A 144,179-nucleotide genomic window follows, 5' to 3' on the forward strand; every position below is an offset into this window, starting at 1 on the left:
GGGTGACCTCGGAGAATAAAATCCCCTCTGAGGGATTTAGATTTATACTTACCAGTCAACAGTACAACCTCACTTATTGATCCAAAATACTTGATCAATGCTGTAGGTACTATACATGTACCCTGGCAGAGTTTCCTTTGGGGGTGGGTGGTTGTTGTCTTCACGTTCAGTGCAGGGTTATGAAACGGTGGTGGTGGTGGTGTTTTCTCCTTTTCCATAAAGAGTTCCAAGGCGACAATTATGTGGGAGCCAAGCGGTAGCTGGGCTGCTCCTGGATCCCTTGCTGCTTCGGGTTCCCTGTTGGGTGTCCTAGCAGTGGCCTAGCAGAAAAAAAAATAAGAGAAGATGACAGAACACACTCAGGTAACCGAAGATGTGAATGAAGAGCCTACTGAAGTACCACCAGAAGACAATGGGACAGTGCTGCTGTCCACAGTTACAGTCCAGTTTCCTGGAGCATGTGGGATGCGCTAGAGGAATGCAGTGTCACAGTACTTGAGAGGTCTCTGGACAGTAGAAGAAACGCTGCACGACCCCAATGCTGGCTGGGGAAATGTGGTATATGTCGTCACCTATATCAAAGATAACAAAAGAACAATGGACGAGACAGATGCCTGCTTCTTCAGGAATGAAAGTGAAAAGATCCATCCAGGAAATGTCTGATTGAAAATGTTTTTAGGTACATTTTTTGGGAGAGAAAGAGAGACAGAGAGAGAGAGAGGGAGAGACAGAACACAAATGGGGAAGGGGCAGAGACAGAGAGAGAGAGAGACAGTTTCTGAAGCAGGCTCCACATTCAGAGCCATCAGCATAGAGGCCGACCCAAGGCTCAAAACCACAAACTGAGAGACCATGACCTGAGCCGAAGTGGGACTCTTAACCCAATGAGCCACCCAGGCTCCCAGAAAACATCTGACGTAAAAGGAAAACCACCATTACATCACTGATGAAGGGGCGCAGATGGAGCACCTGCGTGAAGCCCACCAGGACCAAGTGGGTGTGCGACCATGACTTAAGACTTACCCTGACCCCTAACGTTAATCCTAACCATAACCCTTACCTTAAGGAATGCCTGCTTCTTCAGCTGTGGAAGAGAAAGGATCCATTTGTGAAACATCAGATTTAATAGTGGCATCACTACCTCCTCGCTGAGGAGAGGCCCAGCGCATGGGTGACACCTTCACATGCAGAGGGACTGGCAGGTCGCATGCAAGAACCCCCTCCTGCATGCAGGGGAGGCAGGCCGGTACGGGAAACCCTACCAGGATAAGAGGGGGCAGGACGATGGTGTGAAAAATCTCCCGCACAGAGAGGGTAGGGCTATTGCCTGAATGCCCTCCCTCACCGAATGGGGGGCAGTGTCCACGTGTGAACACCCTCTGGCTTAGAGTGGGGGCGCAAGCATGACCTACCCCTTACCCTAGCCCTAACCCTAACCCTAACCCCTAGCCCTAACCCCTAACTCTAACCCTAACCGTGTTTTTCCCTGATACCTAGAACCTGCAGTGGGTCATGTCTCCAACAAAACTGACTGCCACATGTGGAGAGTGCCCACATGGACACCTGGTTTTCCCCTCTAACCATCAATTCCACAGTAATTGGTATTGTCATTAGAGGGGTGGGACCCTTTGGAACAAGAGGGGCTTCTCTTGTTAAATTCGGCCAGCAGTGAGCGCTGAGACACCCGGGGCCGTGAGCCTGAGCTGCGGGTCCCCAGTGGCAGGGATGGTCCCTGCAGCTGCCGCAAGCCCCTGGGAGGCAGGACATCTGAGAGACGGTGCCCGACCATCTGGGCTGTGAGGCACGTGCTGTCTGCTGCTTCCTAGCTCCGCTGGGCACTGCCTCCTCTTTCTCAGACCCGAAGCCCCGGGGAAGAAGACACCTAATGTTCCTCCACACCCTCAGGATCCCAGGCTCCCAGTTATTTTTAAAGGTCTGAAGGCATCAGAGAGCCAGTCAAGAAGGGAGCAATTAGGAGACAGATTCAAGAAAAGCCATACTTGTAGGGACGTAGGCCTGGATTCGGGCATTTTTGCCCAGGTCGGGGCTGAATGAATTAGCAGTGCTTGTGACATCCTGGGGGAGGTGGGAGGGAGAACATGGGATGCCAGCTCCCAGGGGCACCCGTGGTGATCTCCTGCATTTGGATTGGAACCCTGGGAGCAACACTGAATTACAGGTAAAGGTGTTAAAAAAAAAAAAAAAAAAAGCAAAGATAATGCAAGCAGACTGTAGCCGGTGCTGAGACATCTGGGGGCTTAGGAGTTTGAAGTTTCTGATAATGTAATTAGGTGATCTGGATTGCTAGTCAGGAGGAGACTCGGGAGAACCTGTGGGCCTCATATTATTTCTAGAAGGAATTTTCAATGCATTGTCTACAATATTCAAATTTATACTGACACAAGAGGAGACCAGGTAACATTAACAAGAACAAGCAGAAAGAACAAGTGATAGAAATAGGTTCACAGGGGATCAGAGATTAGAATTAGAATATGCAGGGGAGCCTGGGGGCTCGGTCATTTCAACGTGCATCCCTTGATTTCGGCTCAGGTCATGATTTCGGCTCAGGTCATGATGGAGCCCAAGTTTTACACATTGAGTACACATTTGAGTACACAATTTATTTGCAAAACTGTTTCTAGCTTTAATATTACAAAGCTTCTTTTACATTTTAGGCTGCAAACGTAAAGCAGTATCTCCATTCCTTCATCAAAAATGTATTGACTGCTTATTCCATGGCAGGCACTGGTCTGAGCACTGGGAAGCAGATGAATATAGCATGGTCTATCTTCCTCAACGTAAGGCCTGTAAGATTCAGTCCACTGTGTTTATTTAATATATTTACAACACTAGCCATTCTGTTTACAGCTATCCATCCTACCTTATCCCTTCCCCAGATAAAAAAAATAAGCACTGTTCAAATTTAAGATTTACTATGTTAAAAAAACAATTCAACTGCAGCACCGGGGTGATCAGTCGATTGAGTGTCCGACTTTGGCTCATGGATTGGAGCCCCACCTTGGGCTCTGTGCTGACAACTCAGAGCCTGGAGCCTGCTTTGGATTCTATGCCTCCCCCCTCCTCTCTCCCTGTCTTTCCCCCACTCGTGCTGTTTCTCTGTGTCAAAAATAAACATTTAAAAAAAAACAATTCAACTGAGTAAATTTGAAGATTTGATTGGCTTTATTAAGCAATACGTAAGTTGGGCAGCATCTCTTCTAGCAAACAGAAAGTTACTCCCAGGAGTTATACAAAATGGAAAGTTTTTAGAGGATGGAAGGTGCAGCAAGAAGTTATTAGCACAAGAAAAGAAAGAATTGCTTCAAGCCACCTTCCCTTAGGGGGAAGCAAGGGGTTCCTATTAGGCAGATGACCTCAACTTCTTTGGGGGCTGGAAAGGGCCCATGGTACAAAGTACCACACCGTGACCAGCAAATCGCAGATTGATTGGCTTAAAATTCAATTCCTTAAAACTACAATTAAGTCTTAGTTTCTCATCCTGGGTGCAAGTGTCTCCACCTTGGGCCTGTGGTTTCCTTTTTAACAGTATTGTTCTGCAACCAACCTCCAGAACTTTTTCATCTTGTAAAACTGAAAAATCTACACCCATTCAACAACTTCCCACCTCCCTCTCCCCACTAGGGCCTGGCAACCACCATTCTACCTTTTGTCTCCATGATTTTTGCTATTCTAGATAGCTCCTATCAATATAACTGAGACAGAGAAATGGAAGAAAGTCTCCATCTCTGCTGTTTCTCTGCAAAGCCCCATTCACACATTCTCTATATTTCACCTTGCATCTGAGTAAACCAAAGAAGCTATGTTTCTACCCCAAGGGAGAAACAAGAAAGTTAATCATTCTCTGAGTTTTGTCCTAGGCCCCCAAATACCTGATAACATCTAAAAAGAACCAGATCCCAAACATATTCCAAGACATTAGCTTTTAACAAACTTCTGCAGACACTGGCATTAATACCCCCTACCTTCCATGATTTATGAAATAACACCTATTATTCACCTATCATTCACCTTTGGTCAGACCCTACCCTGGATTCCTGAAGGAACACTTACCCTGGACCCCTTTCCACTATAAACCCCTAACACTCACTATCCTTTCCTTTCCAAGTTTCCCAGAGAACAAACTGAGGATTGATGGAGGGAGGTGGGTGAGGGATGGGCTAGATGGGTGATGGGTACTATGGAGGGTACTTGTGATGGGGGCTAGGTGTTATATATAGTGATGAACCATGGAATTCTACACCTGAAACCAATAGTGCACTGTATGTTAACTAACTAGAATTTAAATAAAAATTTGAAAACAGAACAAAAAACAAAAATGATTTTCCTCAAGAAGAGGAAGCCCAGGTACACTGAGAAGCAGTTGTGTGAAAAGAAGTGAAATGTTACGCCTGACACTGTAACACTGTAAGGAGTGCTCCGTATACTGGTTGCACTGCTCTGTTCATAATGGTTAATACTAGACAAACAGTAGACAAATGCAGCAGCAAATCAGTTGTTTTCCCAGAATATTGGCCTCCTTGCGTGTGTAGTTTGAGTACACATTCCAAACGTACTACTGAGTTTCTTCCAGCCTGATCAAAAGTTTCTTTTTTTCTTTGCTCTGAATAAAGCTGAACCATGGGTTCTCTATAGAAGGTGGTATTTGGGGCTTTCCTTCTGTTTTTAAAGAAATTTCTCCTTATTTTATTGTCTACTTAACTTTAGTTTAATTACCTTTTATTTTTTTAATGTTTATTTATTTTTGAGGGAGAGACAGAGAGTGAGCGGGCAGAGGAGAGAGAGAGAAGAAGACACAGAATCCAAAGCAGGCTCCAGGCTCTGAGCTGTCAGCACAGAGCCTGATGGGGGCTCGAACTCACAAATTGTGAGATCGTGACCTAAGCCAAAGTCAGATGATCAGCCGACTGAGCCACCCAGGCACCCCAGTTTAATGACCTTTTAAAAGTGGCATTGTAGGGGCGCCTGAGTTGCTCAGTTGATTAAGTATGCAACTCTGGATTTCAGCTCAGGTCATGATATCAAAGTTCATGAGTTGGAGCCCCATGTCAGGCTCTGTGCTGATAGCTCAGAGCCTGGAACCTGCTTCGGATTCTGTGTCTCCCTCTCTCTCTGCCCCTCCCCAACTCACGCTTTGTCTCTCTCTCTCTCAAAAATAAATAAAACTAAAAAAAAAAAAGAAAAGATGTTTCCATAACACAATGTAGGTCATAACTGCAATGTTACATAAGCAAAACTGTTTTGCTTAGAACCCACTTACAGTCTGTAACTCAGAAAGCTTTACTTCCTCAGAAAACATGAAGTCAATAAGCAGTTTATTTGAAGATATGGCATTAGATAATCTGCATATGAATATACATATATTATTCTGAAATTACATTACATCTGGGACTGATTGCAGCATCAGGAAGAGAGTTGGGCAATGCAAAGTTGGAGCAGGTGCTGATGTCCTGGGGCTCTGACTCAGCAGGTTTGCCAGGTCCCAGCTCTGAAAGTTCACCACTATCTCAGGTGACAAAGACTGTAACAGAGGATAATTTGACATAGTCTAGACTATATTTGCAGTTAGCTGTGTTTCCCCAGTGGCCAGGCTCATTATCCAGAGTTGGAAGCTTACCATCGAACTAACATTTATGGATTATTCAACTGTATTTCCACCCACTCTCAGAATAAATCACAGTTTGTGGGTTTGAGCCCCACATTGGGATCTGTGCTGACAGCCGGACCCTGCTTGGGATTCTCTGTCTCCCTCTCTCTCTCCACCCTTCCCTCTCTCTCAAAATACATAAATAAACTTTTAGAAAAAGCCAATTACCATACTAGCAAAATGAGTTTATTCAGGGATTGCAGAAGAATTGCAATTCAGGACAAACCATAGCCAAGTTGGGAGAACAAAGTGAAGGTCAATTTTCATGATTTTTTTTTTGTTTTGTAGTTTTTTGTTTTTGAGGGAGGAGGGGGGAAGCAGCGAGAGAGATGGAGATAATCCCAAGCATCCTCCACACTGTTAGCGCAAAGACGGATTTGGGACTTGATCTCACGACCTCGAGATCATGACCTGAGCTTATATCAAGAGTTGGATACATAACCAGACTGAGCCACTCAGGCATCCCTTTTATGAGGTTTTAAGAGGAAACTGGGAAAGGCTGTTTTGAACAAAAGTATATCTGAGAAGAAAAAGACTCTGAGGTTGTGGTGATTTCTCATCTGCAAGCAGTGGTTAATGTGTTGTTGCTGGAGCAAAGAGAGATCCTTCCTTTTCTTAAAATTCCTACCTGTGTCCTTCCTTATTGAAATAAAAATTATCTTCCTTCTTCCTGCTGATTGTGCAGGCTGCAGCAAGTGGGGTGTGCATGTTAGCCCCCGTGCAGGACTTCCCAACTCCGTTCTTTTTTTTTAAGCTATTTTTTTCCTCTTCTTCTTTTTAATGTTTATTTATTTTTGACAGAGAGAGAGAGAGAGAGAGAGAGAGAGAGAGCACAAGCAAGGGAGGGGCAGAGAGAAGGGGGAACAGATATCCAAAGTGGGCTCCACGCTGTCAGCGCAGAGCTCAATGCAGGGCTCAAACTTGTGAACCATGAGATCATGACCCTCTGAGCCAAAATCAGATGCTTAACCAACCGAGCCACCCTCCCAACCCATTCTTAACTGAGGCTTTCTTTATTTATTTTCACATAACTGTAACAAAAATAAGAAAAAGAGAAAATAAGTATTGGAGAGAATGTGGAGAAACTGGAACCCTCTTACATTTCTGTAGAAATGTAAAACAGTGTACCAGTGTGGGAAACAGCTTGGAGGTTTCTCCAAAAGCTAAACATAGAATTACAAACCAGCACTTGCACCTCTGGATATATACCCAAAAGAACTGAAAATGGAGTTCAAGAAAACCTTGTACAGAAATGTCCATGGCAGCACTATTAATGACATTCAAAAGGTAGAAAGAGCCCAAACACCCATCACATGATGCACAAATAAACAAATGTGGCATATAAATACAATAAAATGTTATTTAGTTTTAAAAACGAAGAAAATTCTGTGGTATGTTACAGCATGAATAAAACGTGAAGACATTTGTACTAAGTGAAATAAGCCATTCATACACACACACATACAATACTACATAATTCCACCTTGTGAGATTCCTAAAGTAGTCAGATTCATAGAAATGGAAAAAAGAATGCTGATCATCAGCGGCTGGCGGGAGGCGGGGGGTGAGGAGTCACTGGGGAGTGATTGCTGGGAGTGATTGCTTGCTGGGGGCCCAGTCTCCTTTGGTGGAATAAAAATGATGTGGAACTAGGTGAAGGTGATGGTTGCACAACCTTGTGAATGTACTACATACTTTAAAATAGTTAATTTTGGGGTGCCTGGGTGGCTCAGTCAGTTAAGCATCTGACTTTGGCTCAGGTCATGATCACGGTTCATGGGTTTGAGCCCCGCATTGGGCTCTGTGCTGGCAGCTCAGAGCCTGGAGCCTGCTTCAGATTCTGTGTCTCCCTCTCTCTCTGTCCCTCCCCTACTCCCACTCTGTTTCTCTCTCTCTCTCTCTCTCTCTCAAAAATAAACATTAAAAAAATTTTAATGGCTAATTTTGTGTTACATAAATTGCACCTCAACTTAAAAAAAAAGTGCAGGAAGGCCTCCTTTATGGTGAGCAAAGGCCTGGAGACAAGTGTGCAGATCAAGAAAAAAAAAGAAAGGGTGCCTGGTTGGCTTAGTCGGTTGAGTGTCCAACTTTGGCTCAGGTCATGACCTTGTGATTCCTGAGTTGAGCCCCATATCCAGCTCACTGCTGTCAGTGCAGCACCCACTTCGTATCCCATCTCCCTCTCTCTCTGCCCCTCCCCTGTTTGTGTTCTCTCTCTCTCTCTCAAAATTAAATAAACCTTTTTTAAAAAAGAAATGAAAATAGAAAAAGACCTTTGGCATAGTGTAGGTGTGTAGGCTAGGAGCTGAGAAGAGGTCACTCAGCCAGCCAGCCTTCATTACTGAGCAGGCATTGACCATTGTCATCCTTATCTGAAACTCAGGCTTTATTTTGTGCTTTTCTTATCATAAGTACCTAGTGTTATTTCCCAAGTCTATACTAATGCTTTCTTAATTGTTGCAACCAATATCTTGTCTTGGAAAACCAAGCTGCTTGGAAAACCAAGATAAAGAACTGCAAACAGCTTTGGCCTGGAGAAGAGGTGATATGCAGAAAATGGAACAAAAGTTGAGATCATAGCCTTCAGGAAAACCTGTGGGGCAAGCACTCACTCAGAAGCCCAATAAAAGTCTAGACTCCCAGCATTCACTCAGCTGGGCTGATAACCTCTTGTTAAATGGAAATCTGGAGAACTTGGGGACACCTGGTCTATACTGAGAAGCACACACACACACACACACGCACACACGCACACAGAGCAGATGTTGGCCTGTACAGTGGAATTCTGGAAAGGCTCATGACCCAGAACACAGGGCGTGCCTCCAGGCACAGCACCTGCCAACTCTGAGAAGAGTGACAAATCTCTATCTGGGCAGCCATTCTACCACAACATTCAGGGAGAGGAATTCACACAAAGGTCAGACCAGCATCTCAAAATCTGGCTCACAACCCTTGCCTTTGAAATCCCAAAAGCTGCAGGGGAGATCATATGAAAAGTACCACACTAGTAGTTTCCTGGGGAGCCTGGGGCTTGGTAGAAACTGTGGTTGGTTCTGGCTGGTGGCAGCCTGCCCTAGCACCAAGCACATGAACTTTCTGGTTTTCCAGGGTTGTTGATGATGACATCAGAGCACAGCTTGGAAAACCAATGGACCATGGCTGTATGTTGACAGTATGTTGGCTTTGTTCACAGCAGACTTCCTAATGCCAAGACCATTATTAGGCACATAGTAGGTGACAAAAAAAATAATATGTATCTGAATGACTGAGCCATAGAGAAGCTTGATCCCAGGTGCAAATTAGGAGACCTCATTGAACCTGCAAGTTCACGTCACTAGAATACAGTAAAAAGAAAGCTGAAAGACCCCAACCCTCACTAAACCCAGAGTGGGGAGCATCATTGCAATCCTTCATTACAACTCATTCAAGTTGTTTTGTTTTGGTTTTCATCCTTCTATTTTCAGATAGTAGCTTGTCACTTATTTGTAAAAAATGCCTTCACAAAAAAATTTAAAGGAATCAGAAAAATACAGCCTAAAGAGTTTCCTGGGTCCCCTTCTGGATCTTGTATACTCCACCAAGTTTCACTTTTAATATTGGAAAAGTAGCAGCTGTGGGAATGGACTTCTAAATGCCTTACTGGCCACACACCGCAAAGGCCGAAATGTGATAGAATGCACTCTGTAGGTGCTAAGTGCTCACCAAGACCCCACATGATTAGCCCTATTTTGCACATAGGAGAAAGATGAAAGTCATGATCTTTGCATACTGAGGTATGTGGACACTCACAAGAATGGGTTGGGGCCACGTTGCCTGCCCAGTGTTCATTCCCTAAGGCATAACAACTTCACTAGGGCATCATATGACGTGGCACTTGCTTCCTTACAGCAAGCTCTGACCTCCACACTGTCCCTCCTGTCCTGCTCCCCTTTGTCACACCAGAGGATCCCAGCAGCCCCATCTAGTGTACGTCCACATACTCTGCTCACGTTGCCTGCTTCGATCTGACTTGGCCTCACAGTCCATCCATCACTTCAGTTTTTAGTTTTCCTTCTGAAACACTTTAGAATTCAGCCATTCGCCATCCCCACTGTCACTTCTCACCTAGGCCCTGACCACAGCCTCCTGACAGTCTCCCTGTCTCCACTCTGGCCCATACATCCTATGTGCTACACTAGAATGGAAGAGATCATTGCACAAGGCAAATCACTGACTGTGTCATTCTTGAAACCTCTGATGGACTCTACCACATCTGGAGAGAAGTTGACATGGCCCCATAGAGGCCACATCTCTTGGCTTCATCTTCCTCTCTGCTTCTCTCACTTATAGTGCTCTAGCCACACTGTCCTTTGTCCCTCTCTCAGCCACCCCAAACTTATCCCCTTTCTGGGCCTTACACAGGGCCTTCTGTTTTGAACACTCACCTTTCAGATCACCTCATAACTGCTTCCTCATTGTCATTCAGGTCTTAATTAAAGTGTCTGCTTTTCAGAGATGCCATCTCAAACACCAAATAAAAACACTTTCACAAATTCTTATCTTTTCCATGGTAATTAATAGTACCTGACATGATCTTATTCATTTCTTTAAATGTTTATTCCCTCTCTTTTCAGAAGAATATAAGCTGCTATGGGACTCTGGCTTGTGATTAGAACAATGCCCAGCTTGGGCACGTAGGTGGCTCAGTCAGTTAAGTATCTGACTCTTGATTTCAGCTCAGGTCATGATCTCACAGTCTTGATATCAAGCTCCATACTGGGCTCTGTGCTGAGTGTGGAGCCTACTTGAGATTCTCTCTCCCCCTCTTTCTTTCTGTCCCTCCCCTGCTCACACTTGTATTCTCCGCCCCCATCTTTCTGTCTCAAAAAAAAAAAAAAAAAAGAACAATGCCCATCTCACAATAGGGAATCAAAACACGGAGGAAGAGAAAAAACGTACCAATTTGTTCACATTGGTTTCTGTGAGCATGAGGAAGGCAAGTGAGTTGAGAAAAAAGCAAGACTGTAAAATTTTTAAAAACGACCATGATAAGAATGAATGTATAGTGATACATGTTTTATGCATGCATAAAACTGAACATGTGTGAATATGTTTGTGTTATTAATGAAAAAATTACTTATGACTCTTGTTAAAGATAGTAAGGAAACTTTAAAGGGAACACTACAATGGGATTTTGTAGTTGGGGAGAGAGAAAGGGTTCAACTCATAACACAACAAAGAAAAATGGGAATTTATAGCCAAGTAGGTCAGTGGATAGAAAACTGAGAGGAAGCATCAGGGGTTAGAGACAATTCTGGCCAAATAGGATCCTGCTGAGTCCTAACAGGATTCCCACTGAAGGCAGTCTGGGGTGATCAATGTAAACCTCAACACCCCTTGGACTTCAGTAGTCAGCATCATTGTCAACTAGTTAATCGCATGCTGAGAGCAAGTAGTCCCTATAGGGGAGTATCTGTGGGCATGAGTCACAGGAAATACACCATGGGGCCCACTGGGAGTAGAAGCCAAGGGTGTCAACAGGGAAGACAAAGAGTATCAAAGACAAAAGTCACCCAGGAGAGCCCTGTCTCAACTACCCAGCAGCCTCTGCCAGCTTTCATGAAGCAAGATAACCTGGAGTTATGGTCCCAATGAGCAGGTGGATGCCCCAGAGGCATGACCGATTCCTCAGCCCTCTCTACCATGCAGCACTGGAACTGCCTGGGAGAGCCTTACATGCAAGCAGAAAAGTCCCCAGATTAAGATGTATGAATCTTCCAAACATTTTAAAATAACTACAGGTGTGTAAAAGACCAACCATCTCTGTCCTCCCAGGGCTGTCCTGGTTTTAACACTGAATGTCCCATAGTTGGTCAGCTAATTAGAGACTCTGAGGCAGGAGATGGGTTTGAGCATCACTCTCCTCTTCCTGTTACACTGATATCATGAGATGCTATTTAATAAACAAAATTTGGTTTCTACAAGAAAGCCAGACATTGAATTAATAGGTTGTGCTCATATTTGGCAATTAAATGGGACGATATATAGTCTGCATGGTTACCTTATTTCTGTTATACAATGACACCAAGTATCACAATGAATTTTCGTTAATGTCTCTACTACTGGATTGCTAGGTCTTGAAAAGCTTTATACTCCTATGAAAACATTTGTATGAAGAATTTTATTCTCCACATACTATTTCAAACAACTTACTCTGAAATTCCATTACTGAGAATTTTTGGATGGAGGAGGAGGGAGGCAATACCTTTTGGTTGTTCCATTTCTTATATGGATTGCATTGTCAATGAAACTACATCATTCTTTGAAAATTAGATAAAATGCTATCAGGGTTAGGGTTAGATTTCTCTGGTCATTTGATATTTTATTATCTATAATCATTCAACACATCTGTTTGGTCAAAGTGTATTCATTAATCAATGGATTATATATCTATCTGTTTTGGCAATTTAGATTGTATTTTATTCTGAGTTTTATCTTCTCCATTTTATGGGTTTTAATAGGGCCAATGGCTTTCAAGTTGGATTATAAGAAACCTTAGGTTTCTACATAGTGTACAATTGGCCATTGGTTTTAATTCAGATCATGTTACTTGTTCATTTCCAGTAAAATTAACATACAGTGTTATATTAGTTTCAGATGTATATAGTTGTATTTTTATGGAAACAAAGCTGAACTTGGGATTACACTCTGACCAAAGGCTCACTAACAGCAAATAAATTATAACCTGATAAGTAATGTCTTAAAGGCAAAGATACTATAATAATCCACTTTGAACATTTAAGGTGTCATGCTCCCCATCATTGTCTTTGAGATTATGAAAGAATAGTAGATTACAGATCACCCTTATTTAATAGATGAGAACACTGTGTCTCACGGATATGAAGTAACTTGGTCAAAGTGACATTGTTTTTAGTGGCTGAACTTTTGAGAATTGGAAAATAATTGGGGCATTGTTTGAGCTTCACAATGGTGTTGTAATCCAGTTTCAAGCAGCTAAGTCAATGTATGAGGGCAAGGACTTCATAAATTCAACAGCAAAAATGTTCTAACAGGAAATGAGAGACAACTTTATTCAGCATTTTCTTTCTCTTTTTTTTTTTTTTTGCAAAAGATTTAAAATAAGAATTAATAAGTTTGATTCACTAAGAGAACTGTGGAATACTTTCATAATTTCTTAAAGAATTGTAGTGAAAACGGAGTATCCCAAGATTTCCCAGCCTGTTAGCAGCACAGTGCTACCACATGAACACAAATGCCATGATCTCACAGCTCTGAGCACTTTACCACCAGATGCACCTGCTCACACTGGATTCCAGGCTAGCCTTCCCACTGTATTCTGAGGCTTCTCTCTGGTGGTGATACTTTTCACTGTGATGTTCTCATGCCCTTTGAGCCCTGGATGCAAGGCCAATGGTGGAGGTTCAGCTTTCTTGTTGCCCGACAGCTCCCAGATGAGATGAATGTTCCTCTTTCACTCCAGGTCAAGGAGGGTCATCTGGGCCACAATCTTCCCAAAGCCTATTGAAACTATATTAATTACATGGAGCTGTTTTGCTCATTACTTATTCAATTTGACATATCCAATTTGTAAGATAATATTAAATTGTGGTCACGAACTCTGGAGTCATTCTACATGTTTGAATCCTGGTACCACCACTTACTGATGGTGTGGCCTTGAGTGCCATAACTAATCTCTCTGCTTCTGTTTTCCTGAATTTTATTTTTATTTTTTAAATAAATGTTTGTTTGTTTGGAGAGAGAGTGTGTGTGCACAAGCTGGGGAAGGACAGAGAGAGAAGGAGAGAGAGAATCCCAAGCAGGCTCCATGCTATCAGCACAGAGCTGACGTGGGGCTCAAACCTACGAAACGCAGGACCATGACCTGAGCTGCTTAAGACCAAGCAAGACTCAGCTGCTTAACTAACTAGCCACCCAGGCGCCCCTTTCCTGCATTTTAAATGCAGACAATGCCTGCAGGTTTCTCATGATGCACTGACTGTGTATTAAACGGTTAGTACAGGCCTGACATTCAGTTAACTCTCAGTAAATGTGCTTTTATTCTTTCTATATGTTGACACTGGTATACAATTGTGAATAAGACACAGATTTGTCCTCAAAATACTTCTAGTCCAGTTTATTTGGGTGAGTTGAGTTTATTTCAATTCAACTATTTGTCAATAGATAATAGAAAGTATTTTTCTTAAAAAGGTGAGAAATATAGAAAGAATATATATACAAAGAATATACGCAAAGAAATATAGAAATTACAAATAATTATAATGAGTACAATAAATAAGTAGTGTGCACAAGGTAAAAGGCAGCAGCCACAGAGAAAGAGACCAGGAACTTTAAATTTTATTGTTATGTTAGCCTAAAAGTAAAAATGTCAGTTACTTTACTAGCAAAATGGGTTTATTTAGGAATAGCAGAGAATTGTAATCGTAACATGCAAGCTATAGTAAAACAAAAGGCAAGTCCAATAAACAAAGCAGAGAAATGTGGTTTCATGGAGAATATGGGGTAGGTTGGTTGGGAGGTGTTGTTTTGAATGAAAGTTTATTGAAGAATAGCAAGAATTCAGGGTGAGGAGTTTCTCATTAGCTGAGCTGCAGGGATAGTTAATTTCTTGCAGGAGATGCAGTGAACATCTTTTCCTGTTGGAGCCAGCATTTTGTTTGAAGAGCGCATGCACAGATGGAAGTAAACCCAAAGATAAAGACACTAAATTACCAAGAGATAAGAAGGTATGAATTAAGGCAGTGTGAGTAAGCAGGTGGAGAAAGACTTGAGATAGAATAAATAGGACATGATGGTTGCTTGCATGTGTGGGTAGAGAAAGAGAGGTAGGATATTAGAAAGGCTATAAAGTAACATTTGATAATTGATTATGAGGGAGTGGCAAGGAGGAGGAGCTGACCTACATCAGCAATAATTCCCACTTTAGGCATAGAGATTGTATCAAGTGGCAGCCGCACATATTCAGCATGTCAATATGTGAGAGAAGTAGGGCAAGCAGGAAAGTCCTGAAGTTCCTCACCTTTTGCATAGTTCACACACATTGCAGAATGAACTCTTCATCTACCTGGCTCATTCAAAATTCCATCCTTTCTTATGAAACGTTTGCCTGTTCAATCTGGTTCTGAACCACTTGTGTATGCATGGCAGCCTAACATACTTTTTTCAAAAGGTAAATTACATTTGACTTTAAACCAAATTTACTATATAGAATAGCTCTGTGATGCAAGGAATTGAGAAGATTGAGTAAGGATAGTTCTCCATAAATAAGAGGGGAATGAATAAGGTGAAACCTTTCAAACAACAGAGAGATATAAAAACATAGATATGTGTATACATGAGAGGGCCTAGATGCATTGATGCCTCAGTGGCGACAAGCACACTCACCACGCAAATCTTGGGTTTTTTTTTTTTAATTGTTTAAGTCTATTTATTTTGAGAAAGGGGAGGGGCAGAGAGAGGGGGAGAGAGAGAATCCCAAGCAGGCTCTGTGCTGTCAGCTGAGAGCCCAACATGAGGCTTGATCTTACCGATGTGAGATCATGACGTGAGCCAAAATCAAGAGTCAGATGCTCAACGGACTGAGCCACCCAGGTGCCCCCAAACTTGTTTTCTAAGTACCGGTCTCTAATAAAAGGAATTGGAAACAGCTGATTCTAGGGATGGTCTGAGAAAGTACAAGATGAATCTGAAGCATCTTGTAGAGTCAGAAAATAACAAAGTTCTTTTAAAAAAAAGAAAAGTAATTTCTGTAAAGGACATAGGAGAAAACCTGAAAGAGCCCCCAATGGCCAAAGATAGAACAATCTGAACAAAATAATGATAGAATTCTAGGTTGAGGCTGTTTTTCTTCTTTCATTACTCTAAAAATGCTGCTCCACTGTCTCTAGCTTGCATTGTTACTGAAAAAAATATGTCTCATTCTTATTTTTGCTCTTCTGTATGTGATGTGTCTCTTTTGGGAGGCTTCTTTTAAGATTTTCTGTTTTTAACTAGTTTTAAGCAATTTGGTTTTGATGTGCTTTGGTGTAGTTTTCCTCATGTTTCTTGTCCTTAGGGATTATGGAGCCTCTTGGGTCTGTGGGTTTATAGATTTCATCAAATTCATAAAGTTTTGGCCATTATTTCTTCAAATACTTTCTATGCCCCTCCCCATTCTCCTCTGGGGACTCAAATTATATATTAAGCTAGTGTGTGAATCTGGCACACACTGAGGCACTCCACTTCTTTTCCAGTTTTTATTTTCATTCTGTTTCATTTTGTATAGCTTCCATTGCTGTTTTCAAGTTCACTAATGTCTCTGCAAAGGCTAAACTGTTATCTGCAAACAAAGATAACTTCGTCTGTCATTTAGATGTCTTTTATTTCTTTTTCTTGTTGAGTTTCTCTGGCCAGGACTTCTATTATTAAAGAGAGTGGCTAGGTGGGCATCCCTACCTTGTGCCAGATCTTAGGTGGGAAGTTTTCATTTTTTCCCCATTTGTTATGATGTTAGATGAGGGCTTTTTCATATATGACCTTATTGTGTTGAGTTAGGTTCCTTCTATGCCTATTTTGTTAAGTCTTAATGACGAACAATATTGCGTTTTGTCAAATGTTTTCTCTGTATCTGTTTAGGTGATTAGGTGGGTTTTTTCTTTCATTTTGTTTATGTGGTATATTGTGTTTATTGTGTACATTGAACCACCCTTGTGTCCCAGGGATAAATTCCACTGGTCATGTGTATGGTCCTTTTAATGTGCTCTTGAATTTGGCTTGCTAATTTTTATTGAGGATATTTTCATCTGTGTTCATCAGAAATATTGGCCTGTAGTTTTCTTGTGGTGCTTTGGTCTGGTTTGGTATTCAGGTGCTGTGGTTCTCATAAAATGAGATTTGAAGTATTCCCTATTTCATTTTTTTAAACAGTTTAAGAAAGAATGGTATTAATTATTCTTCAAATGTTTGGTAGAATTCACCTATGAAGCCACCTTGTCCTGATTTTTTTTGTTGTTGGAAGACTTTTGATTACTGATTCAACCTCTTTTATTATTGATCTGCTCAGACTTCCTACTTCTGATTCAGCTTTCATAGGTTATATGTTTCTAGGAAGCTATCTATTTCTTCTAGCTTACCAATTTTGGTGGCATATAATTTTTTATAACAGTCTGTTAAGATTTTTTTTTTCTTGAGATTTTTTTTGTAGTTTTGTGTCATATCTATTGGCAACTTGTTTTTTTTTTTTTTTTTTTTTTTTTAATTCTCAAGCTAGTTAACATACAGTGTAACCTTGGCTTCAGGAGTAGAACCCAGTGGTCCATCACTTACATATAACACCCAGCGCTCATCCCAACAAGTGCCCTCCTTAATGCCCATCGCCCATTACCCCACCCCCACCCCCATCAACCCTCAGTTTGTTTTCCGTATTTAAGAGTCTCTTGTGGTTTGCCTCCCTCTGTTTTCATCTTATTTTTCTTTCCCCTCCCCTATGAGCATCTGTTAAGTTTCTCAAATTCCACATATGAATGAAATCATATGACACCTGTCTTTCTCTGACTGACTTATTTCACTTAGTTAGCATCATACCCTCCAATTTCATCCACATTGTTGCAAATTGCAAGATTTTATTTTTTTTAGCACTGAGTAGTATTCCATTGTATACATATACCACATCTTTTTTTAAATTTTTTAATGTTTATTTATTTATTTTTTTTTAATTTTTTTTCAACGTTTTTAATTTTTTTTTGGGACAGAGAGAGACAGAGCATGAACGGGGGAGGGGCAGAGGGAGAGGGAGACACAGACTCGGAAACAGGCTCCAGGCTCCGAGCCATCAGCCCAGAGCCTGACGCGGGGCTCGAACTCACGGACCGCGAGATCGTGACCTGGCTGAAGTCGGTCGCTTAACCGACTGCGCCACCCAGGCGCCCCTAATGTTTATTTTTGAGAGAGAGACAGTGTGAGAAGGGAAGGAGCAGAGAGAGAGGAAGACACAGAATCTGAAGCAGGCTCCAGGTTCTGAGCTGTCAGCACAGAGCCCAACATGGGCTCATGAACTCATGAACTGCAAAAGATCACGACCTAAGCCAAAGTCAGACTTTTAACTGACTGAGCCACCCAGGCACCCCCATATACCACATCTTCTTAATCCATTCATCAGTTGATGGACATTTGGCCTCTTTTCATAATTTGGCTATTGTTGATAGTGCTGCTATTAACATTGAGATGCATTGCCCCTTTGAATCAGCATTTTTTTTTTTTTTTATCCTTTGGATAACTTCCTAGTAGTGCCACTGCTGGGTCATAGGGTAATTTTATTTTTAATTTTTTGAGGAACCTCCATACTGTTTTCCAGGGCGGCTAGACCAGTTTGCATTCTCACCAACAGTGCAATAGGGTTTCCCTTTCTCCACATCCTCACCAACATCTGTTGTTGCCTGAGTTATTAATTTTAGCCATTCTGACTGGTGTGAGGTGGTATCTCATTGTGGTTTTGATTTATATTTCCCTGATGATGAGTGATGTTAAGTATCTTTTCATATGTCTGTTTGCCCTCTTGATGTCTTTTTGGAAAAGTGTCTATTCTGCCCATTTCTTCACTGGATTATTTGGGGGGGGGGGGTTGACTTTGGTAAGCTCTCTATAAATTTTTGATACTAACTCTTTATCAAATATGTCATTTGCAAATATCTTCTTCCATTCCATCAGTTGCCTTTTAGTTTTGTTGAATATTCTTTTTATTTATAAGCCATCACTATATTGCATCATCTTTCATTTCTGAATTTATTATTTTAGCCTCCTCTTTTTCTTGTCTAGCTTAAAAAATTGTTAATTTTGTTAATCTTTTGTTAATTGACTTAGTCGTTGATTTTTTTCTATTTTTTTCTGCCCTAATATTTATCATTTCCTTCCTAACTTTATGCTTAGTTTGTTCTTTTTCTAGTTTCTTAAGGTGTAAGTTAGATTGTTTATTTGAGGTTTTGTTCTTTTTTTAATGGAGGTGTTTATTGTTATAAACATCCCTCTTAGTGCTGCTTTAGCTTTACTCCATAAGTTTTGGTATAATGTATTTTAATCTTCATTTGTCTTGAGATACTTTTAAAATTCCTTATTGATTTCCTCCTTGACCCAGTGGTTTCAAGAACATGGTGTTTAGTTTCCATGTATTTGTAAAAATTTCCCATTGTCTTGATATTTTTTGGTTCCTAGTTTCATTCCATTGTGGTCAGAAAAGATAATTGGAATGATTTTGATATTCTCAAATTTGTTAAGATTTGTTTTATGATCTAACTTGTGATCTAACCTAAAGAATGTTCTGTGTGTCCGAAAATGTGTATTCTTGGGCTGCTGGGTGGCTGGGTTCTGTTAGATCCATTTAGACATAATGTTGCTCAAGTCATCTCTTTCTTTATTGATTTTTCTGTCTGGATATTCTATCCATTATTGTAAGTGGGGTATTTAATTCCCACTTTTGAGAGAGAGAGACAGAGAGAGACAGAGACAGAGGCAGAGACAGAGACAGAGACAGAGTGCGAACAGAGAAGGGGCAGAGAGAGAGGGAGACAAAGAATCCAAAGCAAGCTCCAGGCTCTGAGCCATCAGCACAGAGCCCGACAGGGGCTCCATGAACTCATGAATTGTAAGTTCATGACCTGAGCCAAAGTCAGACACTTAACCAACTGAGGCACCCAGGCGCCTCTCCCCTATTATTTTATGGCTGCCTATTTCTCCTTTCAGGTATATAAAATTTGTTTTTATATATTTAGGTGCTCAGATGTTGAGTGTGTACATAGTTATAATTGTTATATCTTACTACTGAATTGACCATTTCATCCTTATATTATGACCTTGTCTTTAAAGTCAGGTTTTGATTTAAAGTCTATTTTATATGATATAATTTATAACCACCCCTACTTTCTGTCGGTTGCCATTTACATAGATATCTTTTCCCATCCTTTCACTTTCAGCCTAAATCTAAAAGAGTGTCTTGTAGACAACATACTACTGCATCATGCTTTTTTAACCATTCAATCACTCTATGCCTCTTGACTGGTGATGCTAATTCGAATATATTTAAAGTAATTATTGATAAATGAGGACTTAACTATTGCCATTTTGTCTTGTTTTGCAGTTCTTTTGCCTCTCTCTTCCACTCTTGCTGTCTTCCTTCGTTATTGATTTATATTTTAGTGATTTTCTTTGATTCCTTTATCTTTATCTTTTGTGTATTTATTATAGGTTTTTTCTTTGTAGTTAATTTGAGGCTTGCATAGAATAGTCTGTAGTTATAACCCTGTTTTAAATTTCAGTTGCATAACAAAAACTGTACACTTTTATCCTCCCCCACATACATTGTGTTCTTGTACTCAGTTTACTTCATTTTATGTTGTGTATCCATGAACAAATTTTTCTCTTAACCATTAAGTCAGAGTTAAAAGTAATTTATAAACAACCATTACAGTGCAACCATTTGTTGTATATTTACCTTTACCAGTGAGAATTAAGCTTTCATGCTGCTGTTGAGCATGTTTTCATTTCTTTCTTTCTTTTTTGAGAGAGATAGATAGCAATTGCAAGTGGGGGAGAGGGGCTAGGGAGAGAGAGAGAGAATCTTAAGCATGCTCCACGCTCAGCACAGAGCTTGACACAGGGTTCAATTGCATGACCCTGGGATCACAACCTGAGCCAAAATCAAAAGTCAGATTTGCTCAACCAACTGAACTACCCAGGCACCCTGAACATGTTTTCACTTTAATTTGAAGACTCCTTTAAGCATTTCTTGTAAGACAGGTCTAGTGGTGTTAAACTTCCTCAGTTTTTGCTTGTCTAGGAATGTCTTTATCACTCCTTCATTTTCAAAGGAAAATTTTGCTGGATATAGTTATTCTTGGCTGGCAGTTTTTTCTTTTAGTACTTTGAATATATCTTCCCACTCTCCCAGCTTGCAAGGTTTGTGCTGAGAAATCCACTGATAATATTTAAAAAGTTCCTTTAATTGTGATAACTGGCTCTTCTCTTGCTGCTTTCAAAACACTATTTTTGTCACTGATTTTTGAAAGTTTGGTTCTAATGTATCTCTGTGTTTTCTTGTTTTTTATTTTTTTTAATGTTTATTTATTTTTGACAGAGATAGAGAGACAGAGAATGAACGGTGAAGGGACAGAGAGAGAGGGAGACACAGAACCAAAGCAGGCTCCAGGCTCTGAGCTGTCAGCACAGAGCCCAATGCGGGGCTTGAATTCACAGACCGCGAGATCATGACCTGAGCCAAAGTCACCCCTGTGTTTTCTTCTTTGTATTTATCCTGTTTGGAAACTTTTCAGCCTCCTTAATCTGGATATCTATTTCTCTCCCAAGATTTGGGAAATTCAGCCATTATTTCTTCTAGGATATATCACTATGCCATTATTCATACATTGATTTTGTTGATGTTTCCCCATTAATATTGCAGATTTTCTTCACTGTTTTTCATTTTCCCACTCTGATTGGATACTTTTAAATGATCTTTGAGTTTGAAGACTCTTTCTTCTAAAGTCTGCTCTTGAAGCTACTGTGTTTTTCATTTCATTCAAATGTATTCTTCAGCATCAGAATTTCTATCTTAGTTCTCTTTTATAAGTTCCATCTCTTTGTGGAACTCACTTTACTCATATATTGTTTGCCTGATTTTGTTGAGTTGTCTGTTTTTTTTTTGTGTGCTCATGGAACTTCTTTAAAACAGTATTTTGAATTCTTTGTCAGGAAATCCATAGATTTCCACTGGGGACTCTAACTGAAAAATTATTCTCTTTCATTGGTTGTTTCTTTTTTCCTTGATTTCCTGTGTGTGTGTGTGTGTGTGTGTGTGTGTGTGTGTGTGTGTGTGTTTCTGATAGCCTTATATTGACAACTGCATTTGAATTAAGTCCCCTCTTCCAGACTTTACAGAAAACTTTACTGGACAAAGACTTTCACCTACAGCTGGTTTTGAGGGTGCTAGCTAGGTGGGATTTGGCAACTCCAGCTCTGGGAGAGTGCAGCAGTGTGGACTCCTAGCAACTCTGTCAGCTGAGATTAGCATCAGTCAACATTGCAGAGGTCCTTGGCAGCCAAGGCTGCAGGTGAACACGGCACAGCAAGGACGGGTGCAGTCCTCAGTGGCAAAGAATGCTGAGGTTCTCCTGCACTCCTTGTCCACAGCAGGGTTACTTAAAAAAATCTTTGATTTTAAATCTTTGATTTTAGTGTAATGCGGTATTAAGCTTACCTCAATCTTAAAATTCAGCTTTAAGACAGCATGATTAATTCATTTAAATGGAGAAAAACCCAACAAAAATATATAGTCAAACTGAATAAACCCTTGTATTCCTCCTCTTAGGAAAAAGAACTGTATTAGTATATTTTGCTCTGACATGGTAATATTGATCATCAACAATTGTTAGAAGGTGAAGGAGGAACAGTAAAATATCTTCCAGACTTTTAAGACCAAAAAATGAAGCAAGCTACTCCATACCATTTACACAGTTTTATTCAGGGTAATGTAGTGACAACAATTTTGGGGTGGCTGGGAATCAGGCAGATGACAATCCAGGTGTTGTGCAGCTATTCTCTGCCAAGTCCAGACCTTAATCCACAGATTTTGCGGACCTAGTTAAAGTGGTGCCATATGTGTACTAGAGGGGAGAAAGGGGAATAAACAAGGTTATCTCTTTCTACTGGTTATCTAAAGTGGTGCCATCTGTGTGCCAGAGGGGAAGGAGAGAAAGAAACTATTTTATTTCTACTAATTATCTAAAGAAATTTAGGGACAATCAGAACAAGCCTTCCTGCCTTCTGGTCAGGGCATATATTAATCTCCAAAGGGCCTGGAATACATATCACTACACCAACATAAACAAGAGGTAGGGCCAGAGATGCAGTCAATGTTGTCAGCATTCCTACCAACATTATAATGGCATCCTTATCTTGTACTTATTTTAAGATTAGTCTTAGTGGAATCACACCGTGTTCTACATATCCTATCAATGTTATAGCAAATTTCAGTGGATGCTATGGTAAATAATAAATAAACTTTAAAAACCTCCATTGCTCTACTGTGAGTGTAGCTTAAGAAAATGTCCTACAAAATTTTCTGGTTTGGGGACCCAGGTAACAGGAAGTGATACTTTAGCTCATAAATGATATAATCATTATAATCAAATAGCATGGCATCGTGCATATATTTTGCTTTTTGTTTAGAAAACTATTTGTTTAAATTAAGTATTCATCCAGAAAAGTAGGCAAATCATGAATATAAAATTGATTAATTTTCACTAAATGTGCACATCTGTGTACCCAGCATCCAGATCCAGAAAGAGAACATGATCAGCCATATAGAAACCTCTACAATACTGATTACCCTGACTTTGAAAAACAAATTAATTTTTTTTGCATTTTTGAGTTATGTAAAAGGAATCATATTGTCTATATTCTTTTATGTCTGGCTTCTTTTGTTCAACATCATCTTGTGAGGTTCAAAATGCTACTGAGGAAGTTATAATTCATTCATTCTTGCCATTGCTATATGGTATTCCACTGTGGAAACCACCATGATTTAGGAGATCATGCATGTATTTTCTTTTCAAAATAATATACCGACTACATTACATTGTACAAATTCCTTTATGTAAAATAGGGTTTCTCAACCTTAGCACCACTGACATTTTGGACCTCATAATTCTTTGCTGTTAGGGACTATCCTATGCATTGTAGGATGTTTATTAGCATCCCTGGCCTCTTACTAACTGCTTCTCTCCAGGAGCCAATAAAATGACAATAAAAAAGGTTTCCAGAAATTGCCAAATACCCCCTGGGAAGCAGAATTACCCCAGGTTGAGGACCACAGGTTTGAAGAATGGGACAATTTTATAGAACCTTGGGACTTGTATATGTGCCATTAGACAAAGTCTACTGAAAAAAAAAAGTTCCTCTTGTCTTAGCTTAGATTTAAGCATGTGAGCAAATGTGGCCTACTCATAAGTAATGCAACAAATAGCAAAACCTACTATTTCTTTTATTCCTTTAAAATATAAGAGTTTAATTGTTTTTATTTAAATCCCAGTTAGTTAACATATGGTGTAATAGTAGTTTCAGGTTACTTTATAGTGACTCAACACTTCCATACATCACCTGGTGTTCATCCCAAGTACACTTGTTAATCCCCAAGATACAGACTACAGAGAACACGCTGATGGACACCAGGGGGAGGTCGGTGGGAGTATGACAGAAATAGGAGATTGGGGATTAAGGAGTGCTCTTGTTGTGATAACCCAATACTGTTTCATCAAGTGAAAAAGCATCAACAGCACATTAAAAGAAGCAACAAAGTAAAGGCTTTAAGTGTGTGTGAGTGATTATTTTCAAATGTTACTTAACTTTTCCCACAGGCATCAAGAGAATATCCAGAAAGAAACAGAAAATAATTGAGAGCTTTACATTAATCATCTCAACAAATCATCTCAATTATGTCTATGTATAATTACATACTGTGGTGTGGGAGGCCGGACCCCGGTGCCAGGCTGAGACCGGGTCGAGCAACGGCTCCCTGTTGACTCAGCCAACCCGGTGGTTCCCCCTCCCATTCCCCCACTTGCAAAGGCATACGAAAGCCTTGTGAAGACTGAGAAATCTAATTCCTGAAGCCTGTGGTCTGTGGGTGTTGGCAGTAATGTTACCCCCCTTTTTCTACCCTGGGTCAAATAGAAACAAACATGGGAACTGTGTTTTGCTAGCAATCTATCAACAAGGTCTTGCTGTGACCCGTTTAGAAACTTCACAAGGTACACAGAACTAAATGTTTTGGTTGGCAGCGATCATGTGAAACCTGTTTATTCTTAGAATGACCTGACCCATAAGAGTCTTGATATAAAAGATTGTGTACAGCAACAATAAAGCCGTCACTTGGGCCATCAGCCCAGGGGACCCTCCTGTTCCCAAACTGGCTTCTCTTCTCTTTTTTTTCTTACATTCCCCTACCCTCAGGACCCTGATCTCGGTGTTTGTTGCACTGGTCGCAACACTGTGGTTTTTGAAATTAATCATCACAACAATCCCAACAAGGTAGGTATTAATACCCCAAATTTGTTTATGGGGAGAATGAGGATTAGGGAGGTTAAATAACTTTCTTAAGGCTGCACAAGCAATAAGAGGTGAAGAGATTCCAGCTCAGGTCAGTCTTTCAGCTACTACTGTCACCATTTCCTTTAATCTATTTCTTAAGATTTGTGAATTAAAGACCACAGGTTTTTTAAAATATTAAATATCTGATCCACATGCACCTCAACTAAAAATTCCAGTTGAAGTTCTAAATGTTGGCATAGACATACCAGGTAAGAACAAGAGATTGCATCCTCACCCTTGTATATAATTCCTTGGGTTGATACCCATTCTGCTTGTACCTATGAACGTTTCTTTTTTAAGTTTTTTTTATGTGAGAGAGAGAGAGAGAGAGAGAGAGAGAGAGAGAGAGCATGAGCAAGGGAGGAGCAGAAAGAGAGAGAGAGAGAGAGAGAGAGAGAATCCCAAGGATACTCCATGCTCATGGGGCTTGATCTCACAACAGTGAGATCATAACCTGAGCTGAAATTAAGAGTCTGATGCTGAACTGACTGAGCCACCCAGGAGCCCCCTATGAACATTTCTGCCTTCCAAAACATGATTAGCAACATACAATATACTGTATGAGTCCAGTAAAATTAAGTAGGAAAGACTTCCAATCCATACTAGGGGGCCTTCTTTCCTAAATACACCCTGTTTGAAACAGTATTATCCTGTTTTAATTTCTTCTACAAGCATTTATAGAGCATTTCCTCTGTTCTGGGCACCAAGCCAGGCCATGGGACTACAAAGACAAATGAGAGAAGTTTCTTTTTCTAAAGAAGTGTATGGTAAGCAAAATTCCAAAATGGTCCTCAAGATTCCTGTATTCTGGTGTGCAAACCCCCCCACTTGAGTCCAGGCAGGACCAGTGAATCTAATGAGATATCACTTCTGTGATTAGGCTACTAATAATCAGTTGACTTTGAGTTAATCAAAAGGAAGGCTGTCCTGGATGGCCCTGACCTACTCAAGTGAGCTCCTTAAAAGATGAAGTATCAGAGAAGTGTGAAGGAGCAAACTGTCGTGGATAGGACCACTTAGCAAGTATCTGAGAGCAGCTTCTACATGATGAGAGCAGGAGCTAATAGCCAGCAAGAACATGGGACCCATAGTCACAGGACCACAAGGAAATGAATTCTAGCAAGAACTTGAGAGAGCTTGGAAGCAGATCCTTATGTAGTTCAGCTTCCATATGAGTATGTGGTCAGATGACATCTTGATTTTATCCTTGTGAGACCCTCAGCAAAGCCAGTTAAAGTCTGCCAGATTCTTGACCCACAGACACTGAGATAATTCATTGGTGCTCACTTAAGTTGCTACATTTGTAGTAATTTGCTATGTAGCTATAGGAAAGTAACAAAAAAGTGCATAATTCATATTTTTTTAGATTGGGAAATTGGTCAGTTTTCTTCTTCTGATTATAAAAGTATACTAAAATATAGTCCCAAATCAGAAATTTATATGAAAAATATTCTTAGTTCTAAAGCCAATCATTATTAAAGAAGTACTTTAATTTTTTTAAGTTTATTTATTTATTTTGAGAGAGAGAGGAGCGGGCGCGACAGAGAGCGAGGAGGAGAGGGGGCGGGAAGAGGGAGAGAGAGAGAGAGAGAGAAAATCCCTGCACTCTGTCAGCACAGAGCCTGGTGCAGGGCTTGAACTCACAAACCATGAGATCATGACCTGAGTGGAAATAAAGAGTTGGACACTTAACCAACTGAGCCAGCCAGATGCCCCATTCTTTTTTAAATTAATGTTTTTAAAAATATCAAACATATTATTGTTTTACGATCTTTCTATGCTACACTATTTTATGCATATTTCATGTTCATGTGCGTCTTTAAAAATCAGTAAAGAAAAAAGCAGCACTTCCCAAACTGTGTCCTACACATCTTCAATATACTAATCAGTGTTTCAAGAATAAAAATGTTTGAGGAACACTTCTTACTATATTTTCTCATTAGAAAAATCATGATATGGGGTGCCTGGGTGGCTCAGTCAGTTGAGTGTCCGACTTCGGCTCAGCTCATGATCTCATAGTTTGTGGGTTCAAGCCCTGCATCAGGCTCTGTGCTGACAGCTCAGAGCCTGGAGCCTGCTTCAGATTCTGTGGTTCTCTCTCTCTCTCTCTCTCTCTCTCTGCCCCTCCCCCACTCATGCTCTGCCTCTCTCTGTCTCAAAAATAAAATAAACATTTAAAAAAATGAAAAAAAGAAAACAAAAAAACAAAAAAACAAAAGGAGAGGTGCCCAGGTGGCTCAGTCAGTTAAGCATTTAACTCTTGGTTTTGGCTCAGGTCATGATCTCACAGTTCGTGGGTTTGAGCCCCATATCAGACTCTGTGCTGACAGCATGGAGCCTGCTTGGGATTTCTCTCTCCCTCTCTCTCTCTGCCCCTCCACAGCTCTCTCTCTCTCAAAAAATAAACATAAAAATGTTTTAAAAATAAATAAAACTAGAGGAAATCTGGCAACAAAAAAGAAAACATTTTAATTTTGTAATTATTTAACACATAGTTATTTCCTACCAGGGGAACACTCTTCCTCTTGCATACCTATTAACATCCTGAGAAGCATCTTTTCATCAATAATATGAATTCAAACAATTGAAGATATCTAAACCACTCTTGGATGAAACAAGGTAACACGCATCTTTCCATGAGCACTATTACTTTCTTAGAGCCTAGGATGTTGGATTAAATTATGTGGACTCCCAGGTCTTTTTTTTTTTTAATTTTTAAAAATATTTATTTTTGAGAGAGAGAGAGAGAGACAGAGTGTGAGTGGGGGAGGGGCAGAGAGAGAGGGAGACACAGTAATCTGAAACAGGCTCCAGACTCTGAGCTGTCAGCACAGAGTCTGACGTGGGGCTCAACCTGGGGAACAGTGAGATCATGACCTGAGCCAAAATTGGATGCTTAACCTACTGAAAACCACCAAGGTGTCCCTGGATTCCCAGGTCTTTGACCTTGATCAGTGCTGAATCAATTAAGAGGTAAGGATAAGGGTCTATTTAAATCCTATGGTATAACTGTTAACATAATGCAATTACACAATTCACCTCTTAAAAATTACTTTTATGACTGTCCAGATCAAGGGACCACCTCACAGTGCTTTCATCAAATACTACTTACAGTGGTATATTTCTGCCAATGCATTTCAACTGGGATTTTAACAAATTGGTATGCATTTGGAGGATAATCAGGAAAGATGACAGGTTTATTTTGACATTTTAAGCAATTGCAATTAGACATTTTTATATACACAAAGCAGGCAGAGGCAGGAGGAAAGCATGGCTGAAAGAGGCAAGCAGTCTTTAGCTCAATGAAAGGATAATGAGAGCTATCCATAAGTGAATTGGGTGTGTTTAACACATCTCTTCTCTGGCTATGTTTAAGTAGAAGTTAGATGACAACCTGGCTAAGATATTGTTGGGAAATTTCTTAGTCTCAATTCAATGCTGGTGACTTCTAAAATTCGATCAGTCTCCTATTGTGAACTAAAGTGTCTTTAATCAAGGCCGAGTAGCAGTACAGTCCCTGCATTAGGGGGCAATCACGTTGATTGCTTGAGATTAAGAAAACAACAGTGTTCTTTCAGGAAAAGCCAATTTTGGACATCAATGTGCTTTGGGAAGCACAGTCTGAACAGTCTCTGTAGGTCAAGTGCTACAGACTGAATTGTGTCCTCCCAAAAATGTGAATGTTGAAGCCCAAACCTCCAATGTGATGGTATTTGGACATAGGGTCTTTGAGAGGTGGTGAGTTTTAGATGAGATCATGAAGGCAGGGTGTTCATGATGAGATCAATGACCTTATAAGAGAAACCAAAGAGCTTGTCCTTGTGAGGACACAGTAAGGAGGCCATCTCTAAGCCGGGGGAAAAAAGCTCTCATCAGAACGTGACTGTTAAGTCATCCAGTCTGTGGTATTTGTTATGCTGCCTGAGCTAAGACACCAAGGGTATACTAGCTCAAGGCCTGGGAGGGACCTAAGCCAGTTTATACAGTATGTCAGAGCAGACAAAAATATTTAGGATTGTGCATTAACTGTTTGGAACTTTAAAAATAAACTTTAAAAATAAAACTGCCAGTTACTTTACCAGCAAAGATGGGTTTATTCAGAAATATCAACGAATTGCAATTCAGGGCAAGGAAGCAAGCTACTGGCAAAACCATAGACAAGCCTCAAGAACAAAGGAGAGGAATGTTCTCTTGCAGAGAAAGTTGGGAAAGCTATTACAAACAAAAAGTTCGTTTGAGTAAACGAGGAGTTTGAAGTATAATGGCTTTTCATTGGAGCTTGGGAGAGAAGAACCTTTCTTCCTCCTGCTGGGACAATAACTAGTAGCTAAAGCACCGCGGATTTGCAATTGGGTCTCTTCTTGTTGGGTCTACAGTTGACCCAAGGGATAGGGCATGAGAGCTCCCCCTTCCGGTTTCCTTTTTTAATTCTCACGGTAATAACACAAGATGTAAATCAGTAGTGGACTGATGGCACTTACTTCATTCTCGGTTAAGTCCATCTGGGTCTAATGAGGAGGAAGACACGAGGCCTTCAGGGTTTCAAGGTACTCGTCTCCTCTCAAGGAGGCACTGAATGAATGCTGAACTATCTAAGCAGGAGAAAATACTCTGAGTGTATCGTGTATCAGTACTCCAAATTGTGCAGCTCACAAGGTCTCTGAGTGGCCAGTGATGACGATATTAGCATTTATGAAGCCCGGATTCGTGTTCACTTTCCCTAGATATTCCATACGCTAAGTTCTGTGCTGCTGAGTAACCCGTGCATAACCCGCCGTGCTGGAGCCATCAGTGGCCCGAGACTGGACCAGGGTCCCTCACGTTTCCTAACACCGTCCTTTCCCCGCACCCCACAGCCTGACTGGGCTCGCCCTCAGCTTGTTCGGATTTCGCAGAGGAACAGACTGCCTGGTCACAGTACATATAGCGCTTTCCCAGTTCTGGACTCCAGACTGGAGAGGGGTGTCCTTCCGCGTCAGGATGTGTCCATTTCTGTGCCTGAAGAGGACACCAGGAGCCGTTCCACAAGCGCCGAAATTACAAAACAGTCGCCCATCTAAGTCACTTCCCCAGACTGGACAGTGTTTCCGGAAACAGCACGGCCGCGAGGCCGTGGGAGATGACATACTTCCGGCGGGCGGCCGCGTGAGCACGCCCCGGCGGCCTCGGAGGCGTGGAGGTGGGGCCTGAGGTGGGCGGGGCGCTGCCGGAGGCCTCCGGCGCGGGCGCCCAGCTCCAGGCGGGAGCTGGGGCGCGGGGCGGGGCCTTGTGACCGTCCGGGGCCGCCCCTGACGCCGCTGGCCGCTGCGAGAGTCGCGGTCGTTGCGGCGGGTGCGACCGGCGGCCTCTGCAGTTGCGCTCCCGGCCTCGCCTCCTTGGTGGCTCCGGCCTCAGCCGCCCTTACAGCCCTCGGCGTCGCCGCTGGCGCCGCCACCCGACCCGCAGGCCGCCGCGGGCCACGGAGCCCATGAGGGCGCGGGCCCCGCCGCCGCGTCCGCGGCGTCGTCGTCGTCCCGGAGCACCCCGAGCCGGCGCGGGCATGGCCGCGGCATGAGCGCGGAGCCGCCGCCGGAGCCGGAGGACGCGGCGGCGTCGGAGCCCGCGGCGGGAGCCATGCCAGAGAAGCGCCCGGGCGCGCAGGCCGCCGGCGGCCTCTCGGTGAGCGCGGGTGCGGCCCAGGGAGCCTGGGCGGGGCCGGGGTGCGGAGCCCGGGTATGAGGGGGGGGGGGGGGGGGGGGAGTGTACGTGGACAGGCCGCGTGGGCCCCGGCTCTCGGGCAGCCCGTCCTTTCCGGGGCCACTCCTGCGCCTCGCCGGACAAACCTTCAGGTGGTTTGTTGTCTCGGGAAGCACTGTGCGCGGGGCCCCGAGGAGAAGTGGTTTAGTCCTTTCGGGAACTTCCAGACGTGTGGCAGGCGGTTCCACTTCCGTGGTGCAGTTCCCGGCCCGGCCTCCTCGGGCGTGTGCGGGCCTGTCGGCCGGGAACGCTCGGGCCGCTCTCCCTCCGGGTTTCCGCCGGGTTCGGGTGGCCGCCGGGGCGCTGATTTCATAGGCCCGGGTTCGGCAGAGCCCGCTGGCTCAGAGGCGCCTCCGGTTCGTTATGGGGGAGTAGAAAACATAGAGCTCCAGTCTTCCTTAAAGACCCTGGGTTTTTCTGCTCTATTCAGGACAGGAAATACAGAAACGTTACAGGGTAACACCAAGGAAACGTTTTGCCAAAGAAAACCAGAAATTTTAGGAAAGTTAAATGTATGCGGTCGACTTTTTTTTTTTTCTTTTTTACAAATTTTGCTTTACAGATTTTTAGCTTACATACCTATATTTGCTTTTAGGAGACGCTAGATGAATATTACTTGGTGATACGAGTCTGCATTAACAGAATTGGGAGGAGGGGGAAGTAGAATGGAGCCCGAAGAGCTGGTTCTGGTACTGGTCCTGTGAGAACGGTGTGCCCTGCCACTCGGTGCCTCATCCATAAAAGGAGAGGAGGGCTTAGTAGTAGTGTTGAAGGGCCCTCCTTGCTCAAGTGAGTTCTCATTTTTGAAAAAGCGTTAAGGGTTCCTCATTTCAAAGACAAGATGTCTGGAAAGGGAAGTTTATTTCATGGTGAGAGGAAATTCCGGAGAATTGGTTTTTCTCGTTTTGTTTCTGATTATTTAAAAAGGAGACCTCATATTCCTGCCCCTCAACTGAGCCAAACCGCCGGGTCCTCCTGGGTCTGCATGGACAGACCGTAATTACTCATCAGCCACCAAGCTAGTAACACGGGAAACAGCTTCCCTCATCCGTTGCTGTACTTAAGGGCACCCAGTACTTTGCCAAGTGTAGCTAATTTTACCAGGCGAAGATTTTAGGTTGTTGGCTTCCTCTGCATCCCTCTGGTTCAGTTCCTCAGCGTTTTTGACTTAGCGTTTGACTTCTCTCTCAGGACCCTTGCTAACCTCACCATCAGTTCTTGGTTGATTAGTGTCACAATTACTGCTGTCCTTAAGTTTTTTCATTGGTTCTCCTTGGCTTTTTGGATAAAAATAAATAACCCAGCAGGTTGAAGCGTTGTAGCATAGTGATTAAGTGAGCATGCTCAGAATCCCAGTCCCCACCTTTTGTTACCTGCACAAGTTACATAACATCTCCGAATTAATAATAGTATTTACCTCAGAGGATTGCTAGGGTTACTGCAACCTTGTACCTAGTAAGTTCTCAATAAATATTGGCTGTTACTGTTTCTCAATATTTTCAGCATGAATGGTCAGAATGTATACGTGATTCCTGACAAGTCATTTACTAAAAATTAAACCTGATGATTTGGGGGCGCCTGGGTGGCTCAGTCGGTTGAGTGTCCGACTCTTGATTTTGGCTCAGGTCATGCTTTTACGTTCGTGGGTTTGAGCCCTGTGTGGGGTTCCGTGCTGACAGTGCAGAGCCTGCTTGGGATTCTCCCTCCCTCTCTCTGTGTCCCTCCCCTGCTCTCTCTCTCTCTCTCTAAATAAACTTAAAAAAAAAAAGTTGATAATTTTATATGCTTAGAGCTGGAACTTTTGAAGGATGTTTACTCAAAGAAGTTTACTCAAGGAAACCTAGACTCTATTCCCTGGTTCCTTCTCCTGTGGGACCCTGATGCTAACCTGCTAATTTGGGCACAGATAGATTGCTACCCAGTCTTTCCTGGTCTCTGAGGGTGCATGGACTCCGTATTGATAAACTGCAGTGAATACTGACAGTGAATTTTCTTGATACTTACTGTACTTAGTGAGATTAGCATGGGCAGGTGGCAGAGTTCAGACACTGGTGCTCGTTTGGAATGTGTGGTGGCTGGGAAAGCAAGTGAATGCCTTTGTAATTTTTATTTTTATTTTTATTTTTTTTTAACGTTTATTTATTTTTGAGACAGAGAGACAGAGCATGAACGGGGGAGGGTCACAGAGAGAGGGAGACACAGAATCTGAAGCAGCTACAGGCTCTGAGCTGTCAGCTCAGAGCCCGACGCGGGGCTCGAACTCACGGAGTGTGAGATCGTGACCTGAGCCGAAGTCGGCCGCTCAACCGACTGAGCCACCCAGGCGCCCCGTGAATACCTTTAAATGTTCATGTTGTATGCTGGGACCACAAATTATGCATCTTTCTGCTTACCTTTCTGTCTAGTATCATTTCCACATGCTACGTTCTGCAGCTGGGCCTGGAGCCTGACTGTGAGATCATGACCTGAGCCGAAATTGAGTCTGATGCTTAACAGACTGAACCACCCAGATGCCCCTGCTTGACTTTTTAATACAATAGTTTTGTATTTGTTTATCTTTTAAAAATAGTTTCATTGAAATATAATTGACATAGTAACAACTGTATATGTTTATACAGGTTTGTATTTTGACATGTGTATACACTTGTGGAATCATTACCACAATCAAGACAGTGAATATATCCATCACTCCCAGAAGTTTCCTTGTGCCCATTTTATATCTTCTCTCCACCTACTTCACAGGCAAACATTTATCTACTTACTGTCAGTATATATTACTGTTAATTTTCTAGCATATGCTCTTTTTGCTTTGGCTTTTTTTTTTTTTTAAACTCAGCATGAGTTGAGATTTATCCATGTTGTATAAATCAGTGCATTCCTTTTTGTTGCTGAGTAGTATTCCATTGTATGGACATACCATACCACAATTTGTTTATCCATTCAGCTGTTGATGAACATTTGCTTCATCACTAAGGCTTGGCAGTACAAATAAAGTTGCTTTGAGCGTTTGTGTACCAGTCTTTGTATGGGATATATTTTTAAGTAAATACTTAGAGTGCAGTGGCTAAATCATATGGTAGGTGTATTGTTTAACTTTTAAAGAAAACTGCCCAACCATTCTCTAAAGTTATTTTACAGTTTTACATTGTCACTAGCACTATGACAGTTCCACTTCATCTACATCCTCAACACTTGGTCAATTTTAGCCCTTGTAATAGATCTGTATTTTAATTGTTTTATTTTGTTTTTAATTTGCATGTCCCTCTGGCTAATGATATTCAACATCTTTCCATAAACTTATTTGTCATCTTTATATCCTCTTGGTGAAGCGTCTGTTCGAGTCTTCTGCCTATTTTTATTGTTAGGTTGTTTATCTTATAATTGATTTTTGAGAGTACTTCATAGATTTAGGATGTAAGTCCTTTATCAGATATATGCTTTGCAAATATTTTCTTTAAAAAAACTTCTTTTTTTTAATGTTTATTTATTTTTGAGACAGAGAAAGAGCATGAACGGGGAAGGATCAGAGAGAGGGAGACACAGAATCTGAAGCAGGCTCCCGGCTCCGAGCTGTCAGCACAGAGCCCGACGCGAGGCCCAAACTCTCGGACCATGAGATCATGACCTGAGCCAAAGTCAGATGCCCAATCGAGTGAGCCACCCAGGCGCCCCACAAATATTTTCTTTTAAGCTGTGCTTTTAGAAGAACAGAGTGTTTGGGGCGCCTGGGTGGCTCAGTCAGTTAAGCATCCGACTTTGGCTCAGGTCATGATTTCGCGGTTTGTGAGTTTGAGCCCATAGTCCCACTCTGTTGACAGCTTTGGGCCTGGAGCCTGCTTAGGATTCTGTGTCTCCCTCTCTCTCTGCCCCTCCCCTGCTTGTGCGCGCTCTCTCTCTCTCTCTCTCTCTCTCTCTCTCAAAAATTAACATTAAAAAAATTTTTAGAAGAGCAGAATGTTTAATTTTGATGAAATTTATCAATTTGTTCTTTTATGGATTGGTTTTGGTTTATATCTAAGAAATGCTTGCCTAACTCAATATCACAAGGATTTCCTTCAGTTTTTAGAAGCTTTTTAGATTTTACAATTAGTTTTATGACCATTTTGAATTATTTTTTAATATGGTGCAAAGTATGGATGGAAGTTCTCTTTTTGTGTATGGATAACTGTTGCATCATTTGTTGAAAAGACTTTCTTATTCACTAAAGTTGCACTTTAGTCAAAATTCAGTTATTCATATATGTCAGTCTATTCTGTATTCTGTTTTATCTGTAAATCAGTACTGCTTAATCTGTATTATTAGAGGTATATATTAATACTTGAAACAAGTACTGTTAGGCTTCCACACTTGTTCTCTTTTAAAATTGTTTGGCTATTCTATGTCCTTTGCATTTTAGAATTCTGGAATCAGATTTTCAATTTTTACAAACAAACCCTGCTTATATTTTCATTGGGATTGTGTTGATTCTGAAAATGAGTTTAGGAAGAATTGAAAACATTGAATCTTCTCATTCATGAAAGAGGTATCCCTCCATTTATTTTAGATCTTTAAAATTTCCCACCTGTGTTTTGGAGTTTTCAGCGTACAGGCCTTTCACATCATTTGTCAGAGTATACCCCATTTCAAATTTTTTGATGCTGTTGTACAATAGTGTAAATATTAAATATGTAAATTCTTAAAAATTCAAATTCATAATTGTTGCCAATATATAGAAACACAGTGGCTTCAAGAAATTCTTGGGGCGCCTGGGTGGCGCAGTCGGTTAAGTGTCCGACTTCAGCCAGGTCACGATCTCGCGGTCCGTGAGTTCGAGCCCCGCGTCGGGCTCTGGGCTGATGGCTCGGAGCCTGGAGCCTGTTTCCGATTCTGTGTGTCCCTCTCTCTCTGCCCCTCCCCCGTTCATGCTCTGTCTCTCTCTGTCCCAAAAATAAATAAAAAAACGTTGGGAAAAAAAAAAAAAAAGAAAGAAATTCTTAACATTGCAATATAATACATATATCATAAAATTGACCATTTCAACCGTTTTTAATTGTGCAGCTTAGTAGTGTTAAATGTATTTACGTTATTGTGAAACCAATCTCTAGAACTTTTTCAGTTTGTAAAACGAAACCTCTATATCCATTAAATAGCATTTACCCTGTCCCTCATTCCCTAATAACCATCTTTCTGCTTTCAGTTTCTATAAGTCTGACTACTCTAGATACCTCATATAAGTGGAATCCTACACTGTATTTTTGTGACATTCAGCATAATGACCTCAATGTTGTTGTTGTTGACACATGTCGAAACATGTTGTCTTCAGGATTGCTGAAGGCATGTGTGGTATGTCTTGGAATTTCCTTCAAGATGGAATAATACTCTGTTTTATGTATATGCCACATTTTGTTTCTCCATTTATCTGTTGAGTATTTCATTGCTTCTGTTGTTTTGGCTATTGTGAATAATGCTTCTGTGAACATGATTGTACAAATATTTCTTTAAGACCCTGCTTTCAAATCTTTTGTATATCTATCCAGAAGTGGAATTATTAAATCATTGGGTAATTCCATTTTTAAGTTTTGAGGCACTGCCATGCTGTTTCCCATCGTAGTTGCACCATTTTAAATTCCCACCAGAAGTCTTTGCTCAATTTTAAATTGGACTGTTACTTTGAGTTGTAGAGGTTCTTGATGTATTCTGAATATTACCTTCTTTTCAGATACATGCATTACAAATATCTTCTCCATAGGTTGCCTTTTCACTCTGTTGATTGTATCCTTTGATGTGTGGAAGTTTTAAATTTTGGTAACATTCAATTTAATCTGTTTTTACTTTTGTTGCCTTTGTCTTTTGGTGTCTTATTCAAGATCTCGTCAAATCCAATGTTACAGAGCTTTTCCCCTATGTTGTTTTGTGAGAGTTTTATGTCATACACTTAGTTAGGGTTTTGGTTCATTTTAAAAGTTTGTGGTTTTGACAAAGCCCAATATCTACTTTTTTCTTTTGTTGCTTGTTACTGTTGCTGCTTTGGAGTCATGTCTAAGAATCCATGATTAAATCCAAGATTTAGCTCTGTGTTTTCTTCCTAGTTTTGTGGTTTTAGCTTAGATCATTTATCTGGTTTGGGTTCTCTATATGGTGTGAGGTAGGGTTTCAGATTCATTCTTTATATGTGGAAATTCAGTGGTCTCAGCACCTTTTGTTGAAGAAACTGTGCTTTTGTTTTGAGTGGATTTGGCACTCCTGCCAAAAATCAGCAGGATATAGATGTATCAGTTTATTTATGGAAACCCAGTTCTAGTCAGTTTGTGTATATGACAGCCTCTTTCTCTCTCCTGCTTCCATGTTGGGAGTCACTCACTGATGTTTACTGTGTACCGTGATCTGTGAGTTGGAGATCATGTTTGGGACCAACGGGAGTAGTTTTCACCCTTATCTTTTTCCAATTGAAGGCAGATGACCTGATTGATAAAAGTCAGGTGCTCTTGCTAGTCTCATCTTTTCAGGTCATGTTGAGAAAGCAAGTGAGGGGGTTGATGGAGATTGGTTTTTTTTTTTTTTTTTTTTTTTTTTTTTTTAATTTTTTTTTTTCAACGTTTTTTATTTATTTTTGGGACAGAGAGAGACAGAGCATGAACAGGGGAGGGGCAGAGAGAGAGGGAGACACAGAATCGGAAACAGGCTCCAGGCTCCGAGCCATCAGCCCAGAGCCTGACGCGGGGCTCGAACTCACAGACCGCGAGATCGTGACCTGGCTGAAGTCGGACGCTTAACCGACTGCGCCACCCAGGCGCCCCGAGATTGGTTTTTTTTTGTCCAGGCACATACTAGCCCAGCCAGACTCCTTAGTGTGGGAACAGAGGTGGGTGGGTAAGTAAAAGGCTGCACTTTGCCTGAGGAACTGCCTACATTTGGCTCCTGTCACCTCTTACTCAGGTTGCTGCAGTCCAGGCTACCTGTCATGTATGTGCTGATTCTGTTTATAAAAACTGTAGGCTAAGAAAGGTAGTGTAAGCAGTACAGTGGTTAGTAGCATACACTCTGGAGGTACGTGATTCTCTGGATGGAATACCAGCTGAGGCACTTAGTAACTCTATGACTTGGGCAAGTTACATGAATTCTCTGCATCTGACTTTTGTCATCTATAAAATGGGGATGATGATAGTTTTTATCTTGAAGACTACAGTGCAGAAAAATGGTAGCATCTGTAATGTGCTTTGATCAGGTCTTGGCATGGTGTCTGTTGCTGCTTCTCCTGCTATTGTAGAATAATTTTTGCAGTATAGCTTAGATCTTTTTTTTTTTAATGTTTATTTATTTTTTGAGAGAGAGATTGACAGAGTGTGAGCAGGGGAGGGGCAGAGAGAGAGAGAGAGAGAGAGAGAGAGAGAGAGGGAGAGAGAGAGGAAGACACAGAATCTGAAGCAGGCTCCAGACTCTGAGCTGTCAGCTCAAAGCCTGACGCGGAGCTTGAATCCACGAACCGTGAGATCATGACCTGAGCTGAAGTCAGGCGCTCAACCGACTGAGCCATCCAGGTGCCCCAGCTTAGATCTTTTGTAATGACTGTCTCTGAGCTGTGTCCTTGTTCTTTATAGTGTTCATTTCCATTTAAAGATTTATATTTCATTAAACGGGTACAGGATAGTATCTATTGATACCGTTGTTCCCAACATCTAGCAGACATACTAGAGCTCAACATATACATGCTGAGTGAATTAACCACTTGGATTTGAATATTTTCATTCTTAGATAAGGTTGATAGAGATAGGAATATTTACAAAAGTAGTCCTTGGCATCTTGGTTTGCTTTAAGTTGGGTGGTGGTTGGTAAATTATAGAGTTTGAAGACTTAAAAGCAGTTATCTTACAAATATTTAATCAATGCTTTGTCTGTCCAACCCCATAGTGATTGCATGTATTCAACTATTTAATTTAGTGCTGAGAAAATTTTCATAATTTTTGTGGAAAAGTTATTTCATCTAAAGAAGCCGTAAAATTGTTTTTCCTACTGGCATTTCAGTATTAGGAGGAAGAAAAGCAAAGCCTTTAGGTGTAATCATTTATTTGTTTTAAAACTTTTTATGTACTTCATCTTTGTGTTTATATTTAAAAAGATTTTTGATAAAGAATTTATTTTTGATGGAGCATTTTACTAACCAGATAAATACAAAGGATATAAGCAAGAAGTAGTAAACTTCTATGTTATTAAAATACTCAGAGCTTAGAGTGAAATATACTTCTCATATATGTCTTCAGCATTACTGCAGAGATTACTATGAATCTTATGGCAGTACATCCCAACTATGGAGTACTCGTTTTCAATTAAAATATATTTTAAAATAATTTTTCTGCTTAGAAGTACAATAGAGCCAACAGTTTACAGTTATAGTTCTTAGTTCCTCAGCTTATCCATAAAAATCAAGATCAAAATATTTCATTTTTAATAGGTTAACATTGTACATGGTGTAATGATAACTTGATGGTAAGCGGTTTATTATTGCACATGATAGGTAGTACAGAGATTGTGTGCTTATTTTAGCAGTGTAATATCACCAAAGACATGGTGGGCTCATTACATTCTATGCTCTGCTCTTCCCAGGGTAATAGTTTGGGGTCATAAGATTGACCACGTGTGGTCTCAGGATGGCTATGATGCTAAGTATCACATGCTTACACAACAGTGCCCTCAAACTGGAAACAGTAATGTTTTGATATATGTCCCTAGAAGAATGAAGGAAAGTCCATAAACCCTCCACGTATTTCCCCTCATACCTCATTGGCCATAATTGGTCCATGTAGTTCGTTCCTATCTTTAGTCATTGAATGATCCTGGTCAGGTTGACTAGTCAAGATTCAACTTCCGGACCTGAAGAATTCTCAAGGCTGCAGTCTCAGGAGGTGACTAGTCTGTTTATGCACACGGTTGCTGAAACATGAACACAGTTGGGAATTTGTTAGCAAATATGTTTTGGTGGTGTAGGAAGTCAACTTCTAACGTCATAAAAGCCAGTTATCTGCTGAGTTCAGGGTGCATTTAGAGAATTACTATTGAGATCCTTGCCTTTGAGAGGTGTTGTGTAGTACAGGAGAGAGACTAGTCGTATGTGGAAAAGAAGCTACAGGAATTTGGTAGGGAAGCACCTGCCTCTGTTCAGGGTGGTCAAGGAATGTCAGCAGCTTCTCAGATATTATATGGGGTTACTGATACTTATGATCTCCCCTTTGTGTTCTAGTTATTCACTTTGGGGTCAGCAAACTTTTTCTGTTAAGAACCTGATGGTAAATATTTTAGGCTTTTCTGCCATATAGTCTGTTGCAGCTACTCAGTGCTGTCAGTGTAGCACAAAAGCAGCCTTGGACATATGTAAATGAATGAGCATTGCTAAATTTCAGTAAAACATATTACAAAAACTGGTGATCGATTTAGGCTGTGGGCTGTAGTTTCCCAACCCCTGCTCAAATATTTCCCCTATTCTTTCCATCTTCGGGATGTTTTTGGTATTCTTGCCCATTAATTTTTTGAAACTTTATTTTAGAATAGTTTAGACTTACAGAAAAAAGGTTGTATAGAGAGGTTTCATATACCTCACATCCATTTCCTTCTGTTATTAGCATCTTATATTAGTATGGTATATTTGTTAAAACTGATGAACCAATGTCCATACCTTACCATCATCTAAAGTCCATACTTATTCACATTTTCCTGGTTTTTACTAAATGCCCTTCTTCTGTTTCAGTATTTCATTACATTTAGTTTTCATGTCTCTGTAAGTTCTTCTGGGCTATGATAGTTTCTCAGACTTTCCTTGTTTTTGATGACTTTCACAATTTTCATGAGTCCTGGTTATTTTGCAGAATGTCCCTCAAGTGGGATTCATCTGATGTTTCCTCATGATTAGGGTGGGATTACGGGTTTAGAGGAGGAAAGCCCACAGAAGTGAAGTGCCATTTTCATAACATATCAAGGATACACGTCACTGTTGACATTAACATTTTGTCTGAGGTAGTGTTTGTCACCTTTCTCTAGAAAGATACTCTTCTTCCCCTCTTTCTATGCTGTACTCTTCAGAAGAAAGTACATGCGGCCCACATTTAAGAAATGGGAGTTTTGCCTCACTTCCTTGAAGGCAAAACTTGAAGGAATTTCTTGCATTTGGAATTCCTCTGCACAGATTTGTCTTTTCTCCCCCACTTGTTTACTATGTCATCTTACTAGTATAGATTTGTAGATATGTATTTTATAATACATATATTTTATAACTTTATTAGCTATATATTTTTATATATAATGAAATATATATTTTATTATATTAGCTATAATCCAGTACTGTTTTGTTTTGTTGCCTCATATTGCCACAGCTTTGGCCATTGGGAGCTCTTTGACATATCCCTATGTTTTTGGCGTTTCATTGGGGTGTTTTGTTTTTTATTTTTAGCAATATATTCTGGTACTACAAGATTTGCCAGATTTCTCTTGTATTTTTCCTGCCTTAGTCCTAGAATCAGCCATTTCTCTAAGGAGCTCTGGCTCCTTTTGTTGGAAAATTGTATTTGAAACCAAGATCAGGGCACCAGAACTGACTGCTCTTGGGCTGCTGGGATGTCATTACTTTTAGGTTCTCTCGGGTGACAGAGCAAGGAAAATATACATGTGTATATTAGCCTGTGTATACATGTTATCTATAAATAGTTCTGTATATGGTCATCTGTATCTATGTAAAATTAAAATGAGTTCATAGTGTTATCTCCAACTCTAATCTGTTATCACAGGGATCATTCTAGCTTTTTCCCTTGTTGATAACCTTCCGCTCCAGCAGTGAAAAAAGTAACTCCTACCATTTGCCATCCATTTACTTAATTGTTCAATTCCAGTACACTGATTTCAGAATGGTTATCTGTACCCTTGTGGGAACATATTTATCAATTAATACAGTGCTTAAATGTGGTACCTTTTGCCTTTTGGTCTTACAGACCCTACTCATCCCTAATGTTACTTAGATCACTAACTGTTGCCCCCACCCTCTTCAGTGAAGTTGATTCATGCATTTCTAATACAGTTACCTTTATCACACTCTGCAGTCCATGCTGAGATTCTCTGACCTCCTAAACATTTTTTAAAAAATTAACCTATACCAGGGTTCAAAGTCTGTGGGTTTTGACAAACACATAGTGCTGTTTTCTACCATTACAGTATTAAACAAACATGAGTTTCACTGCCTGTGCTTCACCTGTTTAACCTTACCCCTCCACCCCTAGCAACCACTGATCTGTTTACCTCTCCAGTTTTACCTAAATGGAATCATACACTATATAGCCTTCCAGACTTTCTTCTTTTCACTTAGTAATATGCATTTAAGATCTATCATCCAACAATTGCATTGTTTTAATTTGCATTTTCATTTATTTTTTTTTTTAATGTTTATTTATTTTTGAGACAGAGAGAGACAGAGCATGAACGGGGGAGGGTCAGAGAGAGGGAGACACAGAATCTGAAGCAGCTACAGGCTCTGAGCTGTCAGCTCAGAGCCCGACGCGGGGCTCGAACTCACGGACCGCGAGATCATGACCCGAGCCGAAGTCGGCCGCTTAACCGACTGAGCCACCCAGGTGCCCCTTAATTTGCATTTTTAAATGACATATGTTGAGCATCTTTTCGTATACTTATTTGCCATTTCTGTATCATTTTTGGTTAGGTGTCTGTTAAGATCTGCCCCTCCCCCCACCCCGTTTTATAATTAGGAGATTTATTAACTCGTTTAGCAAGAAATCTGATGGAAAGACAGTTTCAGGATTGGTTCATTTAGCACTTAAGCAGCATAATCAAGGACCCAGGTACTTGGTGATTTCAGTGTATTGACTTGTCTGGCTCTCATGGTCTCAAGGTATTTGTCAGGGTTCCAGGCTGCACACAGCCAAGAGGCAGAGTCAGCCTCTTTCTGCATCTTTGTGTCTCTTTTTTTTTTACCATTGCATTTTTATTGAGATATATTCACATAAAATTCACTGTATTCAAGTGTACGATCCAGGTCTTTTTAGTATATTCACAAGGTTGTGCAGCCATTACCACTGTCAGAATATTTTCATCTCCCCAGAATGAAACCCTGTACCCATTAGCAGTCATTCTTATCTTCCCCTACCTTCTGGCCCTGGTGACCACTAATCTGCTCTCTGTTCCAGTGGAATGTCTATTCTGGGCATTTCACATAAATGGAATAATACTATATGTTGTTGCCTTTGGTGCCTGGCTTCTCTGATTGAGCATAAAGTTTTCCAAGTTATCCATGTTGTAGCATAAATTTATACTTTATTCCTTTTTATAGCTGATTAATATTGCATTGTATGGATATACCACTTTTTGATTATCCATTCATCACTTGGTAGACATCTGGGTTGTTCCTACATTTGGTTACTATGAATAATGTTGCTGTGAACATTTGTTTACAGGTTTCTGTATACACATATTTTCAGTTGTCTTGGGTATTGGAGTACAATTGCTAGGTTATATGGTAACTCTGTTTAACATCTTGAGGAAATGCCAAACTATTTTCCATAGTGGGGTGCCATTTTATATTCCCAACAGTTGTGTGTGAGGGTTCCTATTTAAATCCTCACCAGTACTTGTTAATATTTTTTTATTACATCCATTCTGGTGGGTCTGAAGTGGTATGTCACTATGGTTTTGATATGCATTTCCCTAGTGGCTAAGGATGTTGAACATCTTTTCATGTGTTTATTGACCAATTCTTTATTTTCTTCAGAGAAATGTTTATACAGGTCCTTTGCCCATTTTTAAACTGTGTGACTTGTCATTTTATAGGTGAATTGAAAGAGTTCTTGATTCAAGTCCCTGATCAGATACAACTTTGTAAATACTTTCGTCCACTCTGTGGCTTGTCTTTTCATTCTTTCAGCAGTGTCTTTCACAGAGCACAAGTTTTTAGTTTTAATGGAGTCCAGCGTGCCAAGTTTTTCTTGCATGGATGGTGCGGTTAGTGCTGTATATACAAACTCATGATGAAACTAAGGGACCTTAGTTTTAGGTCTGTGATCTATTTTGAGTTCCTTTTTTTTTTTTTTTTTAATTGTAAAATACACATAACATAAAATTCACCATTTTAGTCATTTTTAAGTATGTAGTTCAGTGGCATTTGTATATTAACATTGTTGGACAACCAGTACCATTGTCCATCTCCAGAACTTTTCATCATTGAAACTGAACTCTGTACCCATTAAAAAATAACTCATCATTTCCCTCTCCCCACCTAGTCCCTGGCAACCACCATTGTACTTTCTTTCTCTCTAAATCTCATATAACAGAATCATACAGTATTTGTCCTTGTACGACTGGCTTATTTCACTTAGCATAATGCTGTCAACATTTAGCTGTGTTGTAGCAGTTGTCAGAATTCCCTTTTCAGGGCTGTATAATAATCCATCACCTTTTGGCTATTGTGAATATTTGGAATTGTGAATAACGGGTGTACAGATATCTCCTTGAGATCCTGCTTTCATTTCTTTTGGGTATATAGCCAGAAGTGAGTTACTGGATATTTGGTAATTGTATTTTTAATTTTTTTTAGGAACTCCCATAGTGTTTTCACATTGGCTATACCATTTTACATTGCCACAAAAGTGCACAAGTTTACATCCTTGCCAACACTTGTTGTTTTCAGGTTTTTAATTTTTTTTTCTTTTTAATCGTAGCCATCCTATTGAGCACAAGATAATATCTCAGTATTGTTTAGCTTTGCATTTCCCTAATGATAAGTGATATGGAGCATCTTTTCATGTAATTTTTTGTCCTTTGCAGATTTTTAAATCAGTTTGTTTTTTTGGTGCTTGAACTTTAGGAGTTTATACGTATGTGCGTGCATGCTTCTGTGTGTATAATAATTCCTTACCAGATAGGTGATTTGCAAATATTTTCTTCCATTCTGTGGGTTGCCTCTTCACTCTGTTGATAATGCCCTTTGACGCGCAAAAGTTTTTCTTTTTGATCAAGTCAGATTATCTATTTTTTCTTTTGTTGCCTGTTTTTTTTTTTTTTTGGTGTCATGTTCAGAAAATCATTGTCAGGTCCATTGTCATGAGGCTTTCCTCCTGTGTTATCTTCTAAGAGTTTTATAGTTGGTAGCTTTTATGTTTAGGGCTTTGATTCATTTTGAATTAATTTTTTGTACATGAAGTGAGGTAAAAGGTCCAGCTTCATTATTTTGCATGTGAATATCCAGTGTTCCCAGGACCCTGCGTTGAAGGTACTATTCTTTTTCCACTGAATGGTCTTAGCACTCTTGTTGCAAATCATTTGGCCATTATACAAGTGTTTACTTCTGAACTCTCTATTATTATATCCCATTGGTCTTTGTTTTTATGCCAGTACTGCCCTGGTTTTTTTTTTTTTTTAACATTTATTCATTCATATTTTAGAGAGTGAGAGAGTGTGAGTGGGGAAAGGAGCCAAGGGGGAAAGAGAATTTTAAGCATGGAACGTGATGTGGGGCTTGATCCCACGACCCTGGGATCATGACCTAAGCTGAAATCAAGAGTTGGATGCTTGGGGCGCCTGGGTGGCTCAGTTGGTTGAGCATCTGACTTCAACTCAGGTCATGATCTTGTGGTTCATGGGTTCAGCCCTGCATGCTGACAGCTTAGAGCCTGGAGCCTGCTTCTGATTCTCTTTCTCCCTCTCTGCCCCTTCCCTGCCTGTGCTTGTTCGCTCGCTCTCTCTCTCTCTCTCTCTCTCATAAATAAACAAAATTTAAAAAAAGACAAAAGAATTGGGTGCTCAACTGAGCCATTTGGGTGCCTGAGTGCCATACTGTTTTGATTAGCTTTGTAGTGTGCTTTGAAAGCAGGAAATGTGAATACTGCAGTTTTTTGGGTTTTTTTTTAATGTTTATTTGAGAGAGAGAGAGAGAGAGAGAGAGAGAGCGAGCGAGCAGGGGAGCAGCACAGAGAGAGGGCGGGGAGAGAATCCCAAGCAGGCTCTGTGCTGCCAGTGCAGAGCCTGACGTGGGGCTCAATCCTACGAACTGAGAGATCATGACCTGACCTGAAATAGTCAGACACTTAACCAGCTGAGCCACCCAGGTGCCCCAGTTTTGTTTTTGTTTTTGTTTTTTAAACTGTTTTGACTTGTCAGGGTCATTTGAGATTCCATATGAATTTTTTTTTCAAGTTTTTATTTACATTCTAGCTTAAAAAAAAAGTACAAAATTGGTTTCAGGAGTAGAATCCAGTATTCATCACTTACATACAGTACCCAGGGGTCATCATAACAATGCCCTCCTAATACCCATTACTTATCTAGCCCATCCCCCACCCACCTTCCTCCATATAAATTTTAGAATGGATTTTTTATTTTTGCAAAAAAGGTCATGGCACTTAAGTAGGAATGACACTTAATCCACAGATCATTTAGGGCAGTTTTGACATCTAGACAACGTTGAATCAGGAATGATTCTTGAACATAGAAGGTCTTTCCATTTATTTTTGCCTTCTTAATTCTTATCTGCAGTGTTTTGTAGTTTTCAGTGTTAAAGTTTTTTGCCTACTTGGTTCATTTTTCCTGAGAACTTATTCTTTTTGATGCTGTTGTAAAAAGAATTGGGTTTGTTTTTTGAGAAAGAGAGCAGGCGAGCATATGCAAACAGGAGAGGGGCAGAGGAAAAATCTCAAGAAGGCTCCATGCCAAGTGCAGAGCCCAATGTGGAGCTCAGTTTCACCACCGTGAGATCATGATCACAATTGTGAGATCATGACCTGAGCTGAAATAGAATCAGATGCTTAACCCACTGAGCCAGCCAGGCATCCCAAAAGAGTAGTTTTTGTAATTTTCATTGTTAGTGTATACAAATGCAACTGATTTTTGCACGTTGAATTTTTTGTCCTTCAATTTTGCTGAATTCACTTATTAGCTCTAAAGTGTTTTTGTGGAACCTTTAGGGTTTTCTATATGTAAGATGATGGCATCTGCAAACAAATGATTTTACTTTTTCTTTTCCAGTTTGGATTTTTTTTTTCCTTATGTAATTACTCTGGCTAGAACTCCCAATACTATGTTAAATAAAAGTGTTAAAAGCAGGCATCTTTTTCTTGTTCCTGATCTTAAAGGAAAAGTTTTCTCAGCCTTTCACTATTGACTGTGATGTTAGGTGTAGATTTTTCATATGTGCCATTTATTATATTGAGGTAATTTCCTTCTATCCTTTTTAAGATTTTTTTTAATCATGAAAAGCTATTAATTTTGTCAAGTGCTTTTTCTGCATCAGTGGAGATGATCGTGTATCCCCCAACCTCCTTCTTTTCAAAGTGGTGTGTCCTGCTGATTGATTTTCATTGTGAACTGTTCTTACATTCTTATAGTCCAGGAATAAATCTTACTTGGCCATGGTGTTAGATCCCCTTTAGCAAGCTGCTGAATTTAGTTTGCTACTACACTAAAACCTTGGTTTGTAAGCATAATTCGTTCCAGAAACATGCTTATAATTCAAAGCACATGTATATCAAAGCGAATTTCCCCATTAGAAATAATGGGAATGCAGATAATTCGTTCCACAACCCAAAAATATTCATATAAAAATGGTTACAATGCTGTAATATAATACAGAATAATAAAGTACAAAATATAAAGAAAAATAAATTCATCTGCACTTACCTTTGAAGACCTTAGTAGCTGGTGTGAGGGAGACAAGAGAGGAGGGTTATTGTGTAGAACGACTTTCATTATCACTAATGGAATCACTGCTATCCACTGGCTCATTGGAATCTTTTTCTGTATGAGGGCCATTTTATACATTCGCACAGATGTTGATGACAGTACAGTATTAATAAACTCTTGTCATGTATTTATTGTAACTGGCAATAAGGCAGCAGAGGAAAGGGTCTATATCTGCAGGCAGCCTGACCTAGAATGAAGCAAAGCATTTCTAAGCTCACTCTTGTAATGGAAAAGCAAAGAACTATCGATAGGTGCTTTGAAGTGGCAAAAAAATACACCAGTGCCAGTTTGGGCACCTTCCAGCGTTCTGAAAAATCACTGATCTCTGCCAAACACCACGGCCTGAGATGGAGCATGAGCATCTGAGCATGGGAGACATTCCCCCACAATCCTGCAGAGAGAGAGAGACAGAGAGAGAGAGACAAACACACACACACACACACACACACACACACACACACACACACAGGAGAACTATTGGCTCAGTTGTGATCATGTGATGTTCGGTGTCATATACTTCTATTGCAAGACATCACTCCTTTATCAAGTTAAAATTTATTAGAAGTGTTAGCTTGTCTTGTGGAACACTTGCAGAGCAAGTTACAATCCAAGGTTTTACTGTATTTTGTTAAGGATATTTGCATCAAAAGCATAAGGAAAATTAATCTGCAGTTGCCTTTTCTTGTAGTGTCTTTTTCTTTGGTACAGGTAAATGCTTCATTCATAGACTGTGTTAGGAAGTGTTCCCTCCTCTTCATTTTTGAGAAGACTTCCAGAGTGAATGATGTTAATTCTTCTTTAAATGTTTGGTAGAATTTACCAATGAAGCCATGAGGTCCAGGGCTTTTCTTTGGCAGAAGGTTTTTGATCACTTATTGAATACTAGTTCTGGATATGTGCAGATGTTCTATTTCTTCATGACTTAGTCTTGGTAGATTGTGTATTTCTAGGAATTTGTCCATTTCATCTAGTTTATCCAGTCCATTGGCTTATAGTTGCCCGTAGTACTCTTTCACTAATATAACCTCTTTTTCACTAAAGATTTGTTAATTTTCTTTTTAAGTTTTTTTTTAATCTTTATTTATTTTTGAGAGAGAGATAGAGCACGAGTAGGGGAGGAACAGAGAGTGACAGAGACACAGAATCCGAAGCAGGCTCCAGGCTCCGAGCTATCAGCATAGAGCCCAACACGGGGCTGGAACTCAGAAACCGCGAGTTCATGACCTGAGCCGAAGCTGGAAGCTTAACCAACTGAGCTGCCCAGATGCCCCAAGATTTGTTAATTTTTTGATAGTTTCATAAATTGACTTCTATTGATTTTTGACATTTTTTGCTCTTCTACTCAGTATTGCATTTATTTCCACTCTAACCCTTTATTTCTTTCTTTTTTCTTGCTTTTCTAGTTCCTTACAGTGAACAGTTAAGTTACTGATTTCAGATATATATATGTATTTTTTTTAATAATCGGGCATTTACGGCCATAAACTTCCCTCTAAGCATTGCTTCATCTGCATTCAACAAACTTTGATATATTTTCATTTTTGTTCATATGAAAGTTTTGTGAGTTATGATTTCTTATTTGACCTATGGTTTATTTAGGTGTATGTTAATATCCACATATTTGTCAATTTTCTAAATTTCTTTATGTTACTAATTTCTAGTTTCATTACATTGTGGTCAAGATAACATAGTTTGTATTATTTCAGTCTTTTGAGTTTATTTAGACTTGTTTTATGGTATTTCTCTGTACACATGAGAAGAATGTACTGCTCTAGTTGGGTAGAGTTCTCAATAAATGTTAGGTCTAGTTAGTGTGGTGTTGCTAAAATTTTTACTTCATTGTTGATCTTCTAATTGTTCTATCCTTGTTAGAAATAGGTATGGAAATCTCCAGTTATTACTGTTGAATTGTCTGTGCCTTTTAGTTTTTAAGGGTATGGGTGCCAGCAGGTAAGGGAGAATGAATGATTTAATGTTATATAATATAAATATATTTGGTATTTTCTATAAAGAAGTCCTATACATCAATATGAAAAATTACCTTCTCTAATGAAAAGTATGCAAAATGAACAATTTGTAGACAAAGAAATACAACTTTCTAAGAACCATAGGGAAGAAGTAGTATTTCACTTGTAATCAGGGAAATACAAAATAAAATGATATAACCATTAAAATATCTAATTAGAAAATATTAAAAAAAAATTTTTTTTTTAAGCTCCAGGCTTTGAGCTGTCAGCACAGAGCCCAACGCGGGACTTGAACTCATGGAGTGTGAGATCATGACCTGAGCTGAAGTCAGACGTTCAACCAACTGAGCCACCTAGGCGCCCCTCTAATTAGCAAATATTTAAAAATTACTTGTAGTCTTAGGATATGGGGAGACAGGTATTCTCAGACACTGGTAATGATACAAGTCACTCTTTAAAAAGTTTTTTTGACAACCTCTTTGAAGCTTTTTAGTTTCCTTATATTTTGTTATGAATACTACCCCTGTATTCATCATCCTAACCTTAACAGTTAAAAACACACAAGGCCAAGCTTAGTTCACCTGCATTTTCTATAAACTGGTCCTTACATATCAGCTAAATTGAATCCAAGCTTTCTGTTTGTTTTATTTCATTTTGGGAAGAATACTTTATATGTGGTTTATTTCTTGTGTAACACATCACGCAGCAAATAACTCTCTTTGTGATGTTGTAATGATGAGGTTTTAGGTATTGTCAGCTTAATCATTCCCTTATAAAATGCCTTATCAGCTTTTAACCTAATTGTTTTAACAGGCATTAATGCTTGTTATCTAGTTGACTATTTCAGTGAGGCTTAGAAAGTGGCAGGATTTTAAATTAATCATTCCTTTGTCCATTGTCAAAATTCTTAAAAAAGAAGAGCTTTTCCTAGTCAAATATTTGGTTATTCTAAGATACACAAAAAGCAGAAGGAATGCTTCCCTTTTTTCCCCCCCTCCTCATTTACCAGTTTTCAGAATGATGGCTTGGTTTTCTGGCATCCTCCTAAGATGAATGGACTTGTAAATTTGAACATATATGATCTGTTTCAGTCAATGATAGATATTACTCTTTTTACTCAGTCTTTGCCCAGTGGGAGTTCCTTCAGGTTGGTGCCTGAATCCTTTTGATATGACTGTAGTCTTTAGTAACATCTTTGCTTTTGGCAAGATATGTTCCAGAATCAGTGATATTTTTTGCCACAAACCTGGTATCAGCTGTTTGTCTACAAGTCCTGTTTTCTTTTAGTGGGAACTGATAGTTGAAGACCACAATCCTGGGCCTAGGGAGTGTTCATTCCTATTGGGTTGCTCATTTTTTCTGTCTTCAGTGGCTAGAACTAGAAAATCCTAACTTTTTCATTAAGGTAATGCGTATCAAATTGTATGTTGTTTTCTTAAAACCAAATTTCAAATTTCAGGTTTTTACTTCTCTGATTTGATACTTGTGTCTTTCTTTTATGGTGATAATCTTGGTTCCTATTGACCGTAGCATTGTGACTTATTCACTGTATTCCACTGTTTACATTTGAAAGTTTCAGAAGGTAAAAACAGTTCATCACTACCAGCATGATTACTTTTTACTCTTAGAATATAACTTCTAAAGGTGCTCATTCAAATTCTGTGTTTTAAAGTAACCAAACCACAACTTGATATATAGGTAGGATGACGTATTTAATTCGGATTTAATTTTGTTTTACAATTAGCTAAAGCATTACCTGGTTCCAAAGTTAAACATGAAACAATGTATGAAATCTAACTTCATCCTGTGGCTTTCACTCCCTTTTCTCCTTCCTGTATGTAATTGCGTGAATGCTTATTTTTCTTAACATCTTGTGTTTTGTTTAATATAAGCAAATAAATGTGTGTGATAGGTATTCATATTCTTTGTTCCTCTCTGGCAAAAAAAAAAAAAAAAGTGCCTGTAAATTACATATTATTCTGTATTTGCTTTTGTTTTATTTTGTTTTACTTAGCATATCCTAGGCATTGCTCCGAAGTAGTATGTAGAGATATTTTTGCCACAGTACGATACTCTAGTGTGTGGATTTAAAGTAGTCTGTTTTGCCAGTACTGAATGAACAGAGTCTCCCACCGCCCCCCACCCCCTTGCTTTTTGGTTATGATAGTGCTTCCATAGCCTGGTGCATGTGACACTTCATATTTTTGCCATATTGTCTTTGTGAAGTTGTTTCTTCAGAGGATAAATATGTAAGTAATTTGGCTAGATATTGCGACATTGTACTATTTCTCATCCCCATTAGCAGTGTAAACTCATATTCTCAAATTTCTGAAATTCTGTGATTCTGATAAGAATTACATCTGAGTATAGCTTGATTTTTGCATTTTTCTTACTATGAATGAAGTTGTTGAAGGGCTGTTTGATATTATTTCTATGAGCTGTTCATATCTCTTGCCTGTTTTTTGTTGGGTTGTTCGTCTTGATTTTGTTTTTTTTTTTTTAACGTTTATTTATTATTGAGAGAGAGAGAGCATGAGCATGGGAGGGGCAGAGAGAGGGGGAGACACAGAATCTGAAGCAGACTCCAGGCTCTGAGCTGTCAGCACAGAGCCCAATGCGGGGCTCGAACTCACAAACCGCGAGATCATGACCTGAGCCGAAGTTGGACACTTTACTGACTGAGCCACCCAAGTGCCCCATCTTGATTTTTTTTTAAGAAACATTTTATATGTTGAAGAAATCAATTGATGAGCTGCAATAGTAAATTGAAATCTGTTCACCCACAGCTTTTTAATTACACTTGGTTCTTACTGATTATAAATTAAAATGTGTGTAACTTTGGCCCTCCGGTTCCACTCATAGGAATTTATCCCGGAATGCTACATTGTTGTATATATAAAAGGATATTGTCTCAACAGTTTCATCCCTAGGTATATAGCGAAGGAAATTAGAAACATATGTTCATACAAAAAATTGTACCTCAACATTTTTATCAGCATTATTCATAATAGCCAAACTTAGAAACGACCTAAGTGTCTGTTAACTGATGAATAAACAGGTAGCAATATGTCCATATAAGGCAATATTATTCAGCCATAAAATTGAATGATGAACATGGATGATTCCTGAAAACATGCTAAATAGAGGAAGCAAGGCGCAATAGGCTACATGTTCTATGATTCCATTTATGAATTCCATTTATTTTTTATTCCAGAACAGGCAAATCTGTAGAGACAAAAGTATTAGTCCTTGCCAGGAAATGGGGTGAGGAGAGAATGGGGAATGACTGCTAATAGATATGGGGTTTCTTTTTGGGGTAATGAAAAGTCACCTAATTATCTAATTTCAGAATAAGATAGTGGTGATAATTTTACAACCTTGTGAATATAACAAAAAAAACGCTGAATTGTACAGTTGAAAACAGTGATTTTAATGGGACGTGAACTATAGCCCAATAAAAAGTTAAAAATGCTTATTATGAGTCTAATGAGAGCATTAAACAAATTCAAATTGAAGGACATTCTACAAAATAACTGGTAAAGAGGATAGCAGTAGTCCTCAACAGTGTCAAGAATACAAAAGTAAAAAATAAAAGCCTTACTCACTATCTCAGATTGGAAGAGCACAAGGAAACATGAGAACGAACTGCAGTGTGAAAGCCAGGATTAGATCCTAAATCAGGAAAAATAAAACGTTAGTGGGAAAAAGGTTGATATTCAAATAACGTATGTAAATTAGCTACAGTAGTATAGCAATGTTAACTTCTAGGTTTGGATAATTGTACCATAGTTATAGAAGACATTAACATTTGGAAAAGTTGAGTGACGGGTATACCAGAACTTTGTGCTGGTTTTGCAACCTTTTGATAGGTTTTAAGTTATTTAAAAATAAAAATAATTGCAACAACATTAAAAAAGTGGAAACTCTCGGGGCACCTGGGTGCAGAGCCTCCTTACGATAACTCTCTCCCTCTCTCCCTCCCTGCCTTAAAAAAAAGGGGGGGGGAACCCCATAGATAAGCATCAGTAGTGGAATGGTTAAAATGATGGGTACATTCAGGCAGTAGAATACTGTGTAGCTGTTATAAAGAATGAGGATTTGGATGCAGTGACATGGAGAGAAATAAAGGTAAAAAAGGTAACCTGTATATTGTTACCAGTTATGTAAAAGTATGTTTTTACTCGTGAATATACATGTAAATAAATATATGACAGATTTCTAACATTGTGAATACCTATGGAGACTAGAACATGTATATTCCCTTATTGTAAGGTTTTACACCATTCATATGTCAGTGTAACTAACAGTTGTACTTTCTTTAAAAAAAAGTATGTTCCATAAAAAAAAGATGCCAAAAGACCACATTAGGTGGAAGAGAAATGCTAAGTCCAAGTATGTGGTTCTTTCAGTACTGGCTTTCATGACTTTGATATTTTGTTTCTTTGTATTTAAGCGCGTTGCTAACTTTTAGGGATATGTATGTAGTGATTTATTCGTTGGTTTCTGTGTCCCATTTTGAATGAAATCCCAGGGAATACTTGTTTTGCAGTGTTTTGTTTTGATGACTAGTTACAAACTTCTCTGTAGCCAGAGTGACTGTAAACCTCTAGTTACCTCTCTTTAGGAGAGAATTACAGTAGGCTTAATTAACAGGACTGAGTGTCAAGCAATACAACGTTAACTCCTCAAGTTAAAAAATATATATATTCATTGCTTACTGGTTTCTGTGACCGGTCTTTTAAACAGAATGCTGGGGACCATGCCTTTTATTCACTTATAGGCTAACTTCAGTATGCTGGGCAAATCATCACTACCGTAAAAAAGGAACCCACTGAGGTTTGCATCCTGGAGCAAGGGCTTACTGGCTCAATTTTAGAGGGATTTCCGTTTATTGATTTTCACAGTTATGGGTGGACTGAGGGATGAGATTGGATAGCTACAAAAGGGATCCCAAGAAAGTCTTAAGAGTTTAAAACTTAATCATGAGGTCAAGGGGGGTGCTGAATCAGTTAATGATCACTACATAAGAAACTAACCCCAAATTTAGTGGCTTTAAAACCACAACCATTAATGACAATTCTTTGGATTAGGTCATCTTGGCCTTCTTCACTGGAGTTGCTTGGAGTGACTCCCGCTTCGTAGTCACCTGCAGGCTTGATGGGTTTGAGTGAACTAAGATTGCCTTTCTCCTGTGTCGTCCAGGTGGTGATGCTGTTCACCAGCTGGTCTGGGTGGCTCAGTAGAGAGGGCTTCATACACTTTCATCCTCCTGTGCCTAGAAGGCAGTTCCATGTGGTCTTGGAGGCCTCGGTTCAGAAGTCCATGTTGTCACTTCACCTAACATCTGTTGGTTAGAGCAAGTCGTTAAGCCAGCCCAGACCCAGGGAAGGGAAGAAATAGACTACCTTTTGGTGGCAGAGGCAGCACAGTCACATTGCAAAACATGATGTGTACAGGGATGAGAGGAATTTGCGGCTCACTTTTTGCTGAGGTATATACCTATTTCCACAGGTATAATAGGATGACGTGAGTGCGGTACCAAGAAAGATTTGGAAAAGGCAGGGAAGAGAAGTCCAGATAGGGTTAAGAGGCCATTGCAGTCATTTGCGGGAAAGATGGTAATACCAGTGTATAAAGACATCACCATATGCTCGTCATCTAAACATCTCCGTGTTCCATACTGATGTATAAAGGGGCATCGAGAGAGTAGACATTGAACTGATCCAGGGAGACCGCACTAGATCAGGCCCAACTGGATACAGGCAGTTGAGTTTTGCTAAAATCTTTCTGATTCGCTCACACGATTTAAGGAAGAAACTTCTGATACGTTTTTCATCAGCATACTGACCACCAAGAGCTTAGGAAGAATTGGAAGGAAGGCAGATTTATTTTTGTCACCTTCTTGTATCCAGTTGCCCACACTTAGTTCCCGCCGTACCAAGGCCTGCCTGTTACCCTCCCTTTCTCTGATGTGTCACTGGCATTGACTAAGGGATGAATGATGGTTCAATTCATTTATGTAGAAGTGAGAATAAGAAAGTGTTGGCATTTCAGAAGAGGTGTTTGTTAAACAATTTCTAAACGGTGCATCTAAACATACAATATATAAACAAAAAGGTAGGTTGTCTGTTTTTTTGCAAGTTGTTAAAATAGCGTAATATCCTGAAGATACAGCACACAGATTAAGGTGTATATCTGTCTTTATGTTTAGTCAGCATTGCAGCCACATGGATCTCTATCCCAGTGGTCTCCACAAATAGAGCTTCATTGCTTGTGAAATCACCAAACCACAGAAACTGCAAACAAGAAACAGGGTTGCCTTCCTGTGTTTCTTAGGAAACAGTTTCCACTGTTTTCAGAGTTTTTTGAGATTCTTGTATGTGTGATGCTTAATGATTAAAATGAATGATTCAAAAGGAATGTTTGGGCTGTCTGTTGACAGACTCACCCACTGGAAGCAATTGCTTTGTAGTGTTGGGTGGTGACTATCAGAATTTTCACCCAAATAATTAGAAATTATTGGGAAATACCATCTAATTTACTTCTCTAAAATTTATTTTTGCCACCAGTTCCACATTTTTTCTATAAATTTTAAAACAGATTCCAAACATACTCACGTTTCACAAACATACACATTAGTATGTATCTCTAAGAAAGAAAGATCTTTTAAAAACATGCCTTACTTCAATACCATTATTACAAGGAGTATAATTCTTTATTGTCAGCTAATAGTCTGTTTTCGAATTTCCATGATTGTCTCAGAATTGTCTTTTTTCCAGCTAGTTTGAGTCAAAACCCAAAGCCCCACATACTGCTTTTGGTTAATATTTCTGAAATTTCTTCCAATCTATGTACTAACATAGTTCTCCCTCCTTTTTCTTTTTTTCTTGCCCATACCATTTCCTTGTTGAAGAAACTGGGTCATCTGTTTCAAAACTTTTTCTGCATTTTGGGTTTTGCTGTTTATTATTTATTTTTATTTATTTTTTTTTTAATTTTTTTTTCAACGTTTTTTTATTTATTTTTGGGACAGAGAGAGACAGAGCATGAACGGGGGAGGGGCAGAGAGAGGGAGACACAGAATCGGAAACAGGCTCCAGGCTCCGAGCCATCAGCCCAGATGCCTGACGCGGGGCTCGAACTCACAGACCGCGAGATCGTGACCTGGCCGAAGTCGGACGCTTAACCGACTGCGCCACCCAGGCGCCCCTATTTTTATTTTTTTAATGTTTATTTTTGAGATAGAAAGAGCACGAGTTGGGGAGGGACAGAAAGGGGGGACTTGGGGGGGGGGGCACAGCATCCGAAGCAGGCTCCGAGCTGTCAACAAGGAGCCCGATGTGGGGCTCAAACTCACCAACTGCAAGATCATGACCTGAGCCGAAGTGAAGGCTTAACTGACTGAGCCACCTAGGCACCCCGGGTTTTGCTGTTTAAAAGATCAGAGAAGAAATCCTTCTTCCCTCCCATGTATGTTGTGGAGTGCTTACTATTTACTGTAGTGGGGTGAGAGGAGGGCTATTTGGGATACATCCTTCATAGCATTTAAATTACCATTCCATGGGAGGTAGATAAAAATGAATCCTACCGTTTGTTGGAATACTCCAGAAAACAAGAGCATAACAAGGGGATAGAAAGGTGGGAGACCTTGTTGGACCAGTGGGATGGGGGACTGAAGGCCCTGGAGCAGAGGAGTTCCCAGGATCTGATTTACATTTGAATGGATCCCTGGCTGCTGTGCAGTGGGTGAGGGAACAGGGCTGGAAAGCTACTCTGTAATCTGTGCTAGAGGTGGTGGAATTAGATGGAGGAGAGTGTGGGTAGAGCCAAGGGTAATGGCAAGGTTTCTGTCTCCAGCAGCAGGAATAACTTACACAGAGAGTCTCAGAAGGCTTAGCCACAGGTAGAGGCTGAACAGTTGCTTCCATTTCCATTCATTCTTCTGTTCGTAAAGGACAGTTGCAAAATAGTGCTTTTTGATGGTTATGTTCAAGGCCTTTTGGTTTTGGGGGAGGAGGAAATACTTTTTCTTTTAAACTTTGTAAAATGTTTTCTGTTTTTGCAAATGTCTTATTTAATGACATTTAAAAGTACTTACTTTTGGACATTGAAAAAAAGTTGAGAAATTTACAAGTGTGAATTTTTTTTAATGTTTATTTTTGAGAGAGGGAACAAGAGCGGGGGGCTGGGCAGGGAGAGGGTGACAGAGGATCTGTGGCAGGCTCTGCGCTGACAACACAGAGCCTGATGCAGGGCTCAATCCCGTGAACCATGAGATCATGACCTGAGCCAAGATCAAGAGTGAGGCTGAGCCACTGAGGCGCCCCTAAGTTTGAATTTTTAATAACAATTGTTCTTGGCTCTGAAAATTTCCAAAACTCCAAAAACATTGAAATTCTATTCCCTTCGTCTAAATTTAGCAGTTAACATTTTGTAACATTTGCTTTAGGAAGTATGTATGTACCATTTTTTTGTTTGTTTGGCTAAACCATTTGATAATAAGGTGCAGACATCAAGAACCACCCATATTATTATCTAATATGTAGTCCAAATTCACATTTTATTGTTTTGTTCTCTTTTCATCAAGGATCTAGTCCAGGATCCCACATTTGGTTGTTGCAGCTCTTACCTCCTTCAATGTGTATGAATCTCCCTGCCTTTATTTTTTGTCTTTTATGACATTGACTTTTTTTTTTTTTTTTTTTAGATTCTTTTGAGAGAGAGTGCACGCACATGCATGCACACATGAGCCAGTGGGGGAGGGGCAGAGAGAAGAGGTAGGAGAGAAAATCCCAAGCAGGTTTTCCGGGCTATCAGTGCAATGCCCGATGTGGGCTCAGTCTCATGAACCCAGAGATCACAACTTGAGCTGAAATCAAGAGTTGGATGCTTAACCAACTGAGCCACCCAGGTGGCCCATTGACATGGACATTTTGTCTTGTATAATGTTGTCTTATATAATGTCCCACGATCTAGATTTGTCTGATCATTTCCTTATGATTAGATTGCATTTAAACCATGTGGATATACTTTTACCTTGTAAAAAATTAAAGATATAAACATAGGAATAGTGTGGATTTTATAGAGTCTTTTGCAAGCATCACTTCTAGTTACTACCAAACAGTAGCAAGGCACCTAATCTTCTAGTGAGGATGTCACAAAGCCAAAGAACATTAAATTGAAGACAATTTAGATTTTTGTATGCAGAAGTCACAAACTGCAGAAAATTAGGAAAACAGGCACAGTCTTAAAACGCAATAGACACCGAAAGCTGGATTTTGACACTGTGGTATGGACTGTGTTTTCCTTATTGTTCTTCCTCTGCCCGCCATCATTTAAATCATTTAAATCATCTGTGCTGCCCTGGAAGCTCTTGAGTAAGAGACCCACGTACCCACATGTCATTACATAGCTAGGGAAACTTTAGGTTAGAGCAGCCACGTTGCGGAGGAATTAGTATGAGACAGAATAGTCAGGTCCCGAAACCTCAGTCTCTTAAAGCCCCAATTGGTTCTCAACCAGAACTCAGTTATTTGCATTGATGAGACAAGTAAAAACTTTCTAACCTTGGCATCTTCTGTGATGAGGCAAGATGAAGGAATCAGGCATACCGCAGAATGAAGTTTTATCTTACACAATATAGGTAGGTTTTAAGTTTATTTTGTGTAGCACTTTTTTTGTGTTAGATACTATTAGGGTAATGGATTTCTTACATATGTTTACTAGTTTTCATAATAACTTTCCTCCTTTTTTAGCTACAGGGCTTTGGCCGACCAAGTGTGTACCATGCTGCTATTGTCATCTTCCTAGAATTCTTTGCGTGGGGCTTGTTGACAACTCCAATGTTAACTGTAAGTATTGCTGAACAAGTTGGTTTTTTTGAAAGCAAAAGAGAGGTTCTTAAGCACATATCCTCAGGGTTGTATGTCTAGCTGTGTGTTTGAGAGTAGATTTGACAATGATTTAAGACTGCTTATTCCGCTGGGTTGTTTCCACTGTGTAGACTGTGAACTACCTGCAACAAAACACCTGGGCTCCTCATTAAATATTGTTAAGTAACAAGACATTCCCACTGAACCAGAATCTTGGAAGTGCTGTGAGTGAACTATCTGCATTTAGGAAGATCATTAAGCTGCACTAGAGGAACTTATCACAAAACTTTGTCAAAGTTTATAACTGACTTTGGATGTAATGGCCTTTGACTAAGAACATAGTAAATAGATTGGTGAGTCCCTTGTAACACAAGTGACAATTGTAAGAATGTGCAGATTTTCATTTTTGGTAGCTAGCTTACCTATTGCCATTTCTTTGCAGAGGCTGCATTCAATTTCTTAGCAATAACCTGGATATTTGATGTATAGTGTGGATAGAGGGAAGGGAGATGCTAAAGAAAACATGGCTTGTAGATTTTAGGTGCTTTATCGCTAATGATTTTAATAAATACATTTTAAAATTGAAAAAAGGATATTTTAAAATTGGCCTGAAATTTCATTTTGTCTCAAATTGTTCTTTAAAACTCATTGGTGGTTAACTCTTCCCAGTTAACATTTTGCCTTAACCAAAGAATCCCTTTGTATACAGGTAAACTTTGTTCCCAAAATAGGTTTGGCAAATAGCTAACTTTAGAGGGTGGCTCTTAGCCTTATGTAGGACTTTGCTGTGTGGTTTTTAAATTTTTAATTCTTTTGGTGCATTAAAATAAAATTTGATTAATTAAAATTACTACTTGGATGGAACAGTCGACTTAAAAGATTGCCTCTTTTTAAACTTGTTTTATTCTGTCTTGTTGCACTGCCTTTTCCTTCCTAATGCTTTATTACAGAAGGTAATGGTTATTAGTTAATGGGGGTCCCCCATTTTAAGTTTCATGAGCCTGCTGTGTTCATCATTGGGCTGCCTTTGACACAGTGCTTAGTAGATGTTTTCTTTGAATAATAAATATATGCATTGTAGGCACACATGTGTGTCCTCAAGGGATTGTTTCTTTGAGACCTGTTTTTAGTGTGAATATAGACATGCCAGGCCACTCATTTTAAGGAATTACGTTATTTAAAAAAATTTTTTTTTTCAATGTTTGTTCATTTTTGAGAGACAGAGAAAGACAGAACGTGTGCAGGGGCAGAGACAGAGAGACAGACACACAGGATCTGAAGCAGGCCCAGGCTCTGAGCTGTCAGCACAGAGCCTGACATGAGGCTCGAACCCACGAGCCATGAGATCATGGCCTGAGCCGAAGTTGGGTGCTCAACTGACTGAGCTGCCCAGGTGCCCCTGAACTATGTTATTTTTGGTCCTAGCTCTCTGACTGCCTGTCCCCCTCAGCTTCTTTGTTAAGAGTTTTAAAAAGTATTTTTCTGATGCAGCCAGAAATCTGTAGTGGTTCAGCAGGTTTCTCAATATAGAGTTAATCCTATAATCATTCTCTAGTAAGACTTCAGAGTGAAATGAAGAATACTTGGGATACTTTTGAGGCCTTGTTAAGAATTCTAAGACCACCTTCCAGACAGTTCAAATCCTTGGGAACCTTTTTGGTCCTACAACAGATTGTCAGATCTGTTTTAATTTCAATTAATTATTTTATTTTATTTATTATTTTTAATGTTTATTTATTTTTGAGAGAGAGAGAGATCATGAGCAGGGGAGGGGCAGAGAGAGAGGGAGACAGGATCCGAAGTGGGCTCTGTGCTGACATGCTGACATGCTGACAGCAGACAGCCTAATGTGGTGCTCAAACTCATGAACCGTGAGATCATGACCTGAGCTGAAGTCAGACGCTTAACCAGCTGAGCCACCCAGGCACCCCTAGTTAGTTAATTTTAATTTATCCCAAAGACTGATGTGCTTTTCTTCTTACTGCTCAATGCAGATAATTTTCCTGGTGGTTCTTTGTCCTTGTTAGACCTTGGAATGCAGCCTTCGAAGCCAGCTAAAATGCTGCTTTACTGCCTCTTTCCAGTTTCGAGCCAGTTTTGGTGCTTGCAAAGATTTGGTTAAAATAAACATTTATGTGTGTGGAATAGAGAGTTGCTAGCATCACTCTGACACACTTCATAGAAGTGTTGCTGAGTTAGTAGATGGGTTCATTCTCTTTTTCTGAGCTCTTGGAGTCAAGTAAGGCTAAATGTCCTCTACTGTCCTGTCTTCCCCAGCCTTTACACCATAGTTTGCTACATCTGTTTTTGTTCTGATGTTGCGGGGCTGGTTCCCTCTTCCTTTTGGGGGGAAAAAAGGTTTTTTTCTTCTCTGGCATTTCCCTCCACTTTCTGCCTTTTCTGGTTGGACAGAGAACTGATAATGTTAGGTTGTTTGATGAGGAAGGAACAAAATTAGGGTTTATTTCATTGCAGCAGTTTGTTTATCATCTTTACGTTGGGTTCACTGTTGTCAGATAACTAGTTCTTGGCATCTTGCATCTGTCACCCACCATGATGTAACTGTTAGGATGACGGTTCATGTGTGGGTTCCATTCTAAAAAAAGTGTTTTTTTTAACATTTATCCATTTTTGAGAGACAGAGCTTGAGCAGGGGAGGGGCAGAGAGAGAGGGAGACACAGAATCCGAAGCAGGCTCCAGGCTCTGAGCTGTCAGCACAGAGTCCGATGCGGGGCTCAAACTCACAGACTGTGAGATCATGACCTGAGCCGAAGTCAGATGCTTAACCGACTGAGCCACCCAGGCACCCCTAGGGTTGGTTCTATTCTATAACTAGTGGACAGCACTCTGTCCTGTTTCCGTTGGGCGAGAAGTCATCTGAGGGAAGGATTTGGAGATCTAGAACAGAAGTCGTCTGAGGGAACGATTTGGAGATACAGAACAGTACCTACATACTAATATTTTGTTCAATCTGACTGTTTGCATTTTAGCACCAGTAGGAGCCCTCTGTCTGAAGTAGTAGAGAACAATTTACTCTTTCTTAGTCATTTTCTATGTGAGATTTGTTGCCTGTCACTTGTAGCCATGTCCTAGAGTACAACCGTAGTTTATTAAATACCATCAGAAAGTTCTCAGCCCCTAATACACTGAAGCAGATTTGTGAAGTTGACCTCACACATTGGCTTAACCTTCTAGTAGCAGTAGTTTGTACGTAAAAATGACTCTTTACGTCCCTGACTTACACTGTACCCTCTATTCAAAATGTGCATCCTCTTGGAGGGCCTAATCTCATTTTATTGCAAATAAAGTTATCTGATTAAACTAACATAAACATCTTCAGACATACTTAAATAGAGCACTATTTCAATAAAGATACACTTAATACTGGTCCCTGTGAGTGGAAAATTCTGTTCTTGGAATTTGCAGATTTTCTTTTGCAAGCTAGAGATTCAAGAATACAGTATTCCCCCACACCATCCTCTCCATATGGTGATCTAATAATCAGAGAGTGCCATTTAAACACTTTGCTGCCACATTTGGTTTCCTGTCCTTGCTGTCAAAATATGTGCTCATTTATTCAACAAACCATATATTCTGTCTTGTCTCCACCTATTTCCTCTTCAGTCCAGCCCTTCTTTTCCTTCACTTAATCATTTCCTTTTGGGAACTGAGGTAGATAGAATGGGATGGGACTGTTGGGGCATTTGGAGCATAGTACACGGGTGCTTTGCTCTCCACGTAAAAGGAAGTCAAGTTCTAGCTTTAGTCACATGGAGACTGTCTTGCTTCCTGGAATCTGGGGGTTCAGGTCCATCTTATAGTTTTGATAGTTTTCTAATGGTTTTTTGACCAAGTACCCCAGAATTTTCCCTCTTGTGCGCCTTATAATTATTAAAATGAGATAAGTGGCATTCAGTAAAAGTGTTTATATGATCACAATGTGTTAAATCTCTCTTTTCTCTTGCACAGCTGAGTGTTGTGATATAATGAGACTTAACTAAGCAGATGTACTGACTTTTGCTTGGCGTTTATTTCTCTCCTGTGTGCTCTGGGTGTATGTTATAGTCTGTTTATATCAGTAAACTTTTGAATGCTTAAAAAAAAAGCAGTGCTGATTTCCAACTTTGGTACAATTATAAGAAGAGTTGACATGGAAGTATAACAGTTGGTAGGTCTCCTTTCTTAAAATTTGATATATAAAACATGCTGATTTTTTTCATAGGTTTTTTAGCGCTTATATCATTACGTTGCCCTCTGGCATCCATTTTATCTGATGGGAAGTCAGCTCTTCCTAAGTATTGTTGTTTTCCTTCCGTCAGGGTCTGTAAAGTATGGCCTACAGGCCTAACCTGGCTTACTGCCTGTTTTTATGTGATCTGTGTGCTAAGGATGGTTTTTACTTTTTTTTTTTTTTTTTTTTGAGAGCGAGAGTGAGCATGAGCAGGGAACAGGAGAGGGAGAATCTAAATTTTTTTTTTAATGTTTATTTTTGAGAGAGAGAGACAGCATGAGTGGGGCAGGAGCAAAGAGAGAGAGGGAGACACAGAATCCGAAGTAGGCTCCAGGCTCCAAGCTGTCAGCACAGAGCCCGACGTGGGGCTCGAACCCATGAACCGTGAGATCATGACCTGAACTGAAGTCGGACACTCAACCGACTAAGCCACCCAGGCACCCCTGGGGAGAGGGAGAATCTTAAGCAGACTCAGGGCAGAGCCCGACATAGGGCCTCATCTCACAACTGTAAGATGAACTGAGCTGAAATCTAGAGTTGGATGATGTTTTATCGATGGAGCCACCCCAGGTGCCCCAATTTTTACATTTTTAAATGTAAAATGTAAACATTTGGAAACAGTTGAAAGAAAATATGAAATTGATATGAAATTCAGGTAGAAGTATCCATAAATAAAAATTTGTTGGACCTCAGTAGTGCCCATTGAGTGTGGCTGCTTTGGTGCTGCAATGGCAGAGTTGAGTTGCAACACAGACCATGTACCCTGAAATATTTCCTATGTACTGTATGTCCCTTTACAGAATAATTTATCGGTCCCTACTGTATGTGGTGAATTCATTTTCATGTTTTTTTCTTTTCTGTGCCTAGAGACTTTTCTCTTTGTCTTTTAATAATTTGTGCATTAAGGTGTCTAAGTGTGGATCTCTTTGTGTTACTTTTACTTGGGGTTTATTTAGCTGATAGGGTCTATAAATTAATATTTTTAATCAAACTTGGGAATTTTTTGGCCATTATTTCTTCAAGTATTGTTGTTGCCTCCTCTGTCCTTTTGTTTGGGGACTTCTATCACACACTTTTACGTTAATAATGTCACACAGGTCTCTGAAGCAGTGTTCAGGTTTTATCTTTTTTTCTTCCAAAAGTTACTGTCAGACTTTTGACATGATGGTATAAGGAGGTCAGCAAATTCTCTTCTAATAAAATTGGACAGAACAGTCAAACAACATTTCAGTGCTCTGGAATTCAAACACATACAACAAACCGAGAAGCATTGATTCATTCAACTACTGAACTTTAGGCAAAAACAGTGAGTTTGCAGTTCTGAGCTGCATCCTTTTGCTAAAATGTCCTCTCTCTCTCTCTCTCTCTCTCTCTCTCTCTCTCTCTCTGCCTCTCTGCCTCTCTGCCTCTCTGCCTCTCTGCCCCTCCCCTCCTTGTGCGCTCTCTCTTTCTCAAAATAAATAAATAAACTTTAAAAAAAGAAGAGGAAGAAAGTACAAAGAGGTAAAAAGAAAATCCAGCTGAGTAAAGAGAACAGTTAAAGAAATAGTGAACAATAGTGTCAAATACTGAGAGGCAAAGAAATAAATGGAGTGAGCAATTGTCACTGTGAATATAACCACTCCTGAGTCCTGTGAATCCTTTTATCAGATCACTGAAATCTGTTCGGTTGATGAACATTTGGGTTTCCAGTCTTTGCCTCTTACATATATTGCTGTCGTGATATCTCTTGTAAAAGTCTTTTGATGATTGTGTATACACATTTCTTGTAATATATACTTAAGAGTAAAATTGGAGGGTTTCATTCAACTTCAGTGTATGTGTACTGCCAAAAGTTTTCCAGAGTAATTTTACCGATTTACCCTGCAGCTAGCCAGGCTTTAGTTTATGCAGTTCAGATTATTAATTTTTCCCCTTAAGGTTAGTGCTTTCTTAAAGTCTTGTTGAAGAAACCTTCTTCCCCAAAGTTTTATTGGTTTCTTTTTCACACATAGATCTGCCATCCATCTAGAAATAAGTCACTGTGTTTTGTAGGGGTCCTTTGTATAGATTCCTTTTGATTCCATATGAATAATGCATAGTTGAACCAGCATCATTTATTGAAAAAAATCTCCCTTTCCCCACTGTGTCAACTTTGTCATAAACCAGTCAACCAAATACATATGGATTTGTTTCTGAGTTTTATATTCTATTTATATATCTTACTCTATTGTCCTGTGTCAGTACCAGGCTGTGTTGATTTCTGTAGCAATATCTTGCTATCTTTTGTAACTTCTATAGCTTGGTTCTTCTTCCTCAAGATTGCCTTGGCTATTGTAGGCCTTTTATATATCTATATACATTTTATAATCAGCTATTCAATATTCACACAGTAACTTGATGGGAATTCTGATTGATTACATTGAGGATGGATTAATTGGAGAACTGATCTTTATAATATTGAGTCTTCTACATGGTATATCATCTTTATATCTAGTCTTTAAAATTTGAGTAATATTTTCTCTTAGTGCAGAGATTTTTCACCTGATTTATTCCTAGGTATTTGATGGTTTTTATAAATGGTACAGTTTTAGGGGCACCTGGCTGGCTCAGTCAGTTGAGTGTCCCACTTCAGCTCAGGTCATGATCTCACAGAGCCCGCATCAGGCTCTGTGCTGACAGCTCAGAGCCTGGAGCCTGCTTCGGATTCTGTGTCTCCCTCTCTCTCTGCCCCTCCCCTGCTTGTGCTCTGTCTCTGTCTCAAAAATAAATAACATTAAAATAAATTTAAAAACCATAAATAAATGGTATAGTTTTAAAGGTTTAATTTTCTATTATGTTGGTATATAAAACAATTTGTTTTTGTGTTTTCACCTTGTGTCTAGTGATTTTGCTAAATTCACTCATTAATCCTAAGTGTTTATCTGTAGATTTTTATACACATATTCACATATTTTGTGAATAGTGACAGTTAACTCCTTCCAGTCCTTTTTTTTTTTTCTTTCTTACTGCCTTACTGTGACATCCAGTACAGTGTTGAATAGAAGCAGTCGTAGTAGTGGACGTCCTTATCTCCTTGATGCTCTTTGGTGGAAAGTGATCTAAAATTTACCATTAAATGTGATGTTTGCTGTAGATTTGTTTTTGTAGATAGTCTTTATCAGAGAAAGGAAGTTCACCTCTGTTCTGATTTTGCTTAGTGTTGTTACCCTGAATGGGTGTTAAATTTTAACAAATGAATTTTCTGCATATAACCGGATAATAATTAGATTTTCCCCCTTATTTGGGTATTGTGGTTAGTTATATTGATTTTTGAATATTAGGCTACCCTTGCATAAATCCCACTCAGTTTTGATATAAATTTATTTTATAACTGGAAGCTTCATCCATTTCACCCTTCATCCCCTGCCTCTGGCAACTACCTGTCTGTTCTCTGTATCTATAAACTTGTTTGTTTTGTTTGCTTCCACATAAAAGTGAGATTTGCTTCCACAAAAAAATTGATATTTGTCTTTCACTTATTTCTCTTAGCAAAATGCCCTCAGGGTCCATTGATGTTGTCTCAAATGGCAGAATTTCCTTCCTTTTTTTCTTTTTTTTTTTTTAATGTTGAATTTGAGAGAGATACAGAGTGTGAGTGGGGGAGGGGCAGAGAGAGAGGGAGACACAGAACTCGAAGCAGGCTCCAGGCTCTGATCCGTCGGCATAGAGCCCAAAGAGGGGTCTTGACCTCACAAGCTGTAAGACCATGACTTGAGCCGAAGTTGGGCACTCAACCCACTTAGCCACCCAGGAGCCCCTCCTTCCTTTTTTTAATGGCTGAGTAATATTCCCCTGTGTGTGTGTGACTTTTTTTATTTTTATTTTTAATTGAAATACAGTATAATATTATATTAGTTTCAGGTGTACAACATTGTGATTTGACAATTCTATACATTGCAAAACGCTCACCACCATGATAGTTACCATCTGTCATCATACAAAGTTATAGTCTTGCTAAGTTCCCTATATTGTACATCCCTGGGACTTCTTTATTTTATAACTGGCAAAGTAATGTTACATTGTGTGTATATATATATACCACATCTTCTTTATCCATTCATATATTAATGGAAACTTAAATTGCTTCCATGTCTTAGCTATTATAAATAATGCTTCAGTCAACATAGGGGTACATGTATCTTTTTGAATTAGTGGTTTTGTTTTCTTTAGGTAAATACCCAGGAGTGGAATTACTGGTTCATATGGTAATTCTATTTTTAATTTTTGAGGATCCTCCATACCCTTTTCCATAGTGGCTCCACGAATTTACAGTCCCACCAACAGTGCATGAAGGTTTCCTTTTTCTCCGCATCCTTACCAACACTTGTTATTTCTTGGCTTTTTGATACTAGCCATTCATCTTACAGGTCTGACATGGTATCTCATTGTGCTTTTGATTTGCGTTTCCCAATGATTAGTGATGTTCATGTGTCCATTGGCCATTTTTATGTCTTCTCTGCAAAAAATGTCTCTTCAGGTTTTCTGCCCATTTTAATTGGATTATTTGTGGATTTGGGTTTTTTTTGTTTTGTTTTTTGTTTTTTGGTATTGAGTTGTGTAAGTTCTTTCAATAATTTGAGTATTAACATACCCTTACTGATAGGTCTTTTGCAGTTACTTCTCACATTCCTTATTATCTTGTCATTAGTTGTGGTTTCCTTCACTGTGCAAAAGCTTTTTATTTTGGTGTAGTTCCAATAGTTTAAGAATTATCATTTCTAATCTTTTCAAAGGAGTTACTTTTGGTTTGTTGATTTTCATTATTGAATGTTTAGATTTCATTTCATTGATTTCTGTTCTTTTATTACCTTATTTCATTATTTCTTTGGGTTGGATTTGCTGTTCTTTTTCTAGATTATTTTATTTTATTTTATTTTATTTTATTTTATTTTATTTTACTTATTTTTTTAACAAGTTTTAATTCACTTTATTTTTTTGTACAAAACTATGTGGTGGCCACAGCTGGAGCCTGGGTCCTCTGCACAGAGACTCTGGTGTGGGACTTTACAAGATGGTCAGTGAATTCCTGATAGGGAGACTTGGTGAACACAGTCTCTTTCCAAAGGTCAAGGGTGAGATAGCTGTAGGTCTTGGAAATGACATCAAAAGTAGCCTTGGCTAGAAAGGGGAAGACAACAGGAGCAGGTTGGTGGATTCTGCTGACAACACCCCAGGTGCAGATAGCAACTGTTGCACTCCTAGGAACCGAGAGAGGCCACTTGGGGCCGGTCTATCATGCATTAGGAGGACCTTCCTCTCTCTCTGAAAATACGCCAGCCACACACTGAGTATGATAGGGCAGAGCTGAGAGAGGTTTCTAGGTTCTTTACATGGAAGCTTAGAACATTGATTTCAGCCTTTTGTTGCTTTTCAGTTTTAATGTATTTAAAACTTTAAATTGGTCTCTAAGCATTGATGTGCTTATACTCATGAGTTTAATGTGTTGTATCTTTATTACCATTTAGTTTCTTCCTTTTTCTAATACTTCCTGTTACTTCCTGTTACTTTGACTCATGGATTGTTGGAAGTGTATTGTCTTAATTTCCAAACATTTGGGGACTTTTCTAGATTGTTGTATTATCAGAGAACATATTATGAATTATTTTAGTTCTTTTAAATTTGCTGGTGCTTGTTTTGTATCCTAGTATATGGCTAAGTCTTATAAGTTTTCCATATGGCCTGAAAAGAACAAGTATTCCCTAGAATAGTGTTCTCGATATGGTAAGTATGTTAAATGTGTTCATTACGTTTGCTATCTTTTATGTATTCACTGGTGTCTTTTGTCTACCTGTTCTGTCATCTTTCAAGAGAGATGTGTTTCTCTTCTACTTTTTGCGTTACTGTTTTGCAACTACATTCTGTATTTTTTAAGGACTGTAGTACATTGTAATATTTATACAGTCCATATTTACCTTGATATTTATCCATTCTGATGCTCTTCCTTTTTCTGGATTTCTGTGCTTTCTCCTGTAATCAGTTCTTCAAGATTTTTCTTGTTTTGCTTAGTCTGCATAGGTCCCTGTGCAGCACATTGTTTTTAATGTATGTAACATTTTCTTGAATGTCTTGGAGGACACTTGCACTTACTCTAAAACTTTCTTCTGTTTCCTACCACAATTTGGTTATTTAGCAGTGAAGTGGATTATCTTTTCCTATTTGTGTTCTTTTTTGTGCCTTTCAGAGGTTTTCAGATTTTTGTTGAATGTTTTATATGCTTATATTTACAAATGAGGGGGTAGATCAGAGATTGTGGAAACAAATGTCGTCTGGGGCTAGGCAGGTAATGTAAACGTCAAGTGGGATAAAAACATTACATTTGGAAGATAGGCTCCATCAACCGCAGTGGCCACTGTCTGCTTACTCAGCTAATTGGTGATGTGCCAATTCAAGCCCCATGTTTTGAAATCTTCGGTTTCCTGTGACATGCTAGAAAAATCATAGGGAGTATGGTGAAATTTCCTGAAATTTACACATTGACAACTACATCACTTTGAAAAACACAAATACAAATCACAAAGGGCATCCCTTTGCCAGTTTGCCACTGTGGCCTAGATTCCTCTGGTAGCTGGAGTATCGTTACCCAACCCGGGTGGAAAGCCCTATTCCTCAGAATTGAATGCAGGCATTGCTTATAGGAGCTCTTGATTTTTGACAATGTGGTTCAGAGATCCGTCTATTGTGATGAAGTGGTTTATTATTTGATTTTAAGGCTTTTCTGCTACTCCTGGCAGCCGTTAAGAGGCCTTGGGCACTGTCTTGTTTAATCTCACCCATTCGGTTCTGCAGGTACCCTGTGTAGAAGTCTCGGTCCGGAGAACTTTGTTTTCTGTGTTTTTTAAATTTATTTTTATTTTTTAAAATGTTATATTTGAGAGCGAGCGAGCAAGGGAGGGGTGGAGATGGAGGGCAGAGGATCCCAAGCAGGCTCCACCTGATAGCACAGAGCCTGATGTGGGGCTCAAACTCACCAACTGTGAGGTCATGACCTGAGCCGAAACCAAGAGCAGATGCTTAACTGACTGAGCCACCCAGGCGCCCTCCCCGTTTTAAAAAATTTTACTTATTTTGAGAGAGAGCAAGCAGGGAAGGGGCAGAGAAAGGGAGAGAGAATCCCAAGCAGGCTCCACAATGTCAGCACAGAGCCCAGTGTGGGGCTAGAACTCATGAACCATGAGATCATGACCTGAGCCAAAGTCAGAGGCTTAACCCACTGAGCCCCCCAGGCACCCGTGAACTATGCTTTTTTTTTTTTAATTTTCTTTCTTTGTTTCTTTAATATAATTTATTGTCAAATTCACTTCCATACAACACCCAGTCTTCATCTCAACAAGTGCCTTCCTCAGCGCCCATCACCTACTTTCCCTTCTTCCCCACCCCTCATTAACCCGCAGTTTGTTCTCTGTATTTAAGAGACTCTTGTGGTTTGCCTCCCTCCCTCTCTGTTTGTAACTATTTTTTCCCCTTCCCCTCCCCCATGGTCTTCTGTTAAGTTTCTCAAGATCCACATAGGAGTGAAAACATATGGTATCTGTCTTTCTCTGTATGACTTATTTCACTTAACATAATACCCTCCAGTTCCATCGATGTTGCTGCAAATGGCATGTTTTCATTCTTTCTCATTGCCACGTAGTATTCCATTCTATATATAAATCACATCTTCTTTTATCCATTCATCAGTTGATGGACATTTAGGCTCTTTCCATAATTTGGCTATTGTTGAAAATGCTGCTATAAACATTAGGATACATGTGCCCATGTGTATCAGCACTCCTGTATCCCTTGGGTAAATTCCTAGCAGTGCTCTTGCTGGGTCATAGGATAGTTCTATTTTTAATTTTTTGAGGGACCTCCACACTGTTTTCCAGAGCAGCTGCACCAGTTAGCACTCCCAGCAGCAGTGCAAGAGGGTTCCTCACCAGCATCTCTAGTCTCCTGATTTGTTCATTTTAGCCACTCTGACCAGTGTGAGGTGGTATCTCAGTGTGGCTTTGATTTGTATTTCCCTGAAGAGGAGTGACGTTGAGCATCGTTTCATATGTCTGTTGACCATCTGGATGTCTTCTTTGGAAAAGTGTCTATTCATGTCTTCTACTCATTTCTTCACTGGATTATTTGTTTTTCAGGTGTGGAGTTTGGTAAGTTCTTTATAGATTTTGGATACTAGCCCTTTATTCAGTATGTCATTTGCAAATAATCTTCTCCCATTCTGCCGGTTGCCTTTTAGTTTGTTGATTGTTTCCTTTGCAGTGCAGAACTTTTTATCTTGATGAAGTCCCAGTAGTTCATTTTTGCTTTTCCTTGCCTTTGGAGATGTGTCAAGCAAGAAATTGCTGCAGCTGAGGTCAAAGAGGTTGTTACCTGTTTTCTGTAGAGTTTTGATGGTTTCTGTCAGAACTATGCTTTTTGATTCTTATATTGGGCACAGATATGGAGGTCAGTAGCTTTGAGAGCAAGATACCAGGAGCTTATTTTGTAACCTGTTCAACTATGGATGTTTTTCCTCCTCCTCCAGATCTAACTTCCTCCCCCCCCCCCCCATCCCCCGACCTGATTTCTGGAAAGCGTACTTTTTCAAAGATCTTTTTTTTCTACTTTCACATATTATTGTTCTTCAACTGTTTTAGGGTTTGTTGTCAGCCTTTTCCCATCTGCTGTAATCATCCAGAAGTGCCTCACTATTCTTAGCTTCCCAGGAATACTGTAAATTTAGTCTTATATCAATGAAATTTTAGGTAGAAGTACAGAAAAACAGCTCTGTGTGTGTGTGTGTGTGTGTGTGTGTGTGTGTGTGTGTGTGTGTGTGTGATGCTTAAAAGTGTTGGTGGTGAAAGATGTAGCCAGTTAACAATTTATGTTTACCACAGAAGGTTTTGTAAGAAAAGCACCTGAGCACTGAGATGTAAGTTCTTGCCTTATTTAGATTTCTGCCTCATTATTTATTACATTTTCATATTTTTAGGATATTTTCCATATTTCACTGATACTTCAAATGTTTTTATTCCAGGGTTCGTCTTTTTTACATGACCTAACATTAACAGAGGCAAAAACCTTTCCCTTTAATTTGTTTTTGAATTTGTCTTGATGTTTGCTTTCTGTAGGTTCTACATGAAACATTTCCTCAACACACATTCCTCATGAATGGTCTCATTCAAGGTGTAAAGGTAAGAATGGTTTTTGTGTGGTTCACAAGGAACCAAAGGCAGGAATCCTTGGTAGTTTAACAATGGAAGTTTAAATGGGATGTAGGGAAATAATCACTATTTGTTCTGGAGACCTAAAGTGTGGGGAAATAGGTTCTGCTTACATAAATGGGTTAGGAAAAAGTTTAGGGCGGAAAGCCACCCCCATGGCACCTGAGGTTAGCTAGCAAGCTATTGTAATGGGATCACAAGTAATTTGTTCTATCACCTACAGGCAATTACTTTCCATCTGATGTCAATGTACTATTGTACTTTGATTACAAACTCCACTTGCCTCCCAGACCGTTTACACAAGTTAGTGATTACAACTTGATTATTTTCTTCACATTCACCACATGTGTAAGATCTTGAGAGCTCAATCAATACAGAGACAAAACTCCAGTTTGGACATTAGCCTCTCTTGTATTCAATTCTGCATCTGCTCTCTTGTTGGACAAGAGAAAACTCCAGACTCTTAGTCTGTGACACTAAAGCTAAACTTTTAACTGGATTATCAATGTCAAAGTGAAATGCAATCCAAGTCCATAAGGCATTGCATGGTTTACTTGTAAAAGCACTTTATAAAGAGTTTAATTTTGTGAGCTTTTAATTGCCCTGCCTGTCAACAGAATAAAATGGATAAATATTCTTGTCTTCTTTTGAGACAGATTCTGATATTGAGGAAGAAGGCAGCATCAACATTTAGTTGGCTGTATAGTCTTTTGTCAAGGCTGGTGTTCTAGTCACAACTGAGTTCTCAACCACTTCACCCTTAATACATTGTTTAAAAAAATTTTTTTTTAATTTTTATTCATTTTTGAGAGACAGACCGTGAGCGGGGGAGGGGCAGAGAGAGGGAGACACAGAATCGGAAGCAGGCTCCAGGCTCTGAGCTGTCAGCACAGAGCCCGACGCAGGGCTCGAACCCATGAACTGTGAGATCATCTGAGCTGAAGTCAGATGCTTAACTGACTGAAACCCCCGGTGCCCCGACCCTCAATTCATTATTTAAATTTTAATGTGATATTTATCAGAAAAGCTTATAAATAAGAGGTTAAAGTGTAATGTTATATTCTACTCCCACTTCACAGTATAGTGCACAGGTATAGCGTCTGATTCCTTCCCAGTTTAGATGGTACTGATCTGTGAACTAACACACTTAAAATTATGCCCTAATAATTTGCTGAATTTACATCTTTGAGCAGCATTATTTGTAATAAATACTGTTTATTCTTTGCCTATTTTCAAAAAGTATTTGAGAATGCATACAATAATAGCATAAGTAAAATGGCGTCTTAAATAAAGGTTGAAGCAAGTTTTCAGTCCTCATTGAGAAGAGGAGTGTTATCAGGAACCTGGCGTGTGGTGGCACCTGGGGGGTTCAGTCAGACCGTTGATTTCGGCCCAGGTCATGATCTCACAGTTTGTGAGCTTGAGCCCCATGTTGGGCTCTCCACTGACAGTGTGGAGCCTGCTTGGGATTCTCTCCCTTTCTCTCTGCCCCTCCTCTGCTTGTGCTCGCTTTCTCTCTCCCTCCCTCCCTCCCTCTCTCTCTCTCTCTCTCTCTGTAATAAGTAAACTTAAAAAAAATCTTTAAAAAAAAAAAAAAGCGAAATCTGGCAAGTGGGCCTTTAAGCACCAGTTTTAGATTAGCATAGATCAAAAGGAAAATTAAATGAGAGAAAGCATTGATAAATATACAACATAAATTTATCCTTACAGCAGATTCTTGGGGAAGTTAATCTATAATCTGTTGTCATGTGGACCAGCTACTAAAATGTGTTTTAGTCTGGTTCTGCAGAGTAAAATCAACTGGATGTATACTCTGAAGCCAAGCAGTATGCTGCACTTTGACCTAGAGACACTAACAGTGTTATTCTAAAAATATGTAAAATAAAAGGTATTTGGATTGATTCGGGGCTTAGACAAGGACTTAGGCAACTTAGGTAAATATTGAACTTGACCTTATTGACCTTTACTGGAACTTTAATGATTGGTTATTGTGTCAGGGATATGGATGTGTGACAGCACCTACATCAAAGTAGCTCGAATTGGATAGCTTAATGCGTGTGTAAGTACAGTGCAAGGAATGTGGCTTCAGATTGCTACAGCTTTAAGTCTGTGTTCTGCACTTAGTACCTGTGATTTAGCTTCTCTGACCTCAGTTTCATTATTCATGAAATGACAAAGATAAAAGATCTTCTAACAGGGTGATCATACAGATTAAATGAGCGGGTATATAAGCTGTTAGCACAATACCTCTGAGTGCCGAATAATAAATGTTGCAAAGAGAAATATGTAAAAACAAAAACTATTAGAAGGAAATCTTGATGACCATTTTCTTAACTATTTTTGGGAAAAGATTTTCTTTTCTTAGAAAAAATATATAAAGGAAAAGATTGAGTCATTTATATCAGTATTTTAACTTTGGTAAGTCAAACCACCATCATAAAAATGAACAGACAAATGACAAAACGTTATTTGCAACATGTATAGTAGACGGAGGACCACATAGAAGTGCCTTCCAGGTAAAACCATAGGAAAGTTACTGATATCCCAGAAGGGCAAGGAGGGATGTAGGCTGCCAGTTTACAAAAGATGTCAGTGTAAAAATAAGATTATCACTAGTAAGCAATGGATCCCAAATGGAATGAGATTATATTTTCACATAAGCATTGGTAGAAAAGTTTAAACTGACAATAACTAGTTCAGTTTGTAGTAAATGGGGTCCCCGTACATGACTGATGAGAGAGTTAAGTTGGTATAGCTTTCCTAGAAGGCAGCGTTTTAGTAACCTCACAATATTCACTAATTTTAACAAAGGCTGTTCCATTTCTAGAAAATTGTTCTAATCAATAGAGTTGTTCAAAGATTCAGGTAAAGGGCTGTTTGTAATAGTAAACATGGAAACCATTAAAATGGCTTAAAATTAGAAGAATAAGTACTTTGCAGCACAGGCATATGATGTAATAGCAGCACATAAAGAACACGTTTCTGAAGACTACCATATAATGTGTGAGACAGAAAGGATATAGAGCTACAGTGTGGTTTTGCTTTGGTTTTTACCAAAATACATGTGTATAAGCAGGGGGAAAACCTGATTAAAAAGGAGTCCCCTGAAGTTTGAAACCATGTGAATGGATAATTTTTAGTTTTCTTCTTTATATTCTTTCTTTGTAGATTTTCTACAGTTAATTTATACTTCGTAAGTTTATAATCGTGATGCATGGGTGAGAAGGCTTTTATTTGGGGTGACTACCAGTAAAGGATACAAGAGGAGGGGCACCTGAGTGGCTCCGTCGGTTAAGCGTCCAACTTGGGCTCAGGTCATGATCTCACGGTTCATGGGTTCCAGCCCCATGTCGCAGTCTGTGCTGACAGCTCAGAGCCTGGAGCCTGCTTCAGATTCTGTGTGTCTCTCTCTCTTTCTACTCCTTCCCTGTTCACACTGTCTCTCTCTCTCTCACTCTCAAAAATTAGAAAAAAAATTAAAAAAAAATTTTTTTAAGTTAACATGCCAAACTAAGTTCCTGGTCTTCCCCTCAAGCCTGACCTGCTCACAAGCCTTCCTCATTTCAATTACTGGTCATGCCATTCTTGCTCGTATCAAAATCCCTGGAGTCATCTTGACTCCTTCTCTTCCCAAATCTATTCCATCAACAGATTCTGTGGTTCTACCTTCAAAGTAGGTCTGTAATGAAAATACTACCTGGTTTCAGTAGAGGTCCTGATACAATATAAGCCAGCTCATGGTATCGCTAACCAGTCCCATGCCCACTCCACTTTCTTCTCTGGCATCACCTCTGTTCTCTGCACTCCCACTGACCATAGCTTCCTCAGCTTGTGCTTGCTTGAGTGCTCTGCAGGTTCTGTTTATTCTGCTTGATTCTTTCTCCCAGATACTGGCCTCACTCCCTAACCTTTAACTCTTCACCCAGGTGTCATTTTTTAGTGAAGCCTTTACTGTCTGTTGTCTTGAATAATGTAACCTAGTCTCATCACTTCCAGTCTCCCTTCTCTGCTTTGTTTTTCTCCAGAAACATTATAATCTCACCTCTGACATGCTGTATATTCTGCTTTATCTTGTTACTGTTTGTCCTTCTCACCCTTCCTCTTTTAGACTGGAAGCTTCTGGAAAGCATGAATTTTTGTCTACTCCTGTCCCCAGAGGTTAGAACAGTTCTTGGCAAATGATAGGTGCTCATAAATATTATTGACTTAACATTTCTTTCCAGTCTTTTTCTCTGCATTTTTAAATAGTCAAGATCCAGCTCACGTGGAGACTGTAACTATTTATCTTTGTTCTTGTATCAGCAGTCACTAATGATATAATAATTTCTCCATGACATTAGAAACTATATGAAATCTAGGCACCCCTCTTTTTACACATCCTGGTATGCACAAATTCCAGTTACTAAAGTTCAGTTAAAAAATACCAGCCCATTATCGTGGTGTATTAACTTTGAGTAACTGCTTGCAGTAGGAACTGCTCCTGGCTCCTCAGTCCACAGGACGCTAGTAACAGATGAACATCATCATCAGTGTCCATTCATGGCATTTCAAAATGTCAGTGACTGGTCTGAGTTCGTGCACAGACAACAAAGCGTGTGATTGTGTTGCCTCCTTGTCTCCAGTGATAAACCCACATGACAGTTTACAGAAACAGATCCGTGAAAAGGAATTGGCCAACAAGGATGGAAGTGCAGTGAAGAAATAATTACAGATAATGGTAGAAGCGGTATTTGGATAGAACCTCTGCAGAATTCTAGAAGAAATAAGCTGACAGGGGCACACAGCCAAAAGGACTTAGCAAAGATATACTTGTCAGCATAAATGAGAAGAACGGTATGATGAGCAGGATGAAGGTGTCCCAGTGGAGGTGATGTCCGCAAAATGCTTCACATTAAAGGGACTCACAGAGATGGTATTTCGTGACATTGAAAACACAAAGCATAGAATGTTGAAAGTTGATCTGAATTTAGAAAAGTTGTGTGGCAGTTTGCCAGTGCATAGAAGATACTGCATATCACATGTTACTTGGCTTAGGAAGAAGGCAGGCACTGTTCAAATGACTCTTGGTAAGTTTTTATAAGGAAATAAAACACTTTATTTCTTAAGATTTCAAGTTACAGTGTAAATACTAGTTTTTGCTATTTTCATTTTGCTAATATTAAGAGATTATATATATAAAGATTTTAGTTTTTTAATATTTTTTTTCAGAGAGAGAGTGTGGGGGAGGGGCAGAGGCAGAGAGAGAGAGGGAGAGAGAGAGAGAGAGAGAGTGTGTGTGTGTGTCCCAAGCAGGCTCCACGCTCATCATAGACCCCGACACAGGGCTCGATCCCACAACTGTGAGATCATAATCTGAGCCAAAATCAAGAGTTGGACACTCAACTGACTGAGCTACCCAGGTGCCCCAAGAGACTTATTTTAACAAATAGATTCACATGACTATGGGGCTGACAAGTCTGAAATAATGTAGGGCTGACTTAACTCAGGAAGGAGTTAATGCTCCAGTCCTGAGGCAGAACTCTTTCTTCTGGAAACTTTAGATTTCTTAAGGCTGTGAGCTGATTGGAGTAGCCTCCCCCCGCCATATTATTAAGGGAACCCTTTATCTTAGAGCCACTGTTTTAGGCGTTAACCAGAGCTACGCAATATCTTTACAGAAACACCCACACTAGCACTTGATTAAATAATGGTATCATAGCCTAGCCAAGGTGACTCCTAAAACTAACTGTCACATTTGTTTTAGCTACACTTTGTCAAAAATGCAACACTAAGCTGAGATGCCTTGGTTTCACTTGGCAGGTGAAGTCTAGTTACGGCTCCTGGTTAATAGGAGCAGGTGGAGTGACTGTAATAATTTTCTTCATTAAGACCAGTTGGTCTGATGGCCCAGTGTCTGCCTTGAAATTTCTTGAAACTTCTTTCTTTTGCATGTTTTATATTTATTACAAAATTAGATATCTTTAGCAGTGTCCCAGACTAAGCGGGCCACATGTCCGAGTTTACACCTGGAGTGATCACTATGAAGAGGGTGGCTTTAAAGCAGGCAGTCATGATCTTGTCTGGCTTTAACGTCACAGAAGCCAGCTCAGGGCATGGCCACAGGGGGTCACCTACAGATGGGCTGCTTCTCAGTCTAGACTTGGCCATCAACTCTGATGAAGGAGAAGGCGTGTAGACCCTCTTCCATGATGCTCTTCCAGGGGATTAAATGTCAAGTTCCTGTATTCCAGGAGCTGCTGCTCAACTGTCATCTTGCCATTTACATGAATTAAGTCATAGCTTAGCTTAAGCACATACAGAAACTTTTGGCTGATGTTTTTAAGAATTACAAAACAAAAAACCAAGATAGGTATCTTTAAAGTTTCTTCAAGCTGCTCTTTGGTGTTAGTAAGTACAGAGAGCTTTTCCTACACACACATGTGTGCATGTGTGCAGAATAATTCTTGCTTAATTTGGACAAGAACTTGAATAAAGATTGTCCTTTCTGTTATCTATAAATAAAATTATTAAACCACCTACTTGAGAGATGACTCATCAATTTTAAGTGCAGACTTTTTATGACAGACTGCTAATTTATCCATTGAAGAAAACATGTAAGAGTACTCACAAGTAGGCAAGACTAGTTCTTTGCTTTAGGTTGGAAACCTGGAAATATTAACAGATTACTTTAATAACTGGTTTGAACTGTGGGCTTTAGGGTTAGGACTCGGTCCTGGAGCCACCGCACACTGAGATGAATGCTGCCTCTGCCGCTATGAGCCTCAGGCCAGTTGTTGGCCCTAACAGCATCTACCTCACAGGGGAAGACATGTGAGAAAGGCCAGGAGGAGTTTGGCAAATGTGGATGCTAGCTGTTACTGTTGTTAGTACTTTAAAACCTATACTGAACTTTCTTGGAATCAGAATTTGAAGAATCAGTAGCCCTACTACTTCTAAAATTAAGGAAAAGTCTGTTGACTTATGTTTTATTTACAACAATTTATTTCACTTTAGTCTGCTTTTGTTTCTTTTATTGAATATTCCCTACTTCTCTCCCTTTACCTCAGAACAAGACAAAACACCCTAGCCCTCCTGCCCATATTGTTCTTTCCTTGAAGTCTCTGGCATCAGCTGTTCTTTGATCCTTCTCCTGCTTTGCACATTCACTCTTCCAGACTTTAATTGAATTAAAAGCACTTTATATATCACATTTCTCATTTGCCCTCTTGCACTGATGGACGTGTACCCTGGGAAGGGAGGCTCTGTACTGTGCAGGGTCTCTGTGGGTCCTTGGTCAGAAAGGTGACCTTGTTTTAATATTGTTTTTATGTGAAAATATTCTTTTAAGTTTGTTTATTTTGAGAGAGGGAGGAAGGGAGGGAGAGAATCCCAAGCAGGATCCATACTGTCAGCCCAGAGCCTGACAAGGGGCTCGAACTCACGAACCATGAGATCATGACCTGAGCCGAAATAAAGAGTTGGATGTTCAACCGACTGAGCCACCTAGGTCCCTTTATGTGAAAATACTTGTCAATTATATAAATAACACAATTCTATTGAAGTAGGATTTTTGTCTTTCATCTTTTAAGAAATGCAAGATAAAAGTCATTATTAGTGAATTACTGTATGAAAGATCAAAATGAATCTAACTTTGGGGTAACCAAGTACATGTCGCAAGTTCCTCATTGCTTATTAAAGAATACTGAAAATTTGTCATAGAATGTGAACTTTTTCACGGAAAAGTTTTTAGCAGTAGTTAAAAGACTTTGTATTTTATTCTTCATTGGTGCCAGTGCTCCCTCAAATGCATTCGTGAGGTTAATTATACTGTAAAGGAAAACAAAAAGCCGTCTTTAGTTTTAAAAATATTCACACAAACTGTTTTAGTCAAATATTTACCAACAGGAAAACGTACACTTAAAACTTCCGTGATGGCTATATTAAGTGTAAAATTTATGCATGGGTGCTTCAAATGAGTTGTATTTATCATTCTTTGTATGCTTCACAGTGTTTATTGGATAATTGTATTTAATTGAACAATAAACTCTGATTGCTGTTTTGTCACTTTAGAGGCTAAAGTCATGTCAGAATTATTGGCCAGTTAATTATGCCACCTTAAACACCCGTGTCCACTGGGAAGCTAACTTACTGACGTGGCTGTGCTGAACCGTTGGTGAATTTCACCATCTGTGCCTGGACGCCTGCACATCGTGTTATATCTAGTCCTGGTTGGGTTATGATAAGCATGGCATCAGCTGACCCTCATTATTTTTGGATCTCATATTTCCAGTCCACCTACTCGCTGAGTTTGTGACCCCCAGATCAACACAGTGCTTTTGTGGTCATTTATGCACTGGGGTGAGGGGAGAAGTGTGAGTGCCCAGCCATTTGTTCGAACTTCCGTCTAGTTGTTTCAGGTCTTATAACCGTACATCTGTCTTTCTTGTGGTCCACTTAGTGCCACATATTTTGCATCTTTGTGCCTTTTATTGGTGATTTGGCTGTTTAAAATGTCCCCGTGTGTAGTACTGACTACTATCTTGAAGTGCAAGAGGTCTGTGATGTGCCTTACAGAGAGAATGCTGCCAGATAAGCCTCATTCAGGCATGAGCTGTAGTGCTGTTGACTGAGAATTCAGTGTTCATAAGTCAACAATGTGTATTAAAGTGTCTAAACAGAAACACACGTAAATCACGGTTGTGTGTTGGTCAGTAAATGACACTAGGTGACCAGACGCTTGCAGGAACCTGACACTGTTTCCTCGAGGAGCAGTCGTTGCCTATTCTGTAATTCAGTGTCTGTGGCAACCTTACAGAACATAACTACTGTGAATGGTGGGAATCAGTTGTATTTCTGATGAAGATGAGGGCTTTGAGGTCTGCCTCTCAGGTCTGTCTGGTGTTAAGTTTTAAACATTTTGTTCTCATTTGCAAATTGTATCCTGCATCATTAGTACTGAAGAAGTACCTGCCCAATCCATCAGGGTACAAATGTCCTCAATCTGCTGCTCTGACAATGTGCACTAATAGAATTTCAGGCCAGACTGGGTAGTGAAGAAGTACCTGGGAGAGGAGAAAGTCTTTGATTTTTAGGAAATTCAGGTTTTCCAAAGAGGCAAGTACAAGTTGGCCCTTGAACAACCCGGGTTTGAATTGCATGGGTCCCCTTGTACGCAGGCACTTTTCTCGTTTTTGACAAATGCAGTACAGTACTGTAAATATATTTTCTCTTCCTTAAGGTTTTCTTAACCTTTTCTGTAGCTTTATTGTAAGAATATGGTATATGATACATAAAACATACAAAATATTGTTAATTGTTTATGTTCTCAGTAAAGCTTCTGGCTAACAGTCGGCTGTTAGTAGCTCACTTTTGGGGGAGTCAGAAGTTAGATATGGACTTTTGACTGCATAAGATGGTGGGTGTTGGTGCCCCAATCCTTGTGTTCTTCAGGGGTGAACTGTATGAGATTGTATTTTAGCATCTTAATAAAGTTATTTTCAGTATCTATTATTGTTACTAAGAATTTGATTTGAATAATATTTTTAATGGATAGATTAAATTACCATTTAAATTCATAATCTCGAAGACAGTACCTTTTTTCTGTTAAAACCATGTATTATTATTTTATTCAAAAAAATTTTTTTAACGTTTGTTTATTTTTGAGACAGAGACAGCATGAGTGGAGGAGGGGCAGAGAGAGAGAGAGGGAGACAGAGAATCCGAAGCAGGGTCCCTGCTGTCAGCACAGAGCGCAATGCAGGGCTTGAACTCACAAACTGAGATCATGACCTGAGCCAAAGTCGGAAGCTTAACCGACTGAGCCACCCAGGCACCCTAGCTATGCATTATTTTAAATATAACTTTAATACTTGGCCTTCTCCTGTCTTTTGTTTAAAAATGGCATACATTCCATATTTTAAAGCGTTGTGTGAAGTCTGGAATCAGACCTGTCCAGAAACTTTCCCAGAGCTCTTTAAAGAGTTTTTGTTACTAGTTTTGTGATAGTAGTGGATTTTCACTGCCTTGTCCTCTTAAATTTCTTTACATGCAGGCTCTAGTCTCTGAGCCATCAGCACAGAGCCCAACGCAGGGCTGAAACACACAAGCCATAAGTTCATGACCTGACTGACGGATGCTCAACCAACTGGGCCACCTAGGCATCCCCCCCCCCTTTTTTTTTAATGTTTGTTTATTTTTGAGAGAGAGCACACCAATGGGCAGAGGGGCAGAAAGAGAGAGGGAAAGAGAGAATCCCAAGCAGGCTCCACACTGTCCGCACAGAGCCTGATGCAGGGCTTGAATTCCTGAGCCGAGATCAAGAGTCAGATGCTTAACCATCTGAGCCCCCCAAGGACCTCTTGTTGACCAGTTCTATACTACCCACGTATGCAGGTACTTGATATTTTTAGAGAATTTTGAAGATTTTCTTTTCTAAAGTTCATGAAACTGGTAGTCACAAGTCCTGAATTTAAGCCCCACTTTCTGCAGTTGCTTGGCTCTTAAAGGAACACCATTTAATTCTTGATGTTTACTGTCTTGACACAAGGACAGGCTAAATGGAAATCCATTGTGACTTAGAAATTAAATTACAAGATTTGATCGTGGGCTTGGATTAATATTTTATTTCAGAGGAGCTAAAAAGCTTTTCTCCTCACCCTGCCTGCCTTCCGTTGAGTCTTCCTCTCACCGACCCCCTTATTTCAGTGCACGTGTCTCCCAGCCAGTGGGTTCTAGGTTTACCTAGGGCTGATAGATCGGAATCCTGTTCCTTTTCTTGCCAGCAGTGTGACTTTGGTTTCCTCTTAAAGTTTAATTCAAATCTTTGAAAGCCCTTATTATGAGGCCTTGTGATAAGCACCAAGGGTACAGAGATGTGAAGAAACCGTCCTGAAAGAGAAGAAAGATAAATAACAAGTGTTAAAATTGCAGTGGAAGAGCTAGAAACGTACCAGGCGGGAGGAATTTGTTTTGCACTCCACAAAAACCAGTGTGATTAATTCTGCTTGAGGAGCTAAGAGAAGTTAAGAGGAGGAGGTGCTTCTCCCCACGGTGTTGTAAAGAACGACTGGCAGTTTACCCAGCCCAACTGTGGGAAGTGTATGCAGGCACATTAAGGGCCCACAGGCACAAAGGAGGACGGTATGCTGGGAAAACTAGGAGGTGCTTCATACAGCCAAAGCATAGGATGTGTGTTAGGAGCCAGATTTTGGAGTGTCCTGTTGGTATGCTGTGCTGAGCAATTTCCAATACACAAAAGTAGATAATAAAATGAACACCTATGAACTCACCCAGTTTCACTACTCACCAACATTTTCCTACTCTTGTCTCATCTGTTTTCTCCCCTCCCAATTTTTTGTAAAAGCAAAGTGCAGGTGTTCATTTCACCCCTATATACCTGCTGACTTCTAGACTGTGCACAGTGGGAACCGCTGCAGGGTTTTAAAGAAGGGATCCGAGCAAGGTTTGCAGCTCATCAACGGGAGCACATATTGTCTGGAGGACCAGGGTCAGGGACCAGGTAGCAAGTGAGAAAATACCTTCATTGGAGCAGTTGATTTAGAGCTGTGCATATTTATTAAAATGAAATAAGTTTTGGCCTCTTCCCGTATGCTTGGTGTAAAGATATGTAAAATAGGTGTATATATTTCATATCCCCTCTTCTTCAGTGTCTCCTAAAAAACAAACCCTCCCCCCTTTTTTCCTTTTCTAAAGCATGTTTAGAAATTTGTTAGAATGGTTTTTGTTGTATTTTTAAGTTCATTTTATTTCTGAGAGAGTGTGAGCAAGGGAGGGGCAGAGAGAGAGGGAGACAGGATCTGAAGCAGGTGCCGTGCTGACAGCAGAGAGCCTGATGTGGGGCTTGAACCCACAAACCGTGAGATCATGACCTGAGCCAAAGTCAGACACTTAACTGACTGAGCCACCCAGGCGCCCCTAGAATGTTTTTAAATGATAATTTGCATTTAATGCTTCAAATTATTCTGTTTGGGGGCAAAAAAAAAAATAAATTGGAGCATTTAGAAAATAAGAATTACAAGTAATTGGGGGATCATATTGTACATTTGACCTTTGTTTCTGTTTTTCCTCTCCAGGGCCTGCTATCTTTTCTGAGTGCCCCCCTCATAGGCGCTCTGTCTGATGTGTGGGGGAGGAAACCCTTTCTCCTGGGCACCGTCTTCTTCACCTGCTTCCCAATTCCACTGATGAGGATCAGCCCGTGGTGAGTGGCTTGACCTTCCACCATCATGACTATCTGTTTTGGGTCACATGTGAATAATACATCCGCAGAGCATTTCTTAACTATTTCAAAGCAGTTGGTACCTGTGTTTTTATTTAATCTCTCTGATAATACTGAAAGCCAGTTTGGGCTTTAAGACATTTAAAGATGTTGCCATGAGGTTAATTAAAGGATCGGGTCCTGGGAGGGGGTGTACCATTTCTGTACTCAACCCTTGTGACTGCAAATGTGTTTGTGTCAGCTCACTGCTCTAGGGCACTGTATGAACAGTTTATATCAATAGACAGGAGTCACTTTTGAGTACATTGTAGTTATTAGACCAATAGCCTATTCTCACTCATAATAGGAATTTGAATTTGATCTCATTTTTCATGATAGAGAGTATTAACAAGTAACCAAGTCTCTTCAGTTACCAAAGATGGGTTGGAATTTGTACCTGAGCTGTACCTTAGTTGTTTTTCTTAGTTGCAGAGGATGGTATTTGGCCAAAATGCTGAGATGTTCTTCATAAGGTGTAAAGAACACACCTTAGAATGGAAGGGGTTGTTGTTGTTTTAATGCAGTATTTATTGGCTTGGGTAAATGTCATTTGATTATCTCATAATTTTATGTCAATATTTGTTCCATTGTAAATATGTTGGGTACCCATGGTGGATCATTTTATTTTCTACCAGATGATGAATCTTATAAAATACTTTTTGATATTGAGTCTTTATGTCCAAGAACAAGTCATGCTTTTCTGATAAATGAGGGCTTTTTCTTTTAATGTCCTCTCAATACCTTAAAATATTTTTCTTTAGATCTTTAAATGATTTTGCCTCTTCCCTTCCAGTTTTCATGCTGTTGCTTTTGCTACTTACATTGACTAATGAAGAATGTTAAATAAAAGTGATAATTGTGGACCTAACATTTTCATGTATATAAAGGAAATGTTACAGTGTTTCATCATTTAAGTATTAAGGTAGCTTTTGTTGAAAAATATTATCTATCACTATGATGAATTATATTAATGTATTTTCTAATCTTGAAATATCCTTTGCCCTAGGATAAATCCTACTTTTTGTTCTGTGAGATTTTGTTTGTTGGTATCTTAACAATATTTATTTAAAAGCATCTGTGCATATGATTGAAATTTTTAGTGTTAAATACATTAATACTTTTGTTATGATTTCTGCCTTTGTGTAGCTCTCTTAAAGTCATATGCTGTATGTTTGTTTTTCTTAGCTAAAGCTAGGAAATTTTAAGTTTTTATTTCTCTTCTGTTGGCTACCTTTAAGATTATATCTTTACTTAATCCCCTTATTCTTTCATTTTTTCACCTGCATGTACTGACATCCTTTGAGCAATTACAAAATTGGTATGTTTCTACTTCTTCCCCATCCTGATTATCAGTTTATTAGTAGTCCATTATATCTTTAAATATACACATACATATATTTGTTTTTATTTGTTTATAATCTTTACATAATATCATTAGCTCTGGTTATGAAAGTGTATGCACACTGCCACCTCTCTTCCAGGTAATTAAAATAATCTTTTTATAGGTGGTATTTTGCGATGATTTCTGTGTCTGGAGTCTTCTCGGTCACATTCTCTGTGATATTTGCTTATGTAGCTGATGTCACTCAGGAACACGAGCGAAGTACTGCTTATGGATGGGTAAGATTATAGTTTATGTATTGTAACCAGAGAAGTATTTATAATTAAATTGTGTTAAAGTATTAAAGTGTTAAGTATTTAAAAAAAATTGTAAATACTGACTTACATAAAATCTACAGCAATTAAAATAAAAAAGATTTATGAAGTTTAAAAAAAAAATTTTTTTAATGTTTTTATTTATTTTTGAGACAGAGGGAGACAGATCATGAGCAGGGAAGGGCAGAGAGGGAGGGAGACACAGAATCCAAAGCAGGCTCCAGGCTCTAAGCTGTCAGCACAGAGCCTGACGCGGGGCTCGAACTCATGGACTGTGAGATCATGACCTGAGCTGAAGTCAGATGCTTAACCCACTGAGCCACCCAGGCACTGCTATGGAAATTGATGAAGTTTAAAGTAGCCAGATGGAAATTGCTAATAATGTATAATAATGTATAGGGTTGGAAGTTTGTCAGGAATGTGAGTTGTTGACTGCAAAATATTTTAAAAAGTTGATTTGTTTCTTGTTGGCTTATGTCTTGAGGAACCATAAACAGTAAACTGGTGCTGAGATAAGTCCCCATGCACCTAATTCACAGTTAGGGAGATGTTGTGCCTCAACCATGTTAATCCACTGTTACTATATTTATTGCTGCTTGCATGTCTCAGGCACTTACTTGGGATATGGTACTGTGTAATTGTGGAGTGCTTAATGAAAGCTACAGATCTCTTCTTGGTCAGTGTTAGATAATTTCTGATTTTCCGAAGTGTGATGATGGCATTGCAGTTCCGTAGGGAAGAAAGACTTGTAGAAGATGGAGGCTAAAGCCCTTTAGCTCAGTGTCTTGACTACTCATGTGGCTCAGGGGAAAAGATGTCATGTGAGCATGTGTGGGCGTGTGTCCAATGTGTGAACTTGCTGAGGTATGTGCGTGCTGTTGCAGGGGGATAATTACCCCTTCTTCTAGGTTCTTTGGCCTAATGATTAAACTGACACAGATTAATAGGAGGGAAACACTTAATTTTGTACAGAGCTCCAAAGACACGAGAGACTGGGACGCAGTTGAGACTTATATGCCATCCTGAGCTAAGGAAAAGAGGGTAGGGGTCTTGGGCTTTGGAGGGGAGGAAGACAGTTCACAGGAAGATGGGAAGAACAAATGTTTGGTAAGTAAATGCGTGCCATGCCATGCAGATAAGTCTTCCTGATATAAAAAGTTATTTCTGCCATAGCTCTCTTCCTGATATAGGCCCCTGTCTGAATTCTTTCAGGCATTAAAAGAAAGGCAAAAAAGCTTTCCCTGAGCCTGCTGGGTCTTAATTGCCTACAGTTCAAAACAGTCCACATGCAAAGTGGTGTAGTTGGGGTGGTGCATTCTCCACTTGTTCTCTCAAGTTCCCTCTGTTTGAAATGTTTACATTGAGAAAAGGTGGATAAAAGAGGAGTGATCTAGCTGTTGAACACGTTGGAGGAGGACTGAATGCCGGAAACCCACATTATCTCTCTCCTTTCCCAAGTCTTGCTCATCCTTTCAAATCTCACTTCCTGGAGGCGCCTGCATGGGTCAGTCAGTTGAGTGACCAACTTTGGCTCAGGTCATGATCTCTCAGTTCATGAGTTTAAGCCCTAACAGCTCTGTGCCCACTTCAGATACTCTGTCCCCGCCCCCCTCCCCGCCCCTACCCTACTTGCACTCTCTTACGTTTTACTTTTTGCATATTTTAAGAAACTAAACCTCACGAATACCTATTTCAGTGTACCATTTAGGGAGGAAAAATTATAGGTGGAGAACAGTAGAGGAATTGGTGGGAGGATAGAATCCTGGGCACTGAGGGCCCTAACTGAATTGGGCTGTGTTAGAAGGACAGGTGGAGCTACCTCTCTGTGTCTGAGAGCATCCACCCTGTTTTCCCATTTGAGTCCACTGGGAGGCTTTCAGCTCTTCAGATACATAGACTCATAAGTCTTAAGCTTGTTTCCTAAACTCTGTTTTGAAAGCTTAAAGATTGTCATTAAGATTTCTGCCTTTGTTAGGGGTGCCTGGGTAGCTCAGCTGGTTGAATGTACGGCTCCTGATTTCATCTCAGGTCTTGATCTCACAGTTCATGGGATCAAGCCCCATGTTGGGCTCTGTGCTGAGAGTGTAGGCCTGCTTGGGATTCTCTCTTTCCCTCTCTCTCTGCTGCTCCTCTGCATTCTCTCTCTGTCTCTCCCCTCTCCCCGCCCCCCCCTCAAAATAAGTAAACAAAAAAAGATTTCTGCCTTTGCTAATTTCAGGTTTTCTCTATGGCAGTTTACAAATATTTAAATTGTAGAAATACCAGAAAATAGAGCACCTCTTTCTCAGAGCAGTGTAGGGGGCAGCACATGGATGAGAAAGATGAATTTAAAAGTTCAACATAGAGGCACGTGGGTGGCTCAGTGCCCTTGATTTCCAGGGCTTGATTTCGGCATCCAGCTCTTGATTTTGGCTCAGGTCATGATCTGGGCTCAGGTCATGATCTCACAGTTGTGAGATTAAGCCCTGTGTTGGGCTCTGCGCTGGGCCTGGAGACTCTCTCTCTCTGCCCCCTGCCTGCTCGTGAGTACTCTCTCTCTCTCCAAAAAAAGTTTACCATGATTTGGAATGCACCATTTTATTAATGAGCATTAATTTCATTATATCCGAAGTAGCACTGAGTCCTTTCCAAAGTATTTTGAGGGGAGCTTAGTAGAATGCCGTCATTTAAATTGTTGTTCTAGAATAATAATAATTTAAGTCCATTGTTCGCAATGACGAAATCTTGAGTTATTGAACAATGCTTATTTTAGAAAATGTCCATTTGGGATGCCTGGGTGGCTCAGTTGATTTAAGCATCCAACTCTTGATTTTGGCTCAGGTCATGATCTATCTCATGGTTCATGAGTTCATGCCCCTTTTCGGGTGTGCACTGACAGCACAGGACCTGCTTGGGATTCTGCCTCCCTCTCTCTCTGCCCCTACTCTGCTCACTCACTCTCTCTCTCTCAAAATAAACTTGAAAAGAAAAGAAAATGTCCATGTGGCTAGAAGACGGTTATGATGGTAGATAAATGTCATTTTGACAAATAAATAAATTATTGTTTTCTTCTTTAAACTCAAGTTATCGTTAGATTCTTTAGACTTGGAATGCTGTGGAATTATAAAAAGCAGTTTCAGCTGAAATTTAGCAGATGTAAATCTGACTCTCTATTTTAGTGGGAAAGATGAATTTTAGAGATTGGAAAATGACTTCTAGTTCTTGCTCATCATATGAACTTAAGACAGCTATTTAACCTTTCTATTGCTGTTTATTTATTTGTACATTGAGTAGAGTGTCTTCTTGGTTTAGGTACAAAAATGCGGTAGAGGATTAAGATAATGAAAAACTTATGAATAAATGACTTTACTGACCCATTTTGTGCAGATAAGAGGTTGTTAGCCCGAGAACCCCACAGCAGTGCTGCCGTAGCTATTTGCATGTCATTGTAGTTTATAATGTAGTTACGTGTTTGCCTTGATCTTCTCAAATAATATGGAAAAACCTGAAGGGCAGGAACTCTTGTCTTCTTAGTCACCTGGTACATAGCAGGTAATTAAATAAACACTGAACCAAGATTCCTGTTCCCCAAATTGGAATTCTCTACACCTCCTTTTTTCCCCCAGAAAGTTTTTATTGGGCTTGCTTTAATAGTGTCTTTAGTGTAATATTAATTTCAGATATATTGTATTTTTACATTTATTTGGAAGGGTATTGGGTGAAAGAAAAATGTCTTTGGCTAACCAGGAGTCATAATTTTAATAATAGATAATGATTTCAGTGGTTTCTATTAAAATCTAGTAGAAATTTAAATAACCAACTTATATTTTTGGCACTCAATCTGGTTATAATTTGGAGACTGCCCATTTAAGCTTCTGCACATGCAGATTACATTCCAAAGTAAAGGAAGCTGTGTGCAGAGATTCCACATGGATTCAGGTTGCAAGTGTGACAGTTGGCTTTGTGGTCTCTGGTATTGGATGCAGGTTGGGAGTAACACAAATCAACAGCCCAGGGATCTCTAGTTAAAAAGCTTTGATGTTCTTACAGCTTTTTCTCTAAGAATATCAGGGTTTTTTTCCTTCTCCGTGGTAATGAAATGGTCCCCAAATAATAAAATGGTGGATGTTTTTATTTATTTTATTTTTTTAATGTTTGTTTATTTTTGAGAGAGAGAGACCGAGACAGAGAGACAGAACACGAGTGGGGGAGGAGCAGAGAGAGGGAGACACAGAATCTGAAACAGGCTCTGGGCTCCGAGCTGTCAGCACAGAGCCCGACACGGGGCTTGAACTCACAAACCTTGAGATCATGACTTGAGCCGAAGCCAGACGGTCAACCGACTGAGCCATCCAGGCACCCCAAACAGTCAGTGTTTTTAGAATATGAAGTCAACACAGTCCCAGAGTAATTTGTAAGTTTTGTGATCAGCCCTGCAGAAATTTCTGTCATGCTTTTCTCCCCAAATCCCTGTTGCCCAATTAAAGAAGACTAAAGTGTATGTTGGTGGGTTTTTTTAATTTTACTTTTTATTTATTTTGAGAGAGAGCAAGCGTGCGCGAGCAAGGAAGGGGCAGAGAGAGAGGGAGAGAACCCCAAGCAGGCTCTACGCTGTCAGCACGGAGTCCAACCTCACAAGCAGTGAAATCATGACCTGAGCCAAAATCAAGAGTCTGAGCCACCCAGGTGCACCCTAAAGTGTGTGTGTTTTATTTATGGGGAAGGTTTTCTCAATTTTTGTTTCTAATACCATTATTTTTTATTCTTGTAGCTTTCTAGGATATCTCGTTAGTTCATAGTTTATGAACAAGTACTTAAAATGAAATGACTCTTCCATTGTCAAAATGTATGTACAACACATCCCTTTTGTTTTGTTTAAAGCCGGGGAAGGACAGTCATGGTCCGTCCCTTTGGGACTCCACATGAGAACCAGAATTAGGTGTGCACCTGCAGCAGATGGGACTAAGTGAGAGTGTGCCTTCTGTGTGTGTTTGTGATAGTGGCCAGGACCGTGGATGAGAGTGTGCTTTTCCACAGGTGTCAGCCACCTTTGCAGCAAGTCTGGTGAGCAGCCCGGCCATTGGAGCATACCTTTCAGCCAGTTACGGAGACAGCCTTGTTGTGCTGGTGGCCACAGTCGTGGCTGTTCTGGACATCTGCTTCATCTTATTGGCTGTTCCAGAATCTTTGCCAGAGAAAATGAGGCCGCTTTCCTGGGGAGCTAAGATTTCTTGGAAACAAGCAGACCCTTTTGCGGTAATAAAAACATGAAAATATTGAATATTTCTGCAGCTTAGTGCATCCCATCAGTTGTTGATCCCTCTCTTTCTCCAGGAAAAATAGAAAAAAAAATTGCATATAAGGGACTGTAGTTGTCTATACGATTATAGATTATAATCCTATAATATAATCAAGGATTATATAGAGTTTATGTTTAAGTCACGCATGTGGTATCATGAGGGAAGAGAGAAGAAAAAATGTTCAGTTAATGCCTGATGAGGGTTTGGGAAGGAAGTTTTTTTTTTTTCTTACTGCATGGTGGTTTTCACTTTTTTTTTTTTTTTTTTTTTTTTTTTTTTTAACAAAATGAAGGTGGCCATTCGAAGTGGTTGTGTTCATTCACTTAAATTCAGAAAAGGTGAATGGATTTGGCCTGACTGTAGTAGCTATTTTCTCAGTTGTTAATGTACATACACTTTGACCAGAGGCTCTGGACTTGTATTTTGTGGACTGAATGGGTTCTTTACTTTTAAAAAGCTTTTACCATTTTTAATTTTTTTGGAAGGATCCCATTAACAACTAGAAAAAGTACTGAGACAAAGAATCTTACCTCTCCCCTTCTCCCTCCCTTGTCTGACATAACATTGTTCTTGAAGAAAAATATATGTGGAAAAAAATAACCAGAGATTTGATTGCTGATTTTAATCACCCAAGTGTACTTGTGAGGAAATAATGTGTATAAGAAAAATAACTCGTGAGAAATTCTTTTCTAAAAAGCCTCCATGACCTAGAGCCCCCGGTCATTTTGTGTGTGCCCTAATGTCAGACATGGAGAAAGAGGTGCTTAGAGAAGGAAACCAGGTATGGACCTGGGAGCCAGTCACGCCTCCTACTTTCTTGTCATGTAGTGACCAGGTTACACACGGAAATTCATCTGTGAAGCACGACTACTACCGTGTATTCTTTCCAGGCTAGTGTGGGAGTTTTGGTGAGTATATAAGTTAACTCACCTAGTGTCTGGTGTGCAGCAAGGTCTCCATAGACAGAAGCACTTTATAGTCCTCAGCTCACCTTTTGGTCTTCTCAACAATTCTGTGTAAAAAAGGAAGATTCAAATTTTTGTAAGAAGATTGAAAAAGCTGTTACTGGTCAGAGAATCTTGTCACTGACCCCATGACTAGAACATACTTATTTGGCTTCCAGTTTTACAGGCCAATTGAATATTAACATTTTAAAGAATATAGTAAATTTACATATAATAAAAACCCTGAAGTGTTTATAAAGGGGTTATATTATGAATGAAAGAGATGAGATTTTCTTAAAAGGTTCTGGAGCAGTATTTTTTCAGGATCTATTCACAGGGTGTGTGAACTAGTATGGTTAACAAAGATGAGCAAGTGTTTGTTTTTTGTTTTGTTTTTTAAGCTGTAAAACTGTAAACATAAAATTATGAAATTAGGACTTACAGCCATAGAGTTAATATTTACTTGTTTTTCTAAACTGTTCAACTTTTATAATTCACCCAAATAGATCAAAACAATGAAACCAGTATCCCAGAATATCAGTGATTCAGTCAGTGTCTCCTACTTTTTATGTGTTTCTCTTTCTGCTTATTCCTAGTCACTGAAGAAAGTTGGAAAAGATTCTACTGTCTTACTAATTTGCATCACCGTGTTTCTTTCATACCTTCCTGAAGCTGGACAGTATTCAAGTTTTTTTCTCTATCTCAGACAGGTGGGTAATGGGTGCCTAGTAGCTTTAGAACATGAAGAAATCAAAGATTAGGATTTGTCTAAAGGTATTTTGAGGAAAACCGTATAGCGGAAAAAATGTGTGGACCTGCTTCTAGCTATAGTTTAAGTGTAGGTGCTGATGTATAAGTAGCAATCAGAGGAACCTTTAATACAATGATATTTTCAAATACTATAAAATGTAGACTGTGAGAAAAATTTCCTTGAGAGCATAAACAGAATGTATCATTTAAATTTCACAAAGAGAGGTCAAGTTGATTTGATGTGAACTGACCTGGGACATCTTCAGAAGGCCATAGCTCAACACTGCTGTGGACTTCAAGGGGGCTTGCAAACAGTCATCTAAATAATCTCTCCCTTAACCTTTTTTCTCTTTAAAAATGTGTACTTTACCTTGTTCCCCCCAAAAAGGCGGTTAGCTTAAGGCAATTTAAAACCAAGTTCCCTTTCCAACTGTTGTTGTTTCTCTGGGATTGCGGAGACGCATGTTGCCTTCCATGGCAATCCTGCCCCAGTCTTTTACCGATTTCACTGGAAGTCCTTCTATGGTTTATTCCATGTGGCAGAGCCGGTCTCCTCCTAAGATAAATTCCTCTCTGTCGGGAGATTTTTTTTTTTTTTTTTTTTTTTTTTTAATTTATTTTTGGGACAGAGAGAGACAGAGCATGAACGGGGGAGGGGCAGAGAGAGAGGGAGACACAGAATCGGAAACAGGCTCCGAGCCATCAGCCCAGAGCCTGACTCGGGGCTCGAACTCACGGACCGCGAGATCGTGACCTGGCTGAAGTCGGACGCTTAACCGACTGCGCCACCCAGGCGCCCGTCGGGAGATATTTTTAATTGAAACTTGTTAAACTTGCCATTCTTTTAGTTTTCCTGAGAGTATGAGACTAATATTTTATATGGTGGTATATAAGTAAAACTGTTTTTGTAAACAGTTCTATTTCAGTTTTATTCATTTTTGTGAGCAGATGCTGGAGATTTAGAGGGAAGACCAATGAGGTAACATATTTAATGTAGAAAATCGTATGTGCTTTTGTAATTAAATTATGTGTTAAATTAAAGGTACATTCAATGTAGGAAAAATGGGAAAGCTTAAGGAAGTGAAAAATCATCTTCCTTCAGAATAAGCAACTGTGGATATTTTCTTTTCTACCCTTTTTTCCTGCACATATGCTTATGTCACTACCACCAACACTTAATGGTAAATCAGGATCATTTTACATTATTTTGTATTTGTGCTCACTTTTAAGAGCAGTTCACACACACACACACACACACACATGTTCAAACTGCATTTGGTGTTTGTACATCTGATAAGGAATTTATAGCCAGTATAAGTTTTTAACTCAAAAATGAAAAGACCACCCAACTGAAAAAAATTCAAAAAAGACTGAATTGATACTTGCCCAAGGAAGATACACAAATGACCAATAAGCACATGAGAAGATACTGAACATTAGCCATCGAGGAAATGCAAATCAAAATGAGATACCACTTCGTACCTGCTAAGATGGCTGTAACCAAAAGACAAGGGTGTGAAGAAATGGAAACTCTGACATGACTGGTGGGAATGTGAAATGGGATAGGCAGTTTCTCAAGGTGTTCAGCATAGGGTTCCCAGCAAATCTATTCCTACAACACACATCTACATAGAAACCTTTACAGAAATTTTTGATAATAGCCAAAAAGTAGAAACAACCCAGATGTTCATCAGCTCATGAAATGGATCAACAAATGTGGCAAATCCGTACAATGGGATGTTAACATTTGGCAAGAAAAAGCAGTGAAGCGCTAAGTCTTCAGTGGGGATGAACTGTGGAACATGGTGCCAAGTGAAAGAAACTGCAACCATAGATTGTTTGATTGGATTTATGTGAGATGCTCAGAATAAATAGACCCAGAGACAGAAGTATTATCACTGGCTGGATGGAGGGATGGGCCAGGGCAGTGGGACTCCTGATGTGGTACCATGTTTCTTTGAGGAGTGAGGACATCATCTGCAGTTGTGTTGGTGGTTGCCCAACTCTGTGAATGTACTAAACTCATTACATATCTAATGGGTGAATTATAGGATATTTCAACTTTATCTCAATAAAGCTGTTTTAAGTGTAGATATGTTTATGTTTACAAATATAGGCTGAGAAATAGTCCCTAAATCTCTATTTTCAGGTTCCAATTTTTTTTTAATTGCATTTGATTGGCAAGTGATAGGCTGTTGTTCGTCAGCAGCCCTGATTTGGGAACCTGAGATTCTAGCTCTTTTATCAGCTAGTTGTGTGACTGGAAGCAAGACAATCATTTATTAAATGAATGGAATGTATAATAGTTTTTAAGTCCTCTTCCCGATTTTTATAGGGTTTCAATAGAGGGCAAAAATATTTAACTTTTTTAAAACTTGATATTTAAAACTTGAAGTGGCCTTTCAGAGCTTCAGTTGAGGTTAAGAGGCTTAGAAATCCTTGCCAGCTCACTTTGGCTGCTCCTGGAATCACCATGGAAGTTTTTTAAACATGCCTGTGGCTGGGCCCAGAGAGTCTGATTTAATTGGTCTCCCGTGGGTTACAGCATTTCATTGCTCCCCCCTTCCCTGTTGCCCCGATGATTTCAGTGTACAGCCAAAGTTGAGAGCCGCCAACTTTGGTAATGAGCAAATTCTCTGCTGGCAGCACCAAAGTCAAACCATTTTCCTCATGTTCTCTCTAGTGTTTGGTGATACTATGTTTGTCTCTTAGTGGGTTGGAGATGGGGATTATTTTTATAATGTCTCTATTACAAAAGTGTTTTCTTTCATTTCCACAGGTCATAGGTTTTGGATCTGTTAAGATTGCAGCATTCATAGCTATGGTAGGAATTCTGTCTATTGTGGCTCAGGTAAGTGACATTTTACCCGTTTTTGTTTTCTTTTTTTACATTTTAATTCTGAAGTAATTAGATTTACAGGAAACTGCAAAGAAATGTTCGTTGAGATCCCCTGCACAATAAGTCTGTACCCCCTCCTCCCCATCCATGGTAACATCTTGTATATCTATGGTACAGTATCAGACCCAATAAACAGACATGGATAGTCTACAGAACCATTCTACTTTTAATAGAATGTTGAGGTTGTGATTTAGGAAGTTAAGACAACTTTTCAGTACTTGTTAGGATACTTGTTACTCTACTGGGTCAATTCAGCAGATAAAAATTTGCTTTATAACCACTAACAACAGTCTAACTCCAGATACTGCAAAATAATCAGGAGAATGTTTCAGTATTTTAATGTTGAAAATTTAGCAGAAGTGGAAAACAGAAATGAAAATCAGTAACTGTTGCAAACCCTGCTTATAATCCCCAGGACTGAAGAGATGTGGTAAATCAGTGCATTAGAATATATATAATGAGTAAAGAGCATTAAACATTCCCTATGTATTATAAATGTAGGACCACAAAAGGCAAGTCATGTGACCTTTAACTCACTGACATGCCTGGGTGAATTCAGATACCACATGGAACTGCCTAGAAGCCAATTCCCTAAGATGGCTTCATGCTGCTTTATATAGTAGAGTGCCAAGCAGAGCCCTCTTCTGGGAGAATTCTCTCAGGGAGAAACCAGAAGACTATGGAACTGTTTTGCCTGCACATTAGAATTGACAGGGCTCAAAGGAAGGCATCAAGGCAAAAGCCTTTTATTTCTCCTTACTGAACTGTATCAGTGAATGTAAATTATGTTGAGCTTTCAAGTTGCTTGTGGTTTTGGTTTGTTTTTATAGTAACTGGTTAGTTGATTACCCAGACTCCTCTTTTATTCTCTTTACAGACTATCTGAGCTACTTTTGTGGGGTTTGGTTTTGTTTTGTTTTTTAGCAGCAGAGTATAGATTTGTTAAAATCCAATTTATATCAATCCAACTTTGTGACACTGTTAACCTCCAGCAAAATCCCACATATTCTGTAAATGTTCAGCAGGGGGTTGCTGTTCGCTGGTGGTTAAGAGTCTGAGCCATGTCCTTCTCAATCATGATAATTAACCAGCTATGATGACCTTTTGGGTAATGCTAGCAAAGCATTAGATGAACAGGCTTTGTGGAAGGAGGTTGAAGGCCCTGAGCCCCAGGTCTCAGACCAGGCTATGTGCCAGTAGAGGTCCCTGGCCATCATTAATGGGCTTCCCTCACAGAGCCTGCATCAAATCTATGTGGTCACATGGTTTCTCAAGATTATCTCCTTTGTTTACAGACAGTCTTTCTTACCATCTTGATGAGATCGTTGGGGAATAAGAATACTGTCCTCCTTGGCTTGGGCTTCCAGATGTTCCAGTTAGCCTGGTATGGTTTTGGATCTCAGGCCTGGTAAGCCTCTCCTTTGGATTCTCATAAACTAACAGACAAAAGCACCCTTGACAGGAACTTGAGTTGGTGAGTGTGAGGTGAAGGAAGCAAGGGTTACCTGGGAGTTTGGTATATTCAGCATTTCAAAATCTGTCTTTAGACCTAATTTAGGGAATGATGGATCTGGATAATCTAAGATTGTTCAGATTACCTTTACCTCAGCGGTGAAGTTTTTATTTAATCCAATGTGTGTGTCTCCTCTTCCAACCCCTCCAATTAGGTCTACTTCTATACACACTTGTCAATTTTTAATGACATCACACAGTCCAGAGCAACACAAGAAGACAAGAAAAAATGGTTGTGACAGGGTTCACTGCCATAATTAGCTGAGTGACTTTGGGTAATGATTTAACCTTTGTAAGAAAGTATCTGAATTAGATGAACACTAAGATCCCCTCCAAAATCATGTGTGCCCTAAGGTAGTTATTACTGCTAGCATATTAGAGTCCCACAAACAGGAAGGTCAAAATAAGCCCTGAAGAACAAGAAGATACATGTGCCTGGTCACCAAATACCCAAGTTTCTAGCTCCATTTTAAATACTAGAATTGATCCTCATTTTTCGCATGTAAATGGATGACATAACTTAGAGGAACTAGAAATGTGGTCATTGGTTCAGTGGTTGATTCTTCTTGTTTTTTAAGATTTCAGTCTTGTGAACTTTGGTTCAGTAGCTGATTCAGTCCGACTCGTGGTATGTTTAAAGGATTTTGTTGAAATGCAGGGTTTTTTTTCTTTTCAATAAGGATGTGCATGTTCAGCCCCAAGGAAGTCTGGCCAGGCAGATTTTCGGCCATTAGGGCTGCGTGTTGCTCACACTCCTACTAAATACTGACATGCACTTACGTTCCTTTCATGGTGATCCTGAACATCAGGTCTCTGTTGTTTCCACTGGTGGCACGTGACACTTCCTTGTGGGGTGGCAAACTGAGCAGTTTAAGGGCAGTGTAAAGGTGAGAAGTACAGAGAGAAAAGTGGAAAATCAGTGAAGAAGATGTGTTTATAGAAACAAGAAATCCTTGAAACTTCACTAAGCTTATTACATCTAAAGTTGGTACTGGGAAAACAAGCAGGAAGTACAGATTTCCAAAGAGGTAAAATAAAATAAACATTTTTAAAGAGGGGAAAAATAAATACAACAGGAGAAAACAGAAAGCACTTTGTGATCTTGCCAGATTGTACTCTGAACAGCAAGCTGCTTGGGGCTGGCCTGCCGCCTGACTGCAGCCTGTCTTGTCATTGCAGGATGATGTGGGCAGCAGGGACGGTGGCCGCCATGTCCAGCATCACATTTCCTGCAGTCAGTGCTCTTGTCTCTCGGAACGCAGAGTCAGATCAGCAAGGTGAGGTCACTGTCCCCTCGCTGTTTTCCTCTTTCAGCTAAGATAAACCTGGAGTAGGGGAGGCTCATGGAGCACGTGACAGCCATGTGGTCCTCTCTCAGCAACCATGCCTTTCTGTTTTACTTCCTGCGTTGATCTTACAGTCTTTAAATCTGGACTAAGCAGTTAGAACTGTTCATTTTCTCTTTTCGGTTTTGACTCCTTTTTTGTGTTACCGTAAGAATTACCTAGACTATATAATCCTTTTAACAGATGTACGTCAAATAATGAATGATGAACTGGTTAGCAAAGCAGTGAGCTCTTTATTTATAATCACTGTAATCACTTAAATTTCTTTAGTTTGGAATCAAAGGCCATTAGCTTAATTTAGGAAGTGATTCTTTGAGAGGATAAAAGATAAATATGTGTAGTTAAATGCACAGTGAGAAACAAAATGAAGACAACCATGTGGAGAATAGCACTCTGCATCTAGACTCTTTTTTATTTATTTTTGAGAGAGAGTGCACACAAGCATGAGCAGGGGAGGGGCAGAGAGAGAATCCCAAGCAGACTCCACACTGTCAGCACAGAACCCAACGCAAGTCTCAAACCCACAAACCATGAGATTATGACCTGAGCTGAAGTCAAGAGTTGGATGCTTAACCGACTGAGCCATGTAGGCACCCCTACATCTAGACTCTTACTTCATCCTTCTTGTGCTTCTGGCTTCTCTCTCAGGCAGTTCCTTTTCTTCTCTCTTAATGGCTTACTATATTGTCAGGAAGTACTGAATTTTAGAAAGAAAATTTTTTTAATGTGTTAGAGCCTTTTAAAAAGTTTTAATAAAAAACTAGGTTGGAAAATATTGTTTATTCATTGCACCTAGTTTTCCACATCAGAAATTAACCATCTTATTCACCAGTTTTAAGGTGTCACTTGAGGGGCACCTGGGTGGCTCAGTTGGTTAAGTGTCTGACTTCGGCTCAGGTCATAATCTCACAGTTTGCAAGTTTGAGCCCTGTGTCAGGCTCTGTGCTAACAGCTCGGAGCCTGGAGCCCACTTCAGATTCCGTGTGTCTCTCTCTGCCCCTTCCTCGCTCACACTCTGTCTCGTGTTTCTTTCTCAAAAATTAAACATTAAAAACAAAAATTTAAAGTGTCACTTGAACACCACAAATGCCATGTGTCACAGTGACTGTGGGAGTTCACTGGTCCATGTGTCCTTGGGAGGAATTGTTCCTGAAGATGTGAGCCACCTGTGGGGATGGGCACTGCCCTGAAGTCTGACAGGCACCATCTGGTCTTTCATAACGTGAATCTTCTTTGGCTCCTGTTATGCTCATACGTTTTAGTACAGATGTTTCTCTAAATGTCAGCATACAACATTATTAGAACACATTGTATTAAGTTGAACCTAATGTTTTGAACATTTGTAACTTAGGAAACATCCATTTCATATGCTTCAGGCTAATATTTTATCTGTCATGTTAGAAGCCAGAGATATCTAGAAGTTGGTCCTTCCGGGATTTTTCAGTACAGGTCACCATGAGGAACATGGGAGTACACGGCATTGGGGCTGCTGTGGACTTACACCAGGGCTCTGGGAGACAAAGGGGAGATTTTTAAAGCACCATTAGATGAGTAGAGAAGGAAAATTTCATTCCATAGAAAAGTGGAAATTACCTGTAAATGAGGAATATTAAAGTTTTTCATTTTGTTATTCCCCATTTATAGGAAGGATCTAGCTGTTATTGGAGGGCGGGGGCGGGGGCGGTTCAGCCCCAAAAGAGATTTCACAATCATCTCTGTCATTTCTCCTTATAGATCTTAGGGCAGAGAGTAAGACCATATTAAAAGGACACAGTAAAACCAAGAAAACATTTGTGCACCAAATGAAACTACAGGAGGCTAAAAGTCCCTTATCTACTTTATGTAAGTCCCTAATTTTGAGATGCTTTTCTGAGAAGACCGGCTCCCTTCTCTTTGTTCTGATACAGGAGTTGCCCAGGGGATCATAACTGGAATAAGAGGACTGTGTAATGGCCTGGGGCCAGCACTGTATGGCTTCATATTCTACATGTTCCATGTGGAACTGACTGAGTTGGAACCGGAATTGAATTCTGATAATACTGCCTTGCAGGTAAACTGGTGATAAGTCTAGTTGTATAACAACCACTGTGTCTGATTCCAGCAAATTCTGAACTTAAATTTGGAGAACGTTCTTGTTTATATAATGTTACTATTGTATTTGGTAGTAGTAAGTGCTGTGTTCCGTGCATTCCTGGGATTGGGGAAGGATCATTTCAGTGATTTAATATATTCTTCAAAAGCTCTGTCTTAATCTTGTTCAGAGTCCGTTTTGACCTACTCAAGCACTCTGGTCAGAATGCCTTCCTTCCGTGAAGCCCAACCAGGCCAAATAAAAAGTGAGATGACCTAAATCCCTGCTAGAAACTTTAGAGTGCTTTAGAGTGCTTTTCCTATTTATTTGATATTTCTTCAGTCCTTCCTTCAAAGCAGTGTTCAGTATTAATTTCTGTATGGAACTGCTCTTCATGTTCATGAACAGAGTGCTGACCTAAGGTTATAGGGTAGGACTGGAGATCCACAACTGCCATCTAAGCAGTTGAGAAGCGGTGCAAAGAGCAGTGGCTGGTTGCCCTCTGTCCTATTCCAGACACCAAGCTCTCTTAGATTTTGCCTTGATACTTAATGCAACATTTGCTTATGAAAAAAGGATTTACTTTTTGGTGGTTTTGGGGAGTCACCTAGGACTAATTTTGGATTGAAGACTAACCTAATTCTTTGTCTCCATTTGTTTCCCTTGCCCATCAGGGAGCTGTCATCCCAGGCCCGCCGTTTTTATTTGGGGCATGTATAGTTCTTTTGTCTTTCCTGGTTGCCTTATTCATCCCTGAATATAGTAAAGGCAGTGGAATTCAAAAACACAGCAACAGCATCAGCGGCAGCCTGACCAACATGCCAGAGCGGGGCAGTGATGAGGACATTGAGCCACTGCTGCAAGACAGCAGCATCTGGGAGCTCTCTTCTTTTGAGGAGTCTGGGAATCAGTGCACCGAGCTGTAAACTGGGCACAAAGGAGGGTTCTGCAGATGCCGTCTCTAAGAGCCATGGGGAGCCACACCACGTAGGAGATTTCATGGTGCTGGAGGGAAGATATTAGCGGCATCCTTCAGGGCCAGGTTTGAGAAGTGACTCCCTCCACCCTTCTGCCTCCTTCCTCCTCCTGGTTCTTTTCTTCTTTTTGTTTGTACATTAGAACAAGATTTGAAGTACTTTCCTGCAAAGAGTATTGCAGCTCTCAAAGTCATCTGGAGTCCACACTTCAAAACTTAAATAGAAAGATTTCGTATCTGTGGTAGGAAGCCTGGCTTTCCTTGAGTAATTCTGGAGTGATAGCGGTCTTTCCATCTCCCTTTCCGTGGAAGGTACAGGGTGGTGTGGACAGGAGTTGAGGTGAAAAGTCCCTTCTTATTTTCTTCCTTCCTGCTTCTCTGATCCTTGCCCGCTTAGCCCACAGGTGTTCGTGAGTGGCCACTCCAAGAGTCACTCAGTTTCAGGGATCTCTTGCCTTTGTTCAAAGGTCAAACAAAAACCCAAGTCTTATTCTCCTTTTCCTTCTACTTCCTATTCTTGGCTAGAATGAAATTCAGCATATAAACCTCTGGACATTATTAATATTGATCAGTGATAACCTTTACTAGATAAAGGAAAATTTTCTTAAAAATTTAAATTATGAAGAACTGGCAACTCAGATTGCTAGTGTTTGGGTCAGATCCAAGGTGATTTTACAGAAGAAAAATACACATCGACTAGTCTGGTGGCAACACAGAAATTGAAGGAAGCTTCTAAGAAAGTTTTTGACAATATAAATATTACTAAGTGAGGATGAGAATTAGTGACTGGATACCGGCAGAATTTATATCCAACTTCGGACCATAGAACGTATTATTACCATCTGCTCCTTGCTGCATCTTCTGTGTTTGTCTCATTCATCACACTCCTGCCTTAACTGCTCTGTAGTGTGCATTTGTTTCCAGTCAGTATTTCCATCTGTTTATCTGACTTTTGAATCTCATGGGAATATGCACATTAAATTCTTTTCTAAAACATGGTGGTTTAGGAAGCTCAGTTTCAGAAATAAGTGTCTTGCTAATTTTTCGAGATGTTTTATGGACAGAAAAATTTACAGATTTATATGTATTTTGCTGCACCAGTAAATGGACCATTAACTAGGGCCCACCCACCTTTAACAGAGCACTCCTCTGAAAGTTTTATAGGTATGAAATATATGTAGATATTTGTAAGGAGTTTTAAATTTTTTTTTGATGGGGTGCTGTGTAAATCTTGTATTTATAAATGTAATGAAGGTGTTGACAGAAAAATATATATACATTTTTTATAAGGATTGTGTACTGACTGAATACATTTAAAAGAAAATATATTTTGAAACCTGTTCTGCTATGAACAGATAACATATCTTTTTACTATGCTGTTGGTTTTTAAGTTAAGCTTCCTAATGCATAATAAATTTGCAATGGATACTTTTATGTCTTTGGTGTTTCTTTAAAGCAAATAGTACCATCAATCTTCAGGTTCTCTTTTCGGTGGCTATCAACTAAATTGCTAATCCTTAAGCTAATGCAAAAGATAGGTTTATTTTCAAAAAAAGTGATTTGTAACAGACTCCCTTCAAAAACAAACCATAACTTTTTTTTATTAAAAAAATAACCCAGGGACACAAACGTATTTGTATGCCTGTTTTATTAGCATTGTTCACAATGGCCAATGCACGTCCAGTGTTGGATGCGTGGATGAAAGTACTGTGGCACACACATACCATGAAATACTCAGCCTAAGAAAGGAAGTTCTGACACACGCCACAACATGGATGAACACTCAAGACCTGCTAAATGAAGTAAGCCAGGCACAAAAGGACTATTATCCACTTCTGTGAAGTATCTAGTCAAATTCAGACAGAAAGTGCAATAGGGGTTCCCAGAATTAGAGGAAAGGGCAAGCGGGAGCTTCTTGTTTAATGGGTAGAGTTTCAGTTTTGCAGGATGAGAAAAGTTCTGGAGATGTTGCATAAAAGTGAATGTACTCAATGCCACTGAACTATTGAAAATGGTTAAAATGGTAAATTCTATGTACCACAATTCTGCCACAATGTTTTTAAATGCCCCCATGACATTTTTACCACTGCTTATCAAAATTGTAGTTTCTTACCCAGCATAACAAATGTCAAAATTGAGATAAAATTCACCATTTTAACCATTCCAAAGTGTGCAATACAGTGGTTTTTAACTTATTCACATGGTTGTACAGCTGTTAGCACTGTCTCTAGAACGTTTCCATCATCCCAATAAAGAAACACCATATCCCTTACCAGTCACTACCAGTTCTCCTTATCCCCATTACCTGGCAACTGGTAATCTGCTTTCTCTTTATAGAGATTTGCCTACTTTGGACATTTAATATAAACACAACCCTACAATATGTGACATTTTGTGTCCAGTTCTTTTCATACAGCATGTTTCCACGGTTCATCCATGTTGAAGTTTCATCCATGTGTCAAATTTTATTCCTTTTTAAAGGCTGAAATACATTCCATCATATGAACATACCACATTCCCTTTATTCATTTATCAGTCAAATGTAAATGGACATTTGGGTTTCCACTTTTAGCTTATTATGAATAATGCTGCTATGAACAATCTTATCCAAGTCTTATGTAAACATGCTTTCAATTCTTCTTTGGAATATACCTGGGATTGGAATTGCTGGTTTACATGGCAACTGTTTATTTGAGGAACCACCACCGTCTTTTTCACAGCAGCTGCACATTTTACGTTCCCATCAGTAATGTAGAAGGTGCGAATTTCTCCATATCCTTGTCTAGCACTTGTTGTTTTCTGTTTTGTCATCATTTATAGATAATTATGGTTGGTTTAAAATGGTACCTCAATGTGGTTTTCACTTGCAGTTTTCCTAATGACTAACGATTTGAGTCTCTTTTCATGAGTTGTTTGCCATTTGTGTATTTTCTCTGGAGAAATGTCTAAGTTCATGCCCCCATTTTGAACTGGGATGTTGTTCTGTTGTTGAGTTGTAAGAGTTCTTTACATATTCTGGATACTAGGTTCTTATCAGGTAAATGGCTGGCAAATGTTTTCTCCCATTCTGTGGGTTGTCTTCCCTTTCTTAATGGTGTACTTTGAAGAGTTTTAATTTTGATGACATCCAGCCTCTCCATGTTTTCTTTTGTTGCTTATTATGTTTGGTGTCCCATTGAAGAATTCATTACCAAATACAAGGTTATGAAAAATTACCCTTATTTTCTAAGAGTTTTAGTCTTTGACCCATTTTGAGTTAATTTTTATATGTTATGTGAGATATTTCAATCTCATTCTTTCTCATGTGAATATTCAGTGATCTAAGTACCACTTGTTTGAAGAGATTCTTTCCCCACTGAAAGGTGTTAGCACACATGTCAAAAATTTGATGGACAATGATGTGTGGGGTCTATTTCTGGAATTTTTATTTTTTCAAGAAAATAGCATTTTATTTTGTTATTGGTTTTGGTTTTCTTTGTTTTATTTAAATCCAAATTAGTTAACATATAGTGTAATGATTTCAGGAATAGAATTTAGTAATTCATCACTTATATATAATACCCAGTGATCATCACAACAAGTGTCCTCTTTAATGCCCCTCTCCCACTTAGCCCATCCTCCCATCCAACGCCCCACCAGCAACCCGCAGTTTGTTCTCTGTGTTTACGAGAATAACCCTCAGTTTGTTCTGTGCTTGTTCTCTTATGGTTTGTCTCCCTTTCTGTTTTTATATTATTTTTGCTTCCCTTCTGTTCATCTGTTTTGTAACTTAAATTCCACATGAGTGAAGTCATCTGATATTTGTCTTTCTCTAATTTTGCTTAGCATAATACCCTCTAGTTCCATCCATGTTGTTGCAAATAGCAAGATTCCATTCTTTTTGATTGCCAAGTAAGGTTCCATTAGATATATACCACATTTTCTTTATCCATTCATCTGTCAATGGACATTTGGGCTCTTTTCATTCTTTGGCTATTGTCGATAGTGCTGCTATAAACATTGGGGTGCATGTGCCCCTTTGGATCAGCACTCCTGTATCCTCTGGATGAGGATTAGTAGTGCATTGCTGGGTCATAGGGTAGTTCTATTTCTAATTTTTTGAAGAACCGCCTTCTAGAGTGGCTGCACCAGTCTGTATTCCCACCAGCACTGCAAAAGGGTTCCTCTTTCTCTGCATCCTCACCATCATCTGTTGTTGTCTGAGTTGTTAATTTTAGCCATTCTGACTGGTGTGAGGTGGTATCTCAGTGTGGTTTTGATTTGTATTTCCCTGATGATGAGCAGTGTTGAGCGTCTTTTCGTGTGTCTTTTGGCCATCTGATGTCTTCTTTGGAAAAGTGTCTATTCATGTCTTCTGCCCATTTTTTTCAATGAATTATTTGTTTTTTGGGTGTTAAGTTTGATAAGTTCTTTATAGACTTTGGATACTGACCTTTTATCCAATATGTCATTTGCAAATATCTTCCTCCATGCTATCAGTTGCCTTTTAGTTTGCTGATTGTTTCCTTTGCTGTTGCAGAAGCTTTTTATCTTGATGAGGCCCCAATAGTTTATTTTTGCTTTTGTTTCCCTTGCCTCTGGAGATGCGTTGAGTAAGAAATTGTTGTAGCTGAGGTCAAAGAGGTTGTTGTCTGTTTTCTCCTCTAGGATTTTGATGGTTTCCTGTCTTACATTTAGGTCTTCCATCCATTTTGAGTTTGTTTGTGTATGGTGTAAGAAAGTGGTCCAGTTTCATTCTTCTGCATGTTGCTGTCCAGTTCTCCCAGCACCATTTGCTAAAGAAACTTTTTTCCATTGGATACTCTTCTCTGCTTTGCCAAAGATTTGTTGGCCATACATTTGTGGGTCTATTTCTGGGTTCTCTATTCTATTCCATTGATCTATGTGTCTTTTTGTGCCAGTACATATTTCTGGACTTTTAATTCTATCCCATTGGTCTCTATGCCTGTTCTTATACAAGTATCACATGGTTTTGATAGCTAGGTTTACAACAGTAAGTTCTGAAATAAAGTGTAAATCCTCCCTCTTTATTATTTAAAGTTGACTATTCAGTGACTCCTGCGATTTCATACAAAATTTAAAATGAGCTTTTCCACTTCTGTGGGGGAAAAAAGGCAGCTGGTATTTTGATAGGGATTGCATTGAACCTGTAGATCACCTTGGGTAGTATTGCCATCTTAGCAATATTTAAGTCTTTCTACCCATATGACCAAGGGATGTTTTTCTGTTTAATTTTATGTTTAGATTGTTCACTGCCAGTGTATAGAAATACAACTAATTTTTGTGTGTTGATTGTGTATCCCACAACTTCATTGAATTTATTAGTGCTAAGAGTTCTTTTTTTGTGGATTCTTTAGGGTTTTTTGTGTATTAGATCATGTCATCTCCAGAGATATGTTTCTTCCTTTCCAGTTTAGATGTCTTTTAGTTTTTTGCCTAATTTTCTGGCTAGAATTTTTAGTGTTGAAGAGCAGTGTCAAAAGCAGGCATACTTCCTAAGTATGATATTAGTTGGAGGTTTTTCATAGATTCCCTTTGTCGTGTTGTGGGAAGTTCCCCTCTATTCCTAGTTTGTTGGGTGTCTTGTTTTCTTTTTTTAATTATGAAAGGATGTTAGTTCTGTCAAATACTTTTTCTGCATCAAGATGACTGTGTTTTATTCTTCATTCTCTTAATGTGATGGATCACACTGGTTGATCTTCATATGTTGATCCACCCTTGCATTAATTACTGAGCTAGATCCCACTTGGTCATGGTGCATAATCAGTTTAATATGCTGTGGGATGCAGTGCACTAATTATTTTTGATGTTTTTAGGATTTTTGTATCTATTATCTTAAGGGATATTAGTCTTTTGTAGTGATATATGTGGTAATTCTGGCCATGTAGAATGAGTTGGGAAAAGTTCCCTCTTCTGTTTTCTCACAGGGTTTAAGAAAGATTGGTGTTGATAGTTCTTTAAACATTTTGGTAGAATGCCACTCTATTAGGGTGTCCCACACCAGTTATTCAAACAATTTAATGGAAAGAATTATTAACTAGGCAACTAAAAGAGTGAGCAGAGAACTCTAAGGCAGTTGTTTTCAAACTTCTGCATGCATTAGAGTCAGCTGGAGGGCTTGTGAAGCAGAGAGCCCTTGTCACACCATGAGAGTTACTGACTTAGTAGACCCTCGTGTGGTGCTTGAAAATATCTGTGCTTCTAACAAGTTCCCAGGAGAAAGTGACTGCTGATCATGGGACCACAGTTTAACAACCACTGTTCCAAAGTATCATGAGGGTGACAACTGCAGTTTCCCTGGGCTGAGAAGGGAAGAATACACATCTGAATTATTACACTAGAGTCTTAGGAAAGGGTCCCCACGTGATTGGGTTTCAGACATCTGAAGAGGGGCTGCCAGGTGGCCAGTGGTGGAATTTCAAGCCTTGGAAGTAAGTTCTGTGGGGTGATGGCTGGGGGCTGACACAGTGTACCTGGTTCTGCCAGCAAACTGGGTTTGGCTGTCACTCTTAGAAAGAACTGCACTGCCAGCATGCAGAAGCATCACCAGAATGAAGTGAGAAGACAGGAAGGAGTCAGTCACGCCTCTTCTTCAGTTTGCAGCGTCCCTCCAGCATCCTTTTTGGCAGGGTGGAACTAAGGGACAGTGAGCTTCTGGTCCTTGCCACAAACTCCCCTGTGACACAGATCTGCGTTTCTAAAGTATCTGGATCTTCCACAGTCCTGCCATTTTTTGGGTAGCTATAGTTTTCTCCTAACTTCTCTACTGGGCATGAAGTACAATTGAACAATGTGGGGGGCAAGGGTGCCAAACACCTGTGCAGTTAAATCTACACATAACTTGACTCACCAAAAACTGAACTACTAATAGGCGCTTCTTGACATGGACATATATTTTGTATGTTACGTGTATCTTATACTGCATTCTTACAAAAAAGTAAGCTAGAGGAAAGCAAATGTTAAGAAAATCTTGAGAACACACATTTACAGTATTGTTTCATAAGAAGTCCATGTAGAGTGGACCCGTGCAATTCAAATCCTTGTTGTTCAAGGGCCAGCTGTAGTAAGAGGTGCCCCCAGAGAATCTCCTGAGTTCCAGGCAGAGCCCTCCTTTTGCCCACTGATGTCAGTGACCCATTTGCCTGAGGAGGCCAAGGACAGCTGCTTCCTCCAGTGCAGTGGAACCATAGCTGTGTCACCTGTGGCAGTGTTACCCACATCCCTCCCATTAGCAGCTCTCAGAACTGCACAGATGGGTTAGTTAGTAGGTGTGATGGTAAGAATCCCTCCACTTCCTTGGGCCCGAAACCCCTGTATTCTGGCTCTTGAGAGCACCAAATACTGTCTCTCGCGACTGCCCTGTCAGAACTCTATCCTTTAAGGTTTGGGTTTTTATTATTACTACTCTTTTGATTAAAATTGTACACAATCATATATTTTTGTACAAAATAAAGTTTGCAAGCTTACAAAATTCAAAACAATGAGATAATGGTTAGATTAAGATACATATCATGAACACCAAGTTGTACACCTTAAATAAGCACAATTTTTATGTCAACGACAATAAAAAGTCTCATGGATGGGGGAAGCCAGGAAGATGGTGGAGTCAGAGGACCCAAAGTTCACCTTGTCCCAGGGATACAGCTAGATAACACTTATATCAGCATAAATACCCCAGAAAATGATCTGAAGATTGGCAGAGCAAACACCACAGCTAAAGGTAGAGAAGACCACACTGAATAAGGTAGGAAGGGCAGAGACGTAGGTTTGGGGTGAAAAGAGACTATAGCCATCTATGGTCAGGAGGGAGCTTTACACAGTGATGTAAAGGGCAAAAAACAGACGATCACCCCAGCAATCCTACACGGGGAACCCTATGATATTTGGCTTTGAAAGTGAGATGGGCCGAATTTCGTGAGTTCTTACATACAGTTGGACTTAAAGTCAGGAACTTCAAAAATCAGCAGGCTTGGCTATGGGAGAGCCTGGATGTGATTAGGAAGCTCGATCCCCACCCTTAAAGCCAAAGCACCATCAACAGCCAGCAGAGATACAGCATGGGGGCAGACATGAGGGAGAATGATTTACTCATCTCAGAGAATGGCCAGGAGAGGCGAGGAGACCCTCCAGGAACAAAGGGGCTGGCAGGCGCTATTTCCTTCGCTTGTTCCCCACCATAAACACATGGCCACCGGTGGGAAGCAGTGCAGCACCCACACTCACTACCTAACTTGCTTACACCAAGCCCCAGCCACTCACTCTACAGCAGATCTACCCTTCTCAGTCCAGGTGCTTATGAGTCCCTTCCTCGAGAAGACTGGAACAAACCCTACCAACAACTTTTCTAGCAATATATGCCTCAGGTCCAGCAGTGGAAAGTCTCATTACACAAGGAGACCAGCACATACCTTGTTAAAATGTGCCAGACCCCAGCTGGGTCTAAACACTACCCACAATAGGCAAACAGAGCTTCTCTCTGCAAACAACTGAAGGAAAAAGCAACCAGCACATAACAGCAGAGCACATGCAACCCAAATTTCCTGAAGCGAACACTGGGGAACACAGAACACTGTACTGCCAGGCACTATAGGACCTCTGTATAGGGCTATTACTTCAAGGACACATAGCTGACTTTCCTAACACACAAAAACAGAGAAGGGAACAAAATGAGACAGAGGAGTATGTCCCAAATCAAAGAACAGGACAAACCACAGCAAGAGACCTAAGCAAAACAGGGATAAGTAATATGCCTGATAGAGAATTTAAAGTAATGATGATGAAGATATTCACTGGACTTGAGAAAAGAGTGGAAGACTTCAGTGAGACCCTTAAAGAAATAAAGAAGACAATAAATGAAATTAAAAACACACTTGATAGAATAAATGGCAGGCTAGAGAAAGCAGGGACCACATTAATGACCCAGAAGACACTAATAGAAAGTAATTAAAGCTGAGCAAGTGAGAGACAAAAGTTATACAAATTGAGAATAGACTTAGGGAACTCAATGAGTCTACCAAGTATAGTAACATTCACATTACAAGGATAGAAAAAGGAAGAAGAAAGAGGTAGAAGGAAGAAGAGGAAGAAAACAGATATCCCCAACAAAATCAACCACATGAGGTCCACACCAAGATGTCTATATAGTAATTAAAGCAACAGAAAATAATAATTTTTTTAAATAAACAAGAGAAAAGAGTTACATACAAGGGAAACCCCACCAGACTATCAGAATTTTTCATCAGAAACTTTGTAGGCCAGGAGGTGTGGCATAATTGTTTCAAAGTGCAAAAGGGAAAAATCTGCAGCCAAAAGTACCCACTACCATAAGGATACTCTCTAGGCCTGAGTAAAGAAGACATCAGTGAGACCCTTACCACAGAGATAAAAGACAAAAAAAAAAAAACAAAAAAAACTGGAGATGAAGAAAGCAATAAATTGGATTAGAAACACACTGGATGCAATGAGCAGCAGGAATGGATGGAGCACAGGAATGAATTAATGACCTAGAAGACAAAGTAATGGAAAGCAATGAAGCTGAAAAAAGAGAAAGAAGAATTAGGCAACACAAGAATAAACTTAGGGAATTCAGTGACTCCTCAAACGTAATAAAATACATATTGCAAGAGTCTCAGAAGAAGAGAGAGCAAAGGGGGACAAAATTTATGAGGAAATAATAGCTGAAAACTTCCCTAATCTGGGGAAGATCCAGGAAGCACAGAGAACTCCCATCAAAATCAACAAAAGCAGCCAACACCTAGACATCTTGTACTTAAACTTGCAAAATATAGTGACAAAGAAAAAAATCTTAAAAGTAACAAAAGAAGTCCTTAACATAGAAAGGAAAACCCAAAAGACTAGCTAGAGCTTTCTCAAAAAGAAATCTGGCAAGCCAGAAGGGAGTGGCATGATATATACCGGGTGCTGAATGGGAAAAATATGCAGCCAATAATACTCTATCCAGCAAGGCTGTTATTCATATTAGAAGGAGAGATAAAGAGTTTACCAAACAAAAAGTGAAGGAGTTTGTGACCACTAAGCCAGCCCTGAAAGAAATATTAAAGGAGATTGAGTGCAAAGGAGAGATCAAAAGTGACAGAGACAAGAAAGGAAGAGAAAATCTCCAGAAACAATGACAAACAGGTAATAAAATGGTAATAAATACATCCCTATCAATAATTACTTTGAAGGGAAATGGACTAAATGATCTAATCAAGACATAGGGTGTCAGAATGGATTAAAAAAAAAAAAAAAAAAAAAAAAAGACCCATCTCTATTCTCTATTGTACTTGACAAGAGACTCATTTTAGACCATACCTGAAGATTGGAAATGAGGGGATGGAGAAAACTTTATCATGCAAATGGATGTCAAAAGAAAGCTGCAGTAGGAATACTTATATCAGACAAATTAGACTTTGTGTTTTTCTTTTAAAGAATTGGAATTCATCCCTTTTTCTACAGGAAGCCTCAAGAAGTTAAGTGACTCCATTTTTTTTTTAACATTTATTTAATACTGAGAGAGAGACACACACAGAGGGTTAGCAGGGGAGGGGTAAAGAGAAAGGGAGAGACACAGAATCAAGCAGGCTTCAGGCTCTGAGCTGTCAGCACAGAGCCCAACGCGGGGCTTGAACTCACAAACTGCAAGATCATGACCTGAGACGAAGTCGGTGGCTTAACCAACTGAGCCACCCAGGCACCCCAGACAAATTAGACTTTAAAACAAAGACTGTAAAAAAGAGAAGAAGAGCATTAATCATAAGAGGACAATCCAACAAGAAGATACAATTGTAAACATTCATGAGCTCAACATGGAAGCACCCAAAAAGCAGCTACATAAAGCAGCTAATAACAAACATAAAAGAATTGATAGCAATACAGTAATAGTAGGGAACTTTAACATTCCACTTACATCAATGGACAGATCATCTAAGCAAAAAATCAACAAGGAAACAATGGATGTGAATGACACACTAGATGGCATGGACTTAACAGATATATTCAGAACATTCCATCCTAAAGCAGCAGAATACACATTCTTTTCAAGTGCATATGGGACATTCTACAAAATAGATCACATATTAGTCACAAGCAAGCTTCAACAAATACAAAAGGTTGAAGTCATACCATGCACCTTTCCTGACCACAATTCTATGAAACCAGAAGTTCCTGGAAAGACCACAAATACATGGAGGTTAAACAACATGCTACTAAACAATGAATGGGTCAACCAGGAAATCAAAAAAATTAATAAAATAAAATAAAATATAAACATGGAAACAAATGAAAATGAAAACACGATGGTCCAAAACCTTTGTGATGTAGCAAAAGCGGTCCTAAGAAGTAAGTATACAGCGATACAGGCCTACCTCAAGAACTTAGAAAAATCTCAAACAACCTAACTTTAAACCTAAAGGAGCTAGAAAAAGAACAGGCAAAGCCTTTAAAAGGGGATGGGAAGACACCTGGACGGCTCAATCAGTTAAGTGTCTGACTTGCTTTTGGCTCAGGCCATGACCTCATGTTTCATGAGTTTGAGCCCCAGGTTGGGCTCCCCATTGGCAGTACAGAGTCTGCTTGGTATTCTCTTTCTACTTCTCTCTCTGCCCTTCCCACTCTCTCTCAAAATAAGTAAGTAAACTCTAAAAAAAAAGATACAGAAACTAAAAATGAACAAACAAAAACAAACTAGTGGAACAGATCAAGGAAACCAGGAGCTGGAAATTGCTAAAATTGATAAACCTCTAGCCAGACTTCTGGAAAAGAGAAAGGACTCAAAATCAAAAATGAGAGAGGAGAAATACCAACTAACACCACAAACATATAAACAACTTTAAGAGATGATTATGAAAAATTGCGTGCCAACAAATTGGACAACCTAGAAGAAATGGATAAATTCCTAGAAACATATAACTTACCAAAACTGAAGCAGGAAGAAACAGAAAATTTGAACAGACCAATTACTAGCAAGTAAACTGAATCAGTAATCAGAAATTCCCAACAAACAAAAGGCCTTACAGACTACTTCACAGGCAAACTCTGCCTTTAAAAAAGAGTTAATACCTATTCTTCTCAAACTATTCCAAAAAATAAAAGAGGAAGGAAAACTTCCAAAATTATTCTAGGAGGCCAGCATTACCCTGGTACCAAAATCAGATAAATACACTGCAAAAAAAGAGAACTACAGGTCATTATTTCTGATGACTATGTAAAAATCCTCAACAAAATACTAGCAAACCAATTCCAACAATACATTTAAAAACTCAATTCACCACAATCATGTGGGATTTATTCCCAGGATGCAAGGATAGTTCAATATTTGTAAATCAATCAATGTGACACATCACATCAATAAAATAAAGGATAAAAACCATATCATTACAATAAATACAAAACACATTTGAGAAAGTACAATGTCCATTCGTGATAAAAAAAATCAACAAGCATACCTCCACATAATAAAGGTCCTACATGAAAAACTCACAGCAAACATCATATACAATGGAGAAAAACAGAGCTTTTCCCCTAAGGTCAGGAACAATACAAGGATGTCCACTCTCACCTCTTTTATTCAATATAGTACTGAAGTCTTAGCCACAATAATCAGACAACAAAAAGAAATGAAATCTATTATCCAAACAGATAAGAAGTAAAATGTTCACTATTTGCAAATAACATGATACTATATATAGGAAACCCGAAAGACCACCAAAAAACTACTAAAATTAATCAATGGATTCAGTAAGATTGCAAGATACAAAATCAACATACAGAAATCTGTTGCATTTCTATACACCAACAATGAAGCAGGAGAAAAAGAAATTAAAATAATCCCATTTAAAATTGTACCAAAAAAGAAACAAACTAGGAATGAACTTAACCAAAGAGGTAAAGATCTGTAGTCTGAAAAGTATAAAACAATGATGAAAGAAATTGAAGATGACACAAAGAAATGGAAAGACATGCTCACGAATTGGAAAAACAAACAAGGTTGAAATGTACTACCCAAAGCAATTTACAGATTTAATTCAATCCAATCAAAATACTAACTATTTTTCACAAAAGTAGAACAACAACCCTAAAATTTGCATGGAAGCACAAAAGACCCCAAATAGCCAAAGCAATCTTGAGAAAGAATAAAACTGGAGGTATCACAATCCTAGATTTCAAGACATAATACAAAGCTGCAGTAATCAAAACAGTATGGTACTGGCACAAAAACAGACACATAGATCAATGGAACAGAATAGAAAGTCCAGAAAAAAAAAACACCACTTTAAGTCAACCAATCTTCACCAAAGCAGGAAAAATACACAATGAGGAAAAAACTCTCTCTTCAACGAATGGTGTTGGGGAAACTGGGCAGCTACATGTAAAAGAATATAACTGGACCACATTCTTATACCACACACAAAAATAAAATGGATCAAGGACTTGAATGTGGGACCAGAAACCATAAAAATCCTAGAAGAGAGCTCAGGCAGTAATATCTCTTACATCAACCATAGCAACATTTTTCTAGTTATGTCTGCTAAGGCAATGGAAACAAAAGCAAAAATAAACTATTGGGACTACATCAAAATAAAAAGCTGCACAGCAAGGAAACCATCTACAAAACTAAAAGGCAACCTACTGAATGTTAGATGGTATCTATAAAATGATATACCTGATAAAGGATTAGCATCCAAAATATATACAGGATTCCTAAAACTCAACACCCAAAACAATCCAATTAAAAAACAAGAAGACATGAACAGACATCTCTCCAAAGAAGACATAGAGGTGGCCAACAGACACATGAAAAGACACTCAACATCATTTACCATCAAAAATATGCAAATCTCAACCACAATGAGATATCACATCACACTTGTCACGATAGCTAAAATCAAAAACACAACAAACCACAGTGTTGGCAAGGATGTAGAGAAAAAAGAACCTTTGTGCACTGTTTGTGGGAATGTAAACTTGTACAGCCCCTGTGGAAAACAGTATGGAACTTCCTCAAAAAGTTTAAAAAAAATGGCATTATCATACAATCCAATAAATGCACTACTGGGTATTTGCCTAAGAGACACAAAAACACTAATTCAAAGGGATACAATACAGGTACCCCTATGTTTACTGCAGCATTATTTACAATAGCCAAATAATAGAAGCAGCCCAAGTGTCCATCCATAGATTAAGTGTTAAACATGTGGTGTATATATACAGTGGAGCATTATTCAGCCACAAAAAAAGAATGATATCTTGCCATTTGTCATAATATAGATGGAACTAGACAGTATAATGCTAAGTGAAGTAAGTAACTCAGAGAAAGACAAATACCATGTGATTTCACTCGTGGAATTTAAGAAACAAATGAGCAAAGGAGAAAAAGAGACAAATCAAGAAACAGACTCATAACTATGGAGAACTGATAGTTACCAGAGGCAGGATGGGTAAAATAGGTGATAAGGATTAAAGAACACACTTATTATGATGAGCACAGTGTAACGTACAGAATAGCTGAATCACTGCATTGTACAACTGAAACAAATATAACCCTATATGTTACCAATATTAGATTAAAATAAAAAATTTAATAAAATTTTTAAGTTTCGTGGATACTTGGATTTAAGTGGAGAAAAGTATATTTCTATATACTAGCAATAAACAATTAGAAAATTAATTTTATTCACAGGATAAATTTCTGTGAATTTGAAAACATTTGAAAAATTCAACTTTTATGATAACGCTTCAAAAAGTGGGTATAGAGGAAATGAATCTCAGCAAAATAAAACATGACAAGCCCACAAATAACACACTACTCAATAGTGAAAAGGTCGGAGCTTTTCTTTAAAATAAGGAACAATATAAAATGCCCACTCTTACCACTTTTATTTAACATTGTATTGAAAGTCTTAGGCAGAGCAATTAGGCAAGAAAAAGAAATAATAGGCATCCAAATTGGGAGGGAAGAAGTGAAACTGTCACTATTTGCAGATGACATAATATTACATGTAGAAAACCATACAGACTCTAAACAAAATAAATGAAAGACTCCATGGGCGTCTGGGTGGCTGCCGTTTGAGCATCTAACTTTTTTTTTTTAATGTTTATTTTTGAGAGAGACGCAGACTGCAAAGTGGGGGAGGGGAAGAGGGAGACACGGAATTGGAAGCAGGCTCTAGGCTCTGAGCTGTCAGCGCAGAGCCTGATGCTGGGCTCAAACCCACAAACTATGAGATCATGACCTGAGCCCAAGTCAGACACTTAACCAACTGAACCACCCAGGCGCCCCGAGCATCCAACTCTTGATTTTGGCTCAGGTCATGATCCCAGGTTTGTGGGACCAAGCCCCATGTCAGACTCTGCACTGAGCATGCAGCCTGTTTAGGATTCTCTCCCTCCCTCTACCCTAAATATGAACTATTGAAGAAATTAAGAAAACAATTCCATTTATAACTGCACCAAAATGAATATAATACCTAGAAATAAATTTAGGAGGTAAAAGACCTATATACTTAAAACTGTATGACAGATGAAATAAATTGAAGAGAACCCTCCAAAAATGGAAAGATATTCAATGTTCATAGGTTGGAAGAATTAATACTGTTAAATATGCATATTATCCAAAGCAACCTTCAAATTCAATGCAATCCCTATTAAAACTCCAACTGTATTTTTTCATAGATATAAAACAAGCCATCCTAAAATGTTCATGGAACCACAAAAGACCCCAAATATTCAAAGGAATCTTGAGAAAGAACAACAAATCTGGAGTATCACACTCCCTTATTTCAAATAATATTGTAAAAGTTTAGTAATCAGTATGGTGTTGGCATAAAAACGAACACATATAGAACCAACAGAGCCCAGAAATTAACCCACACATATATAGCCAATTCATTTATGACAGAGGAGCCAGGAAAATACAACTGGGGGGAAAGATGAATTGTTAAATCAACATTACTGGAAAAAAGAACAGCAACATGCGGAAGAATGAAACTGGACAACTGAATCACACCATTCACAAAAATTAACTCAAAATAGATTAAAGACTTGAATGTAGAACTTGAAATCATAACAAACCTAAAAGCAGTAATGTCAATGTCAGTCTTGGTAATAAATTTTTGGATCTCACTCTAAAAGCAAAGGCAATAAAAGCAAAAGTCAGCAAGTGGAACTACATCTAACTGAAAAGCTTCTTCCCAGCAAAGGAAACCGTTAACAAAATGGAAACGCAAACCACCAGAATAGGAGAAAAATTTTGAAATTTTGCATATCATATATCTGATAATGGGTTAATATCCAAAATAGATTATGAACTTATAAAACTCAAGAGAAAACAAACACAAAATCTGATTTAAAAAAAAGGGGGGGAGGAGGGTGGTAGACCTGAAGAGACATTTTTTCAAAGACTTATAGATGGGCAACAGCACATGATTCTCAATGTCACTAATCATCAGGAAAATGCAAATCAATGTATTTGCTATGCTATGCAATGCAATGCACAATGAGCTATCACCTCACACCTGTCAGAATGGCTATTAAAAAATAAAAATAGGGGCACCTGGGTAGCTCAATCGGTTAAGTGTCCAAATCTTGATTTCAACTCTGGTCATGATCTCACAGTTTGTGAGATCGAGCCCCACTGCTTAGGATTCTCTCTCTCCCTCTCTCTGTGCCTCCCCCCCCCCCCCCCACACACACACTTTCTCTCTCTCTCTCGAAATAAATTTTAAAAAATAAAAATAACATTAGTAAGAATGCAGAGAAAAGGGAACATTTGTTCACTGTTGGTGGAAATATAAATTGATGCAGCCACTATGGAAAACAGATGTCGTTTTCTTAAGTAAAAGACAGGAACTACCACGTTAATCTAGCAACTCCACTTCTGTGTATTTATTGAAGAAAACAAAAACACTAACCTGAAAAGATATGCATCTTCCTTTTCTTTGCAGCATGATTTACAAGTTCCAAGATTTAGGAACAATCTAAGGGTCTCTCAATGCATTAACGGACAAAGTAATGCAATACACACACACACACACACACACACACACACACACACTAAAATATTACTCAGCCACACAAAAAAATCTTGTTTAAAAAAAATTCATTTACAATAGCTCCCCCCAAAATTAGGAGTAAATCTAACAAAATATATGAAGGATCTGTATGCAGACTACGAAACACTAATGAAGGAACTCAAACAAGACCTACTTAAATGGAGAGGCAGCATGGCAAAGATGTCAATTCCCCCAAAGTGATCTACAGATTTAATGTAATTCTTAAAATCCCAGAAGGATCTTTGTAGATAGACACAAGAAGATACTAAAATTTGTATGGTAAGAGTGTAGTAGTAGCTCTGATAATTTTGAAAAAGAACAAGTTGGGGGCATCGTGCTACCTGATTTTAGTAAGTACTTTATAGCTACAGTAATCAAGACCATGTGGTGTTGGAAGAGAGACATACACATAGCAGAGCAAAGAACCCAGAAACAGCCCCAGGTAAGAATGGCCAAATGATGTCCGACAAAGGTGCAAAAGCAAAAAAGTGGTCCATGTAGATCTAATTTTTTACAATTGCTCTACAGTATATCTTTGTAGCATTGAGGCTGCTTTATGACTTCTAACTGTTCTTCCACAACTTTTCAATATATTTTCCACACAGTAACCAGAGTGATCATGATAAAAATCTGTCACGTCTTGTCCCTCAATTGCCCAACACCTCTGGCCCCCTCACACTGGTCCAGAGACTCCACATACCCTCCCCCAATTCTGTTGCCCCCTGCACACCGACCACCCCCAGACCCCTAAAGTCGCTTCTGCCTCCGGGCATTCTCACGTTGTCCCCCTGATGCCTTTCCTGACTGTCCTATTGAAAATCACCATCCAGGGGCGCCTGGGTGGCTCAGTCAGTTGAGCGGCCGACTTCGGCTTGGGTCATGTGAGTTCGAGCCCCGCGTCAGGCTCTGTGCTGACAGCTCGGAGCCTGGAGCCTGTTTCGGATTCTGTGTCTCCCTCTCTCTGACCCTCCCCCGTTCATGCTTTGTCTCTCTCTGTCTCAAAAATAAATAAACATTAAAAAAAAATTTTTTAAAAATTAAAAAAATTAAAAAAAAAGAAAATCACCATCCAGTCCCCAGAACAGCCTCTACCATTCTGACCTTCAGAGTTGCCTTTCTAAACACAGGACTGTACTATTCTGAAGAAGACTGGTTTGCTGTGGAAATGCACTCTGTTCTGCCAGAAGTTGGCTAGTTTTTTCCTTCTCTTAGCTGCAAAGCAGAAACTAAACTATCTGAAAATTCATCCTATGAAGGGCAGTCTGTTTTCAATCTCACTCTGTTAAGTTCAGAGTACATCTCACATTCTGATCTCTGCACCCACTCTGCTCCCTTGGGATCTGCCCTGGAGGGGCTAGCTGCTGGGAAGGACTCGGAAGTGCACTCACGCAGGGGCTAAGCACTGGTTTGAGAGCCAGGAGCAGCTAGAAATTGTTGTCTGGGCACCTTCCCTGACCTTCTCAGGAAAGAGAACAGTTTGGGCAAGGAACACAGAGGAGCACTGGGTAGAGCTTCTGTTCTGGGACAGCCTTGGATGCTCTTTGTACCTGACTGAATGTCCAACAAAACAGCTATAGATCACCATCCTTTGCCAACTGGAACTCCGGGCTTCTGGTTCTTTTCTAATGAGACATACGCCTTCTATCTCTTACCACATATTTCTTCATACCATCTAGACTGAATTCATGGCCGCTGTATTCACCATTGAATTTTCTCATGTATTTTCTGATTTTTGTCTGTGTCCCTGTCTAGTGGAGACAATATGTCTGCTGCCTTTAGCTCCCTGGTCCCATTGTGGGTCCAGGCACAGAGCTCATTGGTGTTCCTGAGCCAGAAGCCCCAGCAGGCAGCTGCACATGGGGAGAACCCACCCTGAGTCCCAGGCTCCCCAGAGCAGGTGCCTGGTGCTGCCCCTTCTCAGATATACAGCACTGTTCAGGCTCTTCAAATAGTTTCTGTTCCCGTTCTATCCCTTGTCCAGGGAGATGGCAATCTTGGGCAATGGAGTTTGGGTTTTATTCTTTTTACGTTTTTCCTTTTTCATTTTCAGTTCTGTGATTAAGATAGATGGAGTGAGCATCTGGACTAGGTTCCCCTGTCTCGCTTTCTAGATTTCTTGTATTTATTTCGTTTGTTTGTTTTTAAGTTTGAGAGAGACAGAGACAGGGAGAGTGGAGGAGGGGCAGGGAAAGAGGGAGAATCCCACGCAGGCTCCAAGTTGCCAGCACAGAGCCCAAAGCGGGGCTCGAACTCACAAAACTGAGATCATGACCTGGGCCAAAACCAAGAGTTGGACACTGAGCTGACTGAGCCACATAGGTGCCCAAGCTTGCTGTGCTTGAAAGTTTTTTTCTTTCCTTTCTTTTTATTTTCTATGTTTGCCTGACCTTCCTTGATGTTGCGCCCGGCAATCTATCTCACAATTTATTCCTAGTACCAAACACTCTTGAGCAGTAATATCAAGACAGTATACGTCACAGCTACACTTCTGAGTTTTTTTGTTCTTTCCTGTTTAACGACAGTAATGATTTCACATTAAATGTATATAACACATAAAGAGAGGAGTAAGAGAGAAAAGTGATACTACCTCATATGAAAGTACACTAACCTACTTCCTCTTCTAACCATAGTAATTCTAGACGAAAGCACTGTCCTCTTCTGTCATGAAAGAGTACTTGAAACTTCCTTGTCCTTATCTTTTCTACCAGCATGGCGAGCTCCCAAAAGTCCACTCAGGGGAGTTCTGAGTCTGGCCAATTGCTGGATATAAAAGTAATATTAGGAAAGATAATTACATACCAAAACTGCTTATGAATCTCCTGTTTAAGGCTATTGCCCTACAATTATAGAAGAATCAAAAAACCTTTTTTTCTGAATATGTTCAGAATATGTTTTTCTCCATTATTAGTTAAAAACAAAAGAAACATCCTTAGCAGCAAAGTTTTCAACTGATTGCAACCATTAACTTATTATAATCTTTTTAAAAAGAAATTGCTTTCAATTACATGTTCATGCTATTTCCTTCAAAAATGAATGAGTGAACGAATATATTTCAACTGTCAGTTGAATGCAGGTCGGCACTAAGAACGTTGCGGTGATCCTTAGTTTTGGCATAGCACTAAGAAGCTCTCAAAATTTTGTGGGGGAAATGAATTCAACTACAGCAATTTAAAGAAGAAACTATATTCCCCCCATAATGAACAAGACAAACAGGGAAAGATGGAGCTTCCTAGTCAATCCACTACACTGCCCCAGAAAAGAGTAATCCTTGCACATCCTACCAGTGTACCTAAAGATGCAGAGCAGAAGTTAGAGCAGAAGATGGGGCTGATGATGTTCACACACCAAAAATAACTTTGGGTGGGGGTTAATTTCCCAATCCCAGGGAAACAAAGACTTTCATAACCATGTTCCATGGAGGCAACAGGTTGCAAGACCAACTAAGTAGCGCTAAAAACATAAATGTCCCCTAGACTACTAAGCTTTTATCATAATAAATAGGCTCCCAAGAAACTATCCATAATGCTAGAGAGACTCGGTCCATACCAAGGAACTCATTCAGTTAATCATTTGACTCTCCATTATTGAGGGTTCAGTGCATATTAGGCATTACCATAGGCAATACAGGCACAAGATGTCTAAGACATGGTCCCTGCTAAGAAAAACAACTCCTGATGATCTTTGGGCCTCACTCCTGACTACTTCTCAGCATTTTCTGAAATGCCTCTCAGTAAGCTGACCCAAAGACAGTTTAATTTTGATGGATATAATGAGATGATGATGTTGACGATTATGAAAACAGCTTCCATTTGCATTTTTTATATTTAGTCATTCCACTTATCAACACAAAAGTTTTATGAAGTACTACTAGGGCAAACAAAGCTGAAGGATATTTGATTCAACACACTCCTGAACAACCAATGGATTAAAGAAGAAATCAAAAAAGAAATCAAAAAATGTCTTGAGACACACAAAATATAAACACACATACAAAAACTTAAAAGATGCAGCAAAGCAGTGCTAGATAGAAAGTTTATAGCTATAGATGCATATATTAATGGGGAAAAAAAATCTCAAAAAAAATTAACATAATTCAAAAGACCTAAAAAGAAAAGAATAACTTAAGCCCTAAGTTTAGCAGAAAGAAGTAAAGAGTAGAACAGAAATAGAAAATAGAAAAATTGAAAAGATTAACCAAACTCTAAGAGTTGGTTCTTTGAAAAGATAAAACTGACAAAGCCTTAGCTAGACTAGACACAGAAAAGATAGAGGACCCAAGTCAACAAAATTATAAATGAAAAAGAAGATATTACAACTGATACCATGTAAGTACAAAGGATCATAAGAGGCTACTATGAACTGTATGCCAACAAACTGAACAACCACGCAAAAACAGAAAAATCCTCAGAAAAATACAACCTACCAAGATGAATCAGGAAGAAATAGAAAATCTGGGGGTGCACGTGGGTGGCTCAGTTGGTTGAGAGTCTGACTTTGGCTCAGGTCATGATCTCACAGTTCATGACTTCAAGCCCCACATCAGGCTCTCTGCTGACAGCACAGAGCCTGCTTTGGGTCCTCTGTCCCCTTCTTTCTCTACCCCTCCCCCACTTGTGATCTCTCTCAAAAAATTTTTTTAAAAATTAAAAAAAAAAAATAGAAAACCTGAATAGATCGATTACTAGTTTGGAGACTGAACTGGTAATCAAAAGTCTACCAATGAAGAAAAGCCCAGAATCAAATGGCTTCCCTCATAAATTTTACCAGATATTTAAAGAAAAATTGACACCACTCCTCCCCTCAAAGTCTTTCAAAAAATCAAATAGGAGAGAATACTCCCAAAGTCATTTTACAAGGCCAGCATTATCCTGAACAAAGCCAGATTAGGACACTACTAGGAAACTACAGGCCAATATCTCTGAAAATGCAAAAGTTGCCAACAATATACTAGCAAAGTAAATTCAGAGCACATTAAAAGTATAATTACATGATCAAGTGGGATTTATCACTGGTATACAAGGATGGTTCAACATATGCAATTCAGCCAATATTATACACTAATCAACCAATGTGATACACTGCATTAGAACAAAAGATAAAAATCCTATCATTTCAATAGGTGCAGAAAGAACACTGGACAAAATTCAACATCCTTTCATGATTTAAAAAAAAAAAAAAAACCTCTCAGATAACAGGGCAAAGAAAGAACATACTTCAACATAACAAGCACCATATATGACAAGCCCACAGCCAACATACCCTAAGGTGAAAGGTTGAAAACATTTTTTTTTAAGATCAGGAACAGAATAAGAGTGCTCACTGTTGCCACTCCTATTGAACATAATGCTGGAAGTCTGAGCCAGAGAAATCAGGGAAGAAAAAGAAAAAAATAAAAGGCATCCAAATTAGAAAACAAGAAGTAAAACTGTCCCAGTCTGCAGGTGATGTGATCTTGATACAGAAAATCCTAAAGAATCCACTGAAAAACACCATTAGAACTAATAAACAAACTTACTAAAGCTGCAGAATGCAAAATAACATAAAAACATCAGTTGCATTTCAGGACTTCTGGGGAGGATGGTGGAATAGGAGGATCCCGGGTTCACTTTGTCCCACGCATACGACTAGATAACACCCACATCAGTTTAAATAACCCTGAAAGTGACCCAAAGACTGGCAGAACAGACTCTCCACAGCTAAATGTACAGAAGAAGCCACATCAAATAGGGTAGGAAGAGGGGAGATGTGGTCTAGAGCCAAACAGACCTGTGAGACTGTCCACAGAAGGGGGGGGGGGATGTCATGGGAGGAGAGAGGAGCAGAGCACTTCAGGCATGGGGAATCTGCCCAAAAAAGATGAATCCCCATAACATTTGGCTTTGAAAACCAGAGAGAGCTGGTTTAGCCAGTTCTTACATCAGTGGGGCTTAGCATCCAGAATTTAAAAATCAGGCAGGAATCTTTGGAAGATGTCCAAGAGCAAAAGAGCTGACAGATGCCATCCACCCGCCACCCCAAACCCACAGCCTAGATAGATACCTGCGGGGACCAGCACAGTGCAACACTATTCAACTAGCTTCCTAACAGTGAGCCCAGGCCCATGTCCTTCTGTGGACTCACCCCATCCATCTTGGCCTCCGCAGGAATCTTCCCAGGTGGCTGCAGTTCCCCTTATACAGCGGACCGGTACAGACCTTGTTGGCATTGCACCCCACCCCCATGTTCTCTTGCAGAACCCCACAATCCAACACACCCTTACCAGAGTCCATTCAAAGCAGTGCCACAGGTGTAGCAGTGTGCAAACAACCTCGACAAGCCAGCACCACTCCAAAGTGATTCTTGTCCTGGGTAGAGAGAAAGATAACCACATACAACAGTCCAAGTGTGACCCCAGCAGTGGACTGAGGACAGACATCTGTTCTGATGGCAGGACCTGCCCACCAATGAAAGCTTCTAAGGGGACAACACAGGGAGAGTGCCCTGAAGTTCAGAGCTACTACATCTCTGGCAAGGCCTGGTCTGTCTCAGTTCAAGCCCCAGGCAGTCCCAGACAAGCCCAATAACATAGGGACCAAACCCTGCCCACAACAGGAAAAAAGAGCCATTGCAGATAACCTATCTAAAGGCAAAAGCGGCTCAGCCAAAGCAGTAGGCACATGCAACACACACAAGCGATACCCCTGAAGTACCAGGTACTGGTGAACAAGAGACACTGCATCTGCAGGGCACTACAGTACCGTCTTCTTCATAAGGCCATGACTTTCAAGAGCAGAAATAGAAGCTGACTTTCCTAATACACAGAAACATACAGTTAGGCAAAGTAAGGAGATGGAGAAATATGTCCCAAATGAAAGAACAGGACAAAATCATAGCAGGAGAGCTAAACAAAATGGACATAATATACCTAATAAATAAAGTAATGGCCATAAAGTTACTCACTGGACTTGAGAAAATAGTGAAGAACCTCATGGAGAACCTCAAAAAAAGAGACAGTAAATATACACAAGAACTAATCAGAGATGAAGAACTCAATACTGAAATTAAAAATACACTAGAGAAAATAAATAGCAGTCTAGAGGAAGCATAAGTATGGATAAATGACTTGGAGGAAACCGTAATGGAAAGCAATCGATCCAAACAAAAGGGAGAAGAAAGAATAAAAAATAAAAATAGACTTAAGGAATTCAGCAATGCCATGCAGTGTAACAGCATTCATGTTACAATGATCCCAGAAGAAGAAGAGAGAGAAAAGGGGCAGAAAGTTTATTTCAAGAAATAATAGCTGAAAAATTCCCAAATCTGAAGAAGGAACAGAAATCCTGATCCAGAGGCACAAAGACTCCCCAACAAAATCATCCCACGAAGTCACCTTGAAACATAGTAATTGAAATGGCAAAAAGTAGTGATACGGAATTCTAAAAGCAGCAAGAGAAAAGAGTTACATGCACGGGAATTGACTTCTTAGCATTAACTTGCAGGCCAGAAGGTAGTGGTGTAATACATTCAAAGTACTGAAAGAAAAACCATGCAACCAAGAATGCCCTATCCAGCAAAGCTACCACTTAGAATAGGAGAGATAAAGAGTTTATCAGACAAACAAGTTAGAAGAACTCATCACCACCAAAGTAGCCTTACAAGAAATATTAAAAGGGACTGAGTGGACAGGAAACACCATAAGCAGGAGTAAGCAGTGTAGGAAGCACAAAAGCAGTAAAATTCAGTATACCTATAAAAATCAGTTAAGGGATTCACAAAATAAAAGGATGTAAGTTATGGCACAATATACCTGAAACATGGGAGAAAGAGAAGTAAAAATGTAGTGCTTTTAGAATGGGTTCAAACTCAACCAACCATCAACTTAGTATAGACTGCTACATGCATAAGATGTTACGTATATATCTAACGGTATCCACAAATCAAAAACTGGTAATAGATATCCAAAAAATTAAGAGAAAGAAAGCCATGTATCACTAAGGAAAGCCAAGAAACTGGGAGAAAAGAGCAAGAGAAGAAAGGAAGAAACAGAAACTACTAAAACAACCATAAAACAAGTAGCAAAATGGCAACAAGTACATACCTATCAATAATTACTTTGAATGTAAAGTGGACAAAACATTCCATTCAAAGACTTAGGGTGACAGAACGGATAAAAAAAGACCCGTCCATATGCTGCCTACAAGAGACTCATTTCAGACCTAAATATGCATACATATTGAAAGTGAAGGGATAGAAAAGCAATTATTATGCAAACAAAAACTAAAAGAAAGCTAGGTTAGCAATACTTATATTAAACAAAACAGACTTTAGAATAAAGACTAACAAGAGACCAAAAAAAAAAGGATGCTACACAATCATAAATGGGACAATCCAACAAGAAGCTATAACAATTATAAATATTTATGCACCCAACATGATAGCACCCAAATAAATGAAGCAAATATTAACAAACATAAAGGAAAAAATTGACAGTAATACAATAATAGTAGTGAATTATATAACACCCCACTTCATGAATGGATAGACCATGTAAACAGAAAACTATCAAGGAAAGAATGCCTCGGTAATTTTTTTTAATGTTTATTTTTGAGAGAGAAAGCAGGGGAGGGGCAGAGAGAGAGAGAGGGAGATACAGAATCCAAGCAGGCTCCAGGCTCTGAGTTGTCACCACAAAGCCCAGCACGGGGCTTGGACCAGGAGATCATGACCTGAGCCAAAGTCAGACACTTAACTGACCGAGCCATCCAGGCACCCCAAGGAAAAAATGCCTTTGAATGACACATTGGACTAGATAGATCTAAAATATATTCAGAACATTCCATCCTAAGACAGAATACACATTCTTTTCAAGTGCACATAAAACATTCCCTAAAGCAGATCACAAAACATGTCTCAACAAATTCAAAAACACTAAAATCATCTCATGCATCTTTTCCAACCTCAATGCTATGAAACTAGAAATCATCCACAAGAAAAAATCTGGAAAGAATACACATGGAGATTAAATAACAAGCTACTAAACAAAGAATGCATCAATGAAAATATCAAAGAAGACAACAAAAAACACATGGAGACAAATGAAAATAAAACACAAGTCCAACATCTCTGGGATGCAGCAAAAGTTGTTCTAAGAGGGAAGATTATGGAAAACAGGCCTACATCAAAAAGCAAAAACAGAGGGAGCCAAGATGGAGGAACAGCATGGAAGGCATGGAACATCCAGCATGGAACATCCATGAAATACACCCAGACCAACATTAAACCATCCTGCACACCTAGAAAATAGATCTGAGGATTAACACAACAATCTGCACAACCTGAACCACAGAATTCAGCAGGTATGCGGCACAGAGAGGTGAACTTGGGAAGAGAGAAGCCGTGGAGGGCAGGGAGCCACTTATGCATGTGGAGAGAGGACGGAGATGGGGGTGGGGGGAGATTATGGAAAAAGCATCCCTCCCCAAAAGCAGCTGGAGATAAAGTGAAAAATTGGAAATAGCCACAGGGACTAAGCTAAAAAGGGAGAAAGGAGAAAGGAGAAAGGAGAAAGGAGAAAGGAGAAAGGAGAAAGGAGAAAGGAGAAAGGAGAAAGGAGAAAGGAGAAAGGAGAAAGGAGAAAGGAGAAAGGAGAAAGGAGAAAGGAGAGGGTTTAAATTCCATTAAGACTGTAAACAAGGGGGAGGGCACTGCAACTCTGCAGCTGGATACCTGGCGGTGCTCTGGTGGGAAGGGTGAATCCCCGGGAGCAGAGTGGGGTCCGAGAGGTTCTTGGGCCACACAGGGAAAAGTGGTTCCACTGCTGAAGGACATTTGATATACACTGTTGAGGCCACCCGTTCCCGGCAGACCCCAGAGAACGGCCACATTTGCCGATGCTAGAACGAGGTCGTTAAGGGTGAAGCCTGGTGCCAGATGTGTGTTGTGATTTTCCGTAATCCCTGAAACGCTATTGCTACGCTATCTCGTGAACTTTTTCTGGAGCGGGCTGGCCACAGTCTCTGGGCATCAGAGGCAGCACATCCCGCAAGCATTCCTGGGTGCGTTTGGCCATTGCTCGGTGAGATCCTCCACAGAGGGGCAGAATGGGTCAAAGCCGCATTCCCCCAGAAGTAAGGAGCCAGGGAGAACAGCCGCATCTGAGACAAAACTCAGGACAGAGGTACGACCTGGGGCTTGGTCACGGACAGTGTAAAAGCAGGGAGTGGATGAAAACTGAAGACAAAGGACTGGTGCATGATTGCTAATTTGGGAAAACAGTTCCAATACTAGAGACTGGGTAGCTGGGTGATGCCATTTTCACCGCTCCCGCGCATGCGCATACGCACCTACAAGCACCACAACAATCCACCCAGTAGGCTAGCAGCACCATCTACTGGAGAATGGAGGCGTTACACTAAGCCCCGCCCAACTGGGGGTGGGGGGCCAACCTCACTCTTCAAGAACACAAGTCTCACTGCCTGCTTAGTTTATGGACTATAAAGTGCTTCATAGTCTGACTTCTAGGGGAAAATGAAGTAATTTCAGTCATATTTCAGTCTGTTAGCAGATCCATCTATTCAATTTTCTTTTTTTTCATTTCTTTTTTCTTGAATACAAAAAGAGAAAAAATTCATTTTTATTTTCAACTTTTATTGAAAATATTTTTAATTTTTTTACTGTTTTTTACTTTTGGGTAAAATTTTTCAAATTCTATGTTACTTCCATAATTTAACTTGGTCTACTACAGTGTATTCACTTTTTCAAGTTTTCAAACAATTTCCTTTTTCTTTTCTTTTTTCTCTTTTTAGTTTCTTTTCTAGCCTTTGAATACAGAAAGAGAAAAAATTCATTTTTATCTTTAATTTTTATTAAAAATATTTTTATTTTATTCTACTATATTCTTTACTATTGTGTAAATTTTTTCAAACTCTATTTTACTTCCATCATATCATTTTAGTCTACTTCAGTGTATTATTCATTTTTGCAATTTTTCAAACAATTTCCTTTTCTTTTTTTTCTCCCTTTGTTCTCTAATCTGTCAAGCCACTTTCAACACCCAGACCAAAACACACCTAGGATCTAGCACCATTTATTCGATTTTTGTGTGTTTTTAATTTTGTAATTTTAATTTTTTAACTTTATTTTTTTTATTTTAATTTTTGCTACCTCATTAATTGCTTTTCTCCCCTCAAAATGACGAAACAAAGGAATTCACACCAAAAGAAAGAGCAGGAAGAAACAACAGCCAGGGACTTAACCAAAACAGATACATGCAAGATGTCTGAACCAGAATTTAGAATCACGATAATAAGAATACTAGCTGGAGTTGAAAATAGATTAGAATCCCTTTCTGCAGAGATAAAAGAAGTAAAAACTGTCAGGGTGAAATAAAATGCTGTAACTGAGCTGCAATCACAGTTGAATGCCACAGTGGCAAGGATGTATGAAGCAGAACAAAGAATCAGTGATACAGAAGACAAACTTACAGAGAATAATGAAGCAGAAAAAAAAGAGGGAGATTAAGGCAAAAGAGCACGATTTAAGAATTAGAGAAATCAGTGACTCACTAAAAAGGAACAACATGAGAATCATAGGGGTCCCAGAAGAGGAAGAGAGAGAAATAGGGGTAGAAGGGTTATGTGAACAAATCATAGTGGAAAACTTTCCTAACCTGAGGAAAGACACAGACATCAAAATTCATGAAGCACAGAGGACTCCCATTAGATTCAACAAAAACTGACCATCAACAATGCATATCATAGTCAAATTCACAAAATACTCAGGCAAGAAGAGAATCATGAAAGCAGCAAGGGATAAAAAGTCCTTAACCTACAAGGGAAGACAGATCAGGTTTGCAGCAGACCTATCCACAGAAATCTGGCAGGCCAGAAAAGAGTGGCAGGATATATTCAATGTGCTGAATCCGAAAAACATACAGCCAAGAATTCTTTATCCAGCAAGGCTGTCGTTCAAAATAGAAGGAGAGATAAAAAGTTTCCCAGACAAACAAAAGTTAAAGGAGATTGTGACCACTAAACCAGCCCTGCAAGAAATTTTAAGGGGAACTCTCTGAGGAAAGAAAAGATGAAAATACAAATAAATAAATAAGTAAATACATACATACATACATACATACATACATACATACATACCAAAAGCAACAATGATTAGAAAGGACCAGAGAACACAACCAGAAACTCCAACTCTACAAGCAACATAATGGCAATAAATTCATATCTTTCAGTACTCACTCTAAATGTCAACGGACTCAATGCTCCAATCAGACATAGGGTAACAGAATGGATAAGAAAACAAGATTCATATATATGCTGTTTACAAGAGACCCACATTAGACCTAAAGACACCTTCAGATTGAAAGTGAGGGGATGGAGAACCATCTATCATGCTAATGGTCAGCAAATAAAGCCGAAGTTGCCATACTTATATCAGACAATCTAGACTTTAAAATGAAGACTGTATCGGAGCACCTGGGTGGCGCAGTCGGTTAAGCGTCCGACTTCAGCCAGGTCACGATCTCGCGGTCCGTGAGTTTGAGCCCCACGTCAGGCTCTGGGCTGATGGCTCGGAGCCTGGAGCCTGTTTCTGATTCTGTGTCTCCCTCTCTCTCTGACCCTCCCCCGTTCATGCTCTGTCTCTCTCTGTCCCAAAAATAAATAAAAAACGTTGAAAAAAAATTAAAAAAAAATGAAGACCGTATCAAGAGATGCAGAAGGGCATTATATCATAATCGAGGGCTCTATCCACTAAGAAGACCTAACAATTATAAACATTTATGCACCAAATGTGGCAGCACCCAAATATATAAATGAATTAATCACAAACATAAAGAAACTCATTGATAGTAATACCATAATAGGAGATTTCAACACCCCACTCACAGCAATGGACAGATCATCTAATCAAAAAATCATCAAAAAAGCAATGGCTTTGAATGACACACTGGACCAGATGGACTTAACAAATATATTCAGAACACTTCATCCTAAAGCAGCAGAATATACATTCTTCTCCAGTGCACATGGAATATTCCCCAGAATAGACCATATACTGGGACACAAATCAGCCCTTAGCAAGTACAAAAAGATCGAGATCATACCGTGCATATTTTCAGACCACAATGCTATGAAACTCGAAATCAACCACAAGAAAAAATTTGGAAAGATAACAAATACTTGGAGACTGAAGAACATCCTACTAAGGAATGAATGGGCTAACCAAGCAGTTAAAGAGGAAATTAAGAAGTACATGGAAGTCAATGAAAATGATACCACCACAACCCAAAACCTCTGGGATGCAGCAAAGGCAGTCATAAGAGGAAAGTATATAAAAATCCAGGCCTTCCTAAAGAAGGAATAAAGGTCTCAGATACACAACCTAACATTACGCCTTAAAGAGCCAGAAAAAGAACAGCAAATAAAACCCCAAAAGAGAAGACAGGAAATAATAAGGATTAGAGCAGAAAATAATGGTATTGAAACTAAAAAGAACAGAACAGATCAATTAAACCAGAAGCTGGTTCTCTGAAAGAATTAACAAAACTAAAAAACCACTAGCAACTTTGATCAAAAAAAGAAAAAAAAAAAAAAAAAAAAAAAAAAAAGGAAAGGACCCAAATAAATAAAATCAAGAATGAAAGAGGAGTGATCACAACCAACACAGAAGAAATAAAAGCAATAATAAGAGAATATTATGAGCAATTATATGCCAATAAAATCGGCAATCTGGAACAAATGTACAAACTCCTAGAAATATATACACTACTAAAACTGAAACAGGAAGAAACAGAAAATTTGAACAGACCCATAGCCAGTAAGGAAATCGAATTAATAATCAAAAATCTGCCAAAAAACAAGAGTCCAGAGCCAGATGGCTTTCCAGAGGAATTCTACCAAACATTTAAGGAAGAGTTAACACCTATTCTCTTGAAACTGTTCCAAAAAATAGAAATGGAAGGAAAACTTCCAAACGTGTTCTATGAAGCCAGCATTACCTTGATTCCAAAACCAGACAGAGACCCCACTAAAAAGGAAAATTATCGACCAATTTCCCTGATGAACATGGATGCAAAAATCCTCAACAAGATTATTATCCAACCACATCCAACAATACATTAAAAAAAATTCTTCACCAAGACAAAGTGGAATTTATACCTAGGATGCAGGGCTGGTTCAATATCCACAAAACAATTAACGTGATTCATCACATCAATAAAAGAACGGACAAGAACCATATGATCCTCTCAGATACAGAGAAAGCATTTGACAGAATACAGCATCCTTTCTTGATAAAAACCATCAAGAAAGTATGGATAGAAGGATCCATATGATCCACTATGTTTTTTTTTTATATCATAAAAGCCATATATGAACGACCCAAAGCTAATATCATCCTCAATGGGGAAAAACTAAGAGCTTTCCCCCTAAGGTCAGGAACAAGACAGGGATGTCCACTCTCACCACTGTTATTCAACATAGTATTGGAAGTCGTAGCCTCAGCAGTCAGACAACACATCCAAATTGGCCAGGAGGAGGTCAAACTTTCATTCTTGGCAGATGAAATGATATGGAAACCCCCAAAGATTCCACCCAAAAACTGCTAGAACTGATTCATGAATTCAGCAAAGTTGCAGGATATAAAAATGCACAGAAATCAGTGGCATTCCTATACACCAACAATGAAGCAACAGAAAGAGAAATCAAGGAACCAATCCCATTTACAACTGCACCAAAAACCATAAAATACCTAGGAATAAATCTAACCAAAGAGATGAAAAATCTATACGCTGAAAGCTATAGAAAGCTTATGAAAGACATTGAAGATGACACACACAAAAAGAAAAATATTCTATGTCCCTGGAAAGGATGAACAAATATTGTTAAAATGTCAATAGTACCCAAAGCAATCTACATATTCAGTGCATATTCAGCGGGAAAGGGGCTGAAGGTGTACTTGAACAAATCATAGCTGAGAACTTCCCTGATCTGGGTAAGGAAAAAGGCATTGAAATCCTTTGGCACAGAGAGCTCCCTTCAGACATAACTTGAATCGATCTTCTGCACGACATATCATAGTGAAACTAGCAAAATACAAGGATAAAGAGAAAATTCTGAAGGAGCTAGGGATAAACACGCTCTAACAAATAAAGGGAGACCAATAAGACTAGTGACAGACCTATCTACTGAAACTTGGCAGGCCAGAAAGGAATGGCAGGAAATCTTCAATGTGATGAACAGAAAAACTATGCAGCCGAGAATCCTTTATCTTGCAAGTCTGTCATTCAGAATAGAAAGAGAGATAAAGGTCTTCCCAAACAAAAACTGAAGGAATGCATCACCACTAAACCAGCCCTACAAGAGATCTTAAGGGGGATTCTGTGAGTGAATGTTGCAAGGACCACAAAGTACCAGAGACATCACTACAAGCATGAAACCTGCAGACATCACAATGACTCTAAACCCATGTCTTTCTATAATAACACTGAATGTAAAGGGACTAAATGCTCCAACCAAAAGGCATAGGGTATCAGAATGGATAAAAAAACAAGACCCGTCTATTTGCTCTCTATAGGAGATTCATTTTAGACCTGAGGACACCTTCAGATTGAAAGTGAGGGGATGGAGAACTATCTATCATGCTACTGGAAGTCAAAACAAAGCTGGAGTAGCCATACTTATATCAGACAAACTTTAAACGAAAGGCTGTAACAGGAGATGAAGAAGGGCATTATATAATAATTACAGGGTCTATCCATCAGGAAGAGTTAACAGTTATAAATGTCTATGCATCAAATACGGGAGCCCCCAAATATATAAAACAATCACAAACATAAGCAACCTTATTGATAAGAATGTGGTAATTGCAGGGGACTTTAATACTCCACTTACAACAATGTATAGATCATCTAGACACAGGATCAATAAAGAAACAAGGGCCCTGAATGATACATTGGATCAGATGGACTTGATAGCTATATTTATAATTCTGCATCCCAAAGCAACAGAATGTACTTTCTTCTCGAGTGCGCATGGAACATTCTCCAAGATAGATCACATACTGGGTCACAAAACAGCCCTTCATAAGTATAAAAGAATTGAGATCATACCATGCACACTTTCAGATCACAATGCTATGAAGCTTGAAATCAACCACAGGAAAAAGTCTGGAAAACCTCCGAAAGCATGGAAGTTAAAGAACACCCTACTAAAGAATGAATGGGTCAACCAGGCAATTAGAGAAGAAATTTAAAAATATATGGAAATAAATGAAAATGAAAATACAACAATCCAAATGCTTTGGGATGCAGCGAAGGCAGTCCTGAGAGGAAAATACATTGCAATCCAGGCCTATCTCAAGAAACAAGAAAAATCCCAAATACAAAATCTAACAGCACACCTAAAGGAAATAGAAGCAGAACAGCAAAGACACCCCAAACCCAGCAGAAGAAGAGAAATAATAAAGATCAGAGCAGAAATAAACAATATAGAATCTAAAAAAACTGTAGAGCATACCAATGAAACCAAGAGTTGTTTTTTTGAAAAAATAAACAAAATTGATAAACCTCTAGCCAGGCTTCTCAAAAAGAAAAGGGAGATGACCCAAACAGATAAAATCATGGATGAAAATGGAATTATTACAACCAATCCCTCAGAGATACAAGTAATTATCAGGGAATACTATGAAAAATTATATGCCAACAAACTGGACAACCTGGAAGAAATGGACAAATTCCCAAGCACCCACACACTTCCAAAACTCAAACGGGAAGAAATAGAAAACTTGAACAGACCCATAACCAGCAAAGAAATTGAATCAGTTGTCAAAAATCTCTCAACAAAGAAGAGTCCAGGACCAGATGGCTTCCTAGGGGAATTCTACCAGACATTTAAAGCAGAGATAATACCTATCCTTCTCAAGCTGTTCCAAAAAATAGAAAGGGAAGGAAAACTTCCAGACTCACTCTATGAAGCCAGCATTACTTTGATTCCTAAACCAGACAGAGACCCAGCAAAAAAAGAGAATTACAGGCCAATATCCCTGATGAATATGGATACAAAAATTCTCAATAAGATATTAGCAAATCAAATTCAACAGCATATAAAAAGAATTATTCACCATGAACAAGTGGGATTCATTCCTGGGCTACAGGGCTGGTTCAATATTCACAAATCAAACAATGTGATACATCACATTAATAAAAGATAAGAACTATATGATGCTGTCAATCGATGCAGAAAAAGCATTTGACAAAATTCAGCATCGTTTCTTAATAAAAACCCTCGAGAAAGTCGGGATAGAAGGAACATACTTAAACATCATAAAAGCCATTTATGAAAAGCCCACAGCTAATATCATCCTCAATGGGGAAAAACTGAGAGCTTGCCCTCTGAGATCAGGAACACAACAGGGATGTCCACTCTCATCACTGTTGTTTAACATAGTGCTGGAAGTGCTAGCATCAGCAATCAGACAACAAAAGGAAATCAAAGGCATCAAAATTGGCAAAGATGAAGTCAAGCTTTCACTTTTTGCAGATGACATATTATACATGGAAAACCCGACAGACTCCATCAAAGTCTGCTAAAACTGATACATGAATTCAGCAAAGTCGCAGGATACAAAATCAATGTACAGAAATCAGTTGCATTCTTATACACTAATAATGAAGCAACAGAAAGAGAAATAAAGAAACTGATCCCATTCACAATTGCACCAAGAAGCATAAAATACCTAGGAATAAACCTAACCAAAGATGTAAAAGATCTGTATGCTGAAAACTATAGAAAGCTTATGAAGGAAATTGAAGAAGATACAAAGAAATGGAAAAACATTCCATGCTCATGGATTGGAAGAACAAATACTGTTAAAATGTCAATACTACCCAAAGCTATCTACACATTCAATGCAATCCCAATCAAAATTGCACCAGCATTCTTCTTGAAGCTAGAACAAGCAATCCTAAAATTTGTATGGAACCACAAAAGACCCCAAACAGGCAAAGTAATTTTGAAGAAGAAGAACAAAGCGGGAGGCATCAGAATCCCAGACTTTAGCCTCTACTACAAACCTGTAATCATGAAGACAGCATGGTATTGGCACAAAAACGGACACATAGACCAATGGAATAGAATAGAAACCCCAGAATTAGACCCACAAAAGTATGGCCAACTAATCTTTGACAAAGCAGGAAAGAATATCCAATGGAAAAAAGACAGCTTCATTAACAAATGGTGCTGGGAGAACTGGACAGCAACATGCAGAAGATAGAAACTAGACCACTTTCTTACACCATTCACAAAAATAAACTCAAAATGGATAAAGGACCTGAATGTGAGACAGGAAACCATCAAAACCCTAGAGGAGAAAGCAGGAAAAGACCTCTCTGACCTCAGCCGTAGCAATTTCTTACTTGACACATCTCCAAAGGCAAGGGAATTAAAAGCAAAAATGAACTACTGGGACCTCATGAAGATAAAAAGCTTCTGCACTGCAAAGGAAACAATCAACAAAACTAAAAGGCAACCAACGGAATGGGAAAAGATATTTGCAAATGACATATCAGACAAAAAGCTGGTATCCAAAATCTATAAAGAGCTCACCAAAGTCCACACCCGAAAAACAAATAATCCAGTGAAGAAATGGGCAGAAAACATGAATAGACACTTCTCTAAAGAAGACATCCAGATGGCCAATAGGCACATGAAAAGATGCTCAACGTCACTCCTCATCAGGGAAATACAAATCAAAACCACACTCAGATACCACCTCACGCCAGTCAGAGTGGCCAAAATGAACAAATCAGGAGACTATAGATGCTAGAGAGGATGTGGAGAAATGGGAACCCTCTGGCACTGTTGGTGGGGATGCAAACTGATGCAGCCGCTCTGGAAATCAGTGTGGAGCTTCCTCAAAGAATTAAAAATAGATCTATCCTATGAGCCAGCAATAGCACTGCTAGGAATTTACCCAAGGGATACAGGAGTGCTGATGCATAGGGGCACTTGTACCCCAATGTTTATAGCAGCACTTTCAACAATAGCCAAATTATGGAAAGAGCCTAAATGTCCATCAACTAATGAATGGATAAAGAAATTGTGGTTTATATATACAATGGAATACTACGTGGTAATGAGAAAGAACGAAATATGGGCTTTTGTAGCAATGTGGATGGATGGAGGGTGTTATGCTAAGTGAAATAAGTCATACAGAGAAAGACAGATACCATGTTTTCACTCTTATGTGGATCCTGAGAAACTTACCAGAAGACCATGGGGGATGGGGAAGAAAAAAAAACAGAAAGAAAGAAAGGTTAGAGAGGGAGGAAGCCAAAACATAAGAGACTCTTAAAAACTGAGAACTGAGGGTTGATGGGGGGTGGGAGGGAGGGGAGGGTGGGTGAAGGGTATTGAGGAGGGCACCTGTTGGGATGAGCACTGGGTGTTGTATGGAAACCAATTTGAAAATAAATTTCATATTTTAAAAAAAGAATAAAAATATTTCATACATAAAAAAAGAGACAAAACAGATGAACATAAGGGAAGGGAAAAAAATAATGTAAAAACATGGAAGCGGACAAAACATAAGACACTCATAAATACGGAGAACAAACATAGGGTTACTGGAGGAGGTGTGGTAGAGGGGATGGGCTAAATGGGTCAGGGGCATTAAGGAATCTACTTCTGAAATCATTGTTGCACTATATGCTAACTAATTTGGATGTAAATTGTAAAAAATAAAATTAAAGAAAAAAACAAAACCAAAAATAAAAATTAAATACATAAATACTGATTTAGTCATATAAAATAAAAAAGCGAAAAGAAAATAAAACTCAAATAAACAACCTAACCTTACACCGAAAAGAACTAGAAAAAGAAGTACACAGCCTAAACCCAGAAGAAGGAAAGAAATAATGATGATGAGAGCAGAAATAAAACAGAAACTAAAAAAAGTAATAGAACAGATCGATGAAACCAGGAGCATGTTCTTTGAAAAGATCAGTAAAATTGATAAAAAGTTTAGTGAGACTAAAAGGGGGGAAAAAGGCAGACTCAAATACACTCGGATATGAGAGAGGGGAAAAACAACCAACACCACAGAAATACAAAGGATTATAAGAGACTACTACAAAAAAAAATATATGCCAACAAATTAGACAACCCAGAAGAAATGCATAAGTTCCTAGAAACCTATAACCTCCCAAACCTGAGTTAGGAAGAAATAGAACATTTGAACAGACTGATTACTAGCAATGAAATTAAATCGGTAATCAAAAAACTGCCAACAAACAAAAGTCCAGGAACAGATGGCTTCATGGGGGAATTCTATATTTAAAGAATACCTATTCTTCTCAAACTATTCCAAAAAACAGAAGAGGAAGGGAAGCTTTCAAATTCATTCAATGAGGCCAGCATTCCCCTGATACCACAACTACATAGACATTACAGAAAAGAGAACTACAGGCCAGTATCTCTGACTACAGATACAAAAATCCTCAATAAAATATTAGCAAACCAAACCAACAATACGTTTAAAAAAAATCATTCACCGCAATCAAGTGGGATTTATTCCTAGAATGCAAGCATGGTTAAATATTTTCAAATCAGCTAATGTGATACATCACATCAATAAGACAAAGAATAAAAATCATGGTCATTACAGTAAATTTTAAAAAAAGCATTTGACAAAGTAAAATATCTGCTCATGATAAAAACCCTCAACAAAGTCAGTTTAGAGGAAACATACTTCAACAATATTTATACATATATATATTTGAAAAACCCACAACTAACAATGGTGAAAAACTGGGAGTATTTATTTACCCTAAGGTCAGGAACAGTCAAGGATGTCCGCGCTCACAACTCTTTTACAACATAGTACTGGGAGTCCTAACCACAATAATCAGACAAGAAATGAAAGGCATTCAAATCAGTAAGGAACAAGTACAAGCTGTCACTATAAGCAAATGACATGATACTATATCTAGAAAAGCCAAATGACTCCACCAAAAAACTACTAGAACTGATAGACAGAAATGACGCACTTCTATACAATTTAATAATGAAGTACTGAAAGAGAAATTAAAACAATCACATTGGGGCACGTGGCTGTAGTCAGTGGAGCATGCCACTCTTGATTTCAGGACTGTGAGTCCAAGCCCTACGTTGGGTATAGAGATTACTTAAAAAAATAAAATCTTAAAAATGAAAGAAAGAAAAAAAAAATCCCATTTATAATTACACCAAATATAATAAATACCTAGAAATAAACTTACCAAGGAGGTGAAAGACCTGTCTGTACTCTGAAAATATAGAACATTGATAAAGGAAATTGAAAATGACACAAACAAATGGAAAGAAATTCCATGCTCATGGACTGGAAAAACAAATATTGTTAAAATGTCCATACTACCCAAAGCAATCTACATATTTAATGCAATCCTATCAAAATACCAACAGCATTTCTCACAGAGATAGAACAAACAATCCTAAAATTTGTATGGAACCACTTAAGATGCTGAACAGTCAAAGCAATTTTGAAAAAGAAAAGCAAACCTGAGAGCATCACAATTCTGGACCTGATGTTATATTACAAACTTTAGTAATCAAAACGGTATGGTACTGGCACTAAAACAGACACACAGATCAATGGAACAGACCAGAGAGCCCAGAAATAAACCCATGATTATATGGTCAATCTTCAACCAAAGGAAGCAAGAATATACAATGGGAAATGGACAGTCCAGTCAACAAATGGTGCTGGGAAAACCAGACAGCTGCGTGTAAAAAAATTGGACCACTTTCTTACACTACACACAAAATTAAACTTAAGATGGAGTAGAGACCTAAATGATAAGACCTGAAACCCTAAAATTCCTAGAAGATAACAGAGGCAGTAATCACTTTGATATCAGTCACAGGAAGATTTTTCTAGTATGTCTCCTTTGTCAAGGGAAACAAAATCAAAATTAAAGTATTTGGACTGTGGCGCCTGAGTGGCTCAATTGGTTAAGCATCCAACTTTGGCTCAGGTTATGATCTCGCGGTTCATGAGTTTGAGCCCCAAATCTGCACTAACAGTGCAGAGCTTGCTTGGGATTCTCTCTCCCTCCCTCCCTGTCTTCACCCCTACCCCACATTCTCTCTTTCTCTCTCTCAAAAATAAACTTAAAAAAAATAAAAATAAAAAAAATAAAGTTTTTAGACTACACCAAAATATAAAGTTTTTGCACAGCAAAGGAAACCATCAGCAAAACTAAGAGACAACCCACTGAATGGGAGAATGTATTCGCAAAGAGTATACCTGACAAGGGATTAATATACAAAATATATAAAGAACTTATACAATTTAAACCAAAAGAGACAACAAATAATCCAATTAAAAAAGGGTAGAACACATGAACAGAAATTTCTCCAAAGAAGACATACAGATGGCTAACAGAACATAAAAGATGCTCATTATCATTTATCATGAGGTAAATGCAAATCAAAACAATATCACTGCATATTTTTCCAAATGGCTAAAATCACACAAGAAACAAGTGTTGGCAAAGTGTGGAGAAGAGGGAACCCTCATGCACTGTTGATGTGAATGCAAATTGGTGCAGCCACTATGGAAAACAGCATGGAAGTTCCTCAGAAAATTAACAATACAACTACCGTGATCCAGTAAGCCCACTACTGGGTATTTACCCAAAAATATGAAAATACTAATCTAAAAGATATGCACCCCTACGTTTACTGCAGCAATATTTACAATAGCCAAAATATGGAACCAACCCAAGTGTCTATAGATGAATGGATAACGATTTGGCGCGCGCACACACACACACACACACACACACACACACACACACACACTGGAATATTACTCAGCCATAAAAAAGAATAAAATCTTGCCATTTGCAACAACATGAATGGATCCAGAGACTATAAAGCTAAGTAAAATAAGTCAGAGAAAGATAAAAACTGTCTAACTTCACTATGTGAATTTAAGAAATAAAGAAAAACAGAGACAAAGACTCAAATACAGAGAACAAACTGCTGGTTGCCAGAGAGGAGGTGGGTGGGAGGATGGGTGAAACAGGCGAAGGGAATTACGAGTATATTTATGATGAGCACTGAATAATGTATAGAATTGTTGAATCACTATAACATACACTGAAACTCATATAGCACTGTGTCAACTAGACTTGAATTAAAAAATAAAAATTTTAAGACGCTTTTTATATATTAGTGAGTTAGCCCTTTATCTGTGAGATAAATTGCAATTATTCCAAATTTATTATCTGTCTTATGCTTATTTTTGCCATACAGATATTTTTAATGCAAATTTATTAAGTTCTCTTATTTCTTTCAATTTGAGTAATAACTAGAAAATGTTTACTCATACCTAAGGTATTAAGGAATTCTCTTTTTCTAGTAATTGTGTGGTTTTGTTTCTTCCATTTAGATTTCTAACATATTTAGAATTTGTTTTGGCTTATGTTGTCAAGTATGGACTCAATTCTACCTTTTATCCAAATAGTTATCTACTGTCACAATGCCATTTATTAAAGAATCCATCTTTTCCCCAGTGATATCTTATGCCATCCTTGGTTCACATTATCCAAATATACTTCAGTCCACTTCTGGATCTTTTACTTTATTCCCCTTGTCTATTTATGCTTCTGGCTCTACAATGTTACAATTACAAAGGACCTAGATTATGTTAGCAAAACCTCCTTCACTGCCTGTCGTTTTCAAGATTTCCAGCTTTTTAACTGTTAATTTTTTTTGTAAATTCAGCCTCCCCCCCCCCTTTTTTTTTTTTTTTTGAGAGAGAGAGAGAGAGAGAGAATGAAAATGAGCAAGGGGAAGAAAGAATCCCACGAGGCTGCGGGAGGGGTAAAGAGGGGGAGAGAGGGGGAGAGAGACAGAGAGAAGCAGGGCTCACCGGAAGCGGGGCTGGAGCTCAACCGATGAGGTGCACTGGCTCACCAATGCGGAGCATGAGCTCACCGGAAGTGGGGCTCAAGTTCAACCGATGGGGAACTCGCTAACCATAAGATAATGATCTGAGCCAGTCAGATACTTAACTGGCTGAGCCACCTAGGCCCCCCTGTGAATTCAGCTTTAATCTCCAGCATGAAACCTTGTTTGTTTGGGGAATTATGTTAAAGTTTTATATCAAATTGGAAAGAATTTATATCTTTCTGACATTTGACCAAGTCTATTTTGTGATTTTCTGTAGTATAAAGTTTTCTTCTTATAGCTGTTCACATTTTAGTTCTAAGTATTTTATTTTTAAAAAAAATATGTTGAGTTTTCCTTATTGTCATAACCTGTTTTTTAAATAAATGAAGGCTATCAACTTTGTGTATTAATTTAAAATCCTGATGCATATTCGGTAATTTATTATTGACTGCTGAGTTTTTTAGATGATTTCTTCTGCAAATAGTTTCACTTCATTTTAAATTTACATAACTCTCATTATTTTCTCATTGATTTCATTGGCTAATACCAGCAATACAAAGTTAACATATTTGCTTTGCTTCTGAACTTAAGAAACTGTTTCCAGTGTTTTACATATTAAGGAAGATACCTGTTTTAGGTCTAAGATACATCAATTCTTATTTTAGTGATTTTTTTTTTAATTAGAAATGGGTGTTGGATGTTGTAAAAGATCTTTTCAAGTTAAAAGCTTAGGGGAGAGGGGTGCCTGGGTGGCTCAGTTGGTTAAGCATCCGACTTCCGCTCAGGCCGAGGTTCCTGGGTTTGAGCCCCACGACCGGCTCTGTGCTGACAGCTCTGAGCCTGGGGCCTGCTTTAGATTCTGTCTCCCTCTCTCTCTACCCCTCCCCTGCTTGCACTCTGTCTCTGTCTCTCATCAATAAATAAATGTTAAAAAAATAATAATAAAATTAAGGGAGAAATTTTATGGTTTTGTCCTTA

The 144,179-nt window shown here is 39.3% G+C and overlaps 2 protein-coding genes, 1 long non-coding RNA gene and 1 other non-coding gene across 6 annotated transcripts; 1 reads left to right on the top strand and 3 right to left on the bottom strand.

Annotated features, from left to right (window-relative positions):
• Positions 1–22,257: 22,257 nt before the first annotated feature.
• On the bottom strand, positions 22,258–30,348 carry LOC122205499 (CASP-like protein 4A2). The gene is made up of 3 exons (XM_042913918.1): positions 30,201–30,348; positions 29,278–30,167; positions 22,258–22,311 (listed from the first exon to the last, which is right to left on the bottom strand). Exons 1-2 carry the CDS (start codon positions 30,346–30,348, stop codon positions 29,623–29,625), a joined length of 693 nt encoding a protein of 230 aa, XP_042769852.1. The 3' UTR covers positions 22,258–22,311; positions 29,278–29,622.
• Positions 30,141–102,919, top strand: MFSD14B (major facilitator superfamily domain containing 14B). Of its 3 annotated transcripts, none has more exons than XM_042913202.1 (12): positions 30,141–30,454; positions 58,956–59,051; positions 72,424–72,486; positions 84,588–84,715; positions 86,278–86,392; positions 91,445–91,663; positions 93,248–93,361; positions 96,181–96,252; positions 97,596–97,708; positions 98,992–99,089; positions 101,066–101,208; positions 101,904–102,919. In XM_042913202.1, exons 1-12 carry the CDS (start codon positions 30,347–30,349, stop codon positions 102,153–102,155), a joined length of 1,521 nt encoding a protein of 506 aa, XP_042769136.1. In that variant the 5' UTR covers positions 30,141–30,346; the 3' UTR covers positions 102,156–102,919. The 3 variants fall into 3 exon arrangements, with proteins under 3 accessions (XP_042769136.1, XP_042769137.1, XP_042769138.1); XM_042913204.1 differs by lacking the exon at positions 30,141–30,454 and adding an exon at positions 58,045–58,843; XM_042913203.1 differs by lacking the exon at positions 72,424–72,486.
• Positions 31,940–33,036, bottom strand: LOC122205112. Its single transcript, XR_006195905.1, has 2 exons — positions 32,852–33,036; positions 31,940–32,092 (listed from the first exon to the last, which is right to left on the bottom strand). It is a non-coding gene; the product is annotated as an uncharacterized LOC122205112 (long non-coding RNA).
• On the bottom strand, positions 68,511–68,639 carry LOC122205731. Its single transcript, XR_006196233.1, has one exon. It is a non-coding gene; the product is annotated as a small nucleolar RNA SNORA64/SNORA10 family (small nucleolar RNA).
• Positions 102,920–144,179: the final 41,260 nt, after the last annotated feature.

The sequence above is a fragment of the Panthera leo genome, chromosome D4, assembly GCF_018350215.1.
Source record: "Panthera leo isolate Ple1 chromosome D4, P.leo_Ple1_pat1.1, whole genome shotgun sequence".
In the NCBI taxonomy this organism is placed as follows: Eukaryota; Metazoa; Chordata; class Mammalia; order Carnivora; family Felidae; genus Panthera; species Panthera leo.

Bases quoted from the DNA above. Each gene is read 5' to 3' on its own strand.
- LOC122205499 (XM_042913918.1), bottom strand. From the start codon at position 30,348: ATGCCGCGGCCATGCCCGCGCCGGCTCGGGGTGCTCCGGGACGACGAC. The intron at 30,168-30,200 runs GTAAGGGCGGCT...GCCACCAAGGAG, and splicing joins CAGCGGCGACGCCGAGGGCT to GCGAGGCCGGGAGCGCAACT.
- MFSD14B (XM_042913202.1), top strand. From the start codon at position 30,347: ATGAGCGCGGAGCCGCCGCCGGAGCCGGAGGACGCGGCGGCGTCGGAG. The intron at 30,455-58,955 runs GTGAGCGCGGGT...CTCCTTTTTTAG, and splicing joins AGGCCGCCGGCGGCCTCTCG to CTACAGGGCTTTGGCCGACC. The intron at 72,487-84,587 runs GTAAGAATGGTT...TTTCCTCTCCAG, and splicing joins GTCTCATTCAAGGTGTAAAG to GGCCTGCTATCTTTTCTGAG.